The sequence below is a fragment of the Dipodomys spectabilis genome, unplaced genomic scaffold (assembly GCF_019054845.1).
Source record: "Dipodomys spectabilis isolate Male_0828 unplaced genomic scaffold, ASM1905484v1 ptg000043l, whole genome shotgun sequence".
Lineage (NCBI taxonomy): Eukaryota > Metazoa > Chordata > Mammalia > Rodentia > Heteromyidae > Dipodomys > Dipodomys spectabilis.
Genome location: NW_024870720.1, coordinates 9677091 through 9821269, shown reverse-complemented (window position 1 = coordinate 9821269; position 144179 = coordinate 9677091). Strand labels below are relative to the sequence as shown.

The following is a 144179-nucleotide window of genomic DNA, read 5'->3' as shown; positions in this document are numbered from 1 at the left end:
AATATGAAGAAATATCCAAGAATCTAAGAATCAACTGAAAGAGGCTTTTAGTGAATGAGTTAATAAGATTTGGAGAAACAAAAACAAATTATAGTAATACATTAAAACCCAGAAAATAAAGCAAATATGCATTAGTTTATACTATATGGATATAAATAAATAATGAATAAATAAATGAGCAGTCAGGGGGAGGAAAAGGAAAAATTATTTCTTAGCATGAATTCTAATCAATGAATGTAAAGAACATGTCAGATACCACAGTAGTCATTATAAAGACAAAACACAGTAGATGCTGAAATCAGTGGGCAAAATTATGAGATAAAGTATTGGCATGGTCTTCAAGTATATTACCTCAAATAATTATGTATTATAAAGAGAATCCTAATAACAAAAAGTACAAAGAAAAAACCTGACAGTTGCAACCTTAACCTACCAATCCAAGTTATTATCAGCAATGGGACAACTGGTGTCATTTTGCTCCATGAAGAGCAAAAAGGCTAACTTCTGTGCATTCTTTTGAAAATGCATAACCTCCATTTACTGATGAGGAAAATAAACAAACTGCCACTTTGAGTATGCTGGCCCTGTAAAAATAAATAAATACATAAATGATGTTATCTCATGTGCAGAAACAAGGAGGAACCAGAAAGACAAGATCTGTGTAGTGAAACCATCCAGGCACAGATGGCAAACTGGCATGGGCTCATTTATATGTCAAATACTTAAACTTTTTCTCTCTTATAACTCCGTAGTAATAGTAATAGTCACCAGTTATCCTATAACTCCACTGTAATTACTACCAGAGGCTGGAACAGAGAGAGGAAGGAGGAATACAGAGGTTGATAAAGAGGTACAAAGCTACAGTTAGATGGGAGGGAGTAAGGTGAGTTATTGTAAAGTATAGTGACTTATAGTTAATGATAAGGTATTGTATATTTCCTAATAAGTAGAAGAGAAAATTTTGATTGTTGTCACCACAAAGAAACAATAATGGAGCCGGGAGCCAGTGGCTCACACCTGTAATCCTAACTACTCCTGAGCCTGAGATCTGAGGATCATGGTTCAAAGCCAGCCCAGGCAGGAAACTCCGTGAGACTCTTATCTCCAATAAACCACTACAAAATCGGAAGTGGTGCTGTGGCTCAAGCGGTAGAGCGCTTGCTTTGAGCTGAAGAGCGCAGGGACAGCGCCTAGGCCCAGAGTTCAAGCCCCACGAAAGAAACAATAATGGTAGATGACAATGACTGATTTGATCACACATGATGTATACTTGTGTCAGAATCAAAGTACAATATATACGTGGATGAAATACCACCATAAAATCCCTTTGTAAAATTCATATACAATAAAATATCATGAATGCCTAGATTGTAAAACAGGTTCTGTGGGCAGTGGACACTAATGGGGACAGGTGAATGAAGATGATAAAGTAAGGTGACCATCACCACGGTTCTTTCTTTACACGTAAGAGCAAAGAACAATAAAACTTGCTGAAACTGTTTTAAGTAAATGGATGAAGATGAAAAAGGATGATATCGGTTGTAAAATTGATCAAAGTGTATTACATGTAGGTATGGAAATATCACAGTGAAACCCCCCTTACACAACTACGACTTGCAAATAAAAATGGAAAAAATAAGGTATAAGTGAGAACAGACAAAACCTATCACATTACCCCCACAAATATGTACTTGCCTTTTTATAAATGTGTTTTAATTCATGAGTTGAAATAAGCAATAAAATGATAAACAACCATAATAAAAATAAGGAGTTCAGTGAACCTAAGGGCGAAACTCAGCAATGAACATGTTAATTAGGGAAAGGCCCAAGCATTATAACCCCTTGCCATGAATACTTTAAGCACCCTCTCTCTTGGTTTCAGAGCAATGACTTTTGCTTTGGCTAGATAGAAGACAGTGAAATAAATTCCCCCTTGTCTAATTAAAAGAATAGTTAATTTATCCTCATTTTTGTAACACAAATAACAAAGTTCTGATTAATCAGCTCTGGAGCAAAAGTAAACACTGTGCCGCACTTAATTAAAAATTAAATTTCTCTAGAGGATTGATTACAGAAGGGCGTCGGGCTATGCCTTGGCTAAATATGTACTGTATGCAGGACAATGGTACAGACAGACCTTGGGGACTTGTGCATCAGTATAAACAAGAATACGCTCAAACATTCAAATAGGTATCACCACAATTTTGTGGTCAACAGGGACTAGATAGAGGAAGAGAAAGACAAAGAAAAGCCAGGGACATGCTCAAGAATTTTGAAATTATTAAGGTGTATATTTCCTGTTACTGTTATTGTCTAGAGAATAGTTGTTCAGCTATGTAATCCCCACAAAAGGGAAAATCATTTGAGTTGTTTGAAATCTCCCCAGGTACCATGCATAGACTCAATTTCAATGTTAAAAGGGGGTAGCAGTAATAGACCTGATTTTATAATAGCGTAATTACCAAACATCACAAGATTACTTCCATCTTACTATGTATTTAATTACTCATAACCATCCTATCAAGAAAATCATTTCATTTCCCAGCCCCATTTGTATGTGTGACCCTGTACTTCCTATTTCTGAAGAAGAGAGACAATCTCAGGTAAGATTTCATCATTAAGGCAAAAATCATAAAAACTCTAATTGGCACAAGAGCGAAGCAAGTAACATATAGAGAAAACAAGCTCGTTATAAAAAGGAGGGAGTGGGGAAGGGGCGCTGAGGCTGTCACCCGCTGGAGAGCATTAATACTTTGGTTTAGTGAGGGATGGGGTATCAACCTGTCTTTGCCATGTATATGAGGAGACGCACACATCCGATGTAACTGATTTTTCCAAAGACCGTGGAAATCCACACTTTACAGTACTTAGAATGTTTACATTTCGTAAATTATAACACAGTGCTTAAGTTAAGCAACACACATCATCTTTTCAGTCACGGCCCCATCCATCTCCTTTCCTTCCCATTGTGATCCATGCTAACAGCTCTCAGTTTCAACACTGATAGCCTCTAAGCAAAGTCAAGGGGGAACAGTTCAGGCCATATTATTACCTCACTCCTCAACTAGGGTTGGAAAAATGCCCGTTTATATAGGAGCTATGGACACAATGCAATACCTCACCCCCCCCCCAAAAAAAAAATCCATATGTTGAAACCCTAATGCAAAATGCACTGCTATTTAGAGAATGGGGTTTTATTTAGGAAGGAATTAGGTAGTGAGGGTGGAATCCTCATGACAATACAACAAGACAGCCAGCTATAAACCAGGAAGAGAAGTTTTTGTGAGAATAACCATGTTGGTTCTGATCTCAGACTGACTAACCTCAGAACTATGAAAAATACGTGATTGGATTGTATTAAAGCTCTGCTGTCACTGATTTCAACTGGTCAATAATTTATCAACACTTGTCTACTTATTTTGTCCTAGATCATACATACTATGTAATTATCAACACTTGTCTCATTTTATCCTAGATCCTAGATTGTACGTACTATGTAATCATTCCTGATCTCTACCTTGCCTTGTAATCTATGGTTTTCTTTCTATGATTGGGGAATTTTATTGATGATTTTCTTTCACTTATGTTAGTAATTGTTTACTTACTTACATATAAATATAGTGTGGCTTGAATTTTAATGACACACTCAAGCTGTTAGGGGAATTAGATGAGTTTCGAAAGTTAAATACTTAATGCATTTTTTATTTTTGGTACACAGCAAGTATTCATGAAAAGTTCTTCAGTCTCCTTTTCCTTCCACTAGAATTAACAAGTTTTATTTTTCTTAGGATACATCAAGAAAGACCATTTCCTTGAACTTTACAGCTTAGGGTTTGGGTGGGGGGATGGAATGGGGAGGAGAGGAGTGGGGGAGGTGGGGGAGGGAAGGGATAGTGGGTTAACAACAAGGAAGGGAAGGGGAAACGATCCACAGGTGATGTGCTCATTAACTGTAACCCCGCTGCACAGCATCTTAATAATACAAAAATAATGATTGTTTAAAAAAAAGAAATGCCATTTCCTGAGCTAAATGATGTGACACTGAGGAAAAGGTTGCTTCCAGTTTTTGCTATATTTGTCAACATGGCAAAAAGTAGACCAATTTTTGAAGACATAAAGGAATAAGAGACCCTTAATATGTGTAGCCTAACAATTTTCTTATCTATGTTTACTGAAAATAAAAATGTGTATGCATATATCTATATCTATGTTTACTTAAAATTAAAAATGTGGGCTTATTTTAAGTAAACATAGATATAGATATATACATATATAGATATATAGATATACTTTACTGACTAATGGTCGAACTTGATAGAAATACATAGATTATTCCCAAACTTTCCTGGAATACAAAAGTTAGGTTTTAGATTCAAAGGCACTTGAAGCTTATAAGAGGATACACAATGGAATGCTATGCCTCCATCAGAAAGAATGGCATCGCCCCATTTGTTACGAAATGGAAAGACTTGGAAAAAATTATATTAAGTGCAGTAAGCCAGGCCCAAAGAAACACAGGTCCCATGGTTTCCCTTATTTGCAATAACTAGTATATGTCTGAGACAAGCAGAAAAAGTCCGGTAAGATGATTTTAAGCGAAGTGAACCCTAAGTTAAGGACACAAGTGGTTTTTTTCTTTCTTGCTATTGCTTCTAACATATTTATAAGGTACCATGTGATTTTTTTGTTGCTTTGTATGTCCTTCCCTCACGATTTAACCCTTGTTTTCACTATATTTTATAATTTGGGAGGGGAAGGGAAAAGACAAATTGTTTAAATAGGGATAGAGGTTGACCCATTGCAACAATGAGATGTGCAAGATGCTGTGTCAAAAAACGAACTTTACAATTTAGGTGGGGGGAGCGGAATGTAGTGGAGGTGGGAGGGAAGGGATGGTAGGAGAAAAATAAAGGAGGAGATAACAATGCTTGATAAGAAATGTACTCATTACCTTGCTCATGTAACTGTAACCCCTCCTGAGTACAGCATTTTCACAATAAAAAAACTTTAAAAAAAAAAGTTTCCAGCTTGAGTCTATGTTATGTCCCATGGATGATCTAGATAAAATTGTACGTATCTGGTAAGCCTAGAAGAAAGTGTACCACACTCCCATTTTTGTGAGCTTTGTGAGGAAAAATTAAAGTCTGAGTAAAGTGATAGAAGTACAATGGATTGAATCAGAGGTACCAATTTTGAAATCACATAAAGAAACTATGCATAGATAAAGTCTGAAAAGAGATGTAGCATTTGGTAGCCATTTGATTCATTTATTTTTTAATACGTTTTTTTATTGTGAAACTACTGTATAGAGGGGTTACAGTTACATGAGCAAGGTAATGAGTACATTTCTTATCAAGCATTGTTGCCTCCTTCTTTGTTTCCCCCCTATCATCCCTTCCCTCCCACCGCCACAACACTCCCCTCCCACCTCCCCCCCCATCCCCCAACCCCCCCACCCCCCACCAACCCCACCCCCACCCCTCCACCCCCCCCACCCCACCCCACCCCCCCCCACCCCCCCCCACCCCCGCCTAAATTGTAAAGTTTGTTTTTCAACATAGTGTCTTGTACATCTCATTGTTACAATGGGTCAGCCTGTATCCCTATTTAAACATTTTGTTTTTTCCCTTCCCCTCCCCAAAGTATACCAACATCAAATACAGTGAAAACCATTACTGTGAATGGCATTCCTTTTCACGGTTGTGGTTTGATTCATGAGAAAAGTCCTCTAACGTGTGAAACTAAAAAGGAGGACCTCATTCTCAGAGATACCAGATTGACTCCTCTCTGTGGAAACTATTGCACCATCCTATTTTGTGCAGAATCACTATGACATGTATGAATACTTTCAGACAAAACCTAACAAGTAGTATGTATTAAACAAATATTGGTTATTTTACAGTTGTTCAATGAACAAGTTTATGGTACATTGTTACTTCAGATAGAGGAAATTAGCTAAATGTTGTGGTCAGAAAAGGAAGAAATTGGACTTCCTGAGTAGCCCATAATATTACTGCATTAGATAGCAGATTTGTTGGAACAGTAACTGATTTGACACAAATGTACCATACTATCTTACACAGTGAGAAGTTGAAAGAGTATCAGTAGCATGAAATCTGTAAATCAGACTAAACAAAACACTACACAGATGACTGCTGTGTCCTATAAAAACAAAAATAAAGGTATATAAAGCTCGTGTTTCCTACAAATGGTACTATGAAATTGATTTTGATGATCTGGCTTTTTTAGTGTCCATGTATTTATTGCCTTGTTTAAAACAATTAAAACAATAAATTCTGTTTTGAAAATAACATAGGAAACAGAGACAATGTATCATATATGATATTATTCTAAGGTTTTCCCACATTAAATATAAATTACTCTCTCTATATATTTTTTTAATTCTAATACAAAAATGAAGAAAAAATTGTATGTGCCATTAGCCAAACACACATCACTAGAACTATAGATCTTTTAAATTTGGTAGATTTTTCCAATCAATGTTTCATTAATTATTCTATATATGATTCTATATTCTAAATGTATTATTTTTTTGGTCAGTCATGGGCCTGAACTCTGGGCCTGGGCAATGTCCCTCAGTTCTTCAGCTCAAGGCTAGCACTTTACCACAGCACCACTTCCGCTTTTTTCTACTTATCTGGAGCTGAGGAATTGAACCCTCATGCAAACAAGGCAAGCACTGTACCACTGAGCCACCTTCTCAGCCCCTAATAATTATTCTATATGTAAATTCTCTCATTTTTTTCCTTTTCTGCTCTTTCCCTTTCTTTCAATTTTTTTTCTTTTCTCCTTCTTCCTTTTCCTCTTCCACTTTCTCATTTAAAATTTTGCCAGTTTAACATCAGAGAGCATTCCTGTTTCTGAAGCCAATTATAGTCATGGCAAATTGTAACTATAAGAAAATCTGATTGTTTTTTGTACCTTAAAAAAAATTTGAGCAGAGTGCCAATGGCTCACACTTATAATCTTAGCTAGTCAGGAGGCTGAGATATGAGGATCACGGTTCAAAGCCAGCCTGGGCAGGAACAACAGTGAGACTCTTATCTCCAAAAAACCACCAGAAAACCAGAGATGGCACTGTGGTTCAAGTAGTAAAGTGCTGGCCTTGAGCTGAAGAGCACAGGAACAGCTCCCAGGTCCAGAGTTCAAGCCCACAACCTCCCCCCCAAAAAAAATGTCATGCAAGGTGATAAAGGAAAATGAAATTATTTCTCCCTGAAATTGTTGTTGATAACCATCAAAATGCAGGGGAACTCCTTACCTTTTCTCTGTTGCCTAAACTCACAGCAAAGGTTCACAAAGAAAGCATCAGTTCACCTTCCCCTCTTCCTTTCCTCTAAGACTAGATGGAAATTTTCCTTTTCAGTGCTTCTTCTTCAGCTCAGAGATCGCACCAGAAGAATCCATGGAGGCTTTCTTCCCACTCATTTCCCTTCCCACAGATTTCTCACCTCTGAAGCCCCGGGGCCACTTTTCTTTTGTCTTGTCACCTAACTATCTAAAATTTACTTTCCTTCCCTGAAACATATTTAAAGTAGATTCCTAAGACACTGCCTTGAATTGCTTCTCCCCCATATACACTGCACGTATTAATGAGTTGGCTTGTTTTTCATTTTTTATTTTATTTATTTTTCTTTTTGCAGAAACCCAACCCAGTTAAACTTATAAGGGCTGAGGAAAATTACGGATTTTCCCTTTCATTGGTACTCTGGAAGCCTTAGTCTCAGAAAAATCTGACCTCTGATCTCTGATTCTGAAGCTGTGAATCTTTTTCATATTACTCCTAAAACTCTTTGGCCATCTCTAGCATCAAAGCTTTTTTCTTGCTTTCTCAGCCTCCAAACGTGTCATGTGGTTTGTTGTTGTTGTTGTTGTTGGTAGCAAATTAGTTCTCCTAAATTCTTTCTTCTCTTCTTCACCCAATGATATAATGATATGAGTTTTGAGCCAGTTACACACAAGCATATAAAGAAAGAGGAAAACATATCCAAAAACTAGACTTGCAAACTCATATCTGTTCCAAGAAGAAATAACAGGTCAAAGATAGGAAACTCTGCTGTGTTCATAAATCTTGTCCCTCTCACATTTATCATAAATATCTTTCTATTTATGAAAAGTTCTTGGTGAATATATTTAATAACCATGTAATATTAGTGTAATGTAATTTCATGAGTGCATTTCATTTACCTCCAATGTTTTATTACAAATAACAATACAAACACATTTTAGCATATCTTGATTTTGTTCATATTCAATATTTTCATAGAATAGTCCCAAATCATTGTGCCAAAGAGTATGACAGTTTAAAGACATTTGACATACATTTGTCATAAAAAATTCAGAAGACTGGATCAATTTATAATTTTAATGATATTGGAAAAATAAAGATTTTACTTTATCTTCACAACACTAATTAGGTAATTATACATTATATATTATAGCATTATAGCATTATACATCTAACATGCCATATTTTGTTCATTTAATTTCTACTTCTTAATCTTGATGATTTTGTATATTTCCCACTGGTTCAAATCCCAACTGTTTTTCAATAATAGCAAATGGATTATCTTATCATTTGCCTTATTAGGGCATGTATTGTGAAACTCAAAAAACATTCCAAAAAGAAACCAAAAGAATTCTTTTCACTGCAGGTATACATATTCTATGTCACTTGTTTCAACTCATTTTAAATCTCCCCACCCATTTTCAAAGGATTCAGAAATCACAACATTCACGGTTACTCTCAAAATATCAAGCATCAAAGTATCAAGTACTGTTTCCAATGTTAATGTAACTTCATCTACTCAGAAAACATTTTATTAGCCCTTTTGCTACTAAAACAAAATTATAGAGGAATGTTAATTTTAATTTTTTTTAAGGGAGGTTTGGCTGGCTCCCAGTGGCTCATGGCCTGTAATCCTAACTACTCAGGAGACTGAAATCTGAGGATCGCAGTTCAAAGCCAGCCCTGGCAGGAACGTCCATGAGACTCTTATCTCCAATAAACCACAGAAAACTGGAAGTGGTTTTGTGGCTCAAGTGGTAGAGTGCTAGCCTTGAGCTGAATTGCTGAGGGACAGCGCTCAGGCGCAGAGTTTAAGCCCCACGACAGACAAAAAAAAAAAAAAAAAAAAAAAGAGGGAGGTTTGTTTAGTTCAGGATATACTGTAAACTCTGGCAAATGTCACATATCAAATACAAGAAGTGCAACCTGGAGAAAAAGGTTGCATCACAGAACCAGAAGGCAAAGAGAAGACTGGTCCCACCATTCTTTCCATAGCCTTCCTCACAATTGACTTACGGACATGCCCTAGGCTCAGCCTTTTCAAGAAACCATCACTTCCCAATGCTGCCATTCTGAAAACCAACCCTCAACTCTGTGCATCTTTGAAGGTGGCATACTTAGAACTATATCCCAGCCACAGGAAATATTATGAGTGGGATTCCATTTATACAGAATAAAAATGGAAGCTTCTGCATGTCTTTTTTTCCTTTTCTTTTTACATAACAAAAATCTCCATGGCTGAGATGACATTTTCATTCCAGTTAGTGAGATGAAAATCATCTCAAATCAATTAAAATTAACTACTTTATACCCTCATTAAAATTTGATCATTTTGATCATTTTAATTCAGGATACAAAAAAGGTAATATATTTATGGTATAAAATAGAACAGGTTACACATCTTCTTGATATACAGGATTGCTATCTAATTTTTGCCTGTGAGTGGAGGAAAAAGAAAACAGAAAGAAAATGAGCATTTGTGCCTTGAGAACAAACAATAGCAAGAAGCAGAGCCATAGTCTGGACAGATGAAGTATGAATTTATAATCCTGTATCTCCACTTCTTCATCTTACCGCCTCTCAAAGAACATTCTGTAAAAACATTTCCAATACTACTTACTTTTCCTTTACTAATTATGAAGTGAAATATTCTACTTACTTTATGCACCAGAGGAAATAGCAATTTTCCAAACTCTCCAGTATTGTGCTAATCTCCCACACTAAAACTCTAGTGAACACTATTTACTGCTGTTTCTACAGTAATAAAGCTTTTTGCTTTGAGACTCTGGTATGTGAGAGCTTGTATTCTTATAGGTATAGCTCTACCTCTCTCCTGTTATTTTCAGGATCATATTCAGTCTTCCCCCTGTAGCAATTTCACTTTTGCTTCTGTGTCTCTATTGAAGCTGCTTTCCCCACGAAGGCAAAAGATTTTTATTAAATCTGTCTATATCCCTTCAATTACATCATGACTGATTCCTGTATGGCATTTCAACAAATTCTACACTTATTTTTAAAAATATTCCCTCAGTTCATTATATTTTTGTTTCCTCAATTTTCAATCCTACTTTCTGATTAATTATTCTTAATTCTTAGTTTGAGCTCTTACTCTTCTTACTCCTTTAATGTAAGAGAGCTCTCTGATTTGACTCTTTTTTTGTACTCCCCAAATAGACCCAGCCTTAACATTGTAGCATTAATCTACTTTGCGGGCATCCACAAAATCTGCATAGAAAACCACCTCTCTTTCAAATTTGCATAGCAAACCGCTTGCAGGACATTTCCAGAAACACTCTTATAATCCATTCTGCCCAAAGAACACAAGAAAAATCTCCAGTATTTCCTCTCGCCAGTCCTGACAGGGACTTGACATCCAGTTGCTATACTCAGGATCTCCTGGACTCTTAATCTCTTTATCCAGCAACCAACAAAGCTGACACATGTGGTACATTTCTGTAACCTTCTAACTGGTTTCACGTAGTACTTACCATGGTTAAAATTGTTTTCCAATTGATTTCAGAGCATCTATCTAAAACAAAATCTGGCCAAGCCACAGTCTAGTGTTTGATACCCTCTCTAGTTTCATGACTTCTATGATCCATGCCCCAGATGCCTACTCACTGAGATACTGTGTAGTAATGATCCTCACTCCATCTCTCTATCTTCTACTCATTATGTTCAAGATGCATTTCAGTATCCATCTACAAAATGTCTACAAATACTAAATAGATATTCTCCCCTCATTAACTGTTATACTCATTTCTTTGTTCTTCTGATGTTAGCATGCTATGCTGTATATTGGTTGTGGCTACTGGTATATATTTCTCTACTTCTCACTTATTTCGTGAGACCGTATTATAGTGACTGCCAATAAGTGCTTTCTGGAGCTCCCCGAAGTCTCACCAAGTTTTATTAGCATGAAGCAAAAAAAAAAAAAAAAAATTCTTTCTAGTGCTGCAAAATGTTATGCTCAGTCAAATCAGTAAAAATAATTATTTGTGTTATTTAATGGGTCTGATGTGTCAAAGACAATGTTTATTCCTTGGTGAGTTATTGTAAAAACTAAAATAAAATATCATTTTATTTGAAAAAGACTAGCTGTCATTTTATTGATGATTTCATGTTTTCTGGTGAATTTTGTTCTGGATTAAATAGAATGTTAATGACATAGTTTACTTTCTCAAGTATAAAGAGAAGCACTGGACAACTGGCACATTTTGTTGTTCAGTGTCTCAGGGTAATTATTTAAGGCCTGCAGCTGTCTCTACAATACTAAACTCCCTCTGGTCACTGGAAGAAGTAGCATTATGGCATTCACTGTCATCTTTCAAGGTGGGGTATCTTGAAACTACCACAACTAAACTTTTAAATGAGTAATATTTATTTTACCTGTTTTTGTTTTAGAAATATTTTACACTTAACCCTTTATCTTCAACTTAGACAACTAATGGCTCCTTCATGTGACACCCTGCAATTTCATATTTTCCTATATGCCAAATGTTGATAAACTCCCATTTGTCAATGATATTGAGCTTCCATGAATTATAACAACCATTGTCTGATAATGTTTAAATTAGGTGCAGAATGTAAACTCTATAAGGAATAAAAGTTTAAAAAAGAATATGATGGAATAACAAAATGCTGAAAAAAGGACACAGGATGACCCATGGCAACAATGAGACCCACAAGACACTATGTTGGAAATGAAATTTACAACTTGGGGACGGGGGGGGGGGGGGGGGGGGAGTAAGGGAGGTCGAGTGGACAGGGATACTAGGAGAAAAACAAAGGAGGAGGTAACAATGCTCTGACAAGAAGTGAACTCATTACCTTACACATGTAACTGTAACCCCTCTTTACAAAAAGAAGGAGGGGGAGGAGGAGGAGGGGGAGGAGGAAGGGAAGGAGGAGGGGAAGGGGAAGGGGAGGGGGAAGAGGAGGAGGACACAAAGGAAAGCCTTCAAACAGAAAAAAAAATATGAGACTATGAAAACAATATATCCAAGTATACCACCAAAAAATCTATTGTCCATGAAAATAAAATGACTGCGACCCTTAATTGACTAGCTGAAATAAACCTTTTTTTCTACTGAATAAACAGCTCATAACTTATTTTATCATTTTGCTTCCTTATAAGTTTATCCGCTGTTTTCTTGATGGTTTCATGGTTTATAGTGATTTTTGTTCTGGCTTAAATAGAAAGTCAATGGCATTGTTTACTTTCTGGTCCATTTTTGTTCATCTGCATTTTGCTTGCATTATTTATATCATAAATCTATAGAGTGTATAGCATTTTATGTGTGTGCTGGTCATAGAGCTTGAACTCGGGGCCTGGGCACTGTCCTTGAGGTTTTTTGCTTAGGACTAATGCTCTACCACTTGAGCTTAATAGGAGATAAGAATCTCACAGGGGGTTGGGGAGCTAGCTCAGTGGGAGAGTACTTGAATGGCAAGTGTAAGGACCCAAGTTCAGTCCTCAGCTCTGAAAAAAAAGAACCTAAGAGACTTTCCTGCCCAGGCTGGCTTTAAATGGTATCTCAGCTGTGTGTGATTTTATGTTAAGAAAATTCCAGATAAAGAGAGAAAATGTAGTCATAATATTCAATGTACATGTGTGAAAATGGAACCATGTAAATTGGGGAGTTGGACGGGTTCAGAGAAATGGGTGAGAATGATAAAAGGTGTGAAATGGATAAAGACACATTGTACTCATAAAATGGCATGTTGAATTGAAACCGTTTGTACTAAATAAAGATAATTTGTAAAAGAAATGTTATAAAAAAGAAAATTCCAGTGTCCTAATTGTAATGGCATCTCAGGAGAAAGAACATATTTGATTCTTCCATCGTTTGCATCTTAAACTGTCAGGCTTACAAAATGTTTGTAACACCAGAAAAATTCAATAGAACTTCAAAAATAGGTATCTAAAATGTCTTGCCTGAAAATGGAAGCAAATTTTCAAAACTGGCCTGTTTACTGCATGTTACAAATATTATTTAGGAGGGGGGATATTTTTGGCTCTTTGAGTTAAACACCAAGCAAAGACTCTTTGCTAAAATGAAATTGCTTGAGGTAATTTCACTCTTAACCAGAGATAATGCTCTGTAAGGGGCAGCAGACCTAAGAATTATTGACCATTTAAAGATATGCATCTTAACTAAGATTTTACTCCTCTAATAAACCTGCCTGTTCGTTACATGTTCTTGACAAACAATGTGTACATTTAAAAAGTTGCTCAATATAAATAGAGCATAGAGATAAGGAAATAAAGCAAGACATGTTTACATCTCTTTTTTTTGGCACTATTGGAGACATTGTGCCAGCCAACAGGCTTGAGGTTGGTGCAACCTAATATCACCTGGATGTTCAATGCCCTTCACATATTGTTTGAAAATCATGCAGGGCTCCAACAGAGAATCCTGCTGTGTTTGATCTGTAGTTGGTGGAGTACTGAGCAACTCCAGGTATCAATAGGTTAGTTAGGCTTCCTTTATCAGAAAGACGCTGGCTGACAGCCTCTCCGCATAGCTAGGTACAGTAGTATATGTTTACATTTCTGTTATTCTGAATAGCAAATTGGAGACTTAAGCTTGGACTTTCTGTTTCTACAAATCCATTTCTCCTGAGTTTTTTTTATTATTATTATTAGCCCTCAAATAAGAAGTGGGTCCCCTTTCTTAATGCCAGAATAGAGGTGACCAGAACAGCCCCATGCCCAGCCCAGTAGAGCTATCCCAGCAACCAGCATCCGCAGAGCCCCACTAGCATTGTGGCAGCATGTCTGGGGGCTGAAGCCGACTTATTTCTGAGCATTCATGTGACAGCTATCTGTGGAGCTCTTAGAAATAGCTAGGGGACATGTTGAAAGATGCTAATTTCTGTCATTCAAGCACACAGGGATGATGCCTTGGTAATGTGGATATTTAGAGTAACTTGTGATGATATGTGCTAGTCATAAACTGGTAGGGCCAGGGAAGATTTGCGTTACATAAGCCTTATTTGTTATGCAACACAAGCCACATGAACTTCCTTTCCATTTTTATAACCCAGCCTAGAGAGATGGAAACTCTATTTTTGTGATTACTTTTTCCCTAAAGGGGTCTCTCTGTTTTGGAAGAAGTTAGAGAAACTGCTATTTAACAAAAAAAAATCTTGATTTTTCAGAGAAGTTATCTCAGACTCTACATGAGGTAGTTTGAGTCTGTGCATAGCCAATTCTTGTTTAATAAACATAATCATTGCTTGTGGGTGGACCAATCATTTCATTGCTATGAGATATTAGTTCAAGCAATGAAATAAAAGGGAAAACTGACATTTGATTCAATCAGAATGTAAATCAACATTTCCCCTTGAAAATGTTATGGGTACTAAGACAACAGGCTGGTAGAACCTAAGATACTACTCATCTTGTAAACAGAGATTGGATGCTTTAATTTCCCACATTTTCTTATTCTATTGGGTTATGGCGTTACCCAAGTATCACAATCTCTTTATGGGATGGACATGTTGGTCGAGGAGAGAGAGAATCAAAATGAAAATTAAATGAACTGATAATATATTCAATAGCATGCATATATAAAATGGTTCATGAACTCAGAGCACATGCTAGAGCTGAGATCAAGTCAACACAATATCCTAGATACTACTCTCACATGTGAGTTCTCCTTCGTAGCTCCAACTAACGGTATTTTCCATAGGAACAAAAAGTTTTAGATGAGTTAGGAGCGATAGGTGACAATGTTGTCAGACACCTTGTATTCATATACTGTTTTGTAGAATGGGAACTTCTTTTTACAACTACTTAAAGATAATAATAAAAATAAATAAAATAATTTTAAGTAGTTACAAAGTATTGTGAGCCCAAGCTTAAATAAATGCCACTTTGAGTTTTTAGCCCCTGCTCAGGGATGCGGTTTGAGTCAATTTGTCATTAAAAAAGAATTAAAGCAGGACTGGGAAGGCGGCTCAGTGGTAGAATGCTTGCCTTGCATGCCTGAGGCCTGGGTTCAATTCTTCAGCACCACAAGCAGAAAAAGCCAGAAGTGGTGCTGAGGCTCAAGTGGTAGAGGGCTAGCCTTGAGCTAAAGAGCTGAGGGACAGCACCCAGGCCCAGAGTTCAGGCCCTACAATCGACCAAAAAGAAAAGAAAAAAAAAAAAAAAAAAGATAAAGCAAAACTGGACTTAAAGGCTCCTTCTTCATCTTAGAGAAAATATCGCCAGACTCATCTCAACTCAACATTCTCCATGAACTTGTTTAATAAAAATTGTCTTTGTTGCCAGGTGCCCATGGCTCATGCCTGTAATCCTAGCTGGAAGCTGAGATCTGAGGATCAGAGTTCAAAGCTAGCCTGGGCAGGAAAGGCTGTAAGACTCTTATCTCCAATAAACCTGTAAAAATCACTGTCTCTGCAACTTCCACATTTGGGACTCCAATAAACCACTAGAAAACTGAAAGTGGGGCTGTGGCTCAAGTGGTAGAGCACTAGCCTTGAGCTGAAGAGCTGAGGGACAGCACCCAGGCCCAGAGGTCAAGCCCCTTGACCAATGAAAGAGATAGAGAGACAGAGAGGCAGAGAGAAAAATTAGTCTTTGTTGTTGCTGTTTTTAATGTACTGTGATTCTTTTTTGATGTTCTTCCCCTATGGTATGTCACTGTATTTGATTTTGGTACCTTGGTATTGTATATATTTACTTGAATTAGGGAAGGGAAGGGAACAACATAATGGTGAGACAAAGCGCAAAGGGGAGCCAATGCAACAGCGGTACATGACAGTACGTTGGAAATGATCTGTGCAACTTGGGGGAAAGGTCGGGGGCAGGGAAAGTAGGAGAAACATGAGGGAGGGGGTAACAAGTCTGACAAGAAATGTACTTATTACCTCACTTATGTAACTGTCACCCCTCTGTACATCACCTTGACAATTAAAAAAAAAAAGTACCGAGAAAAAGAAAGGTGAGGTTCGAAAGCTTCCTTCAGCACACGGGTTGTTCACGGCTGTCTAGGGGGTGCATTGCACAGCCATTGTCCTCATCTTTCCCCTCCCAATTCCCGCTCTGGGTTCCCAGCTCCCTCAGAAGCTTAGATACTCAAAGATACTCGAGCTATTTCCTTACCTTCCCAGGATCCCATGCCCGTAGACTCTTCTCCAAAGTGGGCCACTGTGCCCCTTCTATCACGACAGACACAGACCGGGGAGGCTTGGCAGGATGTTTTGTTCCCCAATTCTGGATCCACATGAGCACTTTTCCACTCCTTGGTAGAAACCACTGTCCTGCAAACATCACTGTCTCTACCACCTCCACCTCCATGACTCCCTTCAAATTCTCCACTCCCCACCCCCAGCTCTCGCCTCCCACACAGAGTACAAAAAACGCTTCCATAGTTAAAAAAGAAAGAAAAGAAAACCCTCTTCTGACTTTTTTCTTTCTCCCTCTTTTCCCCGAACAAAACTCTTCAACTAGTGGAGCCTGTTTCCCCCACATATTTTCACTACTTAATCTGCTACTATGCCCCTACTACTCACCTGTTAATTACCCTATGCAAAAGGCTTTCCTAGTGCTTTTGTTTAGCTTTACTGTGGTTTTTTTAAGGTATTTTTTTATTATGCAGGTATCTTTTTATATTTTTTAATTATTGTTGTAAAGGTGATGTCCAGAAGGGTTACAGTAACGTAAGTCAGGTAAAGAGTGCATTTCTTCTTGAACAATGTGTGCTGTCTTCCAGTTTTTCCCTCCCATCCCCACCCACAAGTTGTAGAGTTCATTTTCAACGTAGTGTCTAATGAGTACCACTGCTGCATTTGTTCACCCTTTGTTGCAGCATCTGTGCCCTCCCAAAGACAGATAAACTAACAAGGCAAAAGGAAAAGAAAGCAAAACCAGCAAAAAAAAAAAGAAAGAAAGAAAGATAGTTCCACTTCCTGGAGTTCATTCTGATAAATGTTATTTTATATGATCAGATGCATGTAGCTATTGAACCTATGTGATCTTCCCCTAAGAATATCCTCCTTTGGGCTCTCTCTCCATGAATGCCTAACGACCTGTATAATGGGTCATGCATGTCTCAGTGTATTTTGATGTTATTAAATGTGTTGCTTCCCCAATACCTATTCACTTTGTTCTTCCTTTGTCAGTCTGTCTCAGTTTTATTTGCTGAAGATCCTCACCTCTTAATAGTTCAGGTATATCTATTCTGTCCCATGTTCTTATCAATATTCTACTCCTTTTACTGGACAGTGATAATGATTCTCATCTGTGCTTATCAATTTTTTAATCCCAAATCACTGATGTCTATTCCTTCAGAAAAAAAAATGTGTAACTGTGACAGTCAAACCACATAGAAGGCTAACTGAACAATGTGGCCTTGGCTATTCCAACTTAGCTTTACATTGTCTCATTGTCTCATAATAGAGACACTAATTGTGAGGCTAAGTAGTCACAAATACCTGTGACAAATAATTGTTCTTTATTACATATGCATAAAGAATAATAATGATGCTATTACTTGGTATATTATTGTCATTTTTGTTACATTATTCTGCCTTCCCTACCAGAGTCTGAGGTATTTAAGGGAAATGACTTTGAACTATTTGGAATCTCTGGACCTCTAGAACCTAGCATACAGCACCTCTCCAATATGTATTTGTCAAATATATGTATAAAACAATTAATATTCATTACTGACATAGAGATATGATGCATATCAAATATGATGTGCAAAATCCCCTCACCACATAAGAGCCTTTATTAAGGGTCTTGGCCAGTCTCCGTTGGCAATGGTGGCACATTTGTAAGTCAATATTTTTGAACTACATAACAACTCTTAAGGTCAGGGAATGGTGGTTAGCAAAAATAAGAATATTTATTAGCTTATGATTGAAGATGAAAAGGTAAGGAAGTTCCAGTTTTTACCTCTTGAATTTACCTCCATACCACACATAGCAGCCTTATTTTTAGGTGAAACTATACTAACTCCTATGTCTAGTGCTTTATGTTTAAAGTCCTTGGTCACTTTTCTTTTGTTGGTAGTCTGGCACTATAGTAGTCTGGTTATCTGCTTCTTCTGCCCTTCAATGATGAATATGTCTAAATTTGTCTAGGTTTAATTTCTTCCTGATTACTATTCTTGGTGGCTTCTTATAAAGACCTATATTAAAGGGCTACTGCTTTTAAGTTATAAAGCTATTGTCTCTATGTCTAAATAAGGTGAATGGGTGGGGGGGGACTTGGAATTTATATTTAGGTATCCATGATGCACCAGTCACCAAACTCAGGAATTAGTACATATGTCTTAGTTCTCAAATATATAGTCATTTTATCCCTCATTTATATGTAGGAACAATGAGGCACAGTAACCTTTAAGAAAGTAAATTAATTAATAATAAAGATTCTCTACCTTGTAAGATAGTCATGGGTTTTCTTTAACCTTAAAAACTATTGTTTCTAACGTATTTATAAGGTACCATGTTGTATGCCCCTCCCCCATGGTATAACCCCTGTTTTCACTTTATTTGATGTTAGTATAATTTGGGGAGCGAAGGGAAAAAGCAAATTGTTTAAATAGGGATACAGGTTGAACCATTGCAACAATGAGATGTACAAGACGCTATGTCAAAAAATGAAATTTACAATTTAGGAGAGGGGAGAGTGGAGGGGGGAACATAGTTGTGGAGTTGGGAGGGAAGGCGTGGTAGGGGAAAAGCAAAGGAGGAGGCAACAATGCTTGATAAGAAATGTACTCATTACATTGCTTATGTGATTGTAACCCCTCTGTACAGTATTTTTCAATAAAAAACTTATTTTAAAAAAAACTAACAATGGACCCAAGAAAGTGTTAAGGAATTATGCCTGATAATGATATACAGACTTCAAGCAAGGAGAGAGCTAGATAAGAGCATGCTGATTGATGAAATTGAATTAATTGCTAAACAAACACAGTAAAAATAGCCCCCAATGGAAGATCTGGGAAAGAATCCAAAAGATCAATGACTGCACAAAGTTCTTGATTTTTCTATATACTTTCTTGAAAAAACACTTGGGTAACCCATAAGGTTACACACCAAAAATTAAATATGACCCCAAGATTATTTTTGCCCTTGTGTGTTTTTTACAACTTTCTCCTTACAACCATTCACTGCCTATCCCATTTTACTTGGCCATTATATTAGCATAACAAAGGAAACTAAAGGAAATTGATTTATTTTGTGCTAAAACACATTTTAAATGCATACTTTTAAGACTATATATATATGTATATACATATATATATGCCTTAAGCCCAGTGATTATCACGTTCACATGTGTTTTCCGAGTAGAATCATTATTTAATTGTGTTCATTACATTGTCTAAGTACTTCTGAAATTGAGCAGAGTCAAGCCAATTTAATGGGAAACTAAACATAATGCCCCTATTTTATGTGGACTCACAAGAGTTGATCAGAATAATATTACTTTATGATGATAAATAAATAACACCTTAGCACTTAGATTATGTATCAGACACTGCAGAATATTGATTAGACAGAAATGAAACTGGTCACTGAGCTGAGAATTATGAAAATTGTCTCTCATTTCTTAGCACACTGGATAGATTTAAGAATGTTAATGACCTATGATTGCTTACATATAATTGTATGTCTCATATTTCCAAGGAAGAAGAATACAAATCTAGAGCTAATATTCTTTATTTTAAAAAAAAAAAAAACACATTTTGAACAGGGAGAGAGAGAGAGGGAAGGGATGACATTGTCCAAAAAGAAATGTACACTTTGCCTGACTTATGTATCTGTAATTCCTTTGTACATCACCTTTATAATAACAGTTTAAAAATCAAATAAAAAATAAAACATCTTTTGAAAAAGCATCTTGAGGAATTGTTCTGCTGTTTTCCTTTCAAGACAAAAGCATTTTGCATAACTATTACTATTCTAGGAAACAGAATGTATGATTAGATTCCAGTAACATGGATAATGGTGGGAAATATTTCTCCAAAGGCAATATCAGTGATGCATTCATTTTTGCCTAGTCCTCAGAATTAGGTGAATTGTATTACCTTTGACCAAGTCAGGAACCAAGTAATGTTCTACCACACCACTACTAAATACTAAATCAAGTTATACAAACAATTTAATATCATTTTTGCGAAATACTGAAAGCTCTAAGTTAGGATATTTAAAAGCCCCTGAGTAAGTGTGCTAGATACTATCCGTGCCTCCTGTGCTCTGCCCCCATTTTTGCTCCTCCTCCCTTTCTTCTGAGCCTACTTACCTTAGTAGACCATACATGATGAGCTAAATTTTCTTCTCATTATTTTCCACCAAAATGATCACCTAGGAGAGACTGAGGAGTAGCAAAGAAAGGGTCAGGAAATCACTTACTTCTTTTATCTCTTGGCCATCCATTTCTTACATTCTCAGTGTCCTCCAAACTTAAATCTCCTGACAATGGTTCTTTCTATAAGGCTTTAAGTTTTACAGGGCTATGAGATGTTTGCTCTCTTTCTCTGTTTCCTAAACGCACTAGCGTCTGGTGCCTTGACATCTTTTGCCATTAAGCACGACAACACCTCTGTTAAAGGTGCCTGTAAGGCTAGCTAATCAGGAGGCTGAGATCTGAGGATCCTGCTTCAAAGCTACCCAAGGAAGGGAAGTCCATGAGACTCTTATCTCCAATAAACTACTCAGAAAAAGCCAGAAATGGCTCAAGTGGTAGAGCTCTAGCCTTGAGCACAGAGAAGCTTAAGTATAGAGCTCAGGCTCTGAGTTCAAGACTAAGACCAGCAAAAAAAAAAAGTTCTGGATCCATTATTAACATTTCTTTCTCTGATCAATATGAAGTTAATTCTGTTTTCTGCTAGAAGATTTGACTGCTTTAGTAAAGTGAATTAATGGGGGGCAATGCATAATATATATTTCCATGGTGACTTTCAAGGATGGAGAAAGAGAAAGTTAGGTAGACAAACATAAAACTTAACTAATAGTTTCAATCAGAAAGTCCCCTAGTCATGAAGTGCTGAATTTAACATTTAAAACAGAAACTGAAGCTACAAGTCTTTAGATTAAACCCCACATATGACCCATAAGAGTAACTTTTGTTTTTTATCATTTTTTTTCTTTTTCCTTTGGCTACAAAAATGACAACTAACGTGGCAACATTAGGTATCTTTGAATAAGCAACTTCCTAATGGTAATTTTACATCTATGAGTAACGACTCTGTGACAACTAAATATTTAATCATGATGAGAATAATATAGCAAATCAAATATATTTAAATCTAGATATATGTAAATATACTTAGGGTATATAGGAAAAATACCGATGGAAAGGCATTCTTAAGGGTGAACGTTTGGCCGGGAGGGGATGAATACATTAACATCAGTAGAGAAGACTCCCTGGCTCAGGTGCCTCTTCCCGCAGACTCTGCCACCTGCCTCAGGTACACCTTCAGCCCAGCTGAGCCTTGTACTGAGGGACCGACCATCCTCAAAGAGACAAAAAAAGTCAGGCACAGCACTTTGAAGATGAATTATTTCTTGATTCAGGTCCATGAGTTAGAGTCTATGGCTTAGAGGGCTGAAGGATTGGGATGAAAAGTTCATCTCTATCAGACTAAATTTAAGAACTGAGTTCATGAACCTAGCCCTGCGGAGGGACCGTGGGTCTCATCCATTCTGCTTCCAGCACAGCAGCAGAATAGGACTGGATAGAACTAAGTTTTTCATGAAGGTGCTATGTTAAGTACCTTCGTTGTGGAATTAGCTTCAATGCCTTGATGGTTCTTGTGTGACTTTCCGTGTGTGATTGCTGATGTGTCCAGAAATGCTAAAGATAAGATTTTACCTTTAATCCCAATGAGGACTAATACATGCACTCATCACCATCAATGAAAGATATATCCTCTTAAAACCCCTATACTATTCTAACCACTCCTTTCCAAGTCTATTTTCTCTGATGGTCACTGAAGGTCGTGTGTGTGTGTGTGTGTGTGTGTGTGTGTGTGTGTGTGTGCTTGACCTCAGGGCCTGGGTACTGTCCCTGAACATTTTTTGTTCAAGGAAAGCCTCTACCACTTGAGCTACAGCTCTACTTTTGACTTGTGGTGGTTACTTGGGATAAGTCACAACAGACATTCCTGCCTGTGCTGGTTTTGAACTGTGATCCTCAGATCTCAGCCCTACTGACTAGCTAGAATTACAGGCATGAGCCACCAGCACCTGGCAGGAAGGTCATCTTTTAAAGGTGTTAGCATTCCTAACTCTAATATAGCCCTGATGCCAAAGGGAACCTAACTGAAAGATTCTGGTTAGAAAGCTTCAGTTTTATACAGCTAACATCTTTTTTATGGATTTACTTAACTAGGTCCATGTAAGTTAAAAACAATAGATGCAAGTGTCCTTCCCTAGCTATAGTAGATTGGCTTTAGGCTCTCCTGTCAGATACCAAATCCACAGATGCTCAAGTTCCTTCTGTAAGATAACATCATATTTGCAACTAACCTATACACCTATTCCTGTACTTTAATAGAATATATGTTATTTTTGCTACTTTCTTTTCTATGGTTATTGTTGGCATAGTACTTGTCTTTGATTGGTTTTTGTTGTGTTTTTCTATGTCTAGACTGTTTGGGTGCTGTTGTTGTTATGTTTGTTCTCTTTTCTCTGAGCAGAACTTAGCATTGAGACCCCAAAAGAATGTTGAAGAAAATCCTCACATAAATGTAAAAGAGGTATCTGTTGCCACACTTCTTATATAAATCGCAACACAAAAAGACAAAAGCACAGCAACACAATGCTTCCAAAAGCTCCAAACTCTTCAGTGGGTGAATCTGAAAATATCGAAATGGTTGACATGCCTGACGAAGAATTCAAATTCACTCTTCTTTTAAATGATTAATGTCCACAGAAATTAGTAAAGGGGGGCCTCAAAACAGAAAATAAAATTTCCATACAAAGTGGCTACATAAATGGATATAGTTAATGTGCTCTATGTATAACCAGGGAATAGTATTCAGTCATAAAAAGAAGTTAAATCATGCTTGCAAGGAAACAGATGGGACTCAAGATCGTTGTATTACGCAACATAAGACAGAGTCAGAAAGACAAACATCACAGGATTTCAGACAAAGGCAGGCTCTAGATTTCTTAAAATCATTAACTTCAAAGAGGACTACTTGAGAGAGGTAAGCAGAAAGGGGGCGATGATGAGAGGCAAAAAGAAGCAAGGAGAGGAGGGACAGGGATCAGAGAGGCCTAGGGGAGGGGCACGCTGGTGGAAGTGCATTGCATACATGCATGACAATGTGAATGAAAGCCCTGTCAAAACAAAACCCATGTACAGAATCCACTAAGGGTGATGGAACCCAAGTGTTCTGCGTTATCTTTAGGATAAATTTATCTTGAGAAGCTTCAGTTTGTCATCTTTTTCAATGTCAATTTTAAAATGGTAGGAGTGGTTAGTGCTTTTATAAGAAAAACTTAAGAATTGTATCAGCCATAGCAATTATTTATATTTTTTTTACATCATGGAATTACCTGAATAGTTAAAATCATCAATCAGCTAATATGATTCCATAGTAAGATTCCATATTACTATGGCATATTAAATCTGTCCCAAGTTTAAATGAAAACTTCAGAAAAATATGGTTTTAAATTAGTGAAGCAACTCCAAACAGTTGATTGTTGAAAGCAAAATCTTGAGTATCATTATGAACCCAAAATATCAATAATCTAAGAGTTCAGAGAATGAGCTGGAACCCACCTTTCTAAAAACCAGCACAGAACTGTCATGTTATGATATGTGCTAGCAGTCAGCATCGCTGAGGACTTACCATGCCCTAGAACTGTGTTTCCATGGATTAAATCTCATTTGCTCGACAACTCTACAAAGCTAGATTCTGGTAATATTTTCATTTTGCAGATGAAAAAGCCGAAGCTATGCCAAGTAGCAATGGCTCATGCTTGTAATCCTAGCTACTCAGCTGAGATCTGAGGATTACAGTTCAAAGCTAAAAAGTCCATCTCTAATAAACTACTCAGAAAAAGCCAGAAGTGGTGCTAAGGCTCAAGAACAATCTTTGGGAACATAGAAGCTCAAGGAGAGTGCACAAGCTTTCAGTTCAAGCCCCAGGACCAGCCAAAAACAAAGCTCACATAGTACATTAAAATCAACAGCAACAAAGATAAAACCTCTTGTGTCCCTATCTTGGGGTTCATTTCACTTAACATCATCTTATATGATCATAGCTTTTGACCTTTTCTACTTGTCTAGTAAAATTACCCTAGACTTATACTAATTGTTGCAAATAAAGGAAACCATGGGCCCTATGTTTTTTTGGGCCTGGCTTCCCAGTTCCTAACAAATGGGGCAGTGTCATTTTTTTCTGTGATTTTTTTTTGTTTTTTTGTATGTTCTTCCCCCATGGTACAACCCCTGTTTTCACTGTATTTGATTCTGGTGTCCTGCGTCTTGTATATACATTTTTCTAATTTGGGAAGGGGAAGGAAAATAACAAAATGCTGGAACACGGGTATAGGTTGACCCACTGTAGCAATGAGACTTACAAGACACTATGTTGAAAATGAACTTTACAACTTCTGGGGGTGGGGGGGGCCGGGAGAGGAGTAGTTGGGGAGATGGGAAGGGAAGGGATGGTAGGGGAAAAACAAAGGAGGGGGTAACAATGCTCCAGAGGAAATGGACTCATTTCCTTACTCATGTAACTGTAACCCCTTTGTTCAGTATCTTAACGGTAAAAAAATTTTTTTAAAGCTAAGGCTTAGTGATGTTAACTTCTACTCTCTGAGACTTTAATCATCACTTTCAGTCTAACAATCTATGAAATTTAAATTGACTAGTTACTTATGTCTAGTGAATAGTTTGTGTGTGTGTATGTGTGTGTGTGTGTGTGTGTGCGTGTGTGTGTGTGCATGTGTGTGTGTGTGTGTGTGTGTGTGTGTCTCAATCATTACCAAAAACTTCCAAGTGAGTATGCTAAACAAAATTTTACAAAATCCTTATATGATTACTAGGAACAGAAAACAGAAAAGATGTTCATCTAGCTTTCTGCTTGCTTTATTATTAAACAAGACAATAGAATTACCTCCTCCAAGTTTAAGAAAGTTAAGGAAGACTACCAGGCTTGAAGGTTAAGTCTGCTATGAATTCCTCTATAGCATTGCTACACGAAATGGAATATGAAGACCTGAAACACTGGCCTTATTAGGGGGCTGTGATAGAAATGGACACTTCCAGATCCTGCCCAGATAAACACAACCAAACTCCACTTCTCACAAGATCCTTAGATAAGGACTCTCCTATCACAGTGAAGTTTTAGAAGCATTGCTCTGCAGCATGCTACCAATGTTCATTTCCCACCCCCAAAATAATGCAGCCTGTGTTCAATAGATTCATCTACAGTTTATAATAAATTAATGAAAATGAACTAAGGGGAAATTCCGTAAAACTAATGTTGAATAACTTCAAGCATAGGCTTTGTTTAGTATGCAGTTTTCTTTGGAAATAATTCACGATAATGATTGTAATTACACATATAAATCATTATCTCTTTATGCGTATGCTTCATACATATACACTAAAAGAGCCATCTATCTTGGACTTTTATTAGGTTGCACATATCTTCATTCCTGAGGCCCTGAAGAGGAGGGCACTACATCTTTCTAAATCCAGTCTCAACTTTTGCAGCCCATGGTTGATGGCTATAGGAAGCACATGAGCGCCACCTGCTGAAGCTGCTGCAGAATCGCTAACGAAGTGATAGCTTGGTCCATAGAGGTCGTTCATTATTTTGCTGAATTCTGTACAACTCTCACATTGCTCATCTCAACATGTTTCCTAGATTAATATTGCCTTACGGAGCAGCTAATATTTGGCTCACTAGAACCAAGTGGGGAAAAAATTCTAAACAAATTTCAATTATAGTTTATATTTACTATCCTGTTGGCGTTCATGTATAATGTTCATTTACGGCATTCATTTATTGCCAAAATTGATGTTTCCATTAACAATTCAAAAAGTGGAATCATCATACCAGGTATGGTCCCAGAAACCAATGAGGAAGGCCTTAGACATAGTATGTTCAGAGAACAGGTATCTGTTTCTCTGAAAAGAAAGCTATCTCTTCCTGCTATACTCAGCCTGAAAACTGTTAATGTTCCACACATGAATACATTTTTATTTCCTAAAGGTAAAATTTTTAACTCCCGTTTCCTTTCCTCAATTTCGATTTACCTGAGAAAAATTCTGTCCTATCCTTTATATCATGATGATGATGGTGATGATGATGGTGATGATGATGATGATAGTGATGATGATGATGATGATGATGACTGATATACAAGAAGGAAGGCAATTATTTTGAAACCTCTAGAACTAGCTCCAAGGGTCTTCTCAGAATAGAATAAATGTGTAGGACCTTGAAAAGCTCAGCATTTCCTCCAGAAAGCTTCAAATTGCAACTAGTTTCCAAATACAATTTTTCTCATCTCTTAAATCCCCCTAAAGAGACTACAATTGCCACCCCCAAATATTTCACCTCTCAATTATTATATGGCACCACATCTTACTGAAATGGAATTTAAAATACCATTTATCTATTGAAGAGACCAGGTATAACTATGTGGGAGATTGAAGATTTGGGAGATCATGAATTTGAGCATAACTTGAGCAAAAGTTAGTGAAATCCCATGTCAAAAAAGAAAAACTGGGGGCTGGGAAGGTGGCTCAGTGGTAGAGTGCTTGCCTTGCATGCATGAGGCCCTGGGTTCCATTCCTCAGCAACACATAAGCAGAAAAACCTGGAATTGGAGCTATGGCTCACAGGGTATAGCACTCACCTTAAGGTGAAGAGCTGAGGGACAGCACCCAGGCCCAGAGTTCAGGTCCCATGTCAAAAATCCCATGTCAAAAAAGAAAAACTAGGGGCTGGGAAGGTGGCTCAGTGGTAGAGCGCTTGCCTTGCATGCTTGAGGCCCTGGGTTCAATTCCTCCACACCACATAAGCAGAAAAACCTGGAAGTGGAGCTGTGGCTCATGTGGTAGAGCACTAGCCTTAAGCTGAAAAGCTGAGGGACAGCACCCAGGCCCAGAGTTCAGGTCCCATGACAGACAAAACAAAACAAAACAAAGTGGGTATGGTGATACATATCTGTAATCCCAACTAGATAAGAGCCCATAGATATAAGGATTGCCATCAAAGGCTGGTCCAAACAAAAACATGAGATTATAATCCACAAAATAACTAAAGGAATGAGAGACATGTCTCAAATGGAAGAGTGCTCAAACTAGCAAGCACAAGACGTTGAGTTCAAACCTTGGTACCACCAAAATCCCACATCAAATAGCAACTTGTTTTTCAGCTTTGAGAACAAAAGGGACATCAATAAAAACTTCTGTTTTGGAGTGAAGTTTGTTGGATTTTATGCTGGAATGTATTCATTCATCTGTTCAGATTGAAAGAACATTAAATCTTCTGGGGAAAAATAAAGCAGCTGCAAGGTGCTTTGTATTTCTGGCCCTGGTTTTGCTATTGTACGTGTTGTGGAGGTATTATTTGCCCACTGGAATATTCTACAATTACTCTCACACAAAAGTCTTCCATCAGCATTCTATGGGAAAGGATGAGAAAATTTAAAAATAGAGAACCTGGAGCTGTGGAGTACAGCACTATATGGAGATGGTTTAGATCTTTAAAGTCTAAATGGCTTATTAATGAACTCATCTGAATAATTCACTACACATATTATGAATGTTATACCAAGGCATTTATAGTGCAGCATAAATGGACTGCAAATGGGGAATGGTGGAAGTGGAGGATGATAACATTTTCTAACCTAAATGACAGCAATTCATTCATTTTCTTCAACTTGACCTATTCGGAAATTAGAGACGTAAAGTTACACAGGCTGACCTCATCACATAAAGTTTTATTTCAAAAAGTTATTTGCATCATGTCCTGTGGGAATTGACTCTCAACTTGAAAACCTGAGAGGGAAGGCAGTTAATTTTTTTCCAACTGTCTGAACCCTTGGGCTAGAATGCCTATCAGACCTGAAACGTGGATCTGTTTGGGGTTTAAAAAATCTTACCTTCAGCTCAAATTTATGCTTTTGTTGTCAGTAGTACCAACGACCTTATAGATCAATATTTTCAAAGGAAAACTGTATGGTGTATTAGAATCAGTATTGGTTACATTTTATAATTACTCTCATTTAAAATGTTCAGAAAGTGGAAGTTCACAATTACAATAATGGCTTACACATGTCATCGTATAACTCCAATGTACAGCTGGACAGTACAGTATCATGTAGCTACCCTGCTGCCCCACAAGTTATTTTAAATCATTTGAAACTTAATAATATGTAAATCTGGCCATTATATATACACAAGTTTAAAAGTGAAGAGAACATTATATATATATATATATATATATATATATATATATATATATATATATATCACTTACCACTGGTAACAGGAAAGGAGACCCAAGTCTGACATATCCATTCTAGTTTATATGGTGCCAGATTTCTCTTTTTATTTGTTATTATTATTATCGGCAAATACTTGTACAGGGCATTGTCTGTTTAAGGGTACAATGCATTGTACCCTTGTGTGCACATTGAATCTGAAGCAGAGTCGTGCTTTCCATCATCCTCTCCCTATCCCTTTCCTACTCCTCTCAGCAAGTGTTTTGGTTCCATTTTCTTCTGTGCACTATATTCTCAAGAATATTTACTTATTGTTTATTGCCTATCCTTTCTCTTCCTTTCCTATCTTTGTAGTCTTTCTTTCTTTCGTTTGTTATTTCTTTCTTTCTCTACTTCCTTCCTTCTTCCATCCTTTTTCCTTCCTTTGGAGAAAGAATTTTTCACCCTGGAGCAATAGAACAAAATTGGTATCAAAAATGGAAGTGGAAAAGGAAAAAAAAAATACTTAAAGGGAAAGGTGATAGGTATGCTGTGTTAAAATTAAAATTTGCAAAACCTTGTGAGATGATGAGCTATACGATGGTTTAGAATCCTTCCTGACAGACAAGACAAAACTTGGTGATTTTTCAGGAGGAATTAGAAGGAAAAGGGACTCCCAGTGGTCTTTCACGGTACCAGATAGAGCAAGGTGACTTCACGGAGCACTAGAGCGCATGCGTCTGCTCTCCTGCTTAGGTCTCTTCCTGAACCGTGAGTGTTAAGGGTTCAAAGCTGCGCCTTTCCTCTGGAGAGAAATCTGAGCTATGGGTGCCATCTTGCTAGGAAGAGCGTGTCTTCTTCCTTTCTCTGCTTCAGCACTCTCAGCCATGATGATCTACAGCCAGTGACTGACCAACGTGGGGATCCAACGATTGTTCATTGCTTGGAGTCTGTTGCAATTCTCCGTCCTGCTCCAGAGCTTTCTGTGAGCTGTGGCGGGAGCTAGGTTCCTGTGGAAACCACATCCTCCCTTAACAGCTTCTGCTGCCTTGCTCTGGATCTCTTATTCCTCCCATCGTAAAGTAGCATGCATGGAGTCGCTGCCTCCAGCTCGGTAGCTTCCAAACCCATCCAGAACACACTTGAGATGGGATCCGGTACTCTGGTAGGCGCAGGGAGGGAGGATTCCACTCTCCATAGAGCAATGTCCTGTCTGGTTTCCTTATGGTCGACAATCGGCATGGCAGCTGCTGGTGTCCTGATGTGCCATCTCTCCCCTGAGTCTTGTAAGTTCCTCGTAATTTCTACACACATCAGCAGGCGGTCCCCTCCCCTCCACATCTGCTCCTCAGTGGTTCTCTGCCCTCAGTGTATCCAGACAGAGCAGCAAATCCCCTCCCAGCACTCCAGTGCCGGAATGGAGTTCTTTCAGAGAAGAACTCTTGAGAGCACAAGAAGATGCTTAAACGGACAGCGAGTAACATAGGGCCTGTCTAGGCAGGAGAGGCACGGTACCGATTGCCAAAAGCCAGTCTGACCATTTCCAGTTCTAATAAAAGACACTATAAAAGCTACCATGAGTACTAAAATGCTCTACTAGCCATCCCAGAAGCTGGCTTTTTTCCCCTTCAGATAAACAAATGTGTGTGTGTTATATACACATGCAACACAGCTAAACTTCACTAGTCATATATGCACACACATATACATGCATCTACATATATACCCATACATATATCCAGATGCATGTACATATAAGTAAGTGTATGGTTATTTTATTCAGTATTTTTATGTAAATGTTAAATTTCTATCCCTTGGTCCATGCCTCTAATCCTTTACACTCTCTATTTTGTTTTGTTTTACAGCATGGGGATTGAACTCAGGGCCTCATGCTTGCTAGACAGGCACCTCGTCACCAGAACTACACATCCAGCCTGTTTGTGCATTAGCTTGGTTTCATGGTCGGCCTCATTTAATGCTCAGACCAGCCTAAGCTGTGACTCTGCTACTGCCTCCAAAGTAGTTATGCTTTGGTTATATTCAAAATAGAGTCTTCTTTTTTTTTTTTGGTCCAGACCATCCTAGATTGAGATCTTCCTACTTTGACTTGAAATGAAAAGTACATACTACCAAACCTACCCATTACTTGAGATGGAATCTCTTGAATTTTGTGCCCAGGATGGTCTCAAGGGACTGTCCAGATCTCTGTTTTCAGAATACAGAGGGGATTACAGGCATGTGCCACCAGCAGCCAGCCTAAGAGAAAATGTTTTTCTGTTTTATAAGCAGACATTATGTAGAGCATAACTTCAATATTTCCTCCATTCTTCTGAAAGCTTAAAAACAGATAATAACAAGTCTATCCCCCCTTTCATTCGTGTTCTACTTCAATAATTTTATTGCTTTGTTAACTCTGAATACCTTGCTAGACTTTTATTGCTAAATTCAGTTCCTTAATGCTTACAAAAAAGCAATCCAAGAAAAGCACTTTGGGAGAATTGCTGAGGTTTCTGATGATTAAAATGACTCTGTTTGTGCAGTCTGGTTCATCCCTGAGGTTTGTTGCAAAGCTAAAATGTTTACTGTGACACAAAAGCCAGGTTTTCTCATGTCTTCCTTCACAGTAGAGTTGACTAAAAGCTTTCGTTTCCTCATGTGAGGCTCTCAAGGAAATAACTTGGCATAGACAAGAAAGCCACCATACTGTCATTTCAGAAAAGCCAAACACACACATTGATGAAGCTGTTGACAGAGATAGAAATGAATTATGGCTTGCCAAAGCTTACAGCAATTAAAGGAAAATGACCTTCAAGTCATCCCTGAGGATCGGCAGATCTTATATTTGACAGCTTTTCTTTGCTTCATGGAGGTTCACTGGGAATTATGGTAGCACTATTTGCATTGGATGATTATTTAACATGTGGAAGCCTGGCATCAAGTCAGCAAGCTGTGGGGAGTGAACACCACAGAAGATGGCCTAAAAATGGAGACTGAAACCCCTTTCAACACCTGAGTCATCCTCATGCATGGTGCTTGAGGGAAAAACTCTCCTTTCGATGAGTGATAGGAAAGTTCCCTGGAGTCTTTCCAACCCTGTGTTCTCTGAGTCTTTTTTCCAAATTTATGATGCAGTGTTACATCTGTAGGTTCCCCTCAGTGTCACAGATCCCTACAGTTAATGTTGACATAAATCAATTTCTTGCCATAAGCAGGACAAATTACTGTCTACTTTACATCAACACATTCATTTTTATAATATCTCTGCCTTCAGATAGAAGGGGTTCAAGTGGCTAACTCATGAAAAATAAGAAAATGTTCACGTGCAGTCTGTCTTGTCTGCTTTGTACCAGTGATATGCGAGGCTGAAGATTACACTCCACAGCCCCTCCTTTCATGTCCGCACAGACACGAAAGCCCCTTTCTCTTAGCACCAGCCACAAACTATCTAAAACATGGTGATAAAACAATAAACATTATTGCTCTGTGTCTTAAAGTTTCCTTTTGAATGTTCAAGTCAATTTTCTTATTGATTTCCACTATAGTCATTTTCAAAATATTTAAATAGTCAGCCTTCATTCTACTTTTTTTTAATCTCTGTAAGTACACTTACAGTCTTTATTTTGACTCTTCTTGTTGGAAAATTATCATCTGCATGTCTTCCTCAACATGACACTATTATGTGGCTTTCCTGTTACTCTCTTGAGCTGATCATGGATCTGTCTGGTTTCAGATTTTCTTTCTTCTATCAAAAAAAAAACCACAAAGAGATACTACTACATACTTCTGAGAATGTCTAAAATGATTAAAATCAATTCTACCAGGTGTTAGAGGGACTTAGAAACAAGGAGGAGTCTCAATCACTGCTAAAGGAAATTCATCATTGTCACAATCAAGTTGAAAACATCTTGGCAGTTTCTCAAGGCACACGTACATTAGCTCAAAGATAATCTCATATTAATGACTTCAGCTTTTTGCATGAAGAAAGTAAGAAAAGAACATGAATCCCAAAAGGGAATGACAGACACCAGAGTGGTAAATAATTTGTTACAATCAAAACCCAACTTCATGGGCCCACATACATTTCAGTGGCCAAAAAGAAATAGAGCAGGCTTAGGTGCATGGTCTCAGCTGAGGCTACTCTCTGCCTTTGAGTTTCGGTTCACATAATGTGAGCTGGTGTCATATTCGCAATATGTTTAGGGCCATGTTTTCCACTCTCGTGGTTGTTGATGTCCTGGTACTACATGGTCCCCAAGCATAGATTTGAATTTGTGCCTGGCTGCTTTGGAGTAGGAGACTTCAGACACCTTGCAGAGAAAACCTGTGCCAGATATGAGTGGCAAGTATAGTTTAGGCTGTGAGTTTGATGCTAATGGGTCAGGAATATGTGTGAAATAAAGAATGTTTAAACAGCAACTCACATGTAATCAAAACATGAATATGTGTTGATGGGTTCATGGAAAAGTTATGTCCAGTTCAAAGGAACTTAATGCTATGTTTCCTCCATAAAATGAATGTCTCTATATTTACTAAATCAGTGTTCATGAAATCTTGGCAGCTAATTGATGTGATTGACAAGAATCAACTATAAGTAAATAATTACACAGTAGCCATATTAGAAAGGAAGGCATAAAGCTGCCTTTATCCAGAAACACTCACTTCTACTTAGAAAATCCTATGAAAGGGCTGGGAAGTTGGCTTAGTGGTAGAGTGCTTGCCTTGCATGCCTGAGGCCCTGGGTTCGATTCCTCAGCACCACATAAGCAAAAAGAAAAAAGCTGGAAGTGGCACTGTGGCTCAAGTGGTAGAGGCTAGCCTTGAGCTAAAGAGCTGAGGGACACCGCTCAGGCCCAGGGTTCAGGCCCCACGACCAGACCCAAAAAAATTTAAAAAAAAGAAAATCCTATGAAATATATGCAAAAAGCAACTAGAATATTTTTGGTTAGTAAGTCTGAAGCACCAATATACACTGATGAATTGTATTTACAAATAAGGGAAAGCAGAAATTGGATGCATTGTTCTCATAAAGTGACATGCTGAATTGAAATCTCTTTGTGCAACTACTTAAAGATGATAGCAACTACATAAACTAAAATAGACTGGCACATTCCAAAAGATCACTAATACATATAACATCAAAATACCTATAAAACTTAGAGAAAAATGCATCAAAAGGGGTGAAAGGCCTTGACACAATGGTATATAAAGGGTTTCTGAGAGAAACTGAAAGTGAACAAATGGCTTTCCATTTGCTCATGCCATACTTCTGGACTAGACATTGAAAAGATGTCAATTATACAAAGATTTATCTAAATACTCAACACAATCCTAACCAGAGACTTTTAACAGGATCTGTGGAGTTGATAAGCTGGATTGAATTCATACAGAATTGTATAAGAACCATAGAGAACCAAAAATATCACTAGTACTAAACTTTATTCTCTGTATCTCACTTTCCTTACCCATATGTAATAGATTGACTTTTCTTATCCATATGTAACATAATTGCTTTCCTTACAAGTAGGTGGTAGAACAGTAGAATAATATAATTTCTACCTCCTCAGCATAGATAGGTAAGGATTCAATGAGAGATGTGGATACCCCCCACTTCACACATCACTATTCATCTCTATAATAAGCTATAATAGTCCAAAGAGGCTACTATTCCTTGAATAGTCAGATGACTATTCTGAGATCCTAGTGTACTCAGATAATTTCCATTGCTAAGAAAGTAATGGAAGACTACTTTTAAAAGAAATAATAGTTGTAGCGCTGGGTGCTGGTGGCTCATGCCTGTAATCCTAGCTCCTCAGGAGGCTGAGAGCTGAGGTTTGTGGTTCAAAGCCAGCCCAGGGAGGCTTTGAACCACAGGAGACTGTTATCTCCAGTAAACCACCAGTAAACCAGAAGTGGCACTATGGCTCAAGTGGTAGCGCAACACTAGCCTTGAGCTGAAGGGCTGAGAGGGACATCACCCAGACCCAGAGTTCAAGCCTCACGACTGACAAAAAGTACTAGTAGTAGTAGTAATAAAAGGTGGCTTTTACCTAAAAGAGTACAATGAGTAGCCAAGCACACTACTGTGTGAAAATTACACAGCCAGTGTGAATCTAACCAGCAGAATAGACAGGAAGAAATGAGGTTGCACACTAAGGGGGAAAATGTTCTTAAGCTAAATGCCTACTGCTCTATCACAGAGATGCAGAGTTTCAGTAATTAGAATGAATTAGTGTTAGTGTAGCTCCTATGGAGGGCTTGAAGACTAGCTGACATGCAATCAACAAACACAAATGATAAATGACTGAGTGGGACAGCGGCAGAGTGATATGATTAATAGATTCTACAGAAATCCAGGCTGTCTTGTATTTGGTTTAATATTTCCCTGAATGGATTCAAGAAGGAAGTTTTAAAAGCATTATCAATTTAAATAAATAACAAAGACTGGAGGTGACACATGTTTTAAACCCAAGAGAAGTCAAGCAGAAGATAATATTACTTCTTCACACCTTACAGAGCTGTGTACAAAGGGACCCAATATTACATCATTTAACCCTGTTCTAGGTATAATGAGATAGGTAGAGTGGCATTATGTATGTGCTACATAATTTCACTGTCCCCATTATGTAGCAAAATTGGGAGATTTTAGGTCACCTGCCCAAGGTCATATAGCCAAAAAATTTCAGACACTTAAACTCTTATTCATATTCCCTGAAACCTTCAGTTTCTGCCTCCCTCCTGCTCCTTTCACATCACTACCTCATCCTTGAAAATAACTACCTGGCTACAGATGGCAAGAACTCAGAGCTCACTGTTTTTCACCTCTGATGATCAGAACATGCGTATGTGGACCGAGCCTTCACTAAGTGCTCAATATGGAGAAGAGGGTGAACCCAGGATTTGCATTCTATTTGGTCCAAGATTCAACATCAAACTATTTTTTCATGACATTCCAAGGGAGTAATTATCAGGTGTTGTAGGACCTGTAATTGCAGGGTTATCGTCTTTCTGCCATCATTTCTTCATCCCTATTTCGTTAGTTGAGTTTTCTCTGTCTCCTCTGCTGGAAGATACGGTTTGGTTGGCTAGATCCTAATCACCTAATGTTTAAGAGCATTTTCTATGAGTCACTGAGAACCAAGATTTCCAGGAGAGGTAAAATGAATGGCAGAAAATACATCTACCTAGAGTCAAGAAGGTAGAGAACAACTTTTGCCCCAACATAGAGAAGTTTTTCTCTCAATAGTCCATCACCAACATATTCAAAGGCACAAAACTGACTGATTTAGAAATAATATCAAGGAGGGGCTGGGAAGGTGGCTCAGTGGTAGAGCACTTGCCTTGCATGCCTGAGGCCCTGGGTTCGATTCCCCAGCACCACATAAGCAAAAAGAAAAAAAGCCAGAAGTGGCACTGTGGCTCAAGTGGTAGAGCACTAGCCTTGAGCTGAAAAGTTGAGGGACAGTGCCCAGGCCCAGAGTTCAGGCCCCACGACTGGACAAAAAAAAAAAAAAAAAGAAAGAATATCAAGGAAATAGAAATATTTGGGGAATTGAATGATTCAGAATAGAACCTGGTGATTCTTACTTTAACATAGTCACTGAGGTCTGCTTCTTGGGAAAACACATTTCTGGATCATTGTATTTTTGGTGAGTCCTAGTTCATGATTGAGCATAAACCAAAGTTTATTATTGACATCTCAAAGCCTACTAAAAGTTTTTGTGGGTAGAAAGGAAGGAAGTAGTTTGAGCCAACATTGGTCCAACATGCGGTAACATGATATCAATAAACAAAAAGAAAATATCAGTATTTACTATGCACTAAGAACTTTTCTAAGTACCTTTTATGTCTTATCTCATTGCACTGATCAAAAATTCATCAGAAAGCTACAAATTAAAATCAGAAGATAGTAGGTATTTTCTTTTTTCTTATTAATATTAATTGTTACTGCTATGTTGATCTTTTTAATATTTATACTACTAACTGATAAACATTTCAATAGCACCCCATACCAATGAAGCTACTGTAATGGTTATTTCACATACAGTTCTTCAAACCTGAATCAGCTTAGGTTTTTATTTAAGTGTTTAGTGATAGTGAATAACATGTACGGTGACACTTCTGGATAATGTTCAAAATCTAAAATAATAAGATCCATTTTTATCTTTTATTCTGGCACAAAATATTTAAAGACAATGGTCTTTTCTTTTCTAGATAATTATTCTCAGTGACATTTTGAGATCAAAATCAGGATGTAATTATCCTTTTTCTAAAGCCCCTAAATTAAACTTGAGCCTACAAAGAATATTTAAATTTAAGAACTTTGGAATAATTACCTTGAAGTGAGTCAGCTAGAACTAACTTCATTATGATTTTCATAGTTTTTTTTTTTTTCATTCTTCCACTTGAGAGCCAAACAACCCATTTGTAGATGAAGAAGAGCGGGTTATAGCTCTTCCTGAACTCTGAATGAAAGTTTTCAATGTGGAGGGATAGGCTGCCAATAGTAACTCAGATCCCAAAGAACAGGCAAATTGAGGAGGAAAAAGTATAAGAATTTAAATAGTAAGACAGAAATATCCATATCAGGAGATATTGGCAGGCAGAATGGAATGGTTTTGTGTTCTCTCCAAGTAAAAATGATGGAAGGGAGCACCCATGGTCACACCTGTAATCCCCAGCCCAGGCAGGAAAATCTGTGAGACTCTTATCTCCAATTAACAACCAGAAAAACAGAAGTGGTGTTATGCCTCAAAGTGGGAGTCCAAGTCCCACAACCAACCAAAACAAAAACAAACCAAAAAATAAATAAAAAATGGAAGGGGTGTCATTAATCAAGATGCATTGTACTCACAAATTAATATGGTTAATTGAAACTCCTTTATACTACTTAAAGATATTTTTATTTTTTTCTTTTTATTTTTTTTTAATTTTATTTTATTTTATTTGAGAACATACTGTACAGAGGGGTTACAATTACATGGGCAGGATAATGCATACATTTCTTACCAAGCATTGCAGCCTCCTCCTTTGTTTACCCTTCACCTCCCTTCCCAGCCTCCCCCCTCCCCCCCCACCCAATCATACCCCCCCTCCCCCCCCACACCGACATTGTAAAGCTGGTTTTGACATGACATTTTGTACTTCTCATTGTTGCAACAGGTCCACCTGAATCCTTAAACGACTTGTTTGTCCCCATCTCCTCCACATGTTATACTGACATCAAATATAGTGAAAGCGGGGGTTACACTGTGGGGGAGGGACATACAAAGCAACAAAGAAATAATCTTATAAATGCGTTAGAAACACATGCATGAAAGAAACAAAAACATTAAAATACATATTTAAGGGTTCGTTTTCCTAACATCACATTATCTGACCTTTTCCGCTTGACTCATACCTATACTAGATATTGCAAATAAGGGAAACCATGGGACTTATGTTTCTTTGGGCCTGGCTTACTTCACTTAATATAATTTTTTCAAAGCCTTTCCATTTCCTAACAAATGGGGCAATGTCATTCTTTCTGATGGAGACATAGAATTCCATTGTGTATATATACCACATTTTCTTAATCCATTCATCTACTGAGGGGCATCTGGGTTGGTTCCATATCTTAGCTATGGTAAATAATGCTGCAATAAACATAGTTGTGCTGGTAGCTTTAGTGTGGTCTTTTTTGTAAACATTAGGGTAAATGCCCAAAAGTGGGATTGCTGGGTCATAGGGGAGCTCTATGTGAAGTCTTTTGAGGAGCCTCCATACTGCTTTCCAAAGTGGTTGAACAAGTTTACATTCCCACCAACAATGAAGTAAGGTTCCTTTCTGTCCACATCCCCTCCAGCATCTGTTGTTGTTAGAGTTCTTGATTTTTGCTGTTCTAACTGGAGTGAGGTGATATCTCGATGTTGTTTTGATTTGCATTTCTTTTATGGCTAGGGATGTTGAACATTTCTTCATGTGTCTATTGGCCATCCTTCTTTCTTCTTCAGAGAAGCTTCTCTTTAAGTCTTTCGCCCACTTATTTATTGGGCAGTTGTTTCTTTGAGGATTTGTTGTTGGGTGGTTTAATTTTTTGAGTTCCAAGTATATTTTAGATATGAGACCCTTGTCCGTTGTATGGCTAGTAAAGATCTTCTCCCAATCCGTGGGCTTTCTATTGATCTTGCTAGCTATGTCATTTGCCCTGCAGAAGCTCTGCAACCTTATGCAATCCCATTTGTCCAACCTTTCTTTGATTTGTTGTGTTTCCGGGTCTCTATTCAGAAAATTTCGGCCTGTGTAGAGGAATGGCTCAGGGAATAGAGCACCTGCCTAGCTAGCAAGAAGCCTTAATTGTGAAAGCCAGTATACTCTACCCCATTTAAAATGATGCATTATGTACTTAGTAAACTACAACAGACACATACAAAACAATGGCAGGAAGATTTTGTTGATAAGAAATAGTACAAGCAAAACTCATCTCTAAGAAAATAAATTAGAACTGTAGGTGCCTACCCTGGTGGAAGGAGGTCAAAGGGATGGGCAGCAAGGGGTGGCAAGGGAACTTTCTATCATGATGAATATGCGCTTAACATGAGATGTCATTAAGCAGAAACAAGTGAATTTTATTTTTTGTGAATTGTATCTCCTTAAAACTGATAGATATATTGATATATAGATTTATAGATAGTGTGTGTGTGTGTGTGTGTGTGTGTGTGTGTGTGTGTGAGTGCTGGGTCTTGAACTCTCAGGGCCTAAGCACTGTCCCTGAGGGTTTTTTTTTTTTGTTTTTTGGGGGGTTTTTTTTGGCTTAAGGCTAGCACTTTGCCATGTCAGCCAAGCTCCATTTCCTTTTTCTGGTTAATTGAAAACAAGTAACAGTCTCATAGACTTTCCTGCCAGGCTGGCTTTGAACCATGATCCTCAGATCTTAGCTTCCTGAGTAAGTAGGATTACAGACATGAGCTACTTGATCCTAGCAAAACTGATTTTAAAGTAAATAAAATATTACTGATAATAAAAATAAGCAACAGGCTGGGCACTGGTGGCTCATACCTGTAATCCTAGCTACTCAGGAGGCTGAGATATGAGGATTGCCAGTCAGGAAAGGCCGTGAAACTCTTATCTCCAATAATCTACCAGAAAGTCAGAAGTGGCACTGTGGCTCAATTGGTAAAGCGCTTACCTTGAGTTGAAGATCTCAGGGACAGTGCCCAGGCCCAGAGTACATGCCCCATGAACAACAACAAAGAAAAAGAAGCAACACAATGAACCAAACACTAAGTAAAATATTTTATAAACAAGCCCAGTTTTTAAGTTACAACTGTTTTCTATGGAATCATTTTTAATAATAAAGTCATAAACTAATAAATCACCTATTTATTTCCTAGAACATAATCAGCTAGCAAAGGAAATGGGCTTATAAGTTTTTAATTTACTTATCTCTCTTAATTTCAATGCTACACACTTAATAAAATTCTATTACAAAATAAAATTTGGAAGCCAAGCCACTTTGTTATGTAAATTTGTTGATATAATGCATTTCTTCTCCTCATAGCTTAAACTTACTTTAATTATGTTTTGTTTAAAGAACATTGTGTGTTTCAGAACCAAATAATTCAATTAGCCTAAATATGCAAGCAAATGCTTTTATTGGCTCCGTCAAAGAAAAGAAACTTGTGATTTCATTATCCATGTATTCTTTAAGGTATTTGAATAAGTTAATACCAAAGTTTTACTTTAATTCTAGTTTACCTCAGCACTATATTTTCTGTTTTCCTAAAACAGAAAGCATTTTAATGGTTATGGGACTGTCTTTTAAGAGCAATATAACAAAAAGGCAAAGGAACAATGGTTCTGCCTAAGAAAAGAAATATAGGGTGTCTGACAAAGGAAAATGATGTATATGACCTGAGCCAGAAATGTCTAACAAAGCTTTCCTCCAACTGAGCTGTATGCTGGGATATAATCTTATAATTCATTGCAGATTATTCCTTCAACAGTGCTGATTATCTGTTAATAGTTAATTTTCTCAGAGGTTATACATAACCTATACCTTCTAAAATAATTCCCTTTGTAAGGCATATTATGCTGGAATACAAAAGTCCTCTAAGATTTAAATATCAAAAAAATTATGCAGTATAATTTTGCTCCTCAATTCATGGATGGATTATTCAGTGCCCTTAAGAACAACTTCTAAATTATTTAAAGGAAACAAAGCTTCTTCTACTGCCTGAATTATTTAGGCCATAAATGTTTCTTGTTGAATGCTTTTGTGGTCACATTTTGTATCTTGGCTTAAGTGACTAAAATTAGCCTTACTGCAATAATACAAAAGCAATGTCTAGAAATAATACATGAGTGACTGTCGAAATTGATGAAACAAATATTGACAATAATGTGCTTTTTAATTCTTTTCAATAATGCCTTGCCCCAGTAAGAAACCATTCCTTTTTGGTATGTGTCTTTCTCTTACATTATAAGAAAACCAATTACAATGAATGTTCCTTTGCCAAATTTTTAACTTGCTTGATAAATCTGTTGCTGACAAGTCTCCACATGGATTACAATGTTTTATGCTGGCAATAATATACTTACCAGTATGGCCAATTACCTTGCTGAAGAGAAGGTGACAATCTCTCATATTTTATATGAAATCTACACATTCTTTCTGGAGTAAAGCTTTGATGACACTGCTCAAAGATAATAGTGTGTTTCATGTGTCCCAAAGGTGTAGGAGCAAGCTACTTTGACACCTTGCTAGAACCCCATTTTTGTCATTAAATTTAATTGTCTCTCATTTACTGGTGCTTTTATCAGGTACAAACCACATGATTTCAATTTCAGATAGTATTTCTCTTTTATATTTGTAAGTGAAAGAAGCTGCAGATTTGAAAGAGGCTCCACTGAAACTTTCAAAATCAGGCAGTAAGTAAAATAAAACAATGAAAATGAGGAAGTGAAGGAGAAAGAGAAACAATCATGGATTTATGTTTTTCCAAGAGGCACTCCATTGAATCAAGCTAGACACTGAATGGAAAAATAAATATAATGAGATTCTTTTTTAAAAAAATGTATGATTGGAAGTAACAAACCAATTCAAGATGCAGTACTTATAAAGGGAAATATAAGAGCTAAGGAATAAGAATTTGGGCTTTCAGAGAAGCCCAAACTCACCAGAAATGCCTTACAGAAAAAATCTTATCATGCTAGCCTGAGCGAAATGCTTTATATGATCCAATCAACTGTGAGCAAAGACTTCATAAATAACTCATGATCTTGGGCAGACTGGAGTTATCCTGAATTTCTGTATCAAGGGTGAATTTATGCATTTATAAGTTGAACAGATACTCAAATATAGTCTCAACAAAAAAACTTAAGCTGTTTCAAAGTATGTGATCATTTTAGATTAGCTCCTTTAATAAATTCCATTCTTAAGAATTTTGACAAACTATAAGAAGTGAATCTCCCAGAATTCTCTGTTTTGTCTACACAAGTACAAGATCAAAATGTTCACCTTAATATGTATCACATATTTTGTAAATTGAGTGTTCTATTTTCTGCTTCCAGTGTCTGCTTTGCCAATGTTCTTACCTTCAATAAACCAGCTTGGAGAGTTCAGTTCAATTCAACCTAACTTCTACCCACTTCTTAGGTATAATATCTATAATTACAAGAAAGTACTGTGAAAGTAAAGACTACAATTCCCACAATCCTCTTCCTTGCACAATTGTACATTAGAGCTTTTCCAGAAGATATATTTGCATAAGATTTGTAGGATAAAAGTGAAGTAGCCTTTATAGTCCACATGAAGTTACTGCCAAATGAAATTCAGCAAATTCCAAGTCAAGTCATAATCTCCAATTTTTCTAACATGTACAAGGCCCTGGCTTTGATCCCTAGCACTACAAATAAACACTCACACACTCACACACACACACACACACACACACACAAAACAGATGACTGAGGATGTGAGCAACTTTCTAATGAAGTCTTCAGAACCATCATTTGAGTTCCAAACTGAGTACTATGTTGGTATCCTTGACCTCAGTTCTTCTAAAAATTGTGTAACTCTTAATAAAACACTTCATCTAGTCGCACGAACAGCCTCTATTCTTGTTTGAACCATGGCTGATAGAAACATTACCTAAATTGTCATCACATCTGCCTGGTTTCCATGTGCTGTAATGGACATAGTCTGTTCTCTTAACCACTCTGACATTCCTTTAAGCTTATTTGTATTTCATTTTCATCTCAATTTTTGCTTCTATTAATATGTGGAGTCTGGTCCTTCATCCCCAAGTTTTAGCTTGTCATTTTGACCACAGAATATATAGAATCTTTAGGGAATGAAGCATGGTAATGCTTATAAACTCGTCTTAAAGAATAATGTCCGGTCATTATTAAGTAGAAACATTCAAAATGGCTGCTTTTCTCTTTTGTACTTCTATACTGCATGTGACTGAATGTGAGAACTTAACTGTATTCTCTAAAAGTTTCTGAGTAAAAAAAACAAATAAAACAAAACCTTTACCTTTGGAACTCTTTGGGGATCCCCAGCGCTTCCTGTTGATAGGGTTTCATAGTATAAACATAACTCATCTTTCCATACTTTTAAACCTTGGCTTTCATTAAATCCAGTTTGGGCTGCTAGATTTGCTTTGGATATTGAATTTGTATTAAATTCACATCAGAGCAGTGGGAGAAATAGACACAGTATAAATAAATCAAATCAAATGAATAAAGCATTAGGTGGGCTGCACAATGGGGCAGAAGTATCTGCGTGTTTGCCGGAAACTCAATACTAGATGAATGGATTTGGAAAGTATGTGCACAGCCAAGCAAGAGCTCCCAATGAGCAAGCCAAAGGCAGGAAAGTCTTTCATTCACACTTCGGTAGTCCATCTAGCTCCAATTTGCATGGTCCTGGAAATCCAGCTGTTAAAATCCTGTGGGGTTTATTTTTTTCACTTCGAAACCAGAGGCTTCTACTATGAACTTTATCCATCAAAATATTCATAACAGTTTTATTGTGCTCTTGGCTAGAATTTGTTAATGTGATGAAATAGAGTGAAAGAGTTTACAGCTAATTATTGATTCATGGGTGAGGAGAGATTTGTAATTATCAAATTCTTCCTCTGGAAATCTTTCTACAGAATTTTACACCCAACAGTCATTGTGTCATATTGATTCAGCCCTTCTGTGGTTTTAAGTGACAATTTGTTTTTCAAATGGCAGTGATTTTTCTAAGCTCATTTTCTGATTGCAGAAGAGCATCAACATGAAGGCAAAGTGGGTTTCCAAGGATGTGGTATCTCACATAGGGTAAAGGAGGAACACAAATTTTTCTCATATTCTCAACCTCATTCAGGCCAGGAAAAACACCACTACACTTCCCAGCTCCTTTTTCATTTAATAGTTTTTTCCCCAAATTTGTTTCATGGAAAAAGTAACCTGATTGTCAATGCTATCATTACTTACACAAATTTCTGTACTTTCCCAGTTTTTTCTCTTTTAGTCCCAAACTATCTCAAACTCTATATGCCAAGTACTGGAATAAATAAATTATATATGTGTGTATATGCATATGTACATAAGTATGTATACATTTATATACATATATAATAATCATATATATACATATATATAATAATCTCAGAAACCCAATTAGATGCCTACTTTACAAATAAGAAATGAAGGCTGCCAGGCACTGGTGGCTCATGCCTGTAATCCTAACTACTCAGGAGGCTGAGATCTGAGAATCACAGTTCAAAGCCAGGAAAGTCCATGAGAGCCTTGTCTAATGATGCCAATGATGGAACTGGGAGTCAAATAATTAGAATCCAGATCCTGTGCCCCAACCCTAGTGACCCACTGTCTATCACTATCATCTTTGGCATCTTTGAAGCAGGAATGAATGCTGGCATCTACCAGCCACTAAATGAAATGCTTTCATTTCCACTTGTTCAGTATTATCTTGTTGCCCATTACCTTCCCAAAGAAATCCTAGCTATTATCAAAAAGAGTGCTTCAACCTATGTCCAACAAGGCTTTCTATTCATGTGATGTGTTTCTTCAAGCACCTTATAGGACTTAGTGTTCCCACCAGACATCTTATAACCAGCCTGATACAGTTCATGACAAGTCCTCTACAACATGTCCTGGCACAGCCATCATGATGCAGGCCATGTTGTAGCATATTTATCTGTGTATCCCTCCCAGTTCTTAGAGTATTTCAAGATTATCACATGGCTAGTTTTGACCCCAGAAGTCAGGAAAATTTCTATAACTACTTCACAATATCAAACCACCAGCAAATTTAAATCTCTTATGACTTCTCTTACATAATCTCAAAGATCCCATTTCTCACATCTACAGACATAAAAAGAAAAAAAAATGAGAAGAGAAAATGTAAGGAAAAGAACTAAAACTAATTGTAGCTGTAAGATGATGGATAGATAGATAGATAATAGCATATGGAATCATAGCAACTACTGAAGAAATACAAAGCATACTTTTACTTTAAGGAAAGAATATAATAAGGAAAAGCAATTATATTTCTCTTTTCTAATAATAGACTTTGCTGTAATATTTCCTAGCCAGAAAACAAAATGTGACAGAAAACATATCTGCCAGTTCAGTCTCTGGGTGAACTCTATAGCAGACAGGAAATTCAGAAAGACCTGTGAGAGTGCAAGGAAACTCACAAACTTCAGAGCGCTCCAGTACTGTGGTCTTCCAGGAAACAACACCTTAGATTGTGCCCCAGTTCTTCTAGAATCTTCAGGCTTTACAACAACTCAGTTTATCAGATATAAAGGAACAACAGTAGATAAAGAGAAATGCAACCAGAAATATATGAGAAAGAAATTCAAAAGATCATTCTTACTTACTAGTTTTAACATTGTTCATTCATTGCAGTGTGTTGACAATTGTACTATCATCCAGATTACACAAACATTTTTAGAGAACTGATTTATGTACCTGTATTTTGGACATACATGTGTCTTTCAACTTAAGATTCGTCAAACAATATGTGGAGAGTGCCACGCCGACTCCAGTGGAGTCTGCTTAGCATGGGAAACCATCTATCAGACCTAAGAAAGGGGCTTCAGAGACCTATCTCTGAGTTTTGGGACTTCACCGAAGTCTACCTCAGAGAATGGGGCTTTACAGAAACCTATCTCCAAGTTTTGGGACTTCACCGAAGTCTACCTCAGAGAATAGGGCTTCTAAGAGGCCTACTCCTGGAAAAAGGCTGGCAAACCCCTGGGAAAGATGTGTTTCTGCCTTTCTTTTCCTCATAAGAGTGCCTATTAATCTTTTACTGTTTCTGCTGTTCATTGTACTTACTCATTGTCAACGTTCCCTTATTCAAAGTTCTTTCTTAAGAGTGTTGACGACTCCAATATCTGATGAGTGTCTTAAAAATATGACTAACTCACCAGAGTTAAGTGCTACCCTGAAACCCCTCTTATGGAGGCTAGTAGACAAATATAAGTAAATATAAAAGTATTGGGGGTTTCACAAAGTCACTTTAGCAGAAGGAATTGTTTGTAAGAGATTTGCAAGAAGCTATAGGCATGGCTAGAACAGAAGGAATGTATGGCAATTGCTGAGATAACAATTGCTGAGAAAGAACTTCCTGTTACTCTCTTTCATTTACTAAAAGACTTGCTAGATCTAGGCCTCCGTGACCTTGCTATTAAAGAAGGAACGGGAAAGATCTTATGGGACAGTTAAGGCCTCTATAGAAATAAGGTAATGGTTAGATGGTGACAAACGTCAAAACCCATTATATTTCTTAGAGATAAGCTGGAAACAAGTGCCTTTCAGGCGACCAGCTGGTGACCACCCAAGAATGAAGCCCTGCAGCAAGGTTGTGTAAACTTTTGCCCTTTCTTATGGAGACTTTTGCTATAAAAGTTTGTTATCCTCTGCATTAAATCGCACTCAGCACTCAGCACTCAGCATCCACTCCTAATGTGTGTGAGTTGTCTGTTTGCCATCTCCCCATCCTATTCCAGGTTCCTCCCCTAGGTGTCCTCTGTCGTCCCGACAGAACCCGGTCCACGGCAGGAGAGCAGTAACAAAGTGCCAGTAAACATAGAGGAAAAAACAGTAACAGCTTAAGGACACGGAATGTTAACGAAGCAAATGCATTTCAGGAAACCAGCATGGATTCTTTACTAGCTATTGATTAGCATTGAGAGTAGGCTCTAGTTTACTACATATAAGCAATGCTTTGATGTCATCTTGTATTCTTCTACAAAAGCTATATTCTCCTTCAAAGTCACCTTGCTGCCAAATCTCACATTTTGAACAACCCAGTGTGTTCTTTGCTAAGGTTAATGAAGTAGTTTTCCAGGTACAGAATAGAGCCAAAACAAAGTTTCCGTCAGATTGGGCATTAATGTTTTTCCTACAATAACTGTACTTTGTATAGTGGCTATTTCCCTACAAGTGAATTTTCTTTTCAGTCAGTTGAATAACCAAGCATAGCCTGTCAAAGGACTCCCAGAGAAGAATGGCCTCAATTAAGTATCCATCCATGGCAGATTCCCATAGATGCATACCCAGTGATGTTGCTTCTAGGTAGGAAGGTCAGGAAGTGTTTCACCTTTGCAAAAGAAAAAAAAAATCTGTGTATCTCCCTAGGTAATTGATTCTCCAGTCAAATATTGGCTGTGTTAGAAATGCTGGTACCTGAGTTATACCAGCTACTGGTGAGCCTGAAGGGTGAAGAGGAAGACAGTAATGAATCACCTTGAACATAATATCCACAATGCCCCTGGCCACGCGTTATAGTTGAAACTTTGCTGGCCACCTTCTATTTCACCTTTCCTCAAGGTTGGCAGATGATCCCTAATCCTTCCATAATGTATTCCATCTGGATCCTTCCTCTTGCCTAAATGTTTATAATCAAGAAAATTGGCTTTGTCTGCCTGTACACTTCTACTGGCTGACAATTACTTATCCGAAGAGTCAATTGTCTTTACTCACAAATCTGGTGATGTATAATTGCATCATACATTTAAGTAACATAATAATTTTGGTTAAATGTAATCGTTTATTATAGCTCAATATCTTAGAGACTGGCAAGAGCACAAGAGACCAGAGGAAGAATACTGCTTATGTGAGAAGAGCTCTGTTTAATGTCTTAGAAATTGTCCCATGAAGTCAATTACTAAAAAAAAAAAAGAAAAGAAAAGTCATCAAATTAAATTGTGAATAAGGAAACTTTAAAAGTTCAGGAGAAAAGATTGAAAAAAAAATAAGACAGTATAATATGCATACTCATTTCTAAAAGAATCCACTTAATGTTCACTCCATTTTTTTAAAAAGCCCAGATTGGCTTTTGTCCTTACTCTATGAGATGTTTGTTTATGAAAGGCCAGACAAAACCCTAATCAATATTCCAATAACATACGCCTTTACCAACCAGCAACCTTGCTTGATTTTGACATCTATGAAGTTATAGGGAGATGCACCTGAAGTTTTGAAAGCATAGGTACCCAGGACATATTTTTCACTTACTTATGTAGAAGTGTTCTTGGAGCAAGTTTTTCATTTGCTTGACTAATTTTCTCCTTTATACCAGAAATAAAGGCAGTTCAAGAAGAAGCAAGTAATTAACATAAATGTTAAGACTTTGGAAAATTAATTAACCCTGAATCACTGTTACTTCATGAATTATAGGGTATTGTAAAGAACAGACAAAATGCCTTCTAAATACAACTACAAAGAAGATATGTGGCAAATGTTAGTTCATTTCCTTATCTGATCAATCAAAAGATAGATTTCTAATCCATTGTTTTTGTATTAATTATGAAATTTATTGAGTACTTCTCATTATACTTTTCTGTGTGTTCTAATTAACCCCACACATCAAATTTAAACACTTACTACCCAAGAGAAAACATGATAATGTTCTTTCTTATGGTCTTGAGCAAACTTCCCTGCAATTGATGTGTGCTTAGAAATGTGTTTTACATGTAGAGAATTTCACTAACTCACCTCGGACAATGGGTAACACAGCAATAGGCCATAAAACACAGTTAGATAACATTTTGGCTTTGCTCTGGAAGATCAAATATATTAAAAGATCCAGTCTCTGGATATCTTGGAATGTTATTGTATTCTCCACCAATTCCAATTAGAAACCAGGGTCTCTAAGCACAGGACTGGGCACACAGCCATTATTGAAGGAATATTCATTGCATAAATCAACAAACATGAGCTCAACAAAAATTTAAAACAAAAGGCATTATAATATACAAATTTTATTGATTGATCCAAAAACATGACATGGTTTTCTTTAAAAAAAAACAAAAAAAAAAGTATAAAGCAAATTTCAGATGTTAGTTAATAAATGAGCGTTTTCCTGGGTAGATTCTCTGACTAACCAGTGCAGTTCTTACAGCGCTGGAGACCGTTCTCATTACAGGCTGTGCACTTCAGGGCTTTGAAAGAGTCTGTAAAGCAGTTGCGAAATACTGACATCTTGCTCCCATGGCACATGGAGCAAGGAAGAAAGCCAAAGCCCCCACAGGAGGGACACTCGTGTGGATGCTGCACTCTCTGTGTAGGGTGACAGAGGATAGAAACTGAGTTAGCATCGGCAACATAATCAGTCTTCCTAGATTTCTGCTCTGGGAAAGGGTGTAAAACAGTATGTAATTATATAACATAGAATGATCATATAGTGTAATATAATAAAGTATGGCTACTCACTTGGAATCATCTACCACTAATACACATTAGATCTAAGGAGGGGTACAAAATTAGCAGACCTCCTCCTTCACTCACCTGTTGATGGCCCTATCAGTCGCACTGTGTCTATTTTGTAAAGGTTAATACGTTTTAGGTTAAATGACACATGCCTTTAAGAACAGTCCCTCATACAAAAACAGTTTTGCAAACCGAATGATTCAGGAGATGGGAGGGAGGTGTTTGTTTGTTTGTTGTTGTTGTTGTTCTTTGTTGTTGTTTGTTGGTCATGGGGTTTGAACTCTGGGCCTGGGTGCTGTCCCTGAGCTCTTCAGCTCAAGGCAAGTCTCTACCACTTGAGCCATAGTGCCACTTCCTGGGAATAGTTATTTAAAGGAAAATGATGTTCCTTTCCCTGTATCATCTCTATTTCACATCTTTGTTTAAAGACTAGTACAGCTAATAAAAAATTGAAAAATTGAAAAACTCTAAGCCACAATTTGAAGGTGGGCCACTCTCAACTGACCATCTATTGTTGTGTTGTCTATTATAAAAAGTGTTTTATTCTTTTCAAAACATTTCCAAATGCATTATTATAGAAAACCTTCCCCCAACCTACCCCATCCACATATATATGTATCTTCTTCAATAAAGACATAATTCAAGCATCATTATCCTCACTTTATACCTAAGGAAACAATCATAGATATCTTGAGACATTTATGTACAGCCATAAAACTTCTCACAGTAGCTATCATCCATTTTACCTCAAGCCAAGTAAAGCAACTCTAACATTAAGATGGTAATAACTAGGCAGTTATGTGGAAGAGTACAAAGTTTTGAAGCTTATTCACGTGTATTTCTACTGTTGGTTGAAGTCCATTGGTGGCACCCATCAGGTACACACAAACATATTGGGTGACATTACAGAACAGTCAACAAACAGAAATTGAAATATATGTCATACTAGGCAACTTCAGAAGCTCATTCTCCTCCAACATTACTCTTCCCAAATATACATAAAATCACAACAAAATGAAGAATTATTTTACTTCAGGGGCCTTCACTTACTTCACTACTTTCAATGGGCAAAAATGTCACATGTTTGTTAAATCCACTAACTCACACCTATAATCCTAGCTACGCAGGAGACTGAGATCTGAGGATCTCGGTTCACAGCCAGCCCAGGCAGGAAATTCCGTGAGACTCTTATCTCCAATAAACCACTAGAAAACCGGAAGTGGCACTGTGGCTTAAGCAGTAGAGCACTCGCTTTGAGCTAAAGAGCTGAGAGATAGTGCCCAAGCCCTGGGTTCAAGCCCCACGACCGACCCAAAAAAATAAATAAATAAAATAAAGTAATACACTACACTCATGTAGTATATCTACACTAAAAGGTATGCTTTCATGTTTATACGCATAACAAACTCCCAGGCACTGGTGCCTCATGCCTGAAATCCTAGCTACTCAGGAGGCTGAGTTCTGATAATCGAATTTCAAAGCCATCCCAGGCAGGAAAGTCCATGAGACTCTTATCTTCCAATTAACCACTCAAAAAAAACCAGAAGTGTCACTGTGGTCCAAGTGGTAGAGCACTAGCCTTGAGCTGAAGAGCTCAGGGACAGCGCCCAGGCCCAGAGTTTAAGCCCCATAACTGATACACATACACACACACCCAAAAAAAAGAGTCACGAACTGATGAGGCATCTCCTAGAATCCTGTCTTCAAAATCAGTGCAATTCTGTGAGGAGATCTGTCTTTTATCTGAGTTGTTGGGAGAAGTCAATGTCTTCCAGGCACATGGCAAGTAATCAGTAAGGTTAGTTATTAGTCATTATTTACTAATAAATTGCTTCTTAAGTTACTATAAGTCCCTATAAAAGTTTGACTATCTTTTATCTCAAACTAAATTTCTCGAGGTTATATGGCATAGTAATTTTTGTGGGGATGGGGGATGGGGTTTGTACTGGAGTTTCAATTCAGAGCCTCCTACTCTTACGTGGCTTTTTTCTTCCTTCATAGCTCTACCAATTGAGTCATGCCTCCAGTCTTAACTTTTTTGCTGGTTAACCGGAGATAAAGTTTGCTGAGCTTATCTCCCTGGCAATGGCTTGCAACTGAAATCCTCTAGATCTCCACCTCCTGAGTAGCTAAGATTACAAGTGTGCCCAGCTATTGTCCATTGTGCTAAACACACCTCTAGGTAGCCTTCTGGTCAATGTTCTTGCCGCTGTAATAAAGGGAGAGTAAACATGGTTCAATTCAGTTCAATTCATGTGTTAACTCTGATGCATATGGTACAATGTAGAAAGGTTCTGAAACCACCATTACTGTTAAGAAAGCTTAGATATTTCAACCCTAAGTGTGGGAGAGGAAAGCGCTGACAGACAGTATGCAAGTCCATGTCATCTTCTCACACTAAACTTATCTGACAGAAACTACCATTCTCCAAATGGAAAAACAAAGCTTCCTCGTGGGGAAAAGAAATTCAGCTCAAGTTAGAAAACAAGATTGGAAAGCTATCTTCATAACCAAACCCTATAGTCTTTCCCCTATAATAGCAGTTTATGTTTTGTTTTTAAATTTGTATTTTGTAGTACTGAGAATTTAACTCAAGGCCATGGATAAGCGAGGCAAGCACACTACACTGAGCTACATCTGCAGCATTCATCTTTTTCCCTAAATGCTATAAACATGGTGTCCCCAAATACAAGACAATTAAAAGGATAATGTGAGTGACACTGAAGTTGGGGTGAGGGATCTTAAGATCACTCACCAAAGATCTTCCTTGCTTTGTTAGCTTTGAGAAATCTCATTCTTCAATCTAAACTATTAGTTCTTGATTTTAAAAGAATAAGTAAATTTAATTAATTAATTAAATGGTGCTGAAATTCCTACTTAGCTCTTTCAAAGAGCAATTTTGTTATACTGGAACTCTGATTCCAACTTTATAGTGTTCCCTATAAAGAAGACCCTGAGTCAAAAGAAGTTCGAGACTTCAGGAGATGGTTTTTCTCTCAAAAAGCAAAGGAAACTAAAACAGCTATGGAATTTCCAACAAATCTGAACAATGCTTCAATATAAAAGAAAGAGGAAACTGATGTGACTAATAGTCAAAAAAAGTTTTCCTTTCTGTGACTAGTGAAAGTTTGACCTTCAAGTAATTAAAGAATCATCTCCTTGGTATTCTAATTGCCAGCCAAATTAGAAACCATTTTGGTTTGACAATCTGGCTGCAAATACACATAATGGAGTTGAGCTGAAGTATTGAATCTAAAGATTGTTCCTTCAGTGAATGATGGCTTGTGTAGAGACTAGGTATCTTCCTGGATGCTATAGTTACAGGAGCAAAAGTTAAAACATGCTTTTTGGAGAGACAGTTTTTATCTTCTGTCATTAAAAGTATTGAGCTAATCCCTGTGAAAAACAAAAGTTTTAATGACACATTTTGTGTGCTTTAAACAATTGCCTGACTTGGAATGACTCATAAATATCTCTATTAGAGAAAATTAGCCTCAAATAAAACTGATCAGAATTTTCAACTAGTAGTATGAAATTGTTAGAAAATCACCTTAATGTCACTCTAGTTAGATCAACCTAATAGCAGGGAATATCCGATTAGAACGGTCACGTGGAGTCTGTTATATACTTGTCAGGATGTGAGAAGAAAATCCAATTAGGAAAATCCAGTTATAATCGGAGTGTTTTTAACATTCTGACTTCTAAAAATAAGTTGCCAAAAGCATAATTACCTCAATTTTGGTTAAGAGATCTTGCAGTTCTCCTGATTCATTCATTGACAAAATTTTCTCAGCACCCTATTAACAAGAGAAAATCCATTGTGTTAGTATTTGAGAAAACATATGTCTAACCAGAACAGCTGAATGTACAACATAATGGACATAATTCATCCCTTTCTATCTGAGTAAATTTACAGTGTACAAACCGGAGGCCAAAAAGAAGTTTCTCCACACTGTCACATTTTCACCTCTCTCTACAAAGGTTTATGGCAGGCACAGAGAAAACTGCCAGCAGGAGTGAGCTCAGGAAAGAAACCACTGTCACATGAAGTGACAGACTTGGAAAGACAGGGCATACCCTGAGAGTTGGCCAAGGAGTTAACTCTTCCATCTACGAAACAGCCTTTGAGGAAGTTTCCGGTTGTCTCTGCCCTACACCAGCAATCCTAGATATAACCCTTCCTATAGTCATGCATGGAATTATAAAAGAGCTATTATTACTATTTTTGTTATTATTATTATTACCAACACAAAAAGGCAAAAAATATCATGCCATTTGATTGAATAAACTTTATGTTTTTTATTTTTTTTTTGGGGGGGGGTCCGGTCGTGGGGCCTAACTCTGGGCCTGGGTGCTGTCCCTCAGCTCTTCAGCTCAAGGCTAGCGCTCTACTGCTTGAGCCACAGTGTCACTTCCGGCTTTTTTTGTTGTTGTTTATGTGGTGCTGAGGAATCGAACCCAGGGCCTCATGCATGCAAGGCAAGCACTCTACCACTGAGCCACCTTCCCAGCCCCTTTGATTGAATAAACTTTAGCATCAGCGAAATGGAGCCTCAGCAAATGAGATTAAATAATAATTCCAAGATCACTAGGAAAAGAAGGAAAGCAATTGAACTTAGGCAAGAAACCCACTGCAGAGCTGATGCTTTTAATTTCTAAAACTTTACAGTGAAAGTAAGAAATGTATACACTGTACTTTCCAATAAACTCATTGTACTTTTTTGAACTACCCTGATTTTCTCTGCTTTCCAGATGCTTCTTGCATTCACCATTCTACTTCCCAATGTATAAGGAGAGAAGCAAATGGGATAATTATTTCTAACCAAAGGCCCATCTGCCAGACTCACATTGCATTTGCAAAAAGTGAGGAATGAACTGTCATCCCATAATAGATAACAAAAGGAAGCACACAATAAATATTTTTGAAATTTCAATTTTATGTTGTGTGGCAATTACTTACTTAAAGAAATAAGAAAGTCTTATTCTGATGGAAGTCAAGATATGTATTTTTGTAAATACACAAAAGAGCAATCCACACGATAGAATGGAAAACAAATGCAAACAAGTAATACAGAAAAAAATGGATTAAAAAATCACATCATAGGGGAGAAAGAGAAAGGGAAGGGAGCAGAGGAAAGAAAGAAGGGGAGGGAGAGGGACTCCTTTGACATCTGAGTTTTTCCTTTTTTTAAATTTCATTGTGAAAGTGATATATAGAAGGGTTAAAGTTACTAAGTTGGGAAATGAATACATTTCTTTTTGAAGTGTTACTCCTGAAGGATTGACCCCCACCCTATTGTCCTAGGCCCACACAGATGCCAGGCAAAATCCCAGGTATGTGTGAGCTTGTATGAAGTACTGGTAGGGCGATCCACCTAAACCCAGCTGTAAACAATCCCCTTGTGGGCCCAACTGAAAGGCCCCACCTTACTTCATTAACCTCTGCTTCCTTGCTTGAACCGCCTATAAAAACCCAGCTCCTGTCCCAACTCTCTGGCTCAACCTACAAACCTGCAGGAAGGTCTGTGCCTCTAGCTGTTCCTCAATAAGCAATCCTTGCCTGTTGATGCCTGTTGAGACTGGCCTATTCCTTTCCCGTTCTCCTAACCATTCCCCTCCCTCATTTTCTCCCATTTTTTTCCCTCCCAGCCCTCTTGTATTAAATGATTTGTTCCTCAGTTCTATTGATTCAAAACTCCTTTTGACAGTCAAGAGACATAATGGGAGTACAAGATATGAAATCAACATGATGAGCTGTACTTATTTTATAACAGAGAAAACTACATCTATTCATTTTTCAAATCATTTTTTAAAGCCAGCTTTCAAAACTTGCCTGTGACATAAAAATTCAACTGAAGATTATCATCAGGAAAACTGATCAAAAATTTTTCAAAGTTATACTTAAATTTGCTTTTTTTTTTTCTCTTTCAAGGCTAGCACTCTACCACTTGAGCCACAGTGCCACTTCTGGATTTTTCTGTTTATGTGGTACTGAGAAATCGAACCCAGGGCCTAATGCATACTAGACAAGCACTCTACCAGTAAGCCAACATTCCAGGCCCAAATTTGCAATATTAGAAGTGGATTATTCTCAAAACTAGACTCTGCCTCATGTAAAAAGTCAGAACACGCAAAATGCTTTGGATAAATGATTCTTTCTCAGAGAACTGCCAGAATTATGGAATTTAAATACAGCTCCCAGCTATAAGTGATGCTAGGTTTTCTTTGGGTTTACTATTGTTATTGTGGTTATTATTATCATTATTATTATTACTATTGAGAATAATGAACAAAAGTTCCTCCTATAATATCTGGCTACTCGACTCTCAAGTCAATTACATTTGTTACATCATTCTGTTGTATTTTTGTGAGGCTTTCTTTAGCCATTATGATTTCCATCATTTCCATTTTTCAGATACTTCACAGTATACATCATACTCTATTTAATGACCTGTACAGGAACAATATTCTACTCTCTATAGAGTAAAAACTTAACATGCATTCTTTCTAAGTTCACTTTTAGAAAAGAATCTGCCAGTAGAGCAAAAATATGAGAGGAAATGGAGGAGATGAAATTCCTGAATTTTTAAGAGTTGAACTAAGTGATGGGAAGCATATTTGAGCTCAGTGGCTGAGATTATAGACCCTGGTTCAATACCTATTCTAAACTTGGCTCTAACACTCCCTAGCTCCAACTTTGGATAGATTCCTTAGCCCCCTCACAGCCTCAGACCCCTTATTCCCAAAGTGATCTTTATAAAGGTGGAAGTGAAGCCAGATAGACTAGTGGAACATGAGGTATGGCCAGATGATAGCAAATGCAGGAGATATTCCTTCATGTACTTCCCTTAAAGATTAAAGGAACAAAGTCATTTAGGGGAAAATGAAGCCCAATAACTTAAGGAAACTGAGACCTGATGAAGGCAAAGCATAAATATTCAGAAACACAGAAGTGCCACCTTTGTTTCAAAGAGAGACAGCAGGATGCATCCCTTCCTGAGGGATACATTCCTCATTCCAAGAATTAACAAGTGTCTGACAGGGTGTATGCCTTCCTGAGGAAAGTGCTTCTGCCAAACTTAAGCCACCTGCCTCAAAATGCAGAGAGCAGGGCCCCTCCTTATCTCAAGGATAAGGATCTGCTTTATAGCAGGATGAATTCTTACCTGGAAGCTCAGAAAGTAACACCACATGTGATTAGAGACAAAGACAAAGCGCCTATCTTTACATAACTTTGAAGCCAGACCCCCTGCCTTTACAAGTACCTCAGCAGCCCAAAGAGTTGTATGCCTCTGTCTCCCTGTGAGAGCATTCACACTGGGCAGAGTGTGCCCCTGCCCTTCCGCTTATGTGTTTGTCTGCTTTGTGTCTACTTGTCTGCTTGCCTGCTTGTTTACTTACTCAATAAAACTCTACTGAGTTTTCTTACCATGGTGGCTACTCCAGAAATTCTTCTTCTGCGATCAAAGCCAGGGACCCCAGGTGAAGAATGAGTTCCTACCTTTAAAGGAAAACTTAAGCACTAACTCTCACCTGCCTCTGGCGACAGGAGGATTTCACGGAACTTTTCTGAAAAAGATTTACCATGATGCCTTTTAAATGTAACCTTATAGGTGAGATGGGTGAGTGTTAATCTCTTCTACCTCAAAAATGTGGATTTTATGGTTCAGATATGGTGATGACAACAGATGGAGACAGCTGCCATGGAGAAGAGAGGTGTACTTAGGGTTCCAAAGAGGAAGCAAGCCCTACCAGGCTGGGGACATGGGAGGTGGGAGCCTCCAAGAAGAAGCAGGAGCTTAGGAGGGATGAAGGGGGAAGGTGGATCAGAGCTTTTGTTATGGTTTCCATAAGAAGAAGGCAAGGCAGGTCAACGGGTGTAGGATTGGCTAGTTTGAATTTCAGTGGACTTCGGGAAATACCCCTACATATATGACAGCAAGCTTTAGGGTGATTTCAGACAGGGAGATAGCACCTTCAGTTTTGGAAAATATCATATAGAATGTGGGTTATGGGTCTAGGCTCTGACTGATTCTTTTACATTTTAAAAGCTCTCTCCAGAGCAAGTTCTTTGCCATTATGGGAATTAGCTGATTCTAGGAAGGCCAGCCCTTCTGTCATCAAGGCCTAAATGACAAAGCATGAGAACATACAAAACTTGTTGTTAAAAATTAATTCATGGATGCAAATAAAAACAACCCTGAGATACCACCTTACTAGAATCAGAATGGCCCGCATCCTAAATTCAACCAACGACAAATGCTGGAGGGGAAGAGGAGAAAGAGGAACCCTATTGCACTGCTGGTGGGAATGTACACTTATACAACCACTTCGGAAAGCAGTCTGGAGGGTCTTCAGAAAGCTAAATATAGACCTCCCTTATGACCCAGTCATACCACTTCTAGGCATCTATCTGAACAACAGGAACCAGGATACAAGGACACATGCACCTCCATGTTCATTGCAGCACTGTTCACAATAGCTAGGATATGGAAACAACCCAGATGCCCCACTACGGATGAATGGATCCAAAAATTGTGATACCTATATACAACGGAATATTATGAAGCCATTAAAAAGAGCAAAATAATGGCATTCACAGGAAATGGATGGAACCAGAAATAATAATGTTGAGTGAGGTAAGCCAAGAGCAAAGAGACAAAAGGCACAAGCTCTCCCTGATAAATGGATGTTTAATCCAAAACATAAGGAGATACAACAAAGTAAACAAAAGATACAACAAAAGTAAATAAAGGACCTCCACTCATCTGGTCAATCATTACTAAGTGACCCCATGCTGCTGACCACATATATGGTATATATGCGCACATCTGAGGGAAAATAGGACGAGGACACAGAAAAAGAGGGAAACAGGGGAAAATATACAACAGCGGGACCCATCAGCTGCACTGGACATTGATCAAAATGAACTAAGCAACTCAATGGCAGTGAAGGGAGGGAGGGAATGAATGGGAAAGAGGAAACAGCTGACACTAAGCAAAAGGAAAGAAATGTACATATCACCTGTTGTGGAAGAAATAACTGTACTGTCAAAGCTCATACAACTCATAAACTTTATAGACCATGATAAAGACAATTTGCCCCATGAAGGTTAAAATGTGTTTGTGACTTTAAAAGTATTACTATCTCACAATACTGTGAAATTTGTGAAATTTATGTAATCAATCACAATAAAAAATTGCTATAAAATAAAAAAATTAATTCATGAGGCTGGGAAGGTGGCTCAGTGGTAGAGCGCTTTCCTTGCATGCATGAGGTGCTAGGTTCGATTACTCAGCACCAAATAAGTAGAAAAAGCACTGTAGTAGAAGTAGAAGTAGTGCTGTGGCTCAAGTGGTCGAGCGCTAGCCTTGAGCTGAAGAGCTGAGGGACAGCGCCCTGGCCCAGAGCTCAGCCCCATGACCAGCAAAAAAAAAAAAAAATTAATTCATTTTCAGCCATTAATTATTAGTATTTTCATCTTCCCTTGATGTTAATGTTTGAGTATTCACCACCTGTGTGAACAGCACACAATTTCTATTCATTAAAATCATAATTGTCCAATCTTTCATAATCAATAACAACCTTCATCAAATATTTGAAGCTTCTCAATGATGGCAAGAGAGAGAGAGAAAGAGACAGAGAGATTGAGAGACACAGAGACAACTGAAAGAGATACATAAACAGAAAGAAACAAATGGCAGCAGAGACAGAAACAGAAATGGAGAGAAAACAACATAAAGATAATCAAAACCTATTGTAATACCCAAATATACATGTAATATAGATGCAATATCCAAAAATATACTCTGCCTATTAAATACATATGCATTACTGCAAGGAAGTTTGCTCAATAAATTATCAAATAGCTGCAGGCATAACATGATAAAAGGCTGAACTAATCTATAGGTGGAACTAAGGTAAAGACAAAAGTAAACCATTCATGGAGTAAAATATGAAGTACTTTGTTGTCAAGATACTGTATCTAAAGATGCTTATACCATTATGAAGGATAAGACGGAGAAGCCATAGCATAATATTAATCTTACTTAAAATTTATGGTGTTTATTGGAACTTATATTTTATAGTCAGTGTGCTAGTTTTCCATATTTTATATGGCAAAGTTTTGAAGGTACATTGCAGATACCTTCAAAGTATAATAATTAAGGATGACAGCTCTCCAGAATAAATCTAACCTTGCAAGGTTTCTGGTTTTGCTATATAAATGCATAATGAAATGAATACTTGGCTATAATTTTTAAGCAAAATTAAAACTTGATGACAGATCTAGTGTTATACTAAAACAGTGTAATGTACCTTTAAAATGGCTAGATTATTTGTCAAAATTTCTTCATTGTATAATCCAAAAGGTCCATGCATCAAAAAGTACTAGTTGGAAAAACCAAGATGATTTATTCTTCAAGAAACTTTAGGTCAACTTTAAAGATGACTTATTAGGGTCATAAAACAGCACTGGGTGTAGTAAATTTATGTCTTTGCTTTGTTCCCTGTTGTTTTGTAACCAAAGCTATTTCTATCCTGCCATAATGTGTTTTTTTAATCAGACAGCATTAGCCACAGCAGAGTAAACCACAAGTCACAAGGACACATGACTGTAGCTCTATTTATGTTAGAGATAGACTTTTGTGGCACTACTCTAAAGCAGGATTTATTCATCAAATTAAATTTCCCTTTCACTTCCTTAGTAGATTTGCTTCTTAAAAAAGAAGTCATTCTAAATTTCATATTTAGAAATGTGCTTGAAATTCATATAGTTTCCTCTTCATGCTTCTAAAATCACAGTAATCTAAAATATAATTTAAAATATAATGTCCATTTTTGATTGACTAAATACTACCTTTGGTAAAGTGCCATACTGAAGAAATCTCAAAGCTTAAGCACATTATATTTTAGGTATTCCATCTTAAGACTCATGGTAGTGGACAAGGGTCTTACATAGCACTGGTCCTGAGCCATATACTATAGCTGTGCTTTACACAACTTCTAGGCACATACTAAATAAGATTGTCTCCTAACGTGCATACAATTTTATGAACAATTCTGCCAATCCTTAAAGCAGATAAAATAATGTTGCATGTATCCTGCCATTCCTTTCCTTAGAAAGAGGGGGAAAAACAATCAAACACAAAACAAACAACTATTTTTAATTACTGTCTAGTTTACCAATTCAGTTTGACCGAGAGTCATATATGTGTGTGTACATGCATAGATTCATTTCATGTTCGTTTAAATGAAGTAAATGTCTTTTAATCTTAATGCATTTTGCACCACGTGTGGCATTCCTCAATGCCACCCAACTCAACTGCATAGGACTGTAGGTAGAAATTCTTTTCAGGGAGATGTGATAAACTAGTGCCTCCTAGTGGCTGGTATATAATTGTGCAAATATCTATTTCCAGGAAAAGTTGAGAATGGGAAAATAATTCATACCCCTCCAAACAAAAGTTATTTCCACAAGACACATTTTAAATGGATCATTTCTACCTCTGTGAAAAAAATATATGTGCAAATACAATTAAAACTGTAAAAGAGTACCTCATAGTCTGAAACACGAACACTTATATGCATTAATAAATACTGTAAAATACAGCTCATAAAAAAAAAAACACAGCTCATAGGTCAATATTCTCATCTGTTGTATTTTACCCTTGGAATATAATTCAACAGGAGCAAAAGTTCTGTACTGGAAAGATTAATTTTTTAGATGAGGAAAATATTTTAATACATTAAAATGTGTCACCTTAATATAATAAAATCAAAGCAAATAAAAAATATAATAAACTAAAATCTTTAATCAAAAGTAAGATATATTTTAAATAAAATGTTAGATTCAACCAATGCAGTAAAAAATGTCCTACTTGTTATGAATATCTTCTCTCAAGATTTCCTTAAGTTAGGTGAAATGCTACTGATCGTTTCTTATAATAATACTCCATAAAACGCTCATGGTGCTCCGGTTGATTTCCTTCTATCTTTCATACCCACATGGTAAGAACCTAATAAGTATTTCTTATGTAAAGTAAGTAATTGAAAACTAGAGTTACTAGTTCAGAAGTTGATACAAGAGGCTAAAGCTAAATGTCTGGTTTGGGGGGTATGTTCCCTCCCACCCACCCCTTTTTTTTTCATTTACAAAAACTATTTAATTTCTTCTTGGCAATACAAGATACAAACATACACCGACGTAAGTGGAAATGTCATGATAAAATCTCCCCCATATAAAATATATTGGCACCAAAATTTCAAGGAAGTATTATTTGCAACATCCTAAAAGTGGAAAAGTATCAACACCCCATCAGCTGTATAACATATAAATTCTACACAACAATGAACTTGAAAGAGGTCTCAAATATTACCACCCCCTTTTTTTTCAGCTCAATGCTGACATGCATCAAGTATTAATGCCCTATGGTCCAAGAAAAGTATATACAATAACAAGAAAGGTAAAAAGAATGATTCTGACATGTTACAGGACTGAATTGCTCCTGTCTGGCCAGACACACATTTTCTGATGCTCCTTCCATTTCACTTGCAGTTTACCTGTAAAAAGGAAACAGGATAGAAGAAAGGAGGATGAAAGAAGGAAAGGAAGAAGGAAGGAGGAAGGTGGGCAAAAAAGCTCACCATTGATTAAAATAACATTTGTCCTTTCAAAGCTGAAATGTCATGAGATTCGTGTAGTATTTGATAAACAAGGAAAGAAGGGAAATAGAACCTTTAGAGAAACAACTACATTTTATTTCTTTTCTCCCCAAACTGAAAATATAAGAAATAAATGTAAGAAAGGGGGGGAATGTAGGCAAATTAAAGGAAGCAGAAATATTTTTAACGTCTTTACAAAAATATTTTCAATTATTTTAAGAAACTCTTCTAACATATTTAAGTCATTATAATATAACATGTGAATTTTACCCCTACCCACAAGTACCTCCCCTAATATTTCAAATTTACTATAGCTAAGAATAATGCAAAATTTTTTTCTCTGTATGACATACGCTTATAGAAAGCCAAGCATTTAGGGGTTTCAATACAGTAATGACAATAGGGTCTTTCAGACTGGGGGTCAGCATGGTCCACTAAGAATGTTGAGCATAATATAAACAGATCTTATTTCAGCTCCTTTTATTAGTGTTCTCATTAAAGAAATTATTACAAGAGAAAAACTTGCAAATTATCTGGATCACAAAGAATTACCCATCTTCAGAGGTAGAAAAACTACCTGGTAGCATTATACCTCTTATGACATATAAAGCACAAATTACATTAAGTCATCCTCTGTCCTCTAATTAACACGAAGAAAGTGACCTTTTATATGCAGAGGACTTGGCATTCCAAGGGAATGATTACCCTGGGCTGCAGTTAGACTATCCATATTTCTCTTGCCTTCTAATTGTCAATCACATTAGGTTATATAGCTCTTGGAATCAATAATTTGCTGAACCTTCACTTTAATACCATATCCATGGTTGAATTCTAGAGTTGTCTAAGAACAAGACCTGTGGATTTCTAGGTAAGATCGTGACAAAATTTCTTGAGTTTATCTCCTCTGTCAACCATGTAAAGGAAACAGGAATATAAGCATTGACAGAAATCTGATTCAGTGAATAAAAACTAGAAGAGTGACATCCACATGTGAGGTGCTTCAGGGACATGGTGCAAAAGGAAGACTGTATGTCCCACAACTCTGCACTAAGGAGTAGCCACATGCCCAGGGGTGGGGGAGTAGAAAACATCTTCTGAATATACCACCAACACTCGCTCCTTTAGAGCAAGATGGCAGTGATAAGACCATTCTGGAAAAAAGTAAAAAGTAACCGTTGGTAGTTAGATAAAAGTTTAACTCTTTCTGTGCATAAATTATATATAGGGAAAGGTAGAAAATAATAATTTTAAAGGATGGAAAAGGGTTGCAGAGTACTGACTACACAGAAGAAGGCTCTGGCACCACAAACACTGAAAAATGGCAGCATCTATATCACACGGTAAACAATAATCTAAGCAACGCCTGGCCGTCCACTGAAGGAAATTGTTTATTGTAACTACACCTTGTTCGATTAACCTGCAAAGGAAGAGATGAAAGATATATTCATAATAAAATGTAAAAATATAAATAGTAAAATTAGAATTTTTTACATCTCGAAGTATATAAAAAAAAGAATAGTAGGCAGTAAGAACAAAAGCGGGCTGTTATTAGGCAATAGATGTAAATGGTTAAACTCTCTTATGAGGATTCACAAGTTTTGCCAAAAATAAAACTTTATGGATAGCTTTATTTGCAAAAAGACCCTTAAATCAAAATTGCAAGAAAATAAAAAAAAGTTATAGAGTTTCTGCCTAGCAGGGGAAAAGCCTTGAAATCAAGCACAGATGAAAAAGGGAGGGGAGAGGAGAAGAGGGGAGGGGAGGAGACAGAGGGAGGGTAGAATGGAGGGAGGCAAGCATTTTCTATAATTATGAAATATAAACTTCAATCCATGGCACAAACATTTAGAAATAATCATATAAAGATTGATAATGATACTGTATATGTCAAGTGATACTTGGCATCAGAATTTCAAGTTTTAACTTGTTAAGTACTTACAATTAGAAGACGCGGCCTGAAAAGACTTGGAGCTGCAGGTACTCAAACTGACATATTGCATTGAACCTCATTTGTATGACTACTTAAGGACACTACTAAAAAAGAAGATGTAAGTACTTATGGAATTCTTCCCAGAGAAAAGAGGAAGTGCATACTGCTGTAGGAGAAAAAGTGGGAAATTGAGAAAGCCTGGGGGATTGTATTTTTTCAAAAAAAAATCTGGCCCTTCAGAAGCTAATAATGTCGACAGGCTGGATACAAATGGAAGGCAAACTATAATTGCAACTAAGTAAACTTACAACTAGGCAATTTATTGTAGTATGAACTGCATTTTTTAATGACCCCGGAAAACCATTTACTAAGAATAAATAACCTTCCTTTAGCTTGAGTCCTGCCCACCCCAAAGAGAAAGAACTGAACTGAACTTGGCAGTCTTCAGGGTAGACCATATTTTCTGTTGTATTGTACCTTTAGCCCCAGAAATGACAAAGCTCCTGTGTCATTCTGCAGCAGTCCTTTCAGCGAGTGACAGAAGGAAATTGATTTATTTCTCATTTCAACTTGTAAAACTCTGAAAATGTAGGTCTCGTCCTATTTTCCCCATAGACAGAACACAACAGACAGCGTGGAAGCCAGATTCTCAGCAAGCGCCCAGCGGCCCTGACACTGCCCACTGTCTAGCCTTCAGCTCACCTTCTCCCATGCTCTCTGGAATCACTCGGGGTGCGGGGGTGAGGGTGAGAGGAATCAGAAGCCTGAAGCCCAGCTCAGGTCATTTCAAGCTCCAGAGCACAGCACACTCCAGAAAATGGGTGACATTTGAGGGATCCCATTGAGAAGCCTTCATAAGAAGAAGGAAAAGGGAAAACCTGCTTACACCATCAACAGTGAGCTGTGTCACAGTAAGACAGCTCAGAAAAGCCTAATGGAACAAGATTAGGAAAAATAAGAGAAGGGATGGGCTGAAGGGAGGGAGCGGTGGACATGTGGAAGGGATGACACATATTAAGATGCATTGTATACATACCTTGCTTTGTTAAATGGCAAAGAAAAAAATTCAATACATCTAGAAAATTAAGAGAAGGGAAGAAAGGCAGACTGAGAATGTGGAAAGAGGCGCTGTTGATCAAGACGCACTGTCTTCATAAGCTGCCTTGTTGAATGGCAACTCCTTTGTACAGCTACCTAAAGATAATAAAAAATATTCTACATCTTGGGGTTCAATTCATTTAACATCATCTTATATGGTCATATGTACATAGCATTTGAGCTTTTCTGCTTGTTCTAGACATATACTAGTTATTGCAAATAAGAGAAACCATGGGACCTCTGTTTCTTTGGGCCTGGCTTACTTCACTTAATATAATTTTTTCCAACCCTTTCCATTTCCTAACAAATGGGGCAATGTCATTCTTTCTGATGGAGGCTTAGAATTCCATTGTGTATATGTACCACATTTTCTTAATCCATTCATCTACTGAGGGGCATCTGGGTTGGTTCCATATCTTAGCTATGGTAAATAACGCTGCAATAAAAATAGTCGTGCTGATAGCTTTAGTGTGGTCTTGTTTGTGATCATTTGGGTAAATGCCCAAAGAGTGGGATTGCTGGGTCATAGGGGAGCTCTATGTGGAGTCTATTGAGGAACCTCCATACTGCTTTCCAAAGTGGTTGAATAAGTTTACACTTGCACCAACAATGCAGCAGGGTTCCCTTCTGTCCACATCTCCTCCAGCATCTGTTATTATTAGAGTTCTTGATTGTAGCCATTCTAACTGGTGAGGTGATATCTCAGTGTTGTCTTGATTTGCATTTCTTTTATGGCTAGAGAGGTTGAGCATTTCTTCATGTGTCTATTGGCTATGCTTATTTCCTCTTCAGAGAAGTTACTCTTTAAGTATTTAGCCCACTTTTTTATCAGGCAGTTGTTTCTTTGAGGATTTGTTTTGGGGGATTTAGTTTTTTGAGTTATAAGTATATTTTAGATATGAGATCCTTGTCCATTGTATGGCTAGTGAAGATCTTCTCCCAATCTGTGGGCTTTCTATTGATCTTGCTAGTTATGTCCTTTGCCATGCAGAAACTGCAGTTTCATGCAATCCCATTTGTCCAACTTTTCTTTGATTTGTTATGTTTCTGGATCTTTATTAAGAAAATCTCGGCCTGTGCCAGGGAGTATTCCAAGAAGTGAGAAAAGCCTAATGGAAACTTGTGTCCTTAGACACTGATATTTTGTAGAGATCAAGAATCCTTTCCACTGTTAATTTAGCACTGAGATGATTAAAAAAAAAAAAAAACCTGGCCTATGGTGAGATCATACACATTCATATCTTGCATGCATATTCTGTGAATCTGGAGTCTAGATGAACCTTGTATGTGTGCGTATGTGTCAAGAGGAGCGTAATGGGTATGGGTAGGTTTGGGTGTGTAGAATCACTGAGTCTTTAAAACAAGGCACTGTGGGTATTCAACATTTGACTCAATGACTTTTCAGCTAGATCCTTCTAGGTTTCTCAGGAATCCTAAAAAGATGACCCTAGAAGCCATGCAAAGTGAAGCATGCTCCCCTATCCTGCCAGAGTGGAGATCAACATCTCCATCCCAGATCAGCAAATTTGGCCCAAGCACAGGAGAAACTCAAATAATACAACATGGCTGGGAAGAACTTCAGTGTTTCCCCCAAGCTGTTCAACTTAACTGCTTTGTTTACTTTAAATCTTTTCAAGGGAAAACATATGTCAAGCAATTAAAAATATAGAATAGAAGACCCCATTTTCATCCACAGGAGAGCTTGAAATCTCTCTCAGATTCCCCACCTCAGGTGCCCTATAAGGGAAAGACTGAAGGAACCTCTAAGGCACAAAGATTCATTTGAAGAGCTAAAGCTCATTGTCTCCATTGGGCAACAGGAAGCATGGATGGGCATACATGGCCCCTAGAGACAACAAAATACTGGCCCAAAGAAGAAGTTCACCATAAGCCCCTAGCCTCAGCATTTCAGAGCCTGATGCTGGACAGATGGTTTTCTCCATTTTATTTATCATAGTCATTCTTTGAATCAAACCCAGAAAAATAAACACCATCAGGACTAAACATATGGCCAGGTCTTTAGCTTAATTTTTTTTTTTTTTTTTTTTGCTTTTGGAAAGAGAAAGGTATCTTGAGCTAAGCTCCATCAAACTAAAAGCCCAAGGAGTGATTTAAAGAAATGAAAACAAAGCACAGCACAGCATACCCTGATCCTCCCTGGGCATAAGGAAGCCTGTGTCTTGGCTCAGAGACTTTACTATCAGAAAAGCCTGTGTGAGATGCTTGCTCAGTTGGAGTCATAAATAACATCATGGTACAAACTAGGTGTTTATAGAAAATAGGAAATCAGGGCCAGAAATCCTCAGAGAATTCAAATGTATATTCTTTCCTTTATCTGAAAGATAAATTAATGGCATAAATAAAATAATTGTTTGATTCAGAATCAAATTCCCAAATAGTAAAATATTTACTATATTTATTCTTAGCTACTTAAAAATATTTTAAATACTTTAAAAGTATTCCTCTTTGGGGCCAGGCACCAGTGGCTCACACCTGTGATCCTAGCTACTAGGGAAGCTGAGATCTGAGGATCACAGTTCAAGGCAAGCCCGGGCAGAAAAGTTCATAAGACTCTGATCTCCAATAAACCACTAGAAAACCGGAAGTGGCACTGTGACTCAAGAGGTAGAGTGCTCACCTTGAGCTGAAGAGCCCAGAGTTCAAGCCCCACAACCGATACACACACACACACACACACACACACACACACGAAGTATTCCTCTTTGGGGAAGAATGCTCTTTGGGTAACATTGATCTGTTGAACTGATCTGTTAGTTGGCAACTCCTTTGTACAATGACTAGAAGATAATAAAATTAAAAAAATTAAACTTCTTTTTAATTCTTTCTCTTCTTAAAAGGAAATCCAGATTTTGGAAGTTCATAATCTATATATATATGACTTTTAATTTCATTCGGACTCTAAAAAAGGCTACATCAGAAATGATATATGAAAATGTTTATCTTCCGATGTATTTGATATATTTTCTTACATTGTGAGAGCCCTCTGGTGGCTAAGAGGACACTACACATCTATGTTCATAAGAACAAGGCTTTTCGCCATTGAAATACTGATTTCAATTCCATTAAAAATGGATGCTTATTAAAATCCTCTTAACTCTCACTGGCTTTATTTTTACTTGAATTAATTTACTTATATCCATTTTCCAGGATTTAAAAGAAAGATCTTACATTAAAAGAAAAGATCTTTAAATCTAAATAAGAAAATATAAATTATACACAAATAAAATTTCCCTTCAATCAGGCTGAGAATAGTTAATGACTTATATTACTTAAATTAAAATATAAATAAGTTATCTCTTTCCTGTCTTCATTAAATGGTATGATAAATGTCCTCATTTAACTTGAGACCAAGTTGAAAGTATACACAACTCTTTATGCTTATATCATGAGCCAGGGTGAAAACTCAGATTGTCCCATGTTGTGCAAATAACTAAATAATGGACCTACCAGCCAGGTGCTAGAGGCTCACACCTATAATCCTAGCTTCTTGGAAGTCTGAAAACAAGAGGATCACAGTTCTAGGCCAGTTCAAGCAGAAAAAAATCGTCACCCTCTTCTCAACCCATAGCTGAATGTAGTAGCACACACTTGTTACCCCAAGCTATGTGATCATGGTGACCAGGCAGAAAAGTCTGTGACACACTCATGTCTGTGGAGAGAGGCTGAATTGGTGGCACATACCTGTGACCCTCGCTATAATAGGAAGCTCAACATTAGGTGGATGGCAACCCAGGAATAGGCCCAAGTAGAAAACAAGACCCTATAACTATACTATGAATTAATTTAGATCACCAGTAAAAACAAGGCTGGAATTGTGGCTCAACTCAAGTGTTTCATACTAGCTTATCAGGAGAGAGGCCCTGAGTTGAAACACCTGTACCACTACTACTACTACTACTACTATTACTAATCATAGAAATAATGGACCTATCAGACATATGACGATTACTGAGCTATACAGAAAATTATAGCAGGCAAAACTAAGACTGGCCAAGTGTCAGACTAAAATGACAACAGATTTAAATTTGTGAGATGATAAAGACTATGTGAACTAATGAAACTATGGAGATAAAGTTGATCCTTAGTCTATAATTGAGGGATTGCATATGTCTCCTTGTCTTAAATGTTCTCTCTCAACTGATACTAAGTTTTAGAAGTAGACATTGAACTGTGCATAAACAGATTTCCAAGGATTTACTGTTGAATGACTTTTTCAAGTCATCATATTAACTGCAGGCTAACAAGATGTGCCAAATTATATTCACAGCAATTCTTCATTTTTTTTTCTATGAGAGTTATGCTTGAGGGAAAAGGTGACAGTGGAACAAATCTGTGAAGTCAAAAGGAAGGTAAAGATTTGGTGAGTGGTCCAGCTGTATCACAGAATCTGCACAGGACACTACAGTACTGCTAAAGAAACAAGATGATGGTGTATGACTAGAATAGCAAAGGATTTGGCACACTCATTTACATCCACTGTATTTTCAAAGACAAACCACCCAACAATCAAACATTTACAATGTCTGGAGTATACAAGACTAGAAGTTGTTCTGAGTGTGTCAGCTAGTGAGTGCAGACTTAGAGCATGAAAAGGTCAGGGACATCATTGGATGTGACTGCAGACTTACAAAACATTCACAGATTCATAAACAAACAAATAGGAACTATTTCTTCAGCCATAAGTTAACCTTAACTCACTGCAACATCCTTCCTTTGTAAGCCTTTTAATCTACTTAAACCTTTTTGACTCTTTTGTAATAACAACTGTAAAACAATGCATTGGGGGCTGGGAAGGTGGCTCAATGGTAGAGTGCTTGCCTTGCATGTATGAACCCCTATGTTCGACTCCTCAGTACCACAGAAGCAGAAAAAGCCAGAAGTGGCGCTGTGGCTCAAGGCTCACTGTAGCCTTGAGCTGAAGAGCTGAGGGACAGTGTCCAGGACCAGGGTTCAGGCATCACAACTGACACACACACACACACACACACACACACACACACACACACACACACACACACACACACACACACACACACACCACACACACACCCCACGTTGTATAGCTGAACAAAAGCATTTTCTGTTTTATATGCTTATTCTATGTTTCTTTGCAATTTATCTTTGCTTTAAACTTTTTAACCCTTTTGGTTAAAATGGAGACACAAACACATTAGCCTAGATCTCTACAGGGTCATTAAGATCATTGTCTTCCACCCCCACATCTTGTCCCACCAGAAATTCACTCAGGAGCAATGACTCCGGGAGCCGTCATCATTTATGGGAATGATGGAACTCCTGCTGAAGAACATGCTTAAGTTGTTTTACAGTTGACACTTTTTTTGTTGGTGGTCATAGGTTTGAACTCAGGGCTTGGGCACTGTCCCTGAGCACTTTTTGTTCAAGACTAGCACTCTCTTACTTTGAACCCCAGCACTACTTCCTGTTTTTGAGTGGTTATTTGGAGATAAGAGTCTCACAGACTTTCCTGCTCAGGGTTGGCTTTGAATCATGATGCTCAGATCTCAGCCTTCTAAGTAACTAGGATTTCAGGCATGAGCCACCAGTGCGCAGCTGACACTTTTTTTTAATAGGTAAGTAAGAGGTGTAAATTCTAAAACAATGATAAAAAGTATTCTATAGTAAATATCTAAACAGGTAATATAGGTATTTATCATCAGCTATTGTATTATGCAAAATCCTATCTGCTATATTTTTCACAGGGCAGTACTTTGTTCACAGTAGCTCATTGGGCTGATGCTATAATGTTGCAATAGAAAATTTTCAGTCTTATAATAATCTTATAGGACCACTGTAGTTATTGCTATCCTCACTGACCAGAACATCAGTATGTGATACATAGCTATATTGAATGAACTGGAATATTCATGAGTGTAGATATCTGTCAAAATTAATTGAATTGGAAGAAGAGTTACAGCTCAAAGTAGTACAGCAAATAAAGCTCAGGAACTATGCCAGGTGTTGAGTTCAAGGGTCATAACCGACATACCAAAGAAATAAAAACATCATTAAATTACATACTTTCATTTTACTATATTTTATTTGGGGCATACTCTAGCTATATTGCCTAAGCTGGTCTTGAACTCTTGGGCTCAAGTAACCTTCCTGCTTCAGCCTCCTGAGGACTGGCACTGCAGGCATGTGCCGGCACAAGTGAGAAATGGTCAATGAAAGGAAGAAACAGTAAATGAAAATAACACATCTGGTAGATTTGTGATTTGGCTCACTTAGGAAACAATCCAGTTTTCTTCTAGAATGTCTTACTGTATATGAGAGCAAGAAAATGAAGATCACTTCCCAAACACCTTCACTGTTAAGTTTGTTACTTCCTTAGGAAGCATGAATCAAATGCCCGCCCTAGAAACTATACTTTAAGATAGAGTTAAATTAAAGGAAGGCAATGAATAAATGATCCTCTTTGCTGATGCAAATACAACAAAGGCAGTGAGTATCTGCAGTGGATTGCTTTTTTATTGCAGCAGAAGCTTCCTTGGGGGGCCTATTTTGGTTATGTTTTATGAGTAGTCCTTGGAAATATGTCTGAAGTCTGTATGTCTAGCTGTAAACTAGCTATTCTCAATAATAATTGCTTTCTTTGTTTTGGAGGGGGGGGCTTTTTTGGCACTGATTTGAACTCAGGACCTCCCTCTTGCTAGATTGGTGCCCTCCTATTGCATGTACACTCCAAACCCTTTCTACTTTCTTTATGTTTCCTATAGGGTCTTGAATTTTTGTGAGGAGCTGATTTGGGCCATGATCCATTTACGTGTGCCTCCTGCACAGATAGAATTGCAAATATATCATGTCTCATACACCTTCATTCTTAAATAGAATAAGAGAGATTTTAAGTATATCAAGCAATGATACCACAGTATAGCTAGTTCAATAGATTTTGCCAGAGACCTATTCCTCTCTCTGTTAAGCAAAACCCCACATATTTTATGATTTATTTACTTGTTTGTTTTGGCAGAGGGAGGGGTTGACCTATGAGCCTCAAACTGGCTGAGCTGCAGCTCTATCACTAGAGCCTCTCTGCCAGCCCTCATTCTATGTTTTATAGTTCCATTTCCATGTGAGGTTTATGGATTTCCATTGTAGAATTTTATGGTCTATCCAGAAAAAAAAAAATCAGTATTTTCAACCTATTTCCTTCAGGAATTTGTAAGATAATTTATAGCTAAACCATTGGAACATATCCTTTTGGTGAGGAGATTTTTCTGATGCCAAAGCAACAGAACAATTGTCCTGTTCCAATTCCAAGATGAATTTGCTCCCCTCCTTTCAATAGAGTCTTCCAGGGCAGTACTAAAGAAATTTCTTCCTCTTGACTTCCTCTTGCTTCCATTTTCAGATTTCAGTGTGGCTAAGGGAGGGAGTCAGATAAAGGAATATAGTATCCTCTTCAATTCTTCTGTTCTTGCTCAGTAAACTCATTATCCCCCACTGGAAGGGGGGAGCTGATTCTGTTCCGGCAGCACTACCCTCCTTGGTTAAGTGGTGATGCTGGCAGACTATCACAGAGCTGATCACTCCTGCTCTCCCATCTCTCTGCCTCCCACATCTGCTTCCTGATACCTCTCTGACCCTGTCCATCCACCTCATTCTCTGCCTATCCCTCTTTCTCTCTCTTTCCTTAGTGTTTTTACTATACTGACAATTCACACATCTTTATTTTTCTCCCATCTTTATTGTTCTTTAAACTAAATGGAATGATTTCATGTACCTGTTTTAAGCAAAACAACAACAACAAGCCACCCACAGATGTTTGGGGAAACGACCAATATCAGCTTAATTTTCCTCCCTAAAAGTAATGTTTCACCACATGCCAAAACCCAGCAGAGGGCATCCTTCCATTTCAGATTCATGAATCATGAAGAGGAAGGCTGTGGGGTGCCGGCAATCTATTGCACTGACAATCAGGCTTCAGAACTTCACAAAAGGCCTATTGTATTCAGATGGAGAGCTTATTATATAAGTTCTGGGTTCTTTGCCACTTTGGATGACAGGTTTGGAAGTAATTCTCCCATTGTAAGAAAAAAAAAGAAGTCTTTTTGGATTCTCTACAAGTATGGAGAGAATATTCACTTGAGCCCACAGAAGTGGGGTGGGCATACTGGTATAATACTTCCTCTCCTGAGCTGTGCTATATAAAGTCATCATGGAGAGAAACCGGTTGAGAAAGAAGTGCAATCCTGACCTCTTTGTCTATAGCTCTCTTCTTCTGTCCCTCTGAATGACACAGAGCAGAGATTAGAATCTTTTGCATTGTCTCCGAAGTCATGCAATTTATGGATGGGAGCAGAAGTGACTGTAAGATATATTAAATAGGTAGTTTTCATTAGGTAGCCGATGAAGAGGACACCACACGCTATTCAGGCAGGAGAAGAAGTTTATTTACCCAACTTCTGCCCCCACCATGTATGGTGGAGAAGCATGGCTGAAAAGAAAAGGGGTGACCCACCCCTGGGCCAGGACTTATGTAGGTCAGGGACAGGAAGAGGTGTGGCCACGTGGGGGAAAGTGTGGCCACACTGGATCCAGACATGACCTCAGGATCTGGGACCCTCCTAAGGTCAGATGGGAGGCATGTGACCAGAGGTGGCCCAGGATGTGACCTAGTAGGAGGGGAAGGTGACTGCTTCCAGGTCTTCCAGTTACCCAGATAACAGATACTGGGCAGAAACTTAGCCAAAGGGTAGGAAGGTGTTTCTGTATAGACCTTACAGTGACCAGGAACAGTGGCCCAGGGTGGGGCTAGCCGTAGACCCGTGCATACCTACAGTCTCCTACTAGTAGTAATTGTGCAGTCTCATGCAAATGAAATTATGCAATAGTTTACATTGTCAGACAACTTCCCAAGCTAAAAGTCAAATGTCCATACTATTGTGAAGTTATGATCTCCCTGGTATGTCCATACTATTGTGAAGTTATGATCTCCCTGGTATGGTTGAGTTTATCCTATCTTTTCTTTGTAGAAGAAGATCAGAGAACGTGAGGGAGCACTATTACATACTGGATATAAATCTGTTTGAGCACTTCATTTGTGCCATGTCATTTTCTAGGTGGTAACATTGTATCAACAAACATCCAAGACCCCTGTTAGCCCAATGAGCTCCCTTCCCATAGCTTAGTCCACTCCTTCCCTTTTCCACAGCTTAACATGCTCCCTTCCTAGGCAACACCAGGTCCATTAGTAAAGGTAGTATAATAATCATTCTCCAAACCCCTTTACCTTGGGATGGCACTTCTCTAGGGCAGCTACCACCATATAAGGCAACAAGAGCCCCTTAGAGTAACCTTCAGGTCTGGGCAGCTGCAAGGCCCCTTATCTACTATTTGGACAGCAGCCATAAATCCTAATCCTCAATGATGAAGCCCCTGGTCCTCATGTCTATACCAAGGTCTCCGCTGTCGAGAGCAGGGAGTCTTTCTGCATGATAAGCTTGACTATCTCGCTGGAACATCTCTCGAGGCTGTTTACAGAATCTGGTCTTTGCATCCTGCCCCAAACAAAGACCAGGTAGCTGCTATTGACCACCTTTTCACATTGCCCTAAGCAAACATCCTGCAGCTGCTATGGCCAATGAGAAAACTTCCTTATTCTAAGCATATAAATACCCCTGTGTGAAAAATAAAAATTTGGCAGCTTGATCAGAATCCTTGTCTTGCTGTCCTTCTTCGTGTCTCTTGTCCCTTCATTCCTTCTCAATTAGGTTCACTGCCCTCGTTGAAGTCCTGCGGGTCGGGACACTCCGCCTCCTAGCCCTGCCTAAACACCTAGGTTATATAGGTCACCTCTGACAATAGCATCTTCTCACTTCTCCCTTGTGAGAAGGGATCTTGCCAGACCTCCTCCCTCCCCCTCCCCCCACTCCCTCAATCAACTTTTCTTTATTTTCTATACCTGGATGTCTGTGTGGTTTTCTGGCAAAGTCTAAAATACTCTAACAACCTCTTTCCTCACTGTGAACTACCAGGAAGCAAGGGTTTGGAATATCAGACAAACCTGAGTCCTGACCCTGCCAGACAGCCAGCTACTTTACTTGGTGCAAAAGAATGGATATTTACTTTTGCAAAACAGGAATAGTTAGGGGTTGTGAATGTGGCTTAGTGATAGAGTATTTGCCTAGAATGCATGAAGCCCTAGGTTCCACTCCTCAGTACTATATAAACAAAGAAACTTGAGCTGTAGCTCAAATGGTAGAGTGCCAGCCTTAAGCAAAAGAAACTCAGGGACAGTGCCCAGGCCCTGAGTTCAAGACCCAAGACTGGCAAAAAAATAAAAAATAATAATTGAAAAAAAAACAGGAATAGTTGTTAGGTTTTCTTGAGAACCCAATAGAACTAAGCTCTAGTGGCATTCTCATTTTACAAATGAGAAAAGCAAGGCTGCTCTGTGATAATGATCAGAGCAGGAATCTGAAACAGGGAAGTTCAGAGTTCGCCTCTTCATTAGTATGCCAGAGGAGAACTAATTTCGAAGGCAATACGGAAGATCTGATGGGATAGCACGCATAAAGCGAAGAATGCAGTATAATGTTACTACTACTTGTATTGCTCTAATTATTGCCAATGTTGTAGTTTTCTAGAACCTAGGAGCATACATTAAAACATACTAGAAAGAAGATCAATACTTCAAATCAAAATTCCATTGCTTGAAAATGTAGTCTGTAACCAAGCTGTGCCTAAAAGCAAGGTCACACAGCATTCCTTCTGTCCCTGTCCGTGGCAGCATGTCTTCTTGGCATTTATCTTTCTGTTAGTTGACTGGCTGCTTCTAATGAAGTGAGGAGGCTGAGCCTAAACAATTTCTTGCAGCCACCCCAGGGCTTAGGTTAAAAAATGGGGGCTCTTCACCCAGCTCCAAGGTCTGGAGGTGAGGCCGGCCATCCTTTGAAATGCAGGTGCCTGGCTCCATGGGGCCAGCAAGGAGGGCTCTGCTTTAGAGAAATGCAGATGTCATAGCCTTAGGAGAGCTGAATGCTCTAATTCTGCATTGTTTCACTCCCTAAATGACTTGACTCATCAGCCTCTGAGTAGCCCCTAAGCATACCCTAAATGGAAGGTTAAGAGCTATCTTCCCTAGATGGAAAAGCTTTGCAGGTACCTGAGTATGTCCATTTAAGGTCTGGCATCTTGTCTTCCTGGTGGGGGGAAGGTGATGAGCCTCTCCCCCAATCCCCCTCAGGTGATTAGCATTCCTGGACCCCTGGAGACAGGGGCAGGCACTTGGCTGATAGGTTGCTTACTGGGAGTGTCCTGTGACCCTGGCCCCTGCGCAGACCCTTTTTAGACTTGGAACAACATTGGTTCCAGGACGCCATGCAATGTGTATCTATGTGATCTCCTGTGTCCTGGCTCCTGGCTCGTCTCCAGTCATCATGGAGTACCAATTCAGCTCTCCATTGGAGCTGAATTGGATTGTTGGTATTGTTTTTGTTCTTTCTTTCCTCTCTAGCCTGTTTCCTAGCTGCATTATGTGTATTTGGGGGCTGCAAGCCTTTGTAACAACGGGCTGCCTGCAGCCTGCTAACTGTGAAATAAAGACTCCCATATTCAATCTACCTAAAAGTGGCTTCTGGGATGATTCACCTTACAACCCCAACAGCAGTGATTGTAGACAGCACACTACAACACAGATTTCCTGAAACTGAAGTAGGCCCTGAGAGGAGACTTGAGCTGGTACAGCTTCTTTCCAGGCTTTGCCTTTAGGGATTTTAGAAAAAAAAAAAAAAAAAAAAACTTTAAACAAGGTTAACTAGACCTTGGCTCCAACCTTCCCACTCCCTGGAATGGAAAGAATGCCTCTAGGTTCCCCTCCCTTTAACAACCTAACCCACCTTGATTGTTCAGTTAAGGACTAACCCATAAAACAGATAGGTTGTAATCTGGCTCCAACTGTCAACACCACGTGCTTATGGTAAACCCTGCCTTTCGCACATGCTTATGGTAAACTCGGCCTATTGGCCTCCTGTGTGTTGTCTGGTATGACCTTACAATCCTTTGTGTGTGTTACGATCCCATTGGTCACCTGCGCATGACCAGGCTTGACCTCATGGATTTTGCCTTTAAAAACCAAAGGATGGGGACCGCTCGGGGTCGCAGTTTCAGCTCCCGAGCCTGTGCTGCGGCCCTGGCCGGTCAGTGTAGGAACCTTCTCAATAAAGTTGCTTCTTTATTAACAACTTTGTCGCGGTGGGCTCTGTCACTCCGGACGACTAGGTGGATTTGCTCGCCTGAGTAGGAGTCTTCCTACTACAAAACAAATAGGAGCCTCTTCCAATCTGGATTTTCTAATTTACTCTCCAAACTAAAGGTAAGAGCAAATATAAAAATAAATAAATAAATATGGAAATGAAGTGGCCTCTTGCAGTTTAGCAGTCTCTTTCTCTTTCTGTTGTAATTAGTACCTGCTTAGGCAAGCAGGCTGGTGCCTTTTCTTCTCACTTTTTCCATAGCCCTCTCTTAGGCTTCTTACCAAAATGTGCCCATAGGTCAATGGGATCAATTTTACTAACAGCATTATTCTAAGAGAAGCAAAGTAGGCATGTTTTGTTGCTGCGTTAGGTGCTTATTGTAAATCTGGATTTATGTCTGACATAAACAAAGAGTAATTTAATCAGTAGATAAAATACTGGCTCCAGGCTCCATTTCCTATTGACTTCCTTTCAGGGTACCTTAGGAAAAAAGAGTGTTTAACAGTGGGGTATTGAGAAATATCACAAATGTGTGTCTTTTTTTTTTCTTGTTTGCACCAGAAAAACAGTTCTACATATCAGTCTTCACAGTGCAGAACTCAAGAGGACAGAACAATTTCCAAATGGATTTCTCTTGATAAAAGGCAATTTCATGACTATTTTATCTCGCTGTATTTTTGCAGGGATGAAGACCGTAGCAGTGCATTGTTTGGGATGAAAATCAATGCTTCAGTTGCTTTGACTCTGAGCTCTAAAGGATAGCAAGTGTCTTAGTTACATTGCAAGTCTTCTTGCTTCATAAACTTATGATTTCTTTTTCCCCCTTTTGTGTGTGTGTGGTGAGGGGAGGGCACTTGTATATTTTAGGCATGTGCTCTGCCACTGCGCTACATCCTACGCCAGGTTTATAGGTTCCTGACACTAATTGGGGAAAAAGAAGGTTTTCCTTAGCAACATACTTACCCCTAGATAATGGCCATCAATAAACACCACAGGGAGAGAGGGTGCTTCCGAGACTCGCCGGCATCGCTCATCTAACTCTTTTCCATACTCGCCATTCAGAGCTATGTTTTTCTCTTCAAATTTCACTCGATGGTTTTGGAAAATCTTTCTAACCAGTTCACATCTTTCAAAGGTTGTCCTTACCACCCGAAGGCAAGTGGTATAAATCACCACACGGTCAAATTCAAGGTCAGTTGATGGTTGCTGAAGGGAAAACATTGCAATGTGAATACATTTGCTCTCACTCTTACTCCTTACTGTTTTAAAACAAGATTCTTATTAACAAATTTCATTAGGTATCTTTGTACATTAAGGCATGCAATAAATTATCCCTTCTTGTCCATTTAAAGACATGTCTCGTCAGGTGCCAGTGGTGCATACCTGTAATCCTAATCCTAATCTCAGGAGGCTGAGATCTAAGGTTCCTGGTTAGAAGCCAGCCCAGGCAGAAAAGTCCCCATAACACTCTTATCTCCAATTAACCACTCAAAAACTGGAAGTGGCATTGTGGCTCAAGTGGCAGAGTGCTAGCCTTGAGTACAGAGAGGCTCAGGACTACACTCAGGCCCCTAGTTCAATTCTCACAACTGGAAAAAAAAAAGACATGTCTTTATAAGTTGGAGCACCCCTAATTTAGGTAGCAATAACTATCAATATAATTTAAATGAAATGATTTTACTTTTCTCCTTTCTTTCCATATGTCAAATAATTTTTAAATTGATGATATTGCACCAGGAATGGCATGTAATAAAATAATGGATAGCTGATTTTTTTTTGCATTTGTAGACATTAATTGATTGCTGTCTCTGTCCCTTAAACCCACTAGGTAGGAAATTGAATATTTGATAATAGAAGCATTACCACATAATTCTCAAACTTAGCATTTAACCAATTGTAAATTCTGTTATACATCCATTTGCCAAAATTTATAGTCTTCTGAGCTATAATTTCCTGGGAACCACAGCCCTGTATCATAGGTTTGCTTTGAGTTGAAGTAGTACCATATACACATATGTTCTCTACTGTGTTACAGTGTTCGGACATGCAATTAGAAGGTATACCACAAGGAGAAAAGGACTGACAGCCCAGAATGGGATCCAGTCCAGAATGTGATTCATAGAAAGCAACAGAGTAGGCAGGAGTCAAAGACAGACATTAAAACACAACAAGGAATCAGACACACTACAATAGAGGAAAGCCACATTCAAAACCAAGGTAAAGACTGGCCAAGGTGAAAACCATTTTCCCTGCCATACATCTGACATCATTTCCTGCTTGCCTTGGAAAGCCTGACTTGAGCATGGCTCGTGTGTACAAAAGATCCATAAGAAGTAGGTTCTCACATCAATAGGAAAGCTCATTTTCATCTTGTTTTCCCCAGGCTGACTTGAAAGAGCTGAACAGAATGTCACTGTATGTTATAAGAACAAGAGCTCTATGAGTCTCCGAGGGTATGATCATTTGGTTTTCAAATGTGTCACAAAAGACATGTGCTGAAGATTTGTCTGATAACCTGTAGTGCTCTTGGGAGAGGGTAGGACCTTTAGGAAGTGGTACCTAGTGTGAGGAAGTGAGGTCTTTCAGGATGTGCTCTTAAAGAAGATATGGTTTCCTTTGCCTCTTCCTTTCTCTTCCTCTCTGCTTCCTGGCTGCCATAAGATGAGCAGTTTCCTTTATCACACGTTCACCTCAATGACACATGATGTTGTCACTGGCCCAGAGTGACAGGGCCCAGTGACCATGGACTGAAACTTCTGAAACCAGAGCCCAAATGAATATTTATTCCTTTGGTGTTGAGTCTCTGGGGTATTTTTTCCCTGTTATGGAAAGCTACCTTTTAAAAAAAAAAAAAAAAATCACAACATAATTGCATAAACCCTGTGAAGTCCAAACTTTGAGACCATTCCAGGAAACTAAATACTGAAACCCATTGTGCTATATGCATTACCATTTTCTTCTGCCCTCAACATAGCATAGAAGTGAGTTAAGTTGAAAACCCAGAGGCCTGGAGGGGCCAAGGAGTTATCAGGAATGTGAGGACATGTCAAGAGTAATAGACGATTTGACAGGGAGAGTGGCATCTAAAAGGGAAAGATGTTACACTACTTCAGGCAGTTGCTGGTTTGCAAACATGTGACTGTCCAACAAAACCTATTCTTGTTGGACATGATTGCCTTATACAGAAGCTGAGACTCTGAAAATGCCTGATTTGCATTTGTTTGCATCTAATTTGAAAGTCTTTTAAAGACCATACAGACTAATATATCTGAGGGTGGAGCATGAAACAGGTCAGCTTTCTCTCACTCTAACATTACCTGAGAAAATACACTTAAAGAGGAAAAAGGTTGCTGGGGTTCACAAGTTTAGAAGTTTCAGTCCATGATTTTGTGGCCCTGTTGCTTTAGCCTTGTGGGGATACAGCACATCATGATGAGATCTTTGTGGAGGAGCAAAAACACTCACTTCATGTCCAAGAAGCAAAGGGGAGGAAGAGCAAGGGATCAAGAGTCCTGGAATCCCCTTAGAGCGCATGCCTCAGTGATCTACAGACCTTCCCATAACCACAGCTTTTAAAGGTATCACCACTTCCCAACACTACCATGCTAGGAAGCAAGCTTGGGCCATTAGGTTCTATTTCAGACCCACACTATAACACACACAACATCAAGCGCTAACCTGTTAACACAAAGGTAGGAAGAATATGCATTTGAATACCAGACCCTGTTCCTGGTCATCTTTGAATCTTTGGAAAGCAAATGAGCTATTCTTACATGTTAGCATTCTCATCTGTAATGGAATAATACTACCTACTTAGCAAATCTGCTGATGAGAATTAAATAGGAGAGACTGCTACAAAAACAACTAGTGGAGGCCTCCAAAGACAGGATTATCTAAGTTGAATAGAGGAAAATACTACCCTTTCCATAGCAGAATATTTACACATAAAAAGCCAAGCTGAAGGTAGTAGAAATCAGAGTAATTAATGACAAAAGATAGGTCATTGTCGTGCTTTAGATCAAGAAGCACTCTAGGATAAGCCCAAGATCTCTCCCCACACTCGTAATCATGAGGAAGGGAGCAAGGAACTCACCAAAGATGTGGTAGCTTTTGGAAGAAGAGCAAAGTTCTTTTTATGATCATTCTGGAAGAATTTTAACTTTTGCTTTGTAGGTTGGGTGTGTTTCATCCCTATTGTTCCCTACTGCTCCAGTGAGCATGCTCAGTTCTGTGCTTAGGATCAAGGATGAAGCATGTGCACAATATCAGGAGGAAACATCTCTGGGTTTTCCCTTTGGTTATGATTAGCTGTGGGTTTTTTATGAGTGCTTTTATTGTGATGGGGAAATGTTTTACCTGTTTGGGTGGTTTTTTTTTTTTTTTTATCATGAAAGGATGTTGGGCTGGGTATACATGATATTTTGTGAAACTCTGCTAGAATACCAGTCAACATGGCAAGGAAATTGGGTTTATGTCTCTTTAAGATAACTGCTAGCTATTCATTCACCCCTTAGAATAATTTATTTGTGGGCTGAGGTAGGACTCAAGTGGTAGCAAGTCTGCCTAAAATAATTTATTTGCCAAATTCAGTAGTAGATAATAGGTTTATAATAATGGACAATTGATACAATTGTTTACCGGCATTGAGCTTATGCCTTAAAATATTAAAAGATTATAAATTATATAAAATATAAAATTATGAACTCTTAGGTATAATGAAGCAAATGTACAAATTGTTAGAAGCCATTTTGTAAGGTGTCTCCTGTTCTTAGAGTTAAGGAGGAATTTTTTGGCATTTGAGTTGAGATAGGAAGAATGAGGAGGTAACAGACATTAATTACCTTAGCTCAAGAACATAAAGAAAAATACTACATGCAATGTAAGGAGGAAGATGGCATGCTTGAAACTCTTCAACGAATATTTCTTGAAACTCAAAGAGGGACAAATAAAATGCTACTTAGCTACTCAGTAGGGGAATTCAGGATTGACATCCTGTTCTATTTCATAACCCCTTTGAAGATCTAGAGCAATTAATAAAAGATCAATGAGAGATTCCTAAAGGCTTTTAAAGGAGGATGCCAGGGGTTACACTCTCTCCAGAAGGAGGGCAAAAGAGATGAAAGACAGAAGCACTAGAGTACACAGTTGCATAAGATGTGCCCCGCACAAACCTAGCAACATAATCTGAACAAATAGTCTGCTGGGATTGAGTAGTCCACTGAGCAATGACACTCGATCACCCTGCCAATCCCCTCGTTCTAAGATCTGAAATTAATTTTGGGACAAGTTTCAGGTGAAAAGGTATGTATTGGAAGAAGCTATTCAATTAAATGTCTCTTAAAAAAAGATCTTACACAATTTTTGGTATAGTTCAGAAGTAGATCTTCCTAGAGTTAAGGGTAGATATATTGGGTGATTTGTCAACATCTTTTCCAGTTTTAAATGATATGGTCTTGGGGGAATAAAAATCCTCTTCAGCATTTGCTTCATTCTCTTTCTCTCATCAGATTTGTCACAGCATCTGGCCAGAAATCTAAAAATAACCTCTGTGTGGCTCACTGTCCCCCTCCTCCCTCCCTGAATGTTACCATGGGAATCACATGATGGATGGCAGCCACCAAGACAGCCCAGGAAAGCCACTGGAGGGGGCAGCATGCTGGCTCTCGGGGCAATCTATAGAGTGATAAAGGCAGGCTGCTTCCTCCATACAAAGGTCATGTGCATACACACAAACATATCAACTAAAGTACAATCTCTGCAGGGAAGGATTTCGATGATGTAACTCTTTTGAACAACTAACTTACAGTTTAACATAATGAATACCAAGAAGCTGAAGCAAGACTTGGAATGGGCAGTGAAGTTCAAGGAGGGGCCAGTCCAATGGAGAGAGGAAGAATGAGTGAACAGAGCCATAATATTCAGGCACATATGTGAAAGTGAAACCCGGTAAATAGAGGAGGTAGGTGGGGTCATGAGAGAGATGGGGCACAATGAGGATAGGGGTGACACGGAACTAGAAGCATTGTATTCACAAATCAACAGGTTGCATCGAAACTCTTTTGTACAACTACCTAATGATAATAAAAATAAATATGCATTTTTAAAAGGTGAATCTTAGGACATCTGGAACCTCATGATCGGCCTGCAGCAAATTCATACGTGTTGGATGTTAGGTTTTTTAAAAAGAGGTAGCCGAGTAAGAACAGCACCACGCACGTGGTATTCAGGTAAGGGGTAGGTTTATTCAGTAGACCTGCTGGGACCAGGCCAGGTTGGCACTCCACGCGGCTGGCAAAAGAGAGCGTCTGGCCCTGGGTTAGGCCTTATCTAGGGTAGAAGCGGGGAAAGGTGTGTCCAAGTAAAGGGAAGTGGGACCAGCTAAGAGGTGGGATGAGGTGAGAGAAAGATATGACCACATCAGATTCAGATGTGACCTCAGCGGATGCAGATGTGACTTCTTCCAGGTGTCTCAGTTGCCTAGGTAACACAGGTACTGGGCAGGGTCTGCTCGCCATCCAGGAATGGACCTTACATTGGACAAGGGTAAAAATGGCCAAAACATGAAACTAAGGGATTACTAATAGCTAACCTGTGTCCACATCCTGCAGTTCTCTGGGCAATAACCCCTGTGAAACAATAAATTGAATCACTTGCTCATCCAGAGACACTTAGAAGCTTTCACACCCACTAGACCTGCCCAGGGTTTGTTTGTGAGGATGTTTCTGGAAGTGATTAGCCCTCATTAGCATTAGAAAGTACATGACCCTTCCCAATGTAAGTGGACTCCAAGCAATCCTCAGAGAGGGCCTGAATAGAACAGAAAGGCAGAGGATTCATCCAGTCTCTCTACCTGATTATTGAAACTAAGACACGTATCTTCTTATCTCAGTGTTTCTGGTTCTCAGGTCTTTGGCCTTAGACATGAATCTATAACTCTTAGCGCTCAGCTATCAGGCATTCTAAGTATACTCATTGGTTTCCTGGGGTCTCCAGCTTGTAAACTGGAAATCAAGGGACTCTTCCATCTCTATGATCTTGTGAGTCAGTATCACATAATAAATCCCTTATTAGATATAGATTTTGAATCTTATGCATACATGCATATTACATACATCCATAGGCTCTGTTTCTCTGGAAACATCTAACAGCTATTTGAATTTGAGAATCTGTTTACTTTTCTAGCACTGGCTTTTCTCTAATATGGAGTTATCATCTAACCCATGAGGGAGCTATAAACTCATATGTAAAATGCACCTGAAATGCATGGTTAATTGTGCAACTTTACAAACTTTACACCCAGGGTTATTGCTCAGAATCAGATGGCTGAGGAAAGAGGAACTCAGTTTTACTTCAGGAATCTTCTTGGAAACTACATTCCTGCAAAAGAATCTGTCTTCCGAGGTGAATACTTTGGTTTCTATAGAAATAGTTACAAATATTACTCATCATCATTTTATACTGGCTGGGTTTTATCTGAAGATAAAATCCACATCAAGGTGAATACACAAATCACTGTATTCAAGAGGAATCCCAAAGTAATGATTTTAAAATGGTATATAGTCAGAGAGCAAGTGAATCAAGGGCATCCTGTAAATGGAGATTTGCTTTAAATGTTTTCCCCCCTTATTTTGAAACAGTTAAGTGATAAATCCAGAAGGAAGAGACCTAAAACATTGTCCAATGTCATCATCATGAGTAGTTAGATAACCCTGCAACAATATTTTTTATAACGTCCTTGACCTTCTTCCTCTATAAAACACTGCTGTTCCCTCTTAAAACAAAAGCTGTGCTTCCCTCTCCACTCCCCCTCCTGAATAAACATCAAACAATAAAAGAAGAAATTGTCTCCAGTTTTCTCCAACGAGGAAAATGTCTGAATAATCAGCTAAATATAATCAATTTTTTTAAAGTAAATTTGAATGTGATGAGAATCTCTTGCAGGGGCTGAAATACTTGTATCTCATTTCAGCTTGATGTTTTCATAAGTTCCAGATGAAAAGACGTGATCTCAGCCTCTGTGGAATTCCCAGAATAAATTGAGAAGAGAAAGCAACAAAGGCCCCTGAAAATTCAGAGGTTGAGAAGTTTGGCCTCAGCCCCAGGCAAAACCTTCATTCTTGTTTCCTCCTTGGGTTCAAGGTTTAACTCTTGGGTTCCTCTGACTACATTGTCTCAACCTCTCGTAAATACGCTCTTCCTTAGTCTTAATACTATGAACAGTTAAAAACTGTTGGAAAACGTTTATGGGAAGATTGGAGGTCAATGCAAGAAGTTAACGAATGGGTTCTATGGGTCATGCATCCTTTAACTTTTTAAGTTAGATAGGCACTGTTATTATATTTACTTCACAAATGAAAAAGTCTCCGGTACAGAGAAGTATGTGTCCACTCTAAATTCAGATAACTAGTGAATATTGGAGTTAGTACTTGATGCAATTAATAGGACTCAAGTCTTTATATGACTTATTAACTATGTATTGACTGTGATTTATCGACACCACATCACATTTGGTAAAGAACAAGAAGTTAAAGGAAGTAAGAGGATTTATGAATCCTATTGTTTCACAAATAGAAATTTTTAAGTAGTGAATATATTGCTTTCTTATGGCTGTTTTAACAAATTGCTATAAATATAATATCCTAACCAACAAACACTGATGGTTTTATACCTCTGAATATCAGAAGTCCCAAATAAGTTTAAATAGGCAGAAATCAAAGGATCATCAGGGTCACACTGCTTCTAAGTCTTCCCCAGGATTGGTTACATTGTCTTTCACATCAGCTTCCAGTGCTTACTGTATTCCTGAAACCATGGTCACTGCTTCCATCTTCAAAACACACTGCTCCAAACTCATTTCAGAGGAACCTTTGTGATTACATGGTGTTTATCAAATAATCCAAGACATTTTCCCTTCTTGAGATCCCTAGCTTAGTAATATCTTTAGATCCTTTGATAGATAGCTTTTGGCAGGAGGCTAGATAGCACCTATTAAGCAGCTCTATAGATAGACACACACACACAGATATTAGATAGATAGATTTTAAGAACTTTATCATATTTATCTAGTAAAACTCAAGCAAATGTATAACAATGTCAGAAATCCACTAAAACTTCTGGCTATTTTTCTAGATCTCCATCCTTTTATTTATTAGCATATTTAATAAACACATTTTAAGGACAATTCTAGACACACAATCTTCTTCCAAAACCCTTGAGGAGGACTTTTCTTTACACAGGTATTTTACTTAAGAAATAGAACAGGTATTTAAAAAAGGATCACATATATTAAAGAAGAGGAGATCATTTGCCTGATATATGTCAATCAAGTGTATCTCCTCTCTCTTTTGTCCTTTTTTCCTGTCTCTTACTTTGTAAGATACTTTGCCTCCCAATTGTCAAAGAAACCTTAGAGGTTACTATAACAGTCACTTGCTAAATATGACCAAATAAAGGAGGTACTTTGTGTCACAGGAGAGGAAAAACAGAAATGACAATGTTTGAAATTTCTGTACGAAGTTAGAGGCTGAAATTGCCTGTGTGATTCACAAAGATATCTAGATAATTTTTCATCTCAGCTTCAAAGAGAACAAATAGCCAGAAGATTTCAAAAGCAAGAAAATGTTGCCTTTCCTTCTTTTCTCAAATGTCTCCAAATTAAAAGCGCCTAAATTGTGAGGTACACAGGGGCTACACAAGCAGATGTGCAGAATAATGCTCACCACATTAAGTGTCATGTCTTTTCAAGTCTTTGATACACTATTTGGGGAGGCTGATATAATTCTGTAAATGAAGTTTAATGCTTATTTTTATTGTGGTTAAAATGAGAAGTGAATGCATAGAATTCGGCCTTATATTGTGGATGCTTGATTCATTTTTCTCATAACAACACCCACTTCTGCTAAAAAAACATGTTACCTTCCTACAAATCTAAACTTTTCATGTAAATTAAGTCTATTAACTTTGCCTTGTTTGGGAGTACCATTTGGTTCATGAGAGTCTTATTTTCACAAATACAACTGACGATGACAGAGATCTGAGTTTGCAGTAATTTAAATTTTTTTGATTTTGCGATTTCTTCTGATTGTTTACAATTACTTTTGGGAAACATTAGGTCAAAAGCTACATGTTTTAAGCCTGTGAATAATTAGTGGGTTTATTGTCCTGTGCAGAAGACATTATCATTTCTCTTCTCATTGATCAAGAAAATGAGTATCAGGAAAATTGCCAACTTTTTCAGCATCACAAAATTATAAAACATTTTCCATTGGTGTATATAACATCCCCCTTTCATAGGAATTCTCCCATATATCTGTCTGCTCCTTCTTCACATTCAATAATAGTCACTCTTTCTATTAATCATTCCAGCCCTCATTTGCTCTCAGCTGGGTCAACTGGCTACCTCCTTCTCTAGTAACCTCTTTCAAACTTTCAACAGCTGATGAATGTCAGAATGTATTTTTCAGCTCAGACTTTCCCCCTACAATTCACATCAAAAGCCCATCTATCTCTGAAATCTCTTCCCTTGAACCTACTCTCCATATAGTAAACTGAGAATGTCTGAAGCTAGCACTAAAATGAGGATGATCCCTCGTGTTCTTTAAATCAAATACTGCTGTCAGCTTTAAAGTCCATCTATGTTTCAACTTCTGAGTCCCAGATTCTATTACCCTATCTCAGATTCTCACAATTTAATGGGATTACAAGTCTCTTAATTTTTCCCTCCCTCTTAAAGAGGTTCTACCTAGCCTTTCAAAAGTTTTATTTTTTTAAGAAAATTCTGGTCATGTAATTCCTTGACATAACAAAATATTTGCTTCCTATAACTTTAATGACAGAAGTTGAAAAACTTATCCAGAAAGCCCTCTGTGATGTGGTACTTGTTTTAGTTTTCCTAGCCCTCCCCTCCACACATTCATTATTTATTCAACTAATATTTATTCAATTCTATGATCTAATATTTATTAAGTTCTTCATGCAAAATTCTCCAGATACACGAAACTGCTGCAATTTTTCCAAAGCAGGACATGTGCTTAGTGCCTCTGATTTTCCTCATGTAGTTGTTATGCCTGAAACACACTTTCCTCTGCTGCTCACTTAACCTCTTCCTTATCAATGGAAACATCCAGACCAAGCCCCATCACAACAAAGGAGCCTCTTCCTAGCACCTTCGTAAGATATAAGGCACGATCGGCCCATCTTCTGCATCCCATGAACTCAGTCTTCAGTACTTCCTGAGACAAAAGATGTGTCATTCAGTTTTAAACTCTCTAGACTTAATGGAAAGGCCAATTTACAAATCTGTATGCTACTGTCACTTCTTCAATTAGACAGGGGAAAGCCTCTTTCTGGTTTCAAAACTATAAGAGGATAAGCACCAAAGTCGGCGGACATAATACTTTCACCATGTGCTTAGGTGGGGAAGAAAGAAACGGAAACAAGAGAGAAAAAGGTCTTGACAGTATTTCTACTTCCCTTATTGGTCTCTTTCCTTGCTACGATCTTCATGGGTTATTTATAGGAGTCCATAAGCAAATTCCTCTTTCTACATTTTGCTTTTTTGTCTTGTTTTGCTTTGCTTTAGTTTTTCATGTTTCTGCCATAAGCAATTTGTCTTCATCCATTTGGACTTCTGTAACAAAATACCATGGACCAGGTAGTTTAGAAACTTCAGAAATTTATTCCTCACAGCTCTTGAGGCTGGGAAGTCCAAGATCAGTAACCCAACCAACAGATTCTCTATTTAATAAAGGCATATTCTTCACAAAGAACAACTTGTTTCTGTGTCCTACAAGGTTGAAGGGGCAGGCAGCATTTCTGGAGATGTGACTTCAAACAGGAGAGTGTCAGTTGTGAATAGGAAGGAGAAGTAGCAGAATGTAAATCTTCTCCTGTAAGAGAAAAGTTATTATAATGGCTTCTCAGACGGTGATCCATACATCACTGCATCAGCTGTTTTAAGATTCAGGTCTGAGAGCCAAGCCTCACTGATTCTAGTATAGTATTTCTACTATAGCATAAGAGTTTCATGATTCATATGCATATTATAATTTCAAACCACTGAAATCTGAAGTTCTTGCCATAAAACTAATTTTAAAATGGTGTACTCAATCTGTGCTCCACAGAGAGTAAACAAACATTTCACAGGAAGTTCTGTTTCTATGACTGTCAAGGGATGCTGGTGGGATCTTCTGCCGGTTTTTTTCCTCCTTGCTGAAGGACAGTACCTAATTAAAACCTCCCACTAAGCTGACAGTGAGTCAGGTTCGGGTACCTTTACTGTTGTATTTCCTTTCTTCATTTTGTGAAGGAAATTTGAAGTTAAATCGGGTGAAATCTTATACAAGAAGCTGATTCACTTTTAAAACAGTCATTTTTAAATAAACCACAACTTGCCCATATTTTCTAGTTGTATTTGCTTCCCCTTACATCCAGTTTACCAGACTTAAAGTAGTCAATTAAATACCTCATTTTACTTCCTGTATTTTGTAGAAAATCAAAATAGGTTCCTAGTATGATACTGTAGTCCTACACAAAACATTTTAGTTTTACTCCCTTTTTTAAGAGATAGCAAAAGTACAAGCTATGAATTGAAAGCAGTAAATTGAATGAAAATATTTAGAAATGAACATAGTTCAACTTGCTATCTTGGGCTTGGATATATGTCAGAATCATAAAGAAAAATTATCTTTTTATGGGGGGGGGGTCCGGTCGTGGAGCCTGAACTCTGGGCCTGGCACTGTCCCTCAGCTCTTCAGCTCAAGGCTGGCGCTCTACCACTTGAGCCACAGCACCACTTCCGGCTTTTTTCTTTTTGCTTATGTGGTGCTGAGGAATCGAACCCAGGGCCTCATGCATGCAAGGCAAGCACTCTACTACTAAGCCACCTTCCCAGCCCGAAAAATTATCTTTTGATAACTTTCCAACTACACCATTCTATGGAAAGACAGTGTGAGTACTGCCACACACCTTCAGTGTGTTGGTTGTTTGGGTTTGGTTTTCCCAATAGTGAAGATAATTGTGTTCTGGAGCATTTTTAGGCTTTCCCCACTGAAGCATTATTGCAGTATGACTGCTTGATTTTAGACCCTTCAACCTATTGCCATTAATGAGAAATGGAATCTAAGCAATTTTGACTGAAGCAGATACCCTGGTAAATGGCCTGAGAAGCAGAAAGCTCAGATCTCATCTCCAGTTTCTTCACACATTTGGGTTTCTATGTAATCCTTCTGACACTTGCCTGCCTCCATTAAATTAGAGCAGAAGATTAAATCAGGATCCACAAACTCAAGATTTTTTCAGGAGTTAAACAGTAAATCAAATGTGGGAAGTAAACTGACAATGTAATTCAACAGAGAATAGTAGCGACGCCAAAGAACCAGATTTTTATGCCCTATTAAAAAACCATTTGGGCTAATATGCTTCCCCAACCTTAATGAACCAGCAACAAGAAGCATCACTGAGAAGATTATTCAAAATGTAGAATCTCAGGTTACAGACCAAATTTGCTAAATCAGATCTTCTATATTAACATCATTTCTAAACAAGCACCAAGAAGAGTACATGCTACAGGAATAAAGCTACTTTAATACTCTTCTAAACTGACTATCCTAGAAGACCAATCTAAACTAAATGAAGGTATTCAACCTAGAAAGGGCAAGAGAGAGAGTTTTTTTAAGGTCTTAGTAGAGGGCTTCAGCATTTAAGGGAAAAACTCAAAATGAGTTTTGGCTGGCCTATTACTCTGATAATTTAAGGAAAAAATCATAGGCAAGGGATTGGCTTAAGAGGTCATAGCTGCCAGAGAAACACTTGGTGTTTATTGCATTGGAGAGCAAACAACTGCACTTATCCTGATTCTGGAAGGTAATATGTTTTCTCCTTATAGATTCAATGTGGACCACAAAGCAGGGAGCATCCTGGAGCTGTGTGAATACTTAAGAGAGATTCTGCTATGGAGAAACATGTTCATAGATGGGACACCAGCAGTCATATGCCAGAAGCTAAACAGGGACTCTGGCAGGCCTGGCAGTGGCCAGGTATGCCACTCATCAAGAAGATTGTAGTTGAGATGTTGGTAAAGGACACAAACATTTCAGTTGATAGGAGGAATACTCTCCAGAGATCAATTTTACAACATGATGACTATAGTCAATACAAATATTTTGCATTTGGGGGGATTGTTGAGAGATTTTATGTTTTCTCAATATACACAAAAAGTGGTAAAAAAAAAAAAAAACAACTAGGCAATACATATTAGGTTTGTTTGGCCATTTCACGATGCACATATATTTCAAAATAACATGTTTTACACTATTAACATATTTGATTTTGTTATTTGTCAATGAAAATATTTTCTAAAAGTCCCAGACTGGATATTACAGATAAACTCACAAAAGTATCCCATAAGAGAAATACAACCTTGAAAAGGTGAATTGTAAGACCATTTTTTTTAAGGGGGTGAGGGGAGGAGTTGGTCCAGGGCTTGAACTCTGGGTCTGGGCATTGTCTCTAAGGTTCTTTTTGCTCAAGGCTAGCTCTCTACCATTTGAGCCATACATAGACACTTCTGGCTTTTTGTTTTCTGAGTAGTTTATTGGAGATAAGAGTCTCACAGACTTTCCTGTCCAGGCTGGCTTTGAACCGTGATCCTCAGATTTCAGCCTCTTGAGTAGTTAGGATTACAGGCAGGAGTCACTGGCACCCAGCTATAAGACTACACTTTATCAGCCATGAAATACTTCTCTTCCTTTTACCAACCAAAAAATCTTAAAGAAGCCAGAAAAAAAGCTAATAAGGAGTAGCAAGAGAGAGAAAGACAGGGAAAAAGAAAAGAAAGCCTTCATATACTATTTATTCCCCATTGCAAGCTTTCCAAACTGGAAATACTTCAATAGAAGAAATTGGGGCTGGGAGGGTGGCTCAGTGGTAGAGTGCTTGCCTTACATGCATGAAGCCCTGGGTTTGATTCCTCAGCACCACATAAGCAGGGAGAAAAAAGCCAGAAGTGGTGTTGTGGCTCAAGTGGTAAAACGCTAGCCTTGAGCTGAAGAGCTGAGGGACAGCATCCAGGCCCAGCATTCAAGCACCATGACCGGACAAAAAAAGCAGAAGAAGAAGGAGAAGGAAGAGGAGGAGGAGGAGGAGGAGAAGGAGGAGGAGAGAAGAAATTAACTTTGAGTTTCATTCAAAGTTGTAATTGTTATACTGAATGATACATTCCACTTATTGAAATAGGATGAGAAGAAGGAGAAGGATAAGAAAGAGAAGGGGAAGAAGAAGGAGAAGGGGAAGAAGAGGAGGAGGAGGAGGAGGAGGAGGAGGAGGAGGAGGAAGAGGAGGAGGAGGAGAGAAGAAATTAACTTTGAGTTTCATTCAAAGTTGTAATTGTTATACTGAATGATACATTCCACTTATTGAAATAGGATGAGAAGAAGGAGAAGGATAAGAAAGAGAAGGGGAAGAAGAAGGAGAAGGGGAAGAAGAGGAGGAGGAGGAGGAGGAGGAGGAGGAGGAGGAGGAGGAGGAGGAGGAGGAGGAGGAGGAGGAGGAGGAGGAGGAGGAGGAGGAGGAGGAGGAGGAGGAGGAGGAGGAGGAGGAGGAGGAGGAGGAGGAGGAGGAGGAGGAGGAGGAGGAGGAGGAAGAAGAAGAAGAAGAAGAAGAAGAAGAAGAAGAAGAAGAAGAAGAAGAAGAAGAAGAAGAAGAAGAAGAAGAAGAAGAAGAAGAAGAAGAAGAAGAAGAAGAAGAAGAAGGGAAGAAATTAACTTTGAGTTTCATTCAAAGTTGTAATTATTATACTGAATGACACATTCCACTTATTGAAATAGGACTATAGCCAAGACATACAGTCTTTGTTTCACTTCTTGAATTAATCTGCTCAAGTGGTAGAGTGCCTGTCTAGTGAGCACAGGGCCTCAAGTTCAAACCCTAGTAAAAAAAAAAAAAGAAAGAGTAAAATAAGCAGAATATTATGACAAAAGTCCATGCTAGAAGAAGTCCACTCAACTTATGACCAAAAAGGAAAATGAAAATGAAGGGAGCAAGTTACACAATCCCTTTGGACAGTATGTCCTCAGTGATTTAAAGACCTCCCAGTAGGCCCTAGCCCTTAAGGCCCCATCCTCTCCCAATAGTGCTACCTGGGGGCAATGAGCCTTTAGCAAATGGACCTTTGAAAGTAATTCAAGATCCAAAAGAAAATATAACCATGATGCAACTTGCCTGAAAATTTTCCAAAGCTTTGTGAAGAAATGATCCATAAAATCTAAAAAGCAATAAAGAAAAGGAGTATGGATTTTTTTGGCTGACAATATAATAGAGTGTTCATCCAATGGACTTGTTATTCAGACAATAAATACATTCAAAAAATATCAGACATCCTCTTATCTTGACCTTGGCTGGGCTGTTATCTTCAGTCTTAACTTTGTCTAGAGACAACATGGCAAGAAAATTAATAGAATGAGACTTTCCTGTTGCCTCTCTGTCTACCAAGTATCTGAGGTCATCCTGGATGCATTAATCTAAACAGAGCCCCATTTCCAAATTCTCTAAAACATTATCTGGCCATTGATAATAGGATTAACATTAGCAAAACATCTTGAAATATCTCCACTAGGATTTATATTTGTGTTTCTCTGTCACTTATGTTCCAAAGACTATTTCGCTCTCAAATTCTTGATGTTGAGAGAAAACCATCTGATAAAAGTTCCCAATCTAGACATCCCAACACAATCTCCATCAAATATTCAGTGTAGTTTTCTAAGAAGAGTTAGAAAGGGGTTGTAATTTAAATTCAGTTGTAAAAGAAAAACAAAAAGAAAGCTTTTGTTTTTCAAGAAGTCTAGTTTAGCCAGGTGTTTATGACTCACACATATAATCTTAGCTATCAGGAGGCTGAGATCTGAGGATTGCAGTTCAAAGCCAGTCTAGGCAGGAAAGTCCATGAGACTCTTATTTCCAATTAACCACCTGAAAATCAGAAGTAGAGCTGTGGCTCAAAGTGGTAGAGCACTAGCCTTGAGCAAAAACTGCTCAAGGACAGTACCTTCAAGTTCCATGACCAAAAAAACCCCAAGAAGGCTGGTTTAAGCATGCAATTGTATGTAAAATATATTATATAATTGTATATATGCATAATTGCATGTATATATTATATATAATTACATGTATAATTGCATATATAAATATGATTTAACACCTGGCTCTGAGAGTACTAGCTGCTACCATTTACACTTGATACAAATCACTTCTAACACATGTAAGAAAATTTGCTAATTTGATCAATCTCTAATTATTGTTGTACTTAAAGAAAAGAAATAGAAGATAAGAATTAAGTTTACTCAGCTCTTTGACGTGCCAAGTACTATGTGAGACCCTTACACATGCATTATCTGAATTTTGAAAGCATATATTGAGTGATAATAGCTCTATTGCCCATTTAATCTTTTTTTTTTTTTGTCGGTTGTGGGGCTTGAAGTTGGCTTGGGCACTGTCCCTCAGCTCTTCAGCTCAAGGCTTGCATTCAACCGCTTGAGCCACAGCACCACTTCCGGTTTTCTATTGGTTTATTGGAGATAAGAGTATCACAGATTTTCCTGCGTAGGCCGGCTTTGAACCATGATCCTAAGATCTCAGCCTCCTGAGTAGCTAGGATTACAAGTGTGAGCCACAAACGCCCTACTCCATTTAATCTTATTATATATTGTACATCTGTTTTATTCCAGCAACTGCTCCATGTACTGGCAATCATGTGGCATTGAATAAAACAGAGCAAAAAATAATTTGTGCTTCTAAAGAGCTCACATTCTCATGGGCTTATGGAACATACTCACCCAGAGTTCGGCTTGAAGATACCAGAATGAGGGGAAACAGCAAAATAAGTTTAATTTTTTATTAGAACTCTGTCATTCCATTTGATACTTGTTTGAGTTTATGAAAACATAACAGAACTGCCATAAGGAAACACTATTCTCCCTAACCTCACGGAGGGCAACACCAACGGAGCAACTTCTGGTAAAAAGAGTTAGAGGGAAAACCTCTCTTTAAAGAGATTTTAGAAGTGTTCACTCAAAGAAATTCATCCCTTGGCAATATTTAATGGAGCCACTAATAAGTCAAAGTAATACCTTCTCTCACCTAAGATCCTATGTTAGTTCATAGCCATTTATGTCCAGGAAGCATCCAACTCAAGTGAAAATGGCTGGTGGGATTAACTCAATAAACTGTCTTTCCATACAGTCCCTGATCCTCTTGATATTTTCCAGGCTGGGAAGGTGGCTCAGTGGTAGAGTGCTTGCCTTGCATACATGAGGTCCTGGGTTTGATTCCTCAGCACCACATAAGCAGAAATAAACAGAGCACTAGCCTTGAGCTGAAAAGCTGAGAGACAGTGCCCAGGCCCAGAGTCCAAACCCACAACCAAAAAAAGAAAATATTTTCCATCCCATTCCTTTGTTCCAACCCATTAAGTCCCCTGTAAAGAAGAAAGAAAAAAAAATCACAAGTGCAAGTCATTTGATTTCATTTCCATGAAGAAGGAAATGCGTTCTGTGGTTTTCACATGTAGAGATTTAGCATTTCATTTTAAAGTTAGTTTTATCAAAGAATGCCATTCTGAGACAATCATTAAGGAAAATTATAAAGTAAATTAAAATGATAATGAAATGGTTTAAAAAATAGCGAACTATTGAAATTAGCAAAATTTGGTTACTTGGTCTGCTGCAATTTATTCTTAAAATGAACCTCTTCACTCATTTTGTAAAATGATTCAATTTTTACTTGCCTCTAGAGTTGAATTATTCCAATGTTTTTCTATTCTGAGTAATAAAAAAATTGAGTTTTCTTCTGCTTTTAGATCTGTAGTTTTATATTCTGCTTTCTATTCATCCCCTCCCAAACTTCTCACTGATTCTCTCTCTTCCATCTAATTAAACATGAAACTTGTCTTAACCTGAAGGGTATTCAACCTAAACACTGAGTCTTACCAATTGGTCACATAAGAATATAAGGATTCAGGTTTAAGAATTTGGGCAAGATGGTGGAACAAAAGCTTTCTCTGAGTTTGTGAATGAAAAGAGTCAGGATAACAAAGAGAAGATGGTATTCAGAAGAAAGCAATAGAGGAAGAGAACTTGCAAACACAAAAGGAGGACAAGAAAGCGTAAGAGCACAGCACAGAGAAATACGTAGATGGCAGATTAAATTAGGAAACAACCTAGAGCTCCAGCCCTCCAGGAGGAGGAGAAGCTGAAACCTCCATCTCAGAGTAAGCTCAGTAACTTGGCAACAGACAGCAGATCTAGCCTGTAAGTCTCCTCCTGTAAGCCTTAAACCCAGTGTCAGGCAGTGACTCGTCTAATATGATAGACTAGTATTGGATAAGAAAGATGTTCTTTGGCTTCTCATATGTTAGAGAAAATGGAATCAAGCAGCTACATTTTAGTGCTGAACTGTGTATCCTGAGCACTTGTGGTTTTCCTTCAGTGTTGATCTTGGAACTACATACCCCCAGATACCAAGGGTCTATACTATACAAGAGTATCCCATAGTTATCAAACGCTTATTGAACTTGAAGGGGAATTATGGATCTCATTCCTGTATCATTGCAGCACCAATTGGCGGTAGAATCTCCTTAGACTCTTAGTAGGTTCTCCTCCCATGTTGACCCATTCTGTAAGCTTCCAGCTTCTCTAGGCATGCTTACCATACATCACACCACTATCTGCTATTTCCAAGTGACACACTATGCCAGCACATAAATCATAATTTCACACTTGGCTTTGAACACTACTCTTCCAGTTTGCATTAAGTGAAGAGTAACATCATTGGTTGATCATAAGCTGTGAAATCAAAAGCCTTCCTGGCTGAATGAGCAAGCATATCATTAGACATATTAAAAAGTTCTTCTTAGTTGAGATAATTGCTCTCTGGCATAGACTCACTGTCTGTGCCCCATGCTCCTCTCCCCTGCCCCCCACTTCACCTTACCAATTGTTAACTCCAAGAAAGGAAGCCAGCCCAAGACATCATCCATCAGGTTGTCCATTGCCCTGCAATGAACTCACAGCCAGCAATGCTGAGGAAGCATATTGTAGGAAAACTCTGCTAACGAGCAGCTACAACGCCAGACCCCGCCCATTCTCAGATGTCCACAAGACTTGTTATTCCTAAGAGGCCGCAGGCCGGTTAGTTTGTCACAAAGGCCATATTGCTGTGCATGAAGAAAAAGCTCCATGGGCATGATGAAAACCAACATGATAAGTATACATATGTCATGTCTCCAAGAAAACTACATACGCAATGAACTTGATTGATTAATTAATTAATAGTATAAATGGAAAAGAGCTAGTACAGGAATTGACCTCTTAGAAATATAAAATTAAGCCTGAGTTCCAAGAATTGATTTTTCCCCCCAGCTGGTGGTATGGTTGGCCTTGTGCCAACTAACCTAGTAAAAAGGCATTCTATATTCTAAGGCATCTGTTGAGAATTATAAACATGGTATAGTGGCTTTCTGTCTTATCCAAAGTTATTCCTTTCACTTTCTATGGAACTGTCAGATCTGAAGCAATAATCTAAAAGATTCTGATCTTGCATGGAACTGTCAGATCTGAAGCAATAATCTAAAAGATTCTGATCTTGCAAAGTTTAGAATTATAACACGTCAGATTTACTCTGGAGAAGAGTTACATTTTACAACACATAACCATAAAAAGATAAGCAGAAGCAAATGGGATACTTCAAACATGCCACGTCATGGCCACAGCCTCACATTCACATGCCTGGAGGAGATAAGCAAAGATAGGAGGTATATATGAGTCAGGTCTAAGAAAACAACAGTGTAGACATGAGGATAAACACTGAGGACCTTCAGACCTGGAGTTAGGAAAATGATAAATATGAATAGGGTAGTGCTTATTGGAAGGTGAATTAGCCTCTATTCAGATCCATCTGCAATTATGTAAGGAAAGTAGTCCAGTTCTGCCAAAAGATGCCAGTAGAGATGGAGGTGTGACTAAGCAGGAGACCACCTGTCCAACAAGTACATGACCCTGAGTTCACACCCTGCACCATTAAAAGAGATAATGAAAGATACATGGATGGACAGACAGACAGATGGCTGGATGGACAGATGGATGGCTAGTTACAAAAAAAGATGCAGAACACAGACAGATAGACAGACAGACAGACAGACAGACAGATAGTTATAGAAGATAGATGGATAGATAAGAGTTGGATAGATAGATAGATAGATAGATGGACAGACAGACAGACAGACAGACAGACAGATGATAGACCACTAATTTCATGTGGAGGAGAGTCCTCTAGTGTTCTGTACATGTGAATAACTTGAGATGCCTGCTGGGAAAGAACTCAAGTATCAAAAAAGAAATGATGAAACACAAGACTTTGCTGCAAAAGTAATGAGAGATCGGAACAAATATCTTCGATGTTGTGTCTTTCCTCTCTCATTGCCAAGTATGTCGCCTCTGGCAACAACACTGGCACATTCAGGAGAAGCATGTGGGTTAAGCCACATGTGTACAGGATAGACATCAGACACCATGGCAGTCAGAAAATGGAGCTGGAGTGGAAGAGAAGATGATAGAATACCAGGAAGTCAAATGTTAGAGCTTGCATATTTGTTTACAAGACTTCCATGTTGGAAATTCAGTGAACAACGCCAGGTGAGACTAATAATAAAGAGATCATGAGGTTACTTCTCTCCCAAATTGATTAATACCACAATAATAAGGACAAGAGTGGATTTGCCCTTTATGCTCTTCTGTCATATGGACAACAATGTTCCTCCCTAGGAAGCATTGATAGCACCATCTTGGAAGTGGAAACCACCTTCACCAGTCACCAGACCTTCCAGGGCCTTCATCTTTGACTTTCAACTTCCAAAATCACGAGAAGCACATTCATGCTCTTTATAAACTTTCTGGATTCTGGTATTTCATAGCAGACTAGGAAGCCACTGGCAACGTTTTGTGCCTGTGAGTAGTGCTTCTCAAGCTTTCATGTACCAAGGTCTCACGTACTAAAACACAGGGGCATTCGGTAAGTCTGAGTGATTCCCCTCTCATAAAAAATGTATGATTCAGGTAAATTTTCAAATGCTGCTGTTGCTAGTCCTTACCTGACAAACTGAGAAGCAAAATCTTCTCTCTTCCTGGAAATTATTAGTGCATCTTATGAATTGATGGAATGATTAGAACTAGAATTGAGGTGATCTTAGTTTGAACCCTTCATCAAAGTGAGGCTGAAAGTGGAGCCGGAAAGGCAACACCCACCAGGAGAAGTTCAGGGGGTTTTATTATATGCATAGAATGCTAATTCCAAAAACACTCTATACTCACATATAATCAACTGCTGGCTGAGTCAGACTTTCACAATGCTTATTCACCCATTAGGTCCCCTATCAGACCTCATGATATAGAAAAACTAAATATCAACCTGAATAGATTATGTACTTCTCTCTCCTGTCACTCTAGTTATTTTCTTATTGTAAGACTGGTCCGTGCTTATTTTCCACCTTCCAATATCAAGGCAGCCTTTCTGCTAGGGCAGCTTCTTTTATGATGAAAAATCACTCACCATAAAGAAGGTCTTATCTAAGAAGCCCCGTGTACCTCCACTTTGGCTAGCCACTTTTTCAGCCACTGTTTGGTTAAATAAGTGTCAGTATGGCCATGTGACACTCTCCCTATGTAAGAGGCATTGATCCTCAAGTCACCAGCAGGGAAAGTCCTCTCTGGTAGGGCTCCACAGAGCTGCATTTTCATTGGTAGTTTTTCCAACCCTTCATCTGGGATTAATTACTCCACTGGAGCAATCTGCCCAGTACAACAAAACAATTTTCATTCATCAGCTGCAAGTGCGAGATTAAGCCACAGTTTCGCTGGGATGAAACACTAAGCTCTCATTTGAGCTGTCAACAAGGGACAAAATGAGACAGGTTTCTCCCCGTGTGTTCCTTTTTTAACTCTAAAATCAGATTTGATTCTCATAATTGTTAGTATTGTACTCTTGAGATACTATATATGTCATATGCATATGTGTGTATATGATATGCATATAGCGTATGTGTTATATACATATATAATGCCTGATATACTGAGAACCACCAGCCATGGCTGAATATATTGAATACAAGCAAATTACAAATGTTGTCCTAAGTTAGCTTCCTTTTTATGTGAGTAAATTCTTGATTTTAATCTCATTAAATCAAGAATTTTGTTTGACTCTAAATCAAATAGACATTATTAGAGTGAAATATTATACAAAAAGAGAACATAATTTTTCTTGTCTTTTTCATCAACATATATGCTAATTTATTGAAACTCTTCACTTAAATTTTATTGAACCTGAAGACAGATTTCGGATCTCCCAAGTTCTGGTCAGTGGTAGGATAATGGTAGCTTTCTGAATCTAAATCACACCATCCATCCTTCCAAATAAACATAAGACCAACAAGAAACAACAAAGACAACAACAAAAACACCCCACACATGTCCTCCTGCACTGATTAGGAAGGATAAAATAGCATGTGCTTCAAATGAACTGAGGTGGAAAAATAAACACTAAATTTACAAGAATTCCCTTTACAACTATTGTTAGCTTTGTCCACTGGAAAGCAAAGATCTGCTTTCTAACACTGTCCTCCTAGTTCCTCCCTTTACTGCTCTCCTACAATAGACCCAGTATTTTTTTTAATTCCAAGTCCTATCTAGTGGTTTGTAACATTTTGATTTACAAAGGTGTCTGGTTGAGTCATTTTCTCTCTAAAATTATACAAGAACCTTCATGAATTGTCACACAGGCAACAAGTATTTGTTCTACACAGGATGAGTAACTTGACTGGAAACAGAATTATCTGTTCAAAATAATTTCTCTGAGAGATGTCCAGTCAAGATGGAATAAGAGCATCCTTAAGTTTAGGTGTGCCCCAGAAATGCCCTAACTCAATGTTCCAAGTACCCAATAATGAGTGGTAAGGTACATTTTTCTTTTCTGTGGGATAATATGATTCTGATTTTTTGAGAAAATAAGCATTTATCATTGAAAAAATTTGAGAGGTTAAGACCTTTCACAAAGTGGGCAAATATAAATACTGTACAAGCTTTCCATCACAGAACAAAGGGATCTCCCACTTCGATTTGCTTAGTAAATTTTTTAAATTATATTTTAATTATCTTTAAGTCATTGTACACAGGACCAGAAATAGAACAGGAATAAAATGGTTGATATGGGTAAAGGCATGTAGTTCTCACAGCAAAGAATCTGTACCAGACTCACTGTCTAAATGGAACTAAACAAGAAGTCAAGCTAGAGGCAAGGAAAATAAGCTTCTTGGCTGGCTAGAAATGAAGTTTACACAGGATGAGGTAAAATACAAACAGCAGTGCAAATAGGACTTGAGCCAATCTATTCCTTTGTATGTTTTGTAGTTGATCCAAGATATATCTGCTATCACTGTAGGACAAAAGCCATTAAGTCACCATTTAAGATGTTTCCAGATTTAAGGAAGCACAAAAAACTACTAATTGAAATAAGGATACTGGGTCTAGCCGGTGCCATCTTGGTCCCCTGGAGGATGATGGGGAATTGGGTTTAACTGGCACCATCTGTGCTCATGGTAGAGACACCCAGGTGATGGGTGTGCCTGAATTCCTAGAGGCAGAGGTGGGCACTTGGACAATAGGTTACTGGACCTGCCAGTCTTGAGTCTTGGACTCTTAAGCTCCCTGGGACCCTGCCCCCCGACCTGACCCTATTTAGGCCCGAACCAGCTCAGGTGTAGGTATGCCATGCCACGTCTCCTGTCTTATATCCTGTCTCCTGGCTCTCCTCCAGTCAAGTGGCATCCCACTTTAGCTTTCCATTGGAGTTTATCACTTTATTGGTATTGTTTTTCTGCTCTTTATTTTTCCAGGCTCTCCTGCTCTCATGGCTTGGTTTTCTAACAATGTTAAGTGTATTCAAGGGGCTGCAGGTCTTTGTGACAAGAGTCCACCTGAGGCAGCCAGCTCTCCAATAAAGACTCCTGATTCCACACCTCAAAATGTGGCGTCTCTGTTTTTCACGACTGAGTTCCCATACAACAGAACTGGGCAAATGGAAAGAGAAGAGAAAGATATCCTTCCATTTAAGCCAACGCTTCATCCTAATTCCAAATGTGTGATTTAAGTGAACCCTAGGAAGGACAGTCAGTATAGTGAGATGAAAATAAAGATTTGGAAACAGATATCCTTTACCTATTTCAAATCCTTGTGTCCTCACACCTCTCCCATTGCGTTCTCCGCTGTGGTAACCACCTCTGTGTGGATTCTATTCAGCATTAAGCAAGACAATATCTTGTCTGTGTTGATATGTGTACATATAAAGTGAACATATCGGAGAATAAGACTGAAAGAGTGCAAATGAGAGCTTGAGAGGAAGGACTTCTGTGTGTCTGTCACTGCTTTTGTACTACCTCACACCCCCTAGGCCTCATGTCAGATTCCAGCCACAGCTTCAATGAATAGTTAATTTTTGTTAGTTGTGGGGCTTGAACTCAGGGCCTAGGTGTTGTCTGAGCTTTTCTGTTCAAAGCTAGTGCTCTACCACTTTGAGCTACTGCTCTACTTCCAGTTTTCTGGTAGCTGATTGGAGATAAGAGTCTCATGGACTTTCTTGCCCTGGCTGGCTTTGAACCACAATCCTCAGATGTCAGCCTCCTAAGTGGCCAGAATTAGAGGCATGAGCCACCAGCACCTGGCAATGAATAGTTTCTTTCATGCCTGAATCCACTTTTTACAAACAGAAACTCATGCCACACAACATTGGCTTTCTGCCCTGGACTTTCTCCCTCTCCTTTTCTGGCAGAAGCCTATTCATTTTATATGATCTGCAGCCCAGATACATGGGTGGACGTCTAAGGACAGACTTTAATCTCTTGGGCAACCTTCAAGAAAACAGATTGTGTGTTGTCATTACGGTGTGGGATTCTGGGTGGCATATAAGACCGTCCTCAGAATGCCCCAGAGGGTTCTAGAATCAATCTCCAGCTGTCCATGGCAGTAATCCATACACTATGCCTTTCCCCCTCTCCTCTTTTCCATATTCCTTCATCCCTTCCTCTCCTGGAATTAGCTTCCCTATAAAACCCTGAATGCAAGTCCTTATTTCATGTTCTGTTTTTGAGAGAAACTCAGGCTACTACACCTGGATTCAGAAGTTCAATTTAAATGTATGTTGTGAGAACCCCCTTGGCTTCCTTTTAGAAGAGGAGGAACAGGGTGCGATTTACAATTCTATGAGCACAGGAGAGAACCGGTGGGTGGAAACAAAAATAGGAAGAATTTCTTTCTCTCTGCTGCAACATAGAGAGATAAAGCTACTAATCAAACTCAGGACATAGGATTTTTTTTAAATGAGAAAATAACAATAATGACCCTAACATTGATTTACCAGGTTAAATTTTATGATTGCATTTGGGAAAAAAAAGGAAAATGTGTGAGGACTAGCTATGACACCAGGTTAAATTATTGTAAGGAGTTTGTCTGGGATTGGGGTTATTTGAAAGTAAGGGCAAATGAGAGGAGATGGCCCTCGTTCTTCGTCTCTGCTTGTTTCAACAGTCACTTCAGCTTCTCAGTAGCCCCACTTTCAGAAGTGAAGAAATCCCAAATTTAGTGTATCTGTTTACGTCTGAGGTGTGACAAACATAGCCAACTTAAACAGGGTCAAATAACTGGCAGGACTATATTTCCCTCAAGTCCCTGGTTACTCACAACTCCTGGCAACCAATTCTCTCCTTTCTCTTTTTTCCCAAGATGCATCCTTTTTGCATTTTGTTTCAACACAATGTGTCAAGGTCAGATCCCTTCACCACCACCAATGTCTTGGTCTTTAACCAGGCTGATGCACCACCCTCAGCGGATTTTAATGTTGATACAAATCATTCTCACCTCTCTTTGCTCCAGACAGATGAATGGGGCGACATTATCCAGGAGACTGGAATAAAAAGGAGGAGCCAATAACTCATAATCCACAGGACCTCATGCTAGTCTTTTAGTTTTAATAACATCAATTAATAAGATGTGATGAGCAAGAAAATCTTCAGTATCTGGTGCTTTGATGAACAAAACATTTATGTTCTACAATGTAAGAAACAAAGCACACACACACTGAAATATGGATACTGGGTCTAACTGGCACCATCTTACCAGATAATGGGGACTTCCCAAAGATTCATTAGAGGTAAAATCCACTTTTCCAGCTCCACCCCCAGATGATAGGCTCCTGCCAGACCTGTGCCATGAACATGAGACTCTGAACTCTCAAGCTCACTGTGAACCTGCCCACTGACCATGGCTCTATTTAAGTCCTTAGATCTCAGCCTCCATCACGTCATGCCTCTGTCTCCTGACTCTCCTCAGGTCACCATTGGTGTCCCTCTTCATCTCTCCATTAGGGTTGCTCTGGGTTTTTTCAGATTGTTTTCTGCTCTTTCTTTACTCTCCTATCCTTGTGGCTGTTTCCTAACAGTGTTAAGTGTATTCAGGCTTCACGTTCACATGAAGTCTGTTCACAATTGCCAGCTTTCTAATAAAGACTCCCAAATCAACCTCCCAAAATGTGGCCTCTTGGCATCTTGAGATAAAATTCCTATGTAAAAAAATAACCTAGCAAACTTGCAGCTGTTCCTAACATATTTGAGAATTTGAGGTGTGTTGGAACTATGCCTCAAAAGGCAAAGACAATTTCTTTTATTTTGTACATATTACTTTAAGAAGCACAGGGTTTGGTAGACCTCTTAGAGTTTTAGCTTCTATTTTTCAAGTGGCATAGAAGGATCCAGGTTTAAAATAAGACCTTAGAAAAAGGTCTTCAAGATCTTCAGGTTGAGAAACAAGAAGCCAGGAAGCTCAGATCATACAACCCAGTAGATTTCATGTTACCAAAGCTATCTGTGGGAGAAAGTCACCATACAGAGGCTCTGACCAGCCTCAGTAGGAATTCAGCAATTCTGGATCAAGAATGCCATAAGCAAGAAATAACTACCTGGCATTTGAAAAGCAGTTTCAGACATGGTTGGATTCCTGGTTGAAAAAAAAAATAGCTGAGCATCTGTCCTACCCTGCCATTAGAAATAACTACAAGTATTCACAATGTGTACTATTGCACTTACAAAGTCAGACATTGCAGCAGTTCCATTATTAAATGAAGGAGGTTTACCCAAGCTGCTGCTCACATGGGTTCAAAAGTCTTAACTAATTAAGCAGGAAAGAACGTTGGCCTGCTGTGTACTATGCCACGTGGTCCTGTCCTGAAAGCTTTAGAGCAATACTGTGGAGGTAAAGATAGTCCATCTGCCTGGAGATAACACCTAGAGGAATAGGGCACCATTCTTCAGGAGTTCATTTATACCCAAACCAGTGGCCATCACATCTTCCTGTTACTAGCAGGAAGAATTTGAGTCCGGGTACCAAGAGAAAAATATAGAAACAGCCGCATTTTCTATTATTCCTCGTTGTCTGCCTGAGGAATTATGCTTTACCTCCTTACAACATCAGATATTTTTAGTCTAAGACCTTCATCCCAGAAGGGATGAAGTAACTAAAATTGCTATCTGTTCACCTGGGTTCATCATGACACTTACCTAGCTGTATAAAGAGAAGTTGCCATACAGACAAAAAGGTAGTTGACCTTGAAGATCACAAGGAATAATGTCTGCTCCATATAGGGACACAGAGAAATGCTTGAAACTCATATGGGCTTAAATGTAAATGGCTACCACTGCCCAAAGAGAGGAAATAATGATTAGAACACTCTCTTATGGGTCACCCAATCATAGAAGCTGCTAAGATGGTCAGAAATGCTAGATCAGAGCAGGGGACTACAGAATAGATAGTAAAAGAAGAAAATAAATATTACTCATTGCTTCAAGGTAAAAGCACTCGAGGAGTTATAATTTATTTCTACCACTAACTTCTCCATTAACTGGGAGAAAGTGATGCCTACAATGGAACAGAACTAATAGAAGGAAGGAAAGAAGTCTGCGCAGTAGAAATGGACTGTGTTGGTGCTCCTAGACTTCTTTCACAGTGCCAGCTGACTTACTCAAAAGTAGTCAGGGAACCAAAGTTCAATGACAGATGACACAGGCATATAAACGCCAGCCCAAACCTGAGGCCTCCGTGTACAACTCCACACAGCACATTGTGTCTCAGAGCCCCAACAGTGTCTGCACAGATACTGGTCCCCACTCGCATACCCTCCTTCCTTGCCCTAATTTGTTTCCTTCTCTCTTTTTCCTCTGAGAGCCTTGGAAAAATCACTTGTCCCAAGAATCCAATCTCAAATTCGTCTTCTCAGAGACACAGCTTAAGACGAAGAGAAGGAAAATAATAGAAAGAACTGCAACTGGTAGATCAAAATGAAGTTAAAAATCTAAACACAAATAATCTTTTCATTGTCCCTTAAGTTATTTGGACATTTTTGTCCCTGTACATCATGCAAAATGAGTCAAACACCCAACATTTCAAAGTTGCTGTGATTAAACAAACAGATCATTACCATCATCACCAGGTATTTCAAAAGAATTGCTCTTTTACTAACATTGATCATGCTTTTAAATAATTCAAAAATAAAATAAAAATATTTATTTTCTGACTAACAAAACCAAGGAAGCACAAGAGCAATGCTCAAAAGCCTGCAAAGAACTTTGCTGTCATTGTTCTCAAATATGGAATGAGCTCCACTTCCTAACTGTGGAGCTGCTGAGCTTCTGAGACAGAGGAAAGGGAGGAGCTGGAATGAGCACAGTAACTCAGTTGCTATTGTGTGTTTTGTTTTTTATGGAAGTGAAAAAAGTGCAATGTTTGATTGTAAGTTCCTTTCTATATTAGGTTGCTCAGATTAGGGAGAACGTAGATATGCACTTTTTTTCCTTTTGAGGGAACTGTAGGAATTGAACCCGGGATCTTATGTATCCAAGGCAAGAACTGTTCCACTAAGCTATAGCACCAGCTTACATGTATTCTTAAATTTTTTAATTATTTTTAAATTTTTTAATTTTTAAATGCACAACTGCTTCTATGGAGAGAATAGATAAGTAGTATAGCTAATCATTGATGGAAAAGATGACTATAAAAGATGGGTGAGCGTGAGAAGGATGGAGAGAATGATAAATATGGTAATAGTGATCAACATGCATTGAACTCATTGAATTGTAATGCCTGTGTACTACAACTGAAAGATAATAAAAATAGAATCGAAATAAGAAGAAATACCCAATATATTAACACCTGCTGTTTGTTAGTAAAAGTTGTCAATCTAAATGTCATTTGAAGATTCTGTAATTGTAGAATGTTAGAATAATAGAAGTAGAATAAAAAGTGCTGACTACTGAAAATAACTTTAAAATAAATTAAAAAACAAGAAGAGGAAAAAAGATATGTATACAATTTATTAAGCAATTCAAACAGCATGTAATTCAAATAGCATAATCCAATATGGGCTTGCTTATAATAAAAATTAAATATTGGACAATGGTTAGATAGCACAAAGGCAGCAGCTGAGATCTCCCAAATAATATAAATGTTGTCAAGAAAGTACTCAGTGCCACCATGTCTTCCAGAAGTGACCCAAAGCTTCTCACATAATCTTTGAGTTAAAAGATTCTATTTGAAGGAAACAAGATCATAAGATTTACAGAATGGAGTCAGATATCTGTCCTTTGTTCTCCAATAAGCTTCTGAGTATTTATCATATTTTATATTAACTGTGTGTTTCCATATATCATAAGAGCAAACAGATTCTCTGAGAACAAAACTCATGCTTTATTCATCTTTGCACCCTTATTGCTTAGCAGAAGACTTAATCGTACCTGATTCACAATTTATTTGGGAAGATAGATAATATGAATAATACCAATATTTATCAAGCAATTGTAATATACCAGACATTAGGCCAAATGCTTAATACATAACAAGTCAAATTGCTTATAAGAAATAGTTACTACCATTAGCCTTACTTTACTAATGAAGAGAGGGGTTTACAGCAGTGTACTTCTAGAGGATATACAACTAGGAAACAATAGACTACATCTGAAACCAGGTCATCTCCCTCTTGAGTACACTGCTGTTACTCATTAATGGAGGGAAAGTGAGCTCATTAATCATTTAAGACACTACTAGAGAATAGTATTTTTCTATACTTTCTCTTGCAAAGAAGTAAGGTTTTAGTTCTGAAAGCCTTGAATCTTCTTTCTCCTGAGGCTAACTGGTAGAGCTTTGTTTTCAAAGGCAGAGGCATAAACAAAATAAAGTTGGAGAGTCTTGAAAGTTTGAAGAGGCAAATGTTGGAGTCTTAGGTTGCTGTATCAGCACGAGGACCAGAACCATCTCTAGGTGTTCTTGCCCCTAGTAAACTTCCGTATCATGTTGTAAACAACAAGTGGGGAAAGGGTTCTGAACAAAGACTAAGGTAGAAATTCGGGCCCACTGTTACAAATAGAGTCAAAACCCATTTTCTCCTCTCTCTTTTTATTGCCTCTCTTTTATTATTAATTTACTTTATTGTTTTCATAGTGGGATTCACAGAGGGATTACAAGTACGAGTCAGGGAATGAGTACTGTGTCCTTCTGTTCCCTCACGCTCTCCTAAGTCCCTCCCTCCCTTCTCTTCCCATCTAGTTGTGTAGTTCATTTTCATCAGTGGCCAGTGGGCTCCACTGCTGTACTTTTTCACTCTTTTCTCCTAGAATTCTGTTCTTTCCTCCCAACCCTTCCAAAGATATACACTGGAATCCACCACACATAAGGAAAAGAAGACAAAGTCATCAAAAAAAATAAAGACTAAAAACTAAATAAAGAAAAAGAAAAGAGAGGTCTCTTGTTTCTCTATCTTGCAGCTCATTTTGATATATGTGTGTGTGTGTTATTTTGTATAAATATGAAGAGATACTTAGCCATTTCATGTTTGTGTTTCTCTTCTTCTAAGAGTATTCTCTTCTGAAGATGCTCTTTTTGTCTGATTCTTAAAATCACCTTAATGATATTCTCTACAGTAGTTTGTTTTACATCACACTTCTACTTTCAACAGAACTGGGAAAGAAAACTGGAAAAGACTTTCAGGTAGTGTTGGCAGCTTTCTGAACATTACATCTATTTCATATCTCATAAGCTCTTTCTATCAAGTTCTTTCTTTACAAGTATAATTCTGCCTCCAGAAATCCTTCAAAATACACAAAAACAGTCCCTGAAAAGACCAACTTGTAACTGAGTAATCAAGACAAAAAAAATTGACCTTGAAAGATACTGGACTTAGAGGAAAGAAAAGATGGGGTGTGTGTGTATGTGTGTGTGTGTGTGTGTGTGTGTGTGTGTGTTGTGTGATTTTCACATGCTTATATATGAAAATTCTACAATTAAAAGATGAGCCCTGAAAGCTGGAGTTGATAAAGACAATCTATTAATCACTGTCTCAAATAACCATTATTGAGTTTCCTTACGGATATCCTTAGTAAAGAAAACATAGTATATATATATATGTAGCAATCTCATCAGAGATGTCTGAATATTTCTATTAAGTGAAAAATATGTACATGCTTTTATTAATAGATTTGAGTTAACAAGCACTCAAGGAATTGTATCTTCAGCTTTCAGACATCTGTGACTTCCTTTAGACTTCTTGAGATTAAACATCCCTCGCCTACTACATCAGCTGAGTATTAATTGTCTCTGCAGTCTTCTTGCCATGAGAAGAAGCCTTATGCTTCAGAGAGATCATAGCTATTGTCCTCAAAGTAGAGATTTTCTTCAGCCATATTCTGTAGATATACGAGATTGGGTAACATAATGGAAAGAAATTTATTTAGGCTTATGGTTTTGGAGGCTGGTAATCCAAAAATTGGGCAGCTGGACCTAGAAAGTATTTCATGGTGCTTTATAACATGGAAGAAGATGGAGAAGGAAAGAGAGTGTGTAAATTTGAGAAGGAAGTAGCAAAATTCCTGTGATGGCTGACATCTTCCCTGAGAAAGTGATTAACTCATTCATAATGGTTCCACCATGACAAAAATACATCCTAGTAGGAACCATCTCCAGCATTGCCCTATTCTGAAAACATAGTATTCCTTCACTTGAGCCCAAAACATATATCCTTCTCATCACACAAAATACACTCATTCCATCCCAATAATCCCAGAGACTTCAGTCATTCGAGCATCACTTCAAAAGTTCAGTCTCATCTGAGACTCAAGGAAAATTCCAACTGTGAACCCAGAAAATCAAATCAGTCATCTGCCTTCAAAATGCAATGATATGACAAGTACAGAACAGACATGTCTATTCCAGAGAAGGGTGGAAGGCAAAAATAAAGACATAGCATGACCCAAGTTGCTTCCAAAATCCAAGAGGGCAAAAATTAAGTCTTACAGCTGGAGTAGAATTCTTTTGCTCTGTGTGATGCTTGTTGGATATCCTGGGGCATCCCTTCTCCTATGGCTAGGGAAACTGAATGGAATAAAATCATCTTCAAAGGACAAATCCAGGAACTTAAACAGAACCAGGAAATACTAGTTATAAAGTCAGAGCAACCAGCTCTCTTCTCATCAGTCCCCCTTCCCCTTCTACTACCATAATAGACACTTTGAAGGGCACCTCTGACAAATGGATGATTTTCAGTTTCACCTACTGTTGCTGTGATAAACTGAGACTACTTGTTTGCACCTTGGAATAATGTCAAGGCCCATCTTAGCTGTGTTTTGGGGAACAAACCCATCCAAAGCCACCCATTGGCTTCAGTACTTAAATTTGGCAAAAAGGATTTGGCCCTTCTAGATGACAATGACCAGGTGTCTAAATGGAAATTCCAAATGACATTTCCCTGGTAATTTCCCAGACAATCATTTGGCCACTTCTTCACTTCCATTGTAATAAGTAGAGACATTTCTTCCCTTTCCTATTACTCCCTACTTTATTCTGTTACGCTAAAAATCAATCCTTGCTACAGTTCTACTTGTGAGACTCCTCTCCAGAACCCCCTGGAATGCATTCCATCATGGATCTCAAGTCTCTGTGATTTCATGGGAACTGGGAAGGTGAAGTATTTGCTTCCTCCTTCCATTCTCTCTTATAACTCAGTCCATCTTTCAGCTCTCTTAGGCTGGAGTTTCACACTGGTGCCTGTCGCTTTCCCAACATTGAACATGGCATTGAACATGGCTGGTAGACTTAGAGTTCTGCGGTCTTAGTGACAGGCACCTACTCTTGGGGTTCCACTAGTCATTGGTCTGGTAGGCTCTGTGGTGTGACTTGCCCCTGTGAAAGTGTTCACCTGGATCTACAGGTTCTTGCAACATTCTCTGAAATCTAGATGAAACCACAACTCCATAAGTCTTGCATTCTGCATGCATGCCTGAAGTATTAGTATCATATAACCACTGCCAAAGCTTGGATGCAAATAAAAGCCTTAAGGTAATTTGGAAAGTGAATCTTTGGAGGATACTCCAAAAGCACTTTACCCTCCAAGAACATCGGGGTGTTCTGGGAGACACAGCCTGGAAAAGCCCTGCAGCTTGGCATTGTCCCATTGACTTAATGATTGCACCTGCCCTTCTATGCATATTAATCTCTACACTCATTTATACTTCTCAGTTATACTCTTTTTTTGTTCTCTTAAGTGCTTTTCTATTGCTACATTTTATTTTCTGCTACCTTTTTAATTATTAATTGTATCTTAAGCTGAGTGTGGTGGTGCATGCCTGTAAACCTAGCTACACAAGAGGCTGAGATCAGGAGGATTGAGATTCTAGGCCAGCCTGGGCAAAAAGTTCATGAGACTCCTCAACCAATAAAAAGATAGGCCTGATGGTACATAACTATTGTTCCAGTTATATGGGAATCGTAAATAGGAGGATTATAGCCCAAGCTGTTCTGGGCAACAAATTATACCTACTCTAGTCAAAAATTAACAAAAGCAAAAAGGGATGGAGGCATGGCTCAAGAGATGGAGAGTCTGTCTAGCAAGTATAAGTCCCACAGTTCAAAGTCCAGTACCACCATAAATGAATAAATGAGAATTCTTAAAATAATTACTCGACATTGCTATCTTATTATGGATAGTTAAAAGGAGCCACACAGCGCTCTCGCTCTCCTCTCTCCTCTCTCTCTCTCTCTCTCTCTCTCTCTCTCTCTCTCTCTCTCTCTTTCTCTCTCACTTTGGCGCTACAGATAATTCTCTAGCAGATGTCCTATTTCAACACTTCAGTTTTGTTTTCCATAAAATCTCAGACATGGTCACAGTTCACTCAAGCCCTTTGAAACTTTATAACAAGACTGGCTTTTATACCAGTCCTCAAAACAATATTAACCACTTCCATCTGAGATCTTATTGGAATGGCCTGAATTGTCCATTTTTTTCCTTTTTTTTAGCATTGAAGATCAAATTCTGTGTCTTACACAAGCTACACAAGCATTTTCTCACCATACCACACCTCCAGCCAAGCTTTCCATATTTCTAGCAATTTTCTGATCATGATCACGTAAGTAATCTCTAAATCATTACAGACTCCCCATAGTCTTTTGCACTTTTCAGAGCTCTCACCAGAATATTCCTTAGTATTGGGAGAAGAAGGGTGTGAGACTATGTACATTATACAAGTATATGGAAATGTCATGACAATGAAACTCCTTTGTAAAAGTAATATATGCAATAAAGAAAAAGCAGACAAACAAATCCTATTTATAGCTTTCTAATTTCTTCCAACATTCACTTCAAAACTGTTTTATTATCCAGTTCCAAAGTCACTTCATATTTCAGATATTTGTATAGCAATGTTGTATCTTGCTGCATTTTCTTATTGCTAAAGAGAATACAGAGGACTAAATAATTTATAGGAGGGAAGTTTATTGAGGCTCCTGGTTCTGGAGGCTAGGAAGACCAAGGTGAGGTGGCTGTATCTGTTGAAGACTTCCTGCTGCTTCAGAGCAAAAAGAGAGTTGGAAGAGGAGAGAAGAAAGGTGCTTAGAAATGTAAAGCAGGCTGCCCTCCTAGGATAGGTGACCTATTCCCATGAGAATGGCATTAATCCATTCATGAAGACTCCCCTCTTCTATTCTAACACCTCTTCCAACACTATCACAAGGAAGAATGAGGTTTCCAATACCTCACGGAGTATCATATCACTGTGTATGAAAGAATATCGTGGATACATGCATCCTTAGGAATAAATGACTTTTTTCTAAACAGAGATGTTTGAATGATAAGACTAATAGACAAAAGTTATTCTTAGAGACCTTAACAAATGGGCTTTTGCCGAGTCCTCTGAATCCAGGACCATTCTGAGTCAAACCACTTCTGCACTATTTATCTGTCTTCTTGCCACATCTTTCTCCTTTTTTCCCCTAAAGTCAGTAGTTTAACTTTGTTGTTTGCAACGTCGTTACCAAGAAACAGTTGCCTGTTCTTCCAGGACGTTTCATTTCCTTTAAATGCATTTCCCTTTTACTCACCTGACATTGTTGTCCCATACTGTTTATTTGCCATGATCAACCTTGACTTGGTAAGGTACAAGGATGCCACTATATTTACCACAAAAAATCCCAAAAGATTTTAATAATTGAGACTAACGACAAATACAGAAAGAAAACTAACAATCGTATGTACTGAAAATAAAAGCATTTAATGTGACTGAAAGCTCTAACTTCAACAATCTTACCATCTAAAAAATTCAGGACTTTGTCCAGTGGGTGCAAAGTCTGTAGGATGGTAAGAAGACTTAAAACCTTTCCCTGTAAAATCCCTTTTCCTGAGAAATCTCACCAAAGGCTAGGGAAGATCTTGACAGAGATATTGCAGCAAAGAATTAGGCAAATGATTAATGGTTAGGCACAAGTTGCTTCAGCCACATTGCTGAAGTCATAAATGTTTTTATCTGCGTCACTTTGGGCAGAGAACTCAAGACTGGGGAACATACAGCCAGTTGTTTCTGCTGCCTAGCAAACACTCACACTGAGTAAAATCAAACATGGTACATATATCCCTCACTCCTGAAACTGAAGGTAGCTGGCATTGGGCTGACCTATGAGCTACATAGGATTTGGCTTCAAATCTGGGTCAGTAAGACCCAGTTTTGTGTCTCTGGGAATGAGGAAGTACACTCTGCCTCAGAAGCCATTAAATAAGGTGTATTAGTATATAAAAGTAATGCAAATAGGAATAAAATAGAAAGGTATGGAGCCAATGACTCAATCTACCACAGAGCCCTAATCTTCTACTGGACAAAATAAGCTTACTATGAGAAAGTATAGGTAGAATCAAAAGCATGAAAAAAATGTTATATCCCAAACCAACAAATGTGCTATTTGACGTGGCAAAATGGACTTTGTAGGCTTGAAGAATCTTGAGAGAGGTAACTATGTTATTCATTTAGCTTTTCGTTGTGGAGACATATAGTATCAGGATTAAACAACTTATAGGAAGAAAGGTTTATTTTTGGCACAGTTTCAGAGGTTTCAGACTCCATTGCTTGTGGGCCCATGGTGAGATATAAAATCATGGTAGGGAGTCTGTTGTAGAGCAAAGTATCCAATCTCATAGTGTCTAGGAAATAAACACAGGGAGGAACAGGAACCAAACTGCCTTTCAAAGGTTTAGGAATTAATCTACTTTCTTTCTCCATCTAGACCCTTGATTTCAAAGTTCCTAGCCTTCCTCTCAACAGCATCTGAGAGCCTCTAGGGACATACCAGATTCAAACTCCAACATTCCTTTCAGTTCCCAAAGGCTCATGACAATATCACGACAAAATATGCATTCATCACCAAGAATTTCTATAGCCTTCATTGTTCTAACATTGCACAAAGTGCCAACACCAAAACCAGACTCAAATCAAACTTTTTGCCTTGAGACCTTGTGAAAGAAAATTAATTTTTAAAAAGATGGGTGTGTGGGCTGAAGTAGGATTTTTTTTTTGTCAGTCATGGGGCCTGAACTCTGGGCCTGGGCGCTGTCCCTCAGCTCTTAAGCTCAAGGCTAGCACTCTACCAGTTGAGCCACAGCACCACTTCCAGCTTTTTCTGTTTATATGGTGTTGAGGAATCCAACCCAGGGCCTCATGCATTCAAGGCAAGCTTCCACCACTGAGCCACCTTGCCAGCCCCTGAAGTGAGAATATCTCTAACTTAAAGTTACCCTGAAGAGAGTTTGAGGCCAGCCTGGCTACACAGAAAGATGCTTTCACACACACACACACACACACACACACACACACACACACTCAGAAAACAGATTACATTCATCCAACATATAATGAATTAGAGAGTGTTTTTAAAAAATGGTTAAAAAAATCAACAAAAAACAAATCAAGACCAAAATACAGCAGGGCCAATTAAATCCTCTATCTCCAATATTTAGAGCACACAGTAGGGGAAAATGAGCTCCAAAAGACTTCAACATCCCTATTAAGGCCTTTCTGCCTATGTCTCAGAGGGCTACTCCCTTCAGCTGAACTTGTTCACTGCCCACAATCCTAGCATCCCTAGTATCTCTAACTTCCCGAGAAGCTTCAGCTTCACTCTCACAGCTTTTTGCATAGCTCTGCAGCTGCAGAGATTCAGATGCTTCCACCCACTGCCTAGCCTCCTAGGCCTTCCTTTGAAATATGCTAGAAGCTTCTTTGATCCCACTGAGCATCCTACAGACCTGAAAAATCATCATTACATGGATTATGCCAAGGTCAGCTGCCAATTTGATTTAGCAGCCTCTGTGAGTCTCCTAATTGAGAGTGGTGAAATTAATCTGGAGAGACAACTTTCTAGTTGGTCTTCGTGAATATAACATCCCAGAGTTGTCTTCCCAAAACTGGCTTTCAAACAAGTTGGTAGGTTTATACCCTTGAGCTTTGAGTCAACCCCTGAGATGCCCTCAGGACACATTTTCCTCAGGCAAACTAAATGACTTCTTTTTAATGGCACTCATCCCTTCAGCAACTATATTTCCCTTGGCCACAACTATACACGTTTCTTTTCTAGTCAAATGGCAAGTTTTTCAAATCTTTCCACTCTGATATGTTTCTAATCCTCACCATAAATCTGGCTAAAGGGATTCTTGGTTAGGAATGTTCATTGTACTACTCAAAGGTCTTGAGTTTTCCTAAGCCAGATAAATTCACACTTAAATTCAACTCCATACAAAGTCTCAAGGCATGGACCAAAGAGAGATAATTCTTTTTTTAATTTCATATGAATTTGCTTCTTGTCCACTTCGAAAGAGCATTTTTTATTCTGATCTAAAACTTCATGAGCACAGTACTTACTGTACATATTCCTATCAGCATTCTGATCTTCTAAGCTTACATCAAAATTATCCTTTAAGCTCTACTGACAGCATTCTAGAGCTTTTCTACCCTGCATCTCCAAACCTTTCCAAGTACACTCCTAAAAACTAAGTCCAAAGGCTTCTGAGCCACATTATCAGGGAGACTCACAGCAAAGAACCCTTCTCAAGAGCCAGTCAGTGTGGCAAAATAACTGAGAAAAACAACTTAAACAAGGAAAGGTATATTTGGGCTCGTGGTGTCAGAGGTTTCAACTCATGGCTACTTGACTTCATTGTTCTAGTCCTGCAGTGAAACAAACCATCATAACAGGGATCCTGTGGCAGAACAAAGCAGGACATTTCATGGTGGCCAGGAAGGAGACAAAAAAAAAAAAATAAAGAGGGAACATGAGAAGGGAATGAAATGCACCCATCAAAGGAGTGTCCCCAGGGACATGCTTCTTCCAAATAAGCCCATGCATTAGTTTTTACCACCTCCCAATAACATTACCTTACAGAGACCAAATCCTCAACTAATGAGCCTCATAGGGTGATATTCAGATACAAACTATAACATAAAATTATCCTAGATTAGCTTAGCACTGGTGGCCCATGCCTGTAATTCTAGTGACTCAGGAGGCTGAGATGTGAGGATAGAGGATTCGAAGCCAGCCTGAGCAAGAAACTCTGTGAGACTCTTATCGCCAACTAACCACCAGAAAACCAAAAGTCAAACCTTGAGTACATTTGTACCCATAAATAAAATTATCTTAATTACACATTTCTACATAATATTTTATTGAGTTCATAATTTTGTAAATCCCTTCCAAGTAATAATGATTAGATAATTTAAGTGTTTATGTAGTTGTCAGCTTTAGACTTAATTATTTGTCCTTTTATATAAAAATTATGAGTTTTTCAGATAAATTATCAGAAATTCTGCCAATATGAGACAACCAACAAAATAATGTTTGTCTTCTATGGTTATATGACTTTTTTTAATGTTTGGAAATAAAGATTCTTCTTTCTGCTTTATCAAATGAAGTTTTATCATGTATAAAGAACAAAGTAAACAAAGTTAACTTACACTTCCAAAACCTATTCCTTATTCTTTCCAGAAACAAAAGTCTAAAGTTTTTGTTTTTCTTTACTTCTATTGGTTAATAAAACACTGCAAACATTTCCTAAATTGAACTTTTAGTTTAGGCTGATCTTGAAACATAGGGACAGGCTTGACTCACAGATGATGCTCTGCTACTTGAGTTAGGCTTCCAGCAGGGATAGTTCTTTATAATTCTTTCATATATCTCAGCCACCAAGAAGAGCTAACAGAACCCATGTACCCAAAAGCTGTTACAGTCAGGTGTTGACAGCTCACACCTGTAATCCTAGCTACTCTGGAGGCTGAGATCAGAGGATTACTGTTCAAAGCCAGTCTGGGCAGGAAAGTCCATGAGACTTTTATCTCCAACTCACCACCAGAAAGCCAGAAGTGGTGCTGTGGCTCAAAGTGGTAGAGCACTAGCTTTGAGCAGGCAAAAAAAAAGTTCAAGGACAGAGCCTAGGCCCTGAGTTTAAGCCCCATGACCAACAATAACAAAAAATTATCCTAGATTGAGTGAGTCCAATAGACTCACAAAGGCTGACATGAGATAAAGAAGGAGAGAGTTAGACAAGATGCAATAATAGAAATAATGGTCAAAATGATATAGGTCCATAAGCAATGAATATAAACAACTGAAAATGCAGTAAACTCTCTAAGGCTCCAGAGGGAATGACACCCTGCCAAACCCTTGATCTTAGTCCAACACTCAGGCTTCAGCTTTCCATAATTATAAAATAATCTTTCTGTTCATTTTAAGCCACAGCAATAAAAAACTAAACTACTGGGAAAGTAGTAATCATTGCTTGGTCCCTTTGAAAACGGACACTACAGACTTTACTACTTACATAATCATCATGACTGAACTAGATGCCAAAAGCCCTATTTGTTGAGTGGAAAATCATGAATCTGAGATCAGTGGAAATACGTGTGTTTACCTAAAGCCATTTGGAATAAATTCAGCTGAGTCTTAGGATATAGTAGGTAATAACTTCTGCATGATGTCTCACAATCACTATATGCTGAGCTGTCAAAGGAAGATACTTATGAGTTGTATACATATAAGGTATACATATCTGGATTCATGTCACAGGTGAGGGCAGCTGGGTCTAAGCACAGCCTGATTCCAGGTCTCTCCATGCTAATCCATGAAGCCTCTCTACCAAATATCTTTCTCTACCCACCAACTTTCTCTGAGACCATCACAGTATAGCTCTTCCTTTTTTCCTAAGATGAGCTTCATTTAATCCCTACTAATTTGATGTTCTCTCTATATATTCTCTTTCCAACGACCTGCAAAGCCATAACTTTCCAGGGCCCTCTCTTTTATCTTATTTCTGACAAATCAACACATTAGCTTTCACCATTCTGTCCGTTTTGTGGAGTAATCAAGCTTCTACAAAGTTTTTATCTGGAAAAAAATGTCAATTAAAAACACTAATTATATAAAAGATACAGAAAGTATCAACTCAATATTTTAATGATAAATTTGTTATTGAGGGATCAGTAAAATAAGAAATACACCTATTATTTGCTTTACTAACTTCATGGGAGGGTAATTTTTAAAAAACACACGTATCTGTTTGTTCCCTTCTTGATTAAATGTTTTAAGGCATAATTTTCCAGCAATTAGGTGATATAATGAATTGTTAGAGAAATAAAATTGAGCAAATTGGTGTCAAATCTTGAGTACATTTGTAGACATAAATAAAATTATCTTAATTACACATTTCTGCATAATATTTTATTGAGTCCATAATTTTGTAAATTCCTTCCAAGTAATAATGATTAGATAATTTAAATGTTTATGTAGTTCTGCTTTAGACTTATTTATTTGTACTTCTTTTATACAAATATTCTGATTTTCAGATAAATTATCAGAAATTCTGCCAACATGAGAAAACCAACAAAATAATGTTTGTCTTCTCCTACGGTTACATGCTGGTTTCCTTTTTTAAAGTTTGGAAATATATGTCCCATCTTCAAGCTCACAGATTCTTTCTTCTGCTTTATCAAGTCTTTTATTGACGCCTGCTGTTGAATATTTCAGTTCAGTTATTGTATTCTTCATGTCTAGGATTTTTATTTGGAAGTGGTTAACTTTTATTTCTCTTTCAAACCTCTCATTTTGTTCATGAATTGTTTCCCAAATTTTATTTAATTTTTTGTCTGTATTTTCTTGTAATTCCCTGAACTTCTTTACAAGGATGATTCTGAATTCTTTGTCAGTCATTTCATAGATCTCCTTTTCTTCTTGGTCCATTCCTGTGGATTTATTGTTTCCTTTTGGGGATTTCATAGCTCCATGACTTTTCAAAATCCTTGTGTCCTTGTGCTGAGGCCTGCTTATCTGATGAGATGGTGATCTCTGCCAACATTTGCAGGTGTTCATTGGTGGTGAGGGATTTTTATTAGTTAGCCTAGGTTGGGATTCCGAATGGGCTGGCTGGTTGCAACACCAGACATTTGAAATTATCCAGTCAGAGGAGACAAAGGGAAAAGAGAATGAAAAGGAATAAAGAAAGGTTATGGGATGTATGGCAAAGCAACTAAGAAACAAATCTACAAGTCATTATCACTCAAGAAGGAGTAGAGAAAAAAAAGGGTAGAACAATCATTTAAATAAATAATAACAGATAACATTTCTCTGAACCTAGAGGAAGATATGAATATCCAGATATAGGAAAGTCAAAGGATAAAAATCACACTCAAATCAATAAGACTTCCAGAAGCTGTATTGTAATCAAACTGTCACTGATCAAAGACCAAGAGAGAAGAGCCTAGAAACAGCAAAAGAAAAGAAGCAAATCATATATAGAGACGTTCTGATACAACTAGCCAGCAGTAGACCTCCCAAAAGAAACTTATAGGCCAGAAGGGAGTGGGATTACACATTCAAAGTACTAAAAGAAAAATAAAAACACCGGCCATACAAGAATGCTGAACCCAGAACAACTGTCATTCAAACATAAAGAGGATATTGGCCTTTTGCAGAGAAACATTTTTGTCAATAGGCCTGTCTTACAAGGGATGCTAAAAGTTTTTCAAACCGAAAGAGACAGAAGCTGATGGATAAAATGAGCACATCTGGAAGTATAAAAGTCATTTGGAAAGTGAGTATTCAGTCAAACTCAGAATCCTCTGATATTGTCATGGTGGTATGAAATTATGGGTAACTATAGCATCAAGAGTAAAAGGCAAAGTTATTGAAGACAATAATAATTATGATAATTTGTAAGGGATATATACTATAACAGTTATGAATTATGACATCAAAAATTCAAAATGTGGAGGGAATAAGTGGATTTATGATCAAAATTAAGTTGCTATTGGATTAAAATATCTTATAATTGTAAAAAATTTTGTAAGTCTCATAGCATTCACAAAGCAAAACTGTATCAGATAAACTGTAAATAAAAAAGTAATGAATAAAAACATATTACACAAAGAAAGACAATAAGAAAAATTCTATAAAAAAAACTTGAAAACATTGAACAAAATGGCTGTAATAGGTTCTTATCAATAGCTAGCTTGAATATGATTGGATTTAACTTCTCATTTAAAAGACATAAAATGGCTAAATAGATTTTTTTTAAAGACCAAACCATTTACAAGAAAATCACCTTACTTATAAGGCCATACATAGACTAAAAGTGAGTTTTTAGGCAAACTCAGATGGAAAAAGATATTCTATGCAACTGGAGACCAAAATATGACAGGAGTAACTATACATATATCAGATAACATAGACTTTAAGACAAAAACTGTAAACAGAAACAAAGAAGGGAATATAAGGGTCAATTCAGCAAGCAGGTAACAATTATAAATACATATGCACCCAACATCAAACACTTACTAACTATAAGGCAATTACTAATAGATCTGAAGGAAAACCACACTATTATTGCAGTAGGGGGTTTCAACATCAGATAATGGAGAGACAATCCAGACAGAAATTTAACACAGAAACATCAGACTTAAACTATACTATAGACCAAATAAGCCTGATAGAAATATGCTTAACATTCCATCCATCAGCTACAGAATATACATTTTCAATTACATGCACATGGAACATTCACTGAGCAAAGAGATTTCTACCCTCCTATTTATAACAGCCAAGAAATTGAATCAATTTAAGTCTTCACTATAGGATACATGGATAAAGGAATTGTCAATTCTGCATTAAAAAGAAATTTTCATTTGCAGCAACATGGATGATATTGCCAAACATTATGAAATTAATTGAAATTAAATGAAATTGGGCCAAGTACAGAAAGACATAGCACATGATCTCAAACGTGTTATATTCATCGATACTAAGAAATTTGATCTTATGAAAGGAAAAGATAGAAGAGTGGTTAGCAGACATGTGGGTGATTAACAAGGAGTAGAGGAGAGGGAAATCTTGGGCAAAATGGTCCAAAATTACAGTGAGATAGAAGGAGTATTTTTTAAATGACAAGAACAAATAGAGGCAGAAAGTAGAAGCCTGATTGTCCAGAGCTAGAGGAGTCTGTGAAGAGAGGAGAGATGGAGAAAGAGAGGGAAAAGAAGAATGACTGAATTATTTTGGAAGCTCTTTTTTGGATGATGAAAATAGTCTTGCCTCATTATTACAACAGTTGTATGACTACAAACCTACTGAAACCACTGGAATGTTTACGTTAGGTGGGTGGATTGAATAATGTATGAATTATATTAAAAGTATGTTTTTAAAAAATAAAGCATGGGATATTAGATACTAAATTCCTCCATTATGTGGTAGGTTGCCCAAAAGAGTTTACAGTATTAAGTGGTTGTAAACATAATGAGGAGTTTGAGAGGTTGCTCAGCATGTAAGGAATTCAGAGACAGTGTAAGACTAAGTTTGGGCAATTAAAAGCATATTTAAATGTCATGATGATATAAAGATTTGAATGAATAGAAGAGCATCCTCTATTTGGATGAATAGAAGAGCATCTTCTATGTAAAGAGTTCTCAAGTAAGAGAACTTTCAACTAAAGAGAAAAAAAGTTTCAGTAAGAATCACAGACCTTGAATGCTTTTGGTATTCATGGTCAGTCCCTATTCCTGACTTCTGGAAATTTGCAAGATAAAAATCATTAACTACAGACTACCTTTCAGTTCTTGAAGCTTGAGACAAAACTCGATTAGGAAGAAAGAAGTAAAAAAGGATCCAGTAAAATGATAATCTAACAAGAGAACTGTTAAAGTAGAAAAATACAAACATTAATAGAAATTAAGAATGGGTGAGCAAAGTGTGTGAAGCCATAAGAAAACAGGGAAAGAATTCTCTGGAGATGGAAAATGAAGTTCCTATCTGAATTCTTTGATAAACTGCTTTATCCAACTATCCACAATAAGCTCCTTCAGTAATCCATAAGATCATGTCTGTTTCATGGTAGATATGTGATAAATGGCTACTAAATGGAAGATTGAATATTTGAGATTGGTACATTTGAGATGACCCACCAGAAAGGTAATGAATGGAGCAAACAACAACACTTTACCATGTGAATCCTAGCCTTATCCAATACAGGACACCTCCAAATCCAAAAGAGATGGGAAAGAGGAAAAGAGCTGCTACCTAACAGAATCTCACTAAATTTATTAACTCAAAGAGAGCATTTATTAACGTTTTAATGCTGAGGCCAAGGCTAGTAAAGGAAAAATCTATAGATAGAGTGGCCACAGGATACTTAACTCTACTCATCTAGAATCCCTTAATTGTATATCAACAATACAACAGTAATATCAATTTATCTTTAAATTTTTTTCTTTCCTTATATGCTGGATAATAATTCAATTGATTGCTCAATAGAGTTTACTATATCACTTGGAATTATACTAAATCCCAGAGTTTCTATTAATTACTAATTGATATGAAATTGAATGGAAGCAATTACATCTGTAGACCTTCTCTAGGTTAAGATCAACTGTTAAACATGTGATGTTTTAAAATCTGCAAACCAGATGTTGAAATTTCAAAAGATCATACTAGAACATAATACTGTGTATGTGAGTATAACATTTAAAAGAATAAATGAGAGTTTTTGCATTTGGAATTATATTTTTAAAAATCTAAAACAACAAAGGCAGAATTCTTACATTTACTAACATTGGACAAGACTCAATTTCTCTGCCACTTAGTTACCAAAAAATACAGGCACTTTGAATAAATGAAGTATAATAATGTTTATACCAAGTGTGAATTGTTCTGCATTGCATTGCAAATTTTGCCTTGTCTTGAAATGATAGAATGTTCATAAATACAACTATAGTAACCAGACATGCATGCACACACACCAACAGAATTATATGCTTAATTTCAGTTCTTAAGAAGAAGCTGTCTATATCGTATGTCTTGTAATTTTCCTTCTTTAGGTCAACTTTTCTTTAATATAGCAATTTTAAATTTGCAGAAGAGGAAGTTAAAAAGTTTGAATATTATAGTAGAATATTCTATCACAGTATACACACATAGTTTGAGAATAAGGTCAAGAGAAGATAAATATGTGAAGTTGAATCTCACAACAATAAATTTTTAAACATTAAATGACATTACTTATCAACATTAGTGCCCTACCCTAAGAGATTTTAGAAATATATTGTGGCTAAAAGAAAGGTGTATCTCAAATTCAATCATGCAAATACCGTGATTTTATACTTAGCTTTACATGAGGTACCAGCAACTAGTTTTAAAGAGAAAAATAAATTAAACTTTTTTAGTCTAAAAACGTTCAGTAGACTGGAGGAAAATCACTTGTCTAGATAGAAATATCCTTAGGGTAAAGTTTCAACTGCTAAAATAGAACTACACCAGAGTGTACTGGTAAGATTTCTGGACCTGTTCCTAAGTCAACTAATTGATGTTAGTGTATGCATAGGAAATACAGCTGTCTAGGTAACCTTGGCCCATCTGTGACTCAGAAAAGATTCTCATGGTGATTTAGCCTGATCAGAAGAAAAATACACGAATGTATATCTTCCTTTTCTTCCTTATTAAATATTAAAGATTTAAGGAAAATAACCAAAAATTATTTTATCCTATGGCAATGGGTGAGTTTCTCTTTTATACTGTAGATCAAATGGCTTTCAATGTTTATGGTACATAAGAACAGAACAAAAATTTTCTAAGGAACACATATCCCAGCAACTAGATTCTAGACTTTCAGATGTCTAAATCAGTCTCTCTTTTACATTTTATTCTTAGTTTCTCTGGAAGTTAGAAAATTCAACCGCCCAGATTGGAACAACTATAATCTAGACAAACTGGAGGCCCTTGAGTGGTTTATTAACAAACTACTCATTTCCAAGATCACCTGGACATCCAAGTTGTCCTATGCGTCCCTGTTCATCACCACCCTTAACCTCAATTCATATTCTCCATCCTCAATCACCCAGGTTTCTATAGGGCAAATTAATTACCACGTAAAATAAAAACTGGTACAAATATTCCATTTATGTACAACTTTCTAAATATTACTGAAAACAGTAATACTTTAAGTAAAATAATATCTAGTTTGAAGGCATATGCCCCTATTTCATGAAACAGGAATAACAGACTGGGAGAGTATTAGAGAGGAGGAAAAGTGATTTATACAATCTTTGAAAGATTTTATTTACTTTTAGCAAAACACTCATTCAGGTTGAGTGAGGCTCTTACAACTTAAAACAGAAAGAAAAGGCTGGTGTCCTAGCAATCACAGCCTCTTGTTCAAAAATACTATCCACAAACTAGAAAATAACATTAGTCATACACTGATATCTTAACCAGGTATCCTAGATACCAATTTCTTACTCTCTGTGAAAAATTGAAAAGTTATAGTAACATGGAGTCAACTTTACTGTTTACTTTGTGAGGGTATAGAAAATAAAAGACCAAGGGACAGAATTCATATGTGATCATGGATATGGGAGTGATTGAATGGTAACTTCAGCTTTGGACTTCTAAGACTCCTCTGCTACTGCATGGGGAAACCTGTGGGAACCTACAGTCATCATAAGACAAATGCATAAGAGGCAAGTTACCCTACTACATGTCAACCTCTCAGCAACTGACTGGTATTCAAATCAGGTCTCAATACAATGTTGCAGAGATTCAGTTCACATGTTGTGCGCAAACTTGCACGAGTGTTCTTCACATAAACAAGAATGTAAATGGAACCTTTTGTACAGAGCCACTGGCATCCTTGATTCCAGTGTCAGAACTCCTTGAATATATGGTTTGTCATGGAAAGATTAGAGAATCATTGTTTGATGAGGTTGCTGATGACAGAATTAAAGATGATGGTGAAAAAGTTGTAACTGTCTAAAGCTTGCTGATTACTTTGCCCACATGATCAAAAAGAAGAAATAGATGGGCAAAAAAAACCCCAAAAGACCAAATATCTAAGCCTTTAAGTGACTATTCCCAGTAACTATTATTTCCTTTTTAATCTGAGTAAAATGGAAGGGGGATAAATTGCTAGAAAAAGACAATCTCATGGAACTTATTCTCATAAAAAGTGACCAAATTATGCATAGTAAGTAAAAATTGTAATCTAATGTAGAATTACAATTTGACTTTGGAATTTCCTGTAGTCCCTACTTGTGAATTTATAGTACTGTAATGGTAAAAATATAGGGATAATATTTTTTTCTCCTGACATTAAGAATTTAAAATATTTACTCATAAATAATTGAGTTTTTACTTTGGGAAGTTTGAATTAACAAATGTAAATCACAGTTCTAAAACTAGCCTAGCAGTTTTAGAAACAACTCTCTAAATCATAAAGCCAACTCAAATAATAGCAAGCTAAGTTAGCCATGACAAATACTAACATTCAAAACTTAATACTAACATGGTAAAATTTAATTGTTACAAAGAACCTTAGTGTACACTTTGACAATAGTACCTTCCATATTGGGTAAAACTCATTCCATTAAGGTTATATTTTAGCTAATAGATCCACCTTTATAAATTCATGCAAGATTATTCTCAACCAAGTAAAACATGGTCATTGGCTTCTGATTTTTTTTGGTCTAGTTTCCCATCCTAATCTAAAAAAATCTTTCATGAGTAAATTATACATATGGAAATAATCATTTGTCCTAACTGCTTTTTCTTTTAATTAAAACTTTTATTTCTTTAAATACTTGTGATTTGATCTTTTCAAATACCTCCTATAGAGTTAAATATATCAGAGCTCCTTTTGTTATAATTCTTTCTCCCTACCACTCCTGCATAACAATGTGGATGTTAATAATAATTAATCACAAGAGGTCATTTTATTAAAATATTGAGAAGAATATAAAATGGAATTATAATGAAAACTTTACTTGCTACCTTAATAATGGTGGTTATAAATTCCATTCCTGAAATAATAGTGTCTGTTGTTAACATCACAACAAAACATTTTACCAATGTAAATGCTTCTGGTCAATTTCAAGCACTTTCCTTAACATTAGATCATTACTAAATATTGCAGGATCTTAGTAATACATCTTTTTATTAATGTTCAGCATCTAAGGCCTAATTGTTAACTATGATATTGCTATCAAGGGGTGCTCCTGAATTGTATTGGAAAATTAATGGAAAAAAGAGACTTCAGATAAAGCCTGCTTAAACCAGATAAAACCTCAGGACTGGAAGGAAGACATAATCTTCGTTACTCCATAATTTTCCCATTGAGTTCAATCCTCTCAATGCAGGCCCTCAGCCTATTCTGGCTTACACACTTTTTTTAGTGTTAATAAATGCTAACCTAGTGGTTTAAGAATAATAAACTGGGAAGAAACTAGCTTCTGAGGTTTACTAGAATACATTGAACTACATCTATCGCCTTTCTTGGCTAAGAAGTAGAAATACCATTTTAGTCAGCATATGCCACAACAAAAGACCACTTCCATGTTGAAAATACAGCTTTGAGAAGTCAGTCTAGTTTTCCAAGAATAATGACCCGGTATTTAAATGGTGGCTTTTGAGACAATGTCGAGAGGGTCCTGTGGAGTATGGAGGGGTTATGAGGCAGGTTCACTTTAAACTGAGAGGTGTTCAAGATGTCACTCAGGAACAAAGTTCAGTAGCAGAATGTGTCACGACTTACCTGTAACACTTTGGTCAAATTGTTAAATAGGGCTTGGCCAGCACTCACTTTGTATTTGACGCCTCTGACTGTGCCATTTTTGCTTAAAATGTTGACTCTTCTTGTACCAAAAGCCTTCTCACTAGCAGCCCTGGCTAGCACCAACAAGTTATCCTGATCATTCTCGTACTCGTCACCTTCTGATCCTATGTGGCCATTTTGCTGTCCATCAGAATCACTTAGTCCATCAATCCCACAGATACTGGCACATTCAGAATCTAGAGAGCCAGATGGTTGGCCATCTTCGTAAACCTCCTTTAGAACTCTCCCACTGTGAGATGATGCGATCCGAAACCGGACTTTGCGTGGCCTGTCACTTTCTGGCTTCATTTCCCTTTTCAACATGGTCACCTCCATTCAGACTTCACATCATTTTGGATCTGTGGCTCAAGCACTAATTCCTGTGCCACACAACAGCATCTAAGCAGACTCCAGTGACAGCAGCACGCCTATGAAACACATCAAAAGGAAAGAAGATTCCCAAGAATTTACAAGGCGTCGCTGCTATTAATAATGAATGTGTGTGTGTGTGTGTGCTATGGTTACCTTTAAACTAAAACCTGCAACATGATCCTAGTCTTTAAATATTAAATGGCCCTGGCAGACTCTTTAACAGCACAAGTGCAAGAAAGTGACATGCTATGAAATAGAAAATAAGTAGAAATCAAGGAAATCAAGAGGCCTGGAATGTTGAAGACAATGGTCAGCATTGAAAAAGGCTCTTAGCAGCAGTGAAATGTCTATAATTTAGTGTCCAGAAGGAGAAGTCAGAGATGAAATATAGAATCAAACATGGAGCCTAGCAGGCGGCATTGTCTTTCTCACACTGCTAATTTATTTCATTCTCTCCTGGTAATCTTTCAAAAGGGCAGTAAATTTACTGCATGTATACATGCAGCCATCATCTTAATTCTCCTTGAAGAATCGGCTGATCTCCATCTACATTTTTGTAAGTTAAATTTCCAACCTATAACTTCATGTCCATAGAGTTTTGCTAAAGAAAAGGTTAAAAAAAATATGAAAAGAAACAACTTTTGTTTATTATCCTCTTACTTCTGCTAGTAAAAAAAAAAAAAAAAAAGTTCTTCTCTTAACAGAGGGAGGATTTTTGGACAGGAAACATGAAACAGAGAGAAGAATGGAAAACTTCCCCTGCCAGCCAGATCAGCCAAAGCAATCCAGGTGATCTGGTTATCTATCCATTGATAGATATTACATCCAGAGCATCCATGCATAGGGAAGAGTCCTCCCTATGCTGGGCTCCGCATATTTCCTATCACACATCTCCAGAGCCAGGATAAGTAAAGCAAATCTACACACTGTACTCCAAGAACTTAGTTTATATTTGTCTTACACAAGTCAGAAGATAGGTAACCAGTCGCTGATAGTCTACTAGACACAAATAATTTTGTGTATTTTCTCTCAGAGTATATAGTGGATATATTCTGATGATCATAAAATTAACATTGTTTTGCATCTTGTATTTAAGGAACCATAGCCAAGCCTTTGCCAGTGGTATAGGAGCAAAAGTAATGCATCATCTATGAACAATGTATTCCCCATACATACTCTTTCTCTACCTTCCCCATTTCTAGCAGGATGATCTCAACAAAATGCTGATCAGTCACAGAGAAATTTATAACCACTATCCCTGAACATATGTTTATGTCCTGAATAAGAGAAAATAACCAGACTTTTTCATGTTAAGAAATGATGGCTGAATTTTATAGATATGTTTTTTGTTAGAACAGAGATCATTACTGAATCTAATATATCATCATATATATTAATATGTTTTCATATTTAGTGTCTTACTTTCTCACTAATCATTTTATAATTTCCTGACATTCTTTCTTTCTTTCTTTCTTTCTTTCTTTCTTTCTTTCTTTCTTTCTTTCTTTCTTTCTTTCTTTCTTTCTTTCTTTCTTGCGTTTATTATTGTGAAAATACTGTACAGAGGGGTTACAATTACATGGGCAAGATAATGAGTACATGTCTTATCAAGCATTGTAGCCTCCTCCTTTGTTTCCCCTTCCTGTGCCTTCCCATCCCCCCCCACTCTCCCAAACAATCCTCCCACCCCCACCCCCAAAGTTGTAAAGTTCGTTTTTCGGCATAATGACTTGTACATCTCATTGTTGCAATGGGTCCACTTGTATCCCCATTTAAATGATTTGCTTTTTCCCCTCCCCTCTACAAATTATATCAACATCAAATACAGTGAAAGCACGGGTTGTACCGTGGGAGAGGGACATACAAAGCAACAAAGGGATAATCTTATAAATATGTTAGAAACAATCACATGAAAGAAGAAAACATTTGAATACATATTTTGGGGTTCATTTCCCTAACATCAACTTATTTGACCTTTTCTGCTTAACTCAGACATATACTAGTTATTGCAAATAAGGGAAACCATGAGACCTATGTTTCTTTGGGCCTGGCTTACTTCACTTAACATAATTTTTTCCAAGTCTTTCCATTTCCTAACAAATGAGGCAATGTCATTCTTTCTGATGGAGGCATAGAATTCCATTGTGTGTGTATGTGTGTGTGTGTGTGTGTGTGTGTGTGTGTGTGTGTGTGTAGTGAATATATATATATTCACTATATATATATATATATCACATTTTCTTGATTCATTCATTTACTGAGGGGGATCTGGGTGGGTTCCATATCTTAGCTTTGGAAAGTAGTGCTGTGATAAACATAGTTGCGCTGGTAGCTTTAGTATGGCCTTATTTGTGATCATTTGGGTAAATGCCCAAAAGTGGGATTGCTGGGCTATGACACTATTTCTGAACAAAAAAATTAACTTAGTTAGGTAAATAATCATGTTCTTCTTACTCACTGCTGAATATTCTGGAAAAAAAATAAACATTTGACATAAAACTGCATTATGTTTTTCTTGTACCATAATATTTTCTATTGTGAAAATACTGTACAGAGGAGTTACAATTACATGGTCAAGATAATGAGTACATTTCTTATCAAACTATCATAATAATTTTATGTATTGTAGCAAGCAGCTTTCAGTCTCTGAACTTTTAGAATATCCTCGAAAGACCAATTACCCAATGACGCAACTAGTAACATTATTTAAAATTACATGTGAATGTGCATGCACACATTGTGTGTGTGTGTATGTGTGTGTGTGTGAGTGAGTGTGTGTGTAGAGGGTTAATAGTACTTTACTCAAACTCAGAAAAATTTGAAAAATACTATTAAACATCAATTCAAAACTTAAAAAGCCTTCTTTAATTACCAGTACAAATAGTAACTTAAAAGCCAGATATATACCTGAATGGTTGTTTCTTAGTGTCCATTTTTATTAGTACATCAGGTAATTTTCTTCTGTTAGAGAATATATAGCATTTAACTATAAGTTTTTGTTTTATCTGTTTCACAATATGCCTACCAGTGCTATTCCGTGTGACCCACATTTTTGAATTATGAGAAGTAATTGTAGCTATGTTTCTTCCTTCAGAACATAACTGTTAAATCCTTCAAATCGCAGCAAATGTATGCGACACTCCTCTCGCGGCTACTTTTTAGTTATCTTGCTATTTTTTCTTCTTGAAAACAATAAAAATTGGTTACTGAAAGTGAAGCAGAAGCTCTGCCAGTTGACAAAGTAATTATCTTTTCTTCAGCAACACTTACCCCTCTGAAGGAGAAAACCATGACTCATCTCCACCCCTACTCACACCCCTTCCCCCAGTGTGTTATTCTCAGGATTTCTGTTTGAATACAGGGGACCGATCAATTTTCATCTTCTAATAACATTGGTGATTAAAGGGAGAAAAAGATTTACTAACCATCAGTGGAATCAGGAAAATAAGCTATCCTTGAAACTTTTCTTCTTATTGAAATGCTGAATATTAACCAACACGAATTCATATATCAGTTTATATTTATGTTCACAGCTCAACTGTTAGTTCCAAGTATAGAAAAATTTTAATCAAAAAATAAGCTAGGTGTGCTTTTAAAAATATGTTTTGAGGAACTCTGTTATATGACCTAAAAAAGGCCACCACCACCACCACCATCTGGTTTGAATGTTGGATCTTCTATTCTGAGTAACCTTGGGATAATGGCTTCACCTAAGCATATCTGTCATATAGTAGTAGTTCCTACTTCATATAGAGTCTGGAAGATTCAATAGAATGATGGGTAGAAATAATTTACTGTGAAAATCTGTAGTTCTAATCAAGTGCTTAAATGCGTTAAATATCAATATTGTTTGGAGGATTGCAAGAGAAAAGGAACCATCCAGGTGAGCCTAACTGACATTGGCAAGAAATAAAAAATGGGCATCAAGGAATATCAGTATCTTTCTGGTCTGATAGTAGGAGCTCAGTGTTGAACTAGTCTGTCATCTCTTACATCCTTTAGCAGTATGTATATATCTCTTCACTCTGTCTTGAGTGATTCTTATATAGGAAGCCCTGTGCTGGGACTGGAGATTTCAATGGTGATCTATTTCTCCTGTTGCAATGGATCCTGAGCAAGTATAAATCACCTCAGACTTTTGGGGCTGTTCAACTGTGGACTCAGTATTCACCCAGCATTTCCCTCAAATAATTAGGTAAATTCTCTAGAAGTTAACACAACCAAAGATAAAGCAAGATCAATAAAGAGTGCCCTCCACAAAAACCTCTCCTAATAGATTTTTACGGTTCACTTTTACCTGTGAATCCCACACTGTATCTTTTAGAGTGTTTTGCATGTAAACAGTCCCCAGAGACATGTATTGTGAATTTAAATGAGCAAAGTTAGAATTTTAATGTTGGAGAAAAATCAACCTCATATTTAGGAGGGTGGGAAATATTCGCAATGATCTGCATCTAGTTTGTATACTAGGTAAGCAATCGTGTTTATTACTCGTAAGGCAAAAGATCAGAGTCTTTAGATGCTATTGGTCTCATTAAAAACACGACCTGCACTATGTTAGGAATCATTGCATACTAAAAAGAAAATACTACACTGTGCCTACAGAATCCACATCTCTAAGAAAGTAAAGAATAAGGAATCGATTTAACTCAGCAACCTTCAACATATAAAAAAGTCAAGTGGCTTAAATATCTAGACTTCATAGCACAAGTAGCTATCAACCCAAACACAGTTTTCTAGTATAAAATAAGAACTGTGCTTTTGCTCTTAAATTGTTTTTTTATGTATTATGTAGCTAAAATTATGTACTCTAGCATGTGGGGCAAGAAAGATTTCTTTTATACCATTCATCCATCATATTATCACTAAGGAATATTTATAAATATGACTTATGGTTAAAAGATATTTTAAATAACAGTATCATTATTCTAATATAGTAGTATATAAACTCTATACCCTTAATTTCTTCTAAAGAAAAATCAATGAATTAAATAATGCATACATAGCCTACAAAATAAGAAGGTTGCTTCTCAAAGACTCTTTGGAACCTAACCGAAAGTCGACTCCACTGCTATGGAATATGGGAAAGTTCAGAGAAGATGAATAAACCAAGTATCTGATAATTAAATGCCAAGGTAAACCCAGAGATACTCAAGATTTTGTATCACATCCATAAGGAATTTTATCACTAGGTATAGGTGGCTTATTCCTGTAATCCTAGCTACTCAGGAGGCTGAGATCTGAGGATCTCAGTTCGAATCCAGCTGGGGCAGAAAAGTCTGTGAGAGCCTTCTCTCCAATTAAGCATCAAACAAGCTGGAAGTTGAGCTATGACTCAAATGGTAGAGTATTGTTAGTCTTTTTTTTTTTTTTTATTTGAGAACATACTGTACAGAGGGGTTACAATTACATGGGCAGGATAATGCATACATTTCTTATCAAGCATTGCAGCCTCCTCCTTTGTTTACCCTTCACCTCCCTTCCCAGCCTCCCCCCTCCCCCCCACCCAATCCTTCCCCCCCTCCCTCCCCCATCTTGAGGGAAAGAAGTCAGGGACAGCATGCACACAGGCCCTGAGTTCAATCCCCTGGGGACACACACACACACACACACACACACACACACACACACACACAGACTTTTATCTTTGGGAATTCTCCATAATCAGTATAGAAACAAAAGAATGAGGAAGTAGACTTGCAGTATTAGAAATATCAGCCCAAGCGCCTGGGATATTGCTAAATGATTGAGTACTTGGCATGGGATATGTAAAGCCCTGAGTTTTGTCTCCAGCATGATAAAAAAAAAAAAAAAGAAAGAAAGAAAGTAAATAAAGCCAGAGGGAGGAAGGAGAAAGATGAAAGAAGAAAACTATAATTTGGATTTCAAAATCCATGTGTTATAGGCCTTGTTTGTTTGCTTCTAGAAGGTGAGAAAAGCTTCAAGAGATTGGAGCCTAGATTGTTAGGAGTATGCTCTCGAAGGAGACAATGCCGTCCTGGGTTCTGGGTCCTTCCTCTGGTTTTCTTTTCCTTCCTTGCCTACATGCTCCCACCCTGATATGGTGGGCTTTACTACAAGCCCCAAAGCAGTGATATAATCAATTACTAGAACCGCCAAAACCTAGCCAGAATAAACCTGTTCTCTTTATAGTAGAAACAGCTAACGTTTTCCAAGTTAATGGCATATTTCAAATGAATGTCAATATTGAAAGTGATCGCTTCAGAGTGTTGATTTATTTTTCTATAGTTATAACATGCTTGTAGAAAGTATAAAAAACCACCCCACAACTGACAAAAAAAAAGAAAAAAAATGTTTAAGATAAATGTGAATACTCTCAGTGTCCTGCTCATAAATTTCTTAGACATTACCTTAAATTAGTGAAAAAGTCAAATGTCAAGAGAAACACAAAACTGCCAGAAAAATATATACTAGGGATATTATCACCATAACACAGGCTTCTTGTCTTATTGGTGGTGAAAATTTGAAATAAAATATAATAAAAAAGGATCACTGACATTTTAACAGACATTATTTTCTTTTTACCAGTAAATGCCACCAATTTAAAAAGAGTGTTGTACTTTTGAAGGAGTTCAGACTATATTTCACATTGTGTTGTTTTCTCTTCCTGCATGAGCATGATGCTACTAGAATCGTGCCCTGGAACATTCTAATTCTATTATCTTATCACCGTTGCCAAGGTAACAAGAGACTGTTGATTCTGTCTGAGATGAAGGTTAAAAATGGCAAAGAGAGGCAACACAGGAAGCCAGCAAGCTAGAGCAAAACCTTTGTTCATTTGGAGGTCTTGACATGTTTTTCCTCTTCTGATGAGGTTATAGTTTTGAGTCCATGAATGAACTAGAATTTTTTTAAGTGAACAGAAAAGAGGCCAATAAGAAGTGCTCTCAAAAGGCCACTGAGAATAACATTGCCCTAAAGAGAAAGCATGATGCAAATATAGATTATGAGCTTTCTGGCTGAGAAATGTGCATCACTGCCAAAAACCATGGGATCAGTCAATTCTCCCAAAATACAAATTATACACTGAGCAGGAGACTTCTGAAGAGCAATAAGATATATTTTTCGCACCTTGTAGCCTCTTTTCCAAAACAAGTTAATGCAGTCTCCAACGCTTTTTCATATATAAACTTGAAACTCTCATATCATCAGAATGATTTGTTCTTCATCTTGTATGTTAGCAAATCAACCCTTTTTCCAGAATGATGACACCAGTCATATTAGAAACAAGTAAAATGTATCGATCATTTACTTCAACTGTCCATCATTAGAAAATACCAAGTCATTTGAGGAAATACTTGTTATCAAGTTTATCATCTTAAGTTGAATTCATTACAAAAGAAGGAGTTATGTGTACAAATGAAGTCATTATTGCTTGGCTAAAACTAGCATTAAAGGACCTGGGTAATTATGATTCTATGGCCTTCTTTTTACAAAAATTACAATATACAAAGATCACTCCAATATGTAGCTTAAAATAAGTTTCAGTGAGAGGAGGGCATGTTGATACAGTTTTTGAGACTTGAAGGGTTAAAGTACTGGAAGCAGTGACCATTTGTAGCTTGTTTCAGAGCAGAGCAACACATGGTGCTAAACCACCTGGTTGTGTACCTTTATAAGACCTGCAAATCCTTAGCTCAGGGCTCTCCTCTTAGGCTCCGCTGTGTCGGAGTGTAGGACGAGGCCCGAGCTGCAGCCCATCTAAATAAAACCTTAAAACAGCTGTAAAGTCTGACTCTCGGTGGTCTTCTTAGTAGGGATCCTGTGACCTAAGTATAACAGGCTTAGGAAACTTAAGAGAGTCTAGATAAGAAATACAAAGGAATGTAGATGATAACGTAGTACATCTACGTAGCTCTCTGGTACCTTACAATGGTTTGAAACCCTAAGGCTGGAGCAGTGGCAGCCAGAAGCTCTGGGTTTCATGGAATTTCAATTATGAACTCGAGAGATAAGTTTTGCTGTGTTGGAATTCAGAGACTAAAAATGAGACAAGCTGTTGAGGAGAAGATGACTACTCCCACCTCTACATAAAAACTCCTACATCTCTGATAACTAACTGGGTGATTAGCAAGATGAAACAATAGCATTATACCTTCACAAGGGTTGACCACGGCTGACATCAATCGCTGTAATATCTAGACCACTTCAGGTCTTCTGGGTCTTGATAAGCCCAAGCCAAGAGGGAAATCTTACACACCAGGCTGGGCTCAGAGGTAATGTTGTTATGAGGTAATGTTGTTGTTTTATTTTTCTATGAGGCTCATTCCACTTTCCTTTCCTGAAATAACTCTTGAGACCCTGGAGTTGGGAAACCTGAAGTCCTGCCATCCTTGGTTAAAGAATCAGACTTACAGGAATTTGACATCTTGTTCCCTCAGACCATGAAAGCCTATAACTTCTGTTCTCCAGTGCATACATGTGTAAAACTCATCCTAGTCTTTCAAATAAAGAAGGGACCTTAGGATGTTGGGACTGATTAGTAGTAGACTCACATATCAGCTGTCATGGACTACACTTGGGCATCAGACCTTACAGGCAAAGCATCACTGACTTTGCAGAAAGTTCCAGAGACAATAGCAAAACATACTTACAAAAACACCCATGATGCCTCATCAATGTCCTTGCTTGCAGACAGGACCAAGTTCATTGTGTAAAAAACTCACCTATCAATGATGCCCAGAGAAGTTACTCAGAAGACTGGATGTAAGGTAAGATCAGGTAAGATCAGTCAATAAGCTTATTTGGTATTGACTATACTTATAGTTACACTTGTATACACAAAATAAATCTATATAGAAATGTATGTAAAAGAACTTATACGTTGAAAATTAAAATTTCAAGTGACAATAAAATACCATGTCACAGTTAAATTAGTAGGGCTTTATTTGTCCTTTCCTAGTGACTCAAAGAACAAGGATGCATCTCCCAGCTGATGGCATCTTAGATTCAATGAAATATGAGCATACGACCCGATGTTCACCTACACATACACAAACTTTATTTATTGCTATACAGTATCCAGAAGAACAGACAGAAAGAGCTTCATTAAAAGAAAGGATATATTCGTACTATCAATCCATCAGGAAGATGCTGAGATAGAAAAAGACTGGCCATTCATTTCTTTTCTGTCTCCATGGGTCACCTTTCTTTCCAATAAAGTCAACTTAAGAAGAGCATCTGGGATTTCTTTCTAACCATGCCTGTCTTCCTCTACTCTCTTCTCTGCCTCGCTGGCCTCTTTCCAGGGCCCAGCTCCATTTGGTTGTCATTCTGTGTGATTGAATCCACAAAATCAGGATCTTTTCAGTCCTCCATAGAAACAGCATTGGATCTTTCAGATATTTCACGGTGAAGCCTTTCTGAAACTATTTATTACCAAAATTGACCTCATCTCATAACTTAAAAGGAATAGATTATGTGGAAATAGATTTTTTTTCTCCAGCAGTAGAATAGGAATGAATAAATAAGTGGCACAGAGAACATTTCCTATTGCTTCATTCATCTCCTCACACTCAGGAGAATAGGAAATTGTGAACTACTCATTTTACACATGGGAAAACTGAGACTAATTGAGTTGTATTCTGATTCTAATATGAATGGACAAAATGAGGAACAATGAGAGTAACTGGCTATGGCTTTGTTGGTGGAAATAATCCCTTATTTTACTTAAAGAAGTAATAAGTAAAATGAATGTTGATAATAGTTCTTCATGTATGTTCATAAATGTTTATTAAGGCTTACTCATAGGGAATCTAATCTATTTTAAAGCTAAGCAGCTATAATTATTTATATTTATATTTACTATGTATAATTTTTGGGGGGAGTCCAGTCGTGGGGCCTGAACTCTGGGCCTAGGCGCTGTCCCTCAGCTCTTCACCTCAAGGCTAGCACTCTACCACTTGAGCCACAGTGCCACTTCCGACTTTTTCTTTTCTGCTTATGTGGTGATGAAAAATCGAACCCAGGGCCTCAAGCACACAAGGCCAGCGCTCTACCACTAAGCCACCTTCCCAGCCCATAATTTTGATAAGATTAAAAAGGTTAAAAATGCATAAAAAGTAGTTTAAATTGCAATATAAGATACATTATGTGGTATAAAGCAACTAAGGAAAAGGAGATGTAAGAAAAATAATAGAAGGTAAATAATATATTCATTTTCCAGCTTCAAAACAGATACAATGAGCTAAAAATTATTCTTTGTTATTTTTTATACTATAATAAATCATTTCAATTGAAGTTGAATGACAATTGTCTTTTTAAAAGTCAGAAACTCGATCACCATTATTTTTCTTTCCTTCCTCCTACTAGGAACACAGCTGCATAATTTCTCAGCCCATTTATTTATTCAGTAGACACTTTGTAAGTATCTAGTCTGAATCTAGCATGGCTTTCTGGCCCAGTCTGTGCCAACATGAGCAAGGTCAATTCTGACCCAAACTGTGGTCTGCTTCATTACTTCTTCCTCTCTAAGTTTTCATCCAGTTCAAATCCCAACACAGAATCATTAGAACATGAAGATTTTAACTATCAAACGCTAAATGCTAGCAGTCATTTGTATTTAAAATGGTAATACTTTAAAAATAATGTTTCTTACCAGAACATAATTTTTTGCTCCATGCAAGTACATAGATAAAGACTTAGTTGTGTGTTTCCTAGCTTTTAGTATGCTTGAGCTCCCTTATTAAGGAATATATTTGTCCTTCATAAACAACTTTAATTATATTATCTGGATGTAAACCATAATGCATAACAAATAACATCCAATTATATCAAAAGATTATTTTCAAGGAAAGTAATTTTGGATCCTTAGAAGTTCCCAGTCCCTATAAAAGTCTGTTTCAGACAAAACCATAATTGTATTTCAGAAAGAATCATAATCAGCAGCTCATTTTTTCTCTAATGACACCGGGTTTCTAAAATCCTTCTTGTATATAACTTTGAAAAATAAATGGAAGGTTCGAGACTCTTGCAAAGCATGCTTTCCTTTTTTATCTGTGAGTAGTTGTACAAATGAGTTGCCATTAACAAAGCCGTTTATGAATACAATGCATCTTGGTCAATCTTGCCTCTTTTAACATTCTCACTCATCCCTCACAACCCACCCCTTCTCTTTTTTTTAATTTCATTTTTATTTTTTTGTGAACACACTGTACAGAGGCTTACAATTACATGGGCAGGATAATGCGTACATTTCTTATCAAGCATTGCAGCCTCCTCCTTTCTTTACCCTTCACATCCCTTCCCAGCCTCCCCCCCCACCCTCCCACCCAATCCTCCCCACCTCTCTCCCCCCCAACACCAACATTGTAAAGCTCGTTTTCGACATGACAACTTGTACTTCTCATTGTTGCAACGGGTCCACCTGTACCCTTAAACGACTTGTTTTTCCCCATCTCTCCACAAGTTATACTGACATCAAATATAGTGAAAGCAGAGGTTATACTGTGGGGGAGGGACATACAAAGCAACAAAGAGATAATCTTATAAATGCATAAGAAACAAATGCATGAAAGAAAAAAACATTAAAATACATATCTAAGGGTTCATTTTCCTAACATCACATTATCTGACCTTTTCCGCTTGACTCATACATATTCTAGATATTGCAAATAAGGGAAACCATGGGACCTATGTTTCTTTGGGCCTGGCTTACTTCACTTAATATAATTTTTTCCAAGTTTTTCCATTTCCTAACAAATGGGGCAATGTCATTCTTTCTGATGGAGACATAGAATTCCATTGTGTATATATACCACATTTTCTTGATCCATTCATCTACCGAGGGGCATCTGGGCTGGTTCCATATCTTAGCTATGGTAAATAATGCTGCAATAAACATAGTTGTGCTGGTAGCTTTAGTGTGGTCTTGTTTGTAAACATTTGGATAAATGCCCAAAAGTGGGATTGCTGGGTCATAGGGGAGCTCTATGTGAAGTCTTTTGAGGAACCTCCATACTGCTTTCCAAAGTGGTTGAACAAGTTTACATTCCCACCAACAATGCAGTAAGGTTCCCTTCTGTCCACATCCCCTCCAGCATCTGTTGTTGTTAGAGTTCTTGATTTTTGCCATTCTAACTGGAGTGAGGTAGTATCTCAATGTTGTTTTGATTTGCATTTCTTTTATGGCTAGGGATGTTGAGCATTTCTTCATGTGTCTATTGGCCATCCTTCTTTCTTCTTCAGAGAAGTTTCTCTTTAAGTCTTTCGCCCACTTATTTATTGGGCAGTTGTTTCTTTGAGGATTTGCTGTTGGGTGGTTTAATTTTTTGAGTTCCAAATATATTTTAGATATGAGACCCTTGTCTGTTGTAAGGCTAGTGAAGATCTTCTCCCAATCCCCCACCCTTTCTCTTACTCTTTTTAACTTAATTATTTTTTTTCTTTTTTCTTTTATTTTTGTCAGTCTGGGGCCTGAAATCTAGGCCTGAGCACTGTCCCTCAGCTTTTCAGCTCAAGGCTAGCACTCTACCACTTGAGCCACAGAGCCACTTCCGGCTTTTTCTGCTTATGTTGTACTGAGGAATCAAACCCAGGGTCCTATGCATGCAAGGCAAGCACTCTACCACTGAGCCACCTTCCCAGCCCTTAACGGAATTCTTGGTTGCATTATCCCTCACTTCTCTTGATTCCTCAACCCTTCTTCTCCTTGGCCCCATTCCACCCCTTGCAAGTATATTTTTCCTGGTGTTTATTTTGTTGAACTTTGGCTTTGTCTTTCTAAGGAATTATTCTATTTGAGTTTTCCTTTGAATCTATTATATTTCAGTTAATACATTTATAAACTCTTGCATACCATCCAACATATATACTTATAGGATTGTAAGCTAATTTCAGCTCCCACATATAAGGAAAACATACAACCTTTTCTATCTCTGGGCCTGACTTCACTGAATACAATTATTTCCAAGTCTTTCCATTTCTTTATGGTATAACATCATTCTTTCTAATCAATGAGCAAAATTCCATTGTTTACATAAACCACATTTTCTTCATTAATTAATTAATTCATTCATTCATCCATTGAGGTGTATCTAGGCTGATTCCATGCTTTGGCTTCAGCGAATAGTGCTGCAGTGAACATGGTTGTGCTGGTGGCTTTACTGTCTCTTATCTTAATGCCCAGGAATGGAATTGCTTAGTCATATGGTAGCATAGTTCTATACTTAGTTTTTTTTAGGAACCTTCACACTGCTTTCCAGAATGGTGGAAAAGTTTACATTCCAACCAACAGTATAATAGGGTTCCCTTTTGGCCAAATCCTCAGCAGTTTCTGTTATCATTTGTTTTCTTGATAATGGTCATTCTAACTAGAGTGAGATGGAATCTCAATGTTGTTTTGATTTGGTTTCCTTTATGGCCAGAGATGTTGAGCATTTCTTCATGTGTCTATTGGCCATTATTGCTTCGTCTTCAGAAAAGTCTCCCCTTAGCTCATTAACCCATTTATTAATTGGGTTGTTGGCTCTTTGAGGCTTTATTTTTTTAAGCTCTCTGTATAGTCTGTATTGTCTCAGGAATAGCTGGTAAAAATCTTGTCCTATCCTGAAGGCTGTTTTTTTAGCTTATTGGCTGTGTCCTTGGCCATGTAGGAACTTTTTAGTTTGAGGCAATCCCATGTACAAAGTCTTTATTTGATTTGTTGTGCTTCTGGAGTTTAACTTAGAAAATTCCTACTTATACAAAGGAGTCCTAATGTTTCTCCTACTCCTTCTGGTAATAATTGAATGGTTTCAGGTCTTACACTGAGGTCTTTGATCCATTTTGAATTGATACTAGTGCAAGGTGATATATAAGAATCTAGTTTCAGTTTTCTGAATGTAGATATCTAGTTTTCCAGCACCATTTGTTGAAAAGGCTGCTGTTCTTCTAACCTATGTTTTTTACTCCATTCTTAACCAACCCTGTTTAATTTGTGTATGCTGAAATAAATTCTTATCAGTATATGTATATTATAGCAATATATGTATATTACAGCAATGTTAAATTCTCCAAGCCAAATTTTAGCAAATCATTGATCTGAAAGTATCATCCCAGCACTGTGAGCCTTGTATCTGAAATAGAATGAGAGTGGAGAAAAAAATTCAATGTGCACATCAAACAGCAAAAATATTGGCTCATTATTATAAATATTATAATATAAGTATTGGATTAATTTATATAAATTTCTTAAGGAAACCTGTAAGCAAGGTTAATATATAAAATGTAAATACATTATTGAAACTGGGACTTGTGTATTTGTGTGTATATGTGTGTGTGTGTGTGTGTGTGTGTGTTTTAGTACTGGGGCTTGAACTCAGGACCTGAACATTATCTTTTAGAATTTGAACCATAGCTCCACTTCTAGCTTTTTTGGTGGTTAATTGGAGCTAAGAGTGTCATGAACTTTCTTACTCAGGCTAGCTTCGAAACTACAGTTCTCAGAGTCTCAATCTCCTTAGTAGCTAAGATTACTGGAAAGAACCACTTGCATAGGACTTTTTTTTTTCAAATAATACTCTTTCCTAAGGTTGTTCTGGCCAATGAATCTGGGCATTTGTATTTTGCCTCCCTCTTCATAAGAGGTATGATTTATCTCATATGTAAATCCATGCACAGAAGCATGACTGTTGGAATATTTTGTAACTGTGCTAGAAATAATTTCCCCCTTCTTAAAGATTAGCCTTTTATTTATTCAATCACTTCTCTATTCATTCAGAGTTTTGATAGCTTTTTCTAACCAAAGAGTTATTCTCATTAAGACTCTAAAATTGAGAAGTACATCCTTATCTACACCCAAACATTAGTGAGTACTTTAATTTGATAATTTGATAATTATGCTACTTTAACTGAATATATAAAATATATTCTAGAATATATTTTACCTGAATATCATGCCAAGGGTATCAGTGTAATAATGATGACAAATGATGACAGTCTAATAAAGAATAATTAGTCTTAACCATAAACATTAGACTGCTATTTTAACACATAGAGGAAATGCTTGCCATAGAAGTTTTAAAGTTTTAGAATTGCTATTTTAAAACTAGAGAGAGAGAGTAAATTAAATGCATAAACATTGGAGGCTATGTAGGAAGTAGAGAACCTCCTAAAAGTATTAGTATATGTGTACACTGCTGTAATTCTGTATTTGCCATAACCTAGCAATCTCACCAGGGAATATTTAACCTAGAGAAGTTCTCTCACAGATCCAAGAGGGGACACTGTGAGGACACTTATTTTAATAAATAAGAAGCTGTAAAGAGTTATAGAGAACTAAAAAAACATGTTTCCCAAATAATATATAGAAACTGGAAACCATGAATATATATGCATATTCCATATATAATAATAATAGTATTGGTTTTGGATAAAGTAACTTAGAAATAGAATAGTTTCCACAAGCAATAATGTAACACTTATATGTAATAAAAGCACAGGCTCTTCATATTTTATACAGGTAGGGTTGGGGGTTGAAGAGGGCAGGGGAAGCTCTGTACAGACCACTGATGACAGAGATTAATGAAAAGAAAATGAAATTATCTCATTTCACTCTACCCAGAAAATAAATATGATTAACTCATGATTGAGATGCTATGGCTAGCTTCTACTCTTTTTTGTATTTTTAAATGAGCACATATTATTTTCACATTTAGTAAATAGTTATGGTGTTTCCTTAGATTTTTTTAGTCCACAAGTATATAAACATTATTTGTACATATTACTAACATTCTATATAATTTTGAAACATTAAAATTTGCCCTTTGCATGGTACAGATTGATGAGTTTAACAAAATGTTCAGGATTCTGTAGATTTTTAACTAATTTTCTTTCAATCAGATCTCCTGTACAAAAATACAATGATTTTTCTATT

General features: G+C 37.7%; 1 protein-coding gene across 1 annotated transcript; it reads right to left on the bottom strand.

Moving 5' to 3' along the window:
• Positions 1–49114: 49114 nt before the first annotated feature.
• Positions 49115–128295, bottom strand: Grxcr1 (glutaredoxin and cysteine rich domain containing 1). Its single transcript, XM_042678440.1, has 4 exons — positions 127874–128295; positions 78335–78577; positions 53176–53241; positions 49115–49294 (listed from the first exon to the last, which is right to left on the bottom strand). The coding sequence occupies exons 1-4, from the start codon at positions 128267–128269 to the stop codon at positions 49115–49117; spliced, it is 885 nt and encodes a 294-aa protein (XP_042534374.1). The 5' UTR covers positions 128270–128295.
• Between the last annotated feature and the right edge of the window lie 15884 nt (positions 128296–144179).

Excerpts from the sequence above, each read along its gene's own strand:
- Grxcr1 (XM_042678440.1), bottom strand. The coding sequence starts at position 128,269 with ATGGAGGTGACCATGTTGAAAAGGGAAATGAAGCCAGAAAGTGACAGG. Across the intron at positions 78,578-127,873 it reads ATTTGACCAAAGTGTTACAG|CAACCATCAACTGACCTTGA; the intron begins GTAAGTCGTGAC and ends TTTTCCCTTCAG. Across the intron at positions 49,295-53,175 it reads ATCTCTTAACCAAAATTGAG|AGAGTGCAGCATCCACACGA; the intron begins GTAATTATGCTT and ends CACCCTACACAG.